The 132,825-nt window shown below is 58.2% G+C and overlaps 2 protein-coding genes across 11 annotated transcripts; one reads left to right on the top strand and one right to left on the bottom strand.

Annotated features, from left to right (window-relative positions):
- Positions 1 to 27,296: 27,296 nt before the first annotated feature.
- On the bottom strand, positions 27,297 to 74,392 carry SLX9 (SLX9 ribosome biogenesis factor). Of its 5 annotated transcripts, none has more exons than XM_012444351.3 (6): positions 74,237 to 74,392; positions 70,812 to 70,920; positions 45,633 to 45,701; positions 39,013 to 39,160; positions 34,116 to 34,181; positions 27,297 to 29,324 (listed from the first exon to the last, which is right to left on the bottom strand). In XM_012444351.3, exons 1-6 carry the CDS (start codon positions 74,363 to 74,365, stop codon positions 29,201 to 29,203), a joined length of 645 nt encoding a protein of 214 aa, XP_012299774.1. In that variant the 5' UTR covers positions 74,366 to 74,392; the 3' UTR covers positions 27,297 to 29,200. The 5 variants fall into 5 exon arrangements, with proteins under 5 accessions (XP_012299774.1, XP_021525130.1, XP_064236302.1 ...); XM_021669455.2 differs by lacking the exon at positions 74,237 to 74,392 and adding an exon at positions 74,065 to 74,144; XM_064380232.1 differs by lacking the exon at positions 74,237 to 74,392 and adding an exon at positions 72,375 to 72,754.
- A 10,808-nt stretch (positions 74,393 to 85,200) lies between these two features.
- ITGB2 (integrin subunit beta 2) lies at positions 85,201 to 130,851 on the top strand. 6 transcript variants are annotated; one of them, XM_064380231.1, is made up of 16 exons: positions 85,201 to 85,331; positions 105,749 to 105,809; positions 106,145 to 106,233; positions 110,694 to 110,874; positions 112,496 to 112,666; positions 113,966 to 114,207; positions 115,181 to 115,336; positions 116,473 to 116,568; positions 121,124 to 121,213; positions 122,565 to 122,705; positions 124,136 to 124,323; positions 126,792 to 127,036; positions 127,502 to 127,721; positions 128,102 to 128,304; positions 129,927 to 130,093; positions 130,372 to 130,851. In XM_064380231.1, the coding sequence occupies exons 2-16, from the start codon at positions 105,752 to 105,754 to the stop codon at positions 130,432 to 130,434; spliced, it is 2,310 nt and encodes a 769-aa protein (XP_064236301.1). In that variant the 5' UTR covers positions 85,201 to 85,331; positions 105,749 to 105,751; the 3' UTR covers positions 130,435 to 130,851. The 6 variants fall into 6 exon arrangements, with proteins under 6 accessions (XP_064236301.1, XP_064236297.1, XP_064236299.1 ...); XM_064380227.1 differs by lacking the exon at positions 85,201 to 85,331 and adding an exon at positions 97,024 to 97,151; XM_064380229.1 differs by lacking the exon at positions 85,201 to 85,331 and adding an exon at positions 102,936 to 102,957.
- Positions 130,852 to 132,825: the final 1,974 nt, after the last annotated feature.

The following is a 132,825-nucleotide window of genomic DNA, read 5'->3' as shown; positions in this document are numbered from 1 at the left end:
GATAAATCTGATAGAAGGCGTGAAAGACTCGTATACATAAAACAAGAAAATATTGCTGAGAAAAACTAAAGAAATGAAAACTTACACCGTCTTCGTGGGCTGAGACTCTGGGTACGTAAGATGGAGATTATCCCCAAATTGCTCTAGCCATTCAGCAAAATCCCAACTCAAGTCTCAAAAGGCTTTTCCTTTTTGGAGTGGGATTTGACGAATCCATTCTAAAATTCGTATAGAAAGGCAAAGGCCCTATAATAACCAGAACATCTCTGGAAAATAAGAACAAAGTTTGAGGATTTACATTAGCTGATCTTAAGACTTTATAAAGCTGTAGTAACCAAGACAGTGTGTTTACAGAATGCCCAGAAATGGAGCCATACACACATGGACAATTGGTTTTTGACACAAGAGTCTCAGTGAAGAAAAGAGGTGCTGGAACAACTGAAGAGCCACGTGGAAGAATGAACGTCGGGCTGTACCCTGGGCCACATAAAAGACGAGCTCCAAATGGACTAGAGATCTAAAGGTAAGACCTAAAACTACACAACTTCCGCAGGAAAACAGGTGGGAACATCTGTGTAGGTTAGGCAGAAATTTCTTAAATTCAACACCAAAAGAAATGAAAAAACTAAAATTCATCAAGATTTAAAACTTCTGCTCTGCAAAAGCCATGTTTAAGAGAATGAAGAGATTGGCAACAAACTGGGAGAAAACATTTGCAAACAATTAATCTGGTAAGCATGTATTAAAGAACTCCCAAAATTCAATAATAAGAAAACTAATAACACCATAAAAAATGGGCAAAGGATTTGAATGGAAAATCCCTAAAAGAAGACATAGGAATTCAAATCAAAACACAAAAAGATGATCAACGCTGTTAGTTACCAGGGAAATTAAAACCACCATGAAATGACACTGTCCGCCCACTAAAATGGCTAAAATGAAAAAGACTGGCAGTATCAAGTGTTGGCGAGGATATGGTGTGTTACGGGCTGAATGTCTGTGTCCGTCTGAAATTTGTATACTGAAGCCTTAGCCCCCAGTGGGGCTGTATTGGAGACTGGCCTCTAAAAAACCAGTTAAGGTAAAATGAGGTCCTGGGGTGGGGCCCTGATCCAGTAGGATTAGTGTCCTTACAAGAAGAGACACCAGAGAGTTTGCGCTTTCTTCTCTGTATGCGTGCACTCGGGAAGGCCCTGGGAGGACACAGCAAGGAGGTGGCTGTCAACAAGCCAGGACAGAGCCCTCACGGGGAATCAAATCTAGCAGGACCTTGGTCAGGGACTTCCAACCTCTAGGAGGGTAGGCAAACTAATTTTTGTGGTTGAAACCCCCATTCTGTGGTACTTTGTTAGAGCAGCCTGAGCAGACTAAGATATCAAACAGCCGAGGATGTGGAGAAGCTGACATTGCTGGTGGGGCGGAAAATGGAACAGCCGCTTTTAAGAGCAGTTTGACAGTTTCTTAAAAAGTTAATGATACGCCTTAAAAAGTTGATGATAGGATCCAGTCCTCTGACCCTAGGTTTTTCCCAGGGGAAATGAAAGCACATACGTCCATACACCCTTGTCTACAAATATTCACAAATGTTTACAGCAGCTTTATCTGCAGTAGCCACCAACCAGAAACAACCAAATATCCAGCAGCAGGGGGACCGGTAAACTGGGGTCCCTCCATGCAGTGGGATTCTAACAGGAATGTGACGCTGATCCACACAGCAGCACAGATACATCTCAGAATAATCACGCTGAGTGACAGAAGCCAGACCCCCCCAAAAAACCCCATACTGGATGATTCCACTTACATAAGTTTCTAGAAAATGCAAACTAATCTATAGTGGCAGAAGCAGATCAGTGGTTGCCTGGGGATGGGATTGTGTGGAGGGGCAGGAGGGGGGCGGGGCTGCGTGGAGGGGCGGGAGGGAACGTTGGGGGCGCTGTATTGGTTCATTATCTTGATTGTGGTGATGCTTTCATGAGTGTACATGTGTCAAAACTTACCAAATTGCACACTTTAAATGTATGTTTATTGCACGTCAATTTTACCTGTTTTTAAAATCATAGATGACAACTGCAAAATGGCAGAATAAGGGCATCCGAAAAGCCTCACTGATAAAGCAATGAGAACATTGGCAAAAATGATCAGAATCAGCTTTTTCAGACATCTGGAAATTAACCAAAGATTTGCAGTGAGGAATGAAACTCCAGTGGAAAGCACCAGCCTGGCAGCCACTGGGGTGGGGAACACAAGTGGAGCGCCCCCAGAGCCTCTTCCCAGAGAACTGTCATTATCTGAGCTGCCTCGCTGTTCTGTAGAAGACTCTTCCTGCAAGGCTATCTTCGCCTGCTTGACTCAGAGCTTAACCAGTAGGAACAGCCATTTCCCCAAGGGCATTTGTTAAAAAGAAGAAGAAGAAAAAGATCAGGCAATTATTTATTTAACATTGCAGGTGCCTGAGGTGGTGGGTAACAGCTGGGGGAAAAACAGACTAACAAAAATCTTTAAAAGGAAAATGTGGGGGAATGAGATTCCACTGGGAGATCTGGAAAGCTCCTGCGTACTCCTGGGATCCTCGAAGACCACGCTCTCGCCCAGGGCTGCACACGTGCTCAGTACAGGCTTGAGAACACTGTGCTCACCTCTCGCTCATCTTCAGGCAGGCAGCGAAGGCGGACGCAGAGTTGACAGCTGCCTGGCTGAGTGCTGACGGCATGCCCCATCACTGCACGGAGCTCCTCAGCAAAGACAGACTCTTCAGTTCCAGACACTTAAGGAAATCTCTGCCCAGCTATTCAATGGCCAGTAAGCTACGTGAGCAGACTTCAGTGGGCACACGTGGCAAAGAATATAGACTTGACAGAATTTGTTGAGAAAATCTCTAAACAAACAACAACAATAACAAGTAGAAGCAGCGACAAACTCTGGGAAGGGAAGAGAATTTGATTTCTACGATTACATTATATTATTTTAAATGTCCAATTTTCAAAAAAGAGTTTTAGAGATATACAAAGAAATTTTTAAAAGTCTCAAACACGGGGAAAAACACAAACAATAGAATCCGTCCCTGAGAAAGTGCAGAGATTAGAATTACTGGACAAAGACTTCAAATCAGTTGCTTTAAATATGTTCAAAGAACTAAAGGAAGCTACGTATACAGAGCTAAAAGGAAGTATGAGAACAGCGTATCGCCAAATAGAAAATGTAACAAAGAGATGTAAATTATTTCTTTAAAAAAATCTGGAGTTGAAAAGCACAATAACTCAAATGAGCATTCATCGTAGGGAGCACCAGAAATTTGAGCAGGCCGAAGAATCAACGAACGAGAAGATAGGTCAACCTGTCCAGCTCGAGAAACAGAACACAGACAAAATGAATGATGAAAAATGAACGGAACCTTCAGAGACCTCTGGGACACCATCGACCGTAAGAAAACACACCTCATGAAGTCCCACAAGGAGAAGAGAGAGGAAATGGAAGAAAGAATATTTGAAAAAATAACGGTCAACTCAACTTTGATGAAAACATTAATCTACACTCCTAGATGCTCAACAGACTCCAAGTAGGATAAACTCAGAGAGATCCACACCCAGAGACATCATAATCAAGCTGTGAAAAGTGAAAAGCAGAGAGAATTCTAAAAATAGCAAGAGAGAAGGGGCTCATCTTATGCAAGGAAGCCTAAATAAAATTAACGGATGACTTCTTATTAGAAATCATGAGGCCAGGCCGGGCGAGGTGGCTCAAGCCTGTAATCCCAGCACTTTGGGAGGCCGAGGCGGGTGGATCACGAGGTCAAGAGATCGAGACCATCCTGGTCAACATGGTGAAACCCCGTCTCTACTAATACAAAAAATTAGCTGGGCATGGTGGCGCGTGCCTGTAATCTCAGCTACTCAGGAGGCTGAGGCAGGAGAATTGCCTGAACCCAGGAGGCGGAGATTGCGGTGAGCCGAGATCGCGCCATTGCACTCCAGCCTGGGTAACGAGCGAAACTCTGTCTCAAAAAAAAAAAAAAAAAAAAAAAAAAAAGAAATCATGAGGCCAGAAAGCAGTGGGATGACATATTCAAAGGGCTGAAAGAAAAAGACTGTCAACCAAGAATGGTGTAATAGTTTAGCTACCCTTCAGAAATGAAGGAGAAATGAATACAAATAAATAAAATAAACAACAAAATAAAATGATAAAACATAAATAAAATTATATAAATGCAATGTATTATATGTTTGTGTATACTAAAAATTCTAAGTATCAATATGATTATGTGTGTCTGTATATACTATATATCAATTTTTTTAACAACTTTTAAACAAAATCTGAGATAATTAATCACTAGCAGAGCAGATACTTCTGGGAAGCCTACAGGCAGAAATGCGAAGACACTAGACAGCAACTCACATCAACATGAAGAAATAAAAAACTAGTAAAGGAAACCACAAAAGTCAACACATAAGACGGTGTGAATGTAGTTTTTAATCTTCATCTTGTGTGCTTGGACATAGAGTTACCATATGTGTTAAGCTGTTTTTATGGTGCTGTAAGTACCTGAGACTGGGTAATTTATAAGAAAAGGGGTTTCACTGGCTCACTGTTCTTCAGGCCGTGCAGGAAGCATAAGGGCTTCTGCCTCTGGGGAGGCCTCAGGACACTCTTACTCAGGGTGGAGGGTGAGTGGGGAGCAGGCGTGTCACGTGGTGAAAGCAGGAGAGGGGAGTGGTGGGGAGGAAATGGTGGGCAGGGAGCTGCGAGGTGGGAGGTGCCACACACGTTTAAATACCAGATCTCCAGGAGGCTGAGGCAGGAGAATTGCCTGAACCCAGGAGGCGGAGGTTGCGGTGAGCCGAGATCGCGCCATTGCGCTCCAGCCTGGGTAACAAGAGCGAGACTCCGTCTCAAAAAAAAAAAAAAAAAAAAAAAACCAGATCTCACAGGAGCTCAGAGTGAGAGCTCACTCTTCACCAAGGGGATGGCTCAAGCCATTCATGAGGAAGCCACTCTCATGATCTAGACACCACCCACCAGCCCCACCTCCAACATGGGGGATCGCAATTCAACGTGAGATGTGGCAAGGGTGTGCTTTTAGACCATGTCACCACAGAACCTGGAAAGTCTACTCCTAGGCTGACACCCAAAACAACTGAAACCAGGTCCACACGAAACGTGTAAATAAATGTTGATCATGGTGTTATTCATCACAGCCAAAAGATAAAATCAGCCCAAATGTCCGTCAGCTGGTGGGCGGGTTAAAAATGTGGCCCATCCTTGCCCTGGAATGTTGCCCAGGCTTGAGAGGCGTGAGGTACCAGCAGGTGCAGCGACACGGAGGTGCCTCTGAAACACCCACTGTGCTGCTGCCCGAAAGAAGAGGACACGGAAGGCCGCGCACTGTCCCACCTCATCTGTCAGAAATGCAGAGGTGAGGGCCGCTGGGGGCTGGGGGGGGCACAGGAGAGCCTTCTGTGGGGATGGTGTTTCTCCCACGGGCGGTAGGCCGGGCAACCCTGGCGCTGCGCGACCGTGGGGGTGGACCGAACGCCACTGAACTGTCTGTACTTTCAAGGAGTAAATTTCAAGTATGTGAATTACATCTTAATTTTTAAAAATTCTGTGAGAGATCCTTTTTTTAAAGGTGCCATCTATGCTTAAAAGGATGCGCCAATGCCAGGCCATACCGCTGTGCTCGCAGGCCCTGAGTGGGTCCTGGTGACCCACCCAGGGAGCAGTCTCGCTGTGAGCCCAGGCCAACGGGGCCAGCAGGGGCGTGGAGGGCCCCACAGATGCCTTGGCCCGGCCTGACAGGGGCCACCCCTGTGCTGGGGCTCCCAGGCACCCGCCTCCCATGGCCCCTCCTGGCTCCGGTCGGCCCCCCGCCCCTCTGACTGCAGAGGCTGAATCTGCCGTTGATCTGTAACTCCAGGGACGTTGTGTGTACAGTGTAGTGAGATGGGCGTGTGTTTCTGCAGGAGATTCTAGAAGCCAGACCTCAGAGTCAGGGAGGTGCCAGGTCTCCCTCCCACCTGGGTAACTTGACTCTGAGGCTGGAGAAGCTGTCTTGGCACCCACAGCCCTGACCTCTCCTCGTGGGCCTGGCACGGCAGGCTCTGGGCACAGCCAGGATTCCCAGGGCCTCGGTCTAGCCCTTCATTTTCCAAGGAGGCAGCCAAGGCTCAGCCAGGCTTTCGAGGCGGGGAAGAGCCAGCCTAGAACTCGGGTCCCCAGCTCCCAGTCATGGGTCACTGTACAGGAGGATTCTGGCTTCGAGGCGGGGAAGAGTCAGCCTAGAACTCGGGTCCCCAGCTCCCAGTCATGGGTCACTGTACAGGAGGATTCTGGCTTCGAGGCGGGGAAGAGTCAGCCTAGAACTCGGGTCCCCAGCTCCCAGTCATGGGTCACTGTACAGGAGGATTCTGGCTTTCGAGGCGGGGAAGAGCCAGCCTAGAACTCGGGTCCCCAGCTCCCAGTCATGGGTCACTGTACAGCAGGATTCTGGCGGCCGCCCTTGACGCCTTTCAGAAATGATCTTTCTGACCCTTAGCTACCGGGCAGCACAGTTCCTCGGCTGTCTGTCTGTGTGCTGGGCTACGCCTGGCTTTGTCTGCAGCTGTCAGTCGTATTTTGTCCACTAGGAACGTGGCCAAGGCAGCCTCTTTGACCCCTCGCACTGGCAGGTCTTCCCTGACCCTTCCCTCTCGGCCTCTGGCTTTGCTGTAGTCGTGCCCGTGGACACCTCCTGCCCACCCTGGCGGGCACCACGGCACAGACACAGTGCTGGGAGGGGTGGGGGCACCACACTGGGAACCGAGGGTCTGAGCTCTGCCCTGTCTTTGAGCCTCAGTTTTCCTTGTGTGCAGACAAGGGCTCCGGCCGGGTCCTCTCCATAGTCTTGACCCTCTGCCTGGTGCAATCCCTGCCTGACAAACCTGGACCCCCAAGTGCTCTCACTCCTTCGAGCCTCATTTTGTTAATAGGGCTGTTCTCATGGAGAGTTCCATTCTCATTCTCTTAGCCAGGGGGCGGGAGGGCAGGGAGCTTCTGCCCACTTGGGGGATGAGGAGACAGCCTGGTGGGGCAGGGGGGTGCTGGAAAGGTCTGGCTCTGTCCCTCCCGCTGCCCTGGGCCAGGAGCAGGGGCCCAGTGACCGCCTGCCCTGCAGTCCACCTGGAATGCTGACTGTCGCTCTTGAGCGCCCCTGACCTGGGATGCAGCTCTGGCACTTGGCACCCCTTCTAGATGAGGGGGTCCAAGGTGGCACCTATCAGGTGGGAGACAGAGCTGGGCCTGGCGCCAGCCTGGCTTCTTTTGAGCCTTTACGGGTCTGGGGGGCATCTGGGAAAACTCTTGAGTTGGGTTTCAGTAGCAGGAACGGGTCAGGCCCCACCCAAGCAGAGGCTGCGGGGGCTGGAAGACAGCTCCCTGCCCTAAGAGGATGACAGTGGAACCCCCGGCCCAGAGATAAGCTGGGTCCCACCCCTCCCCCTGCATGTGGCAGGCCTTCACAGGGTTCTGCTCCAGGGCGAGTGGCTGGCGGCTGGAGGCTGGGAGGCCCGAGAGGTTGGTGGTTCCATGGAAACGGAGGAGCGGACATTGTCCAGGGCACCGGCCCCAGCCCCAGGGCAGCAGGGTCAAGGTCTCCTTGCCTCCCTCCCACCAGGGGTGCCCGCAGGAGGTGGTGTGGTGCCCGCAGGGGCTGTTCTGATCAAGTCCACTCAGCGTCTCCCTGTCTGCACACCAAAGGCGCTCCAGCAGGGAGCTCCCTGCACCTCCACACGAACCAGCATCTTCTCCAATCTTCTCTGTCCTGACTTGAGCGGCCCCCAGCCCCCTCCTGGCCCCTCCCCAGCTCCCTCCCCAGGCCCCTCTCCAATCCCTCCCCAGCCCCTCCCCAGCTCTCTCCCCAGTTTCCTCCCCAGCTCCCTCCCTAGCCCCTCCCAAGTCCCTCCTCAACCCCTCCCCAATTCCTCCTCAACCCCTCCCCAATTCCCTCCCCAACTCCCTCCCCAGCCCTCTCCCCAGCTCCCTCCCCAAATCCATCCGTAGCTCCCTCCCCAGCCCCTCCCCAGCCCTCTCCCAAACTCCCTCCCCGACTCCCTCCCCAGCCCTCTCCCAAGCTCCCTCCCCAGCCCTCCCCCAAGCTCCCTCCCCAACTCCCTCCCCAGCCCTCTCCCCAGCTCCCTCCCCAGCCCCTCCCCAACCCTCTCCCCAGCCCTCTCCCCAACTCCCTCCCCAGCCCCTTCCCAACCCTCTCCCCAGCTCCCTCCCCAGCTCCCTCCCCAGCCCCTCCCCAGCTCCCTCCCCAGCCCTCTCCCCAACTCCCTCCCCAGCCCCTCCCCAACCCTCTGCCAAGCTCCCTCCCCAGCTCCCTCCCCAGCCCTCTCCCCAACTCCCTCCCCAGCCCCTCCCCAACCCTCTCCCCAGCTCCCTCCCCAGCTCCCTCCCCAGCCCCTCCCCAGCTCCCTCCCCAGCCCCTCCCCAGCTCCCTCTCCAGCTCCTGCCCAGCCCCTGGGTCTCAAGGCCACATCACGGCCTCTTGCAAGGACAGACCAGCTGGCCATGTGGTGCTGGCTCTTGGGCTTTCTGGAGCAGCTCCCTGGGGAGCAGATTGCCAGACCTGGTTAGGGCAGATGCCAGACCCCAGGTGAGGACTGACTATGGGCTCAGGGCAGGACTGCCTGGAGGTGCAGCAGCCGCAGGTGAGCAAGGCTGACTCAGTAGTTGCACGGGGGGCTGGCCGACCTGGAAAGCTCAGGGCTGAGACCAAGGTCTGGGGGTGCGGAGCAGCGCCTCCAGGCCTGTCACCCAGCTCAGCATCTCAGGATCCACTGCCCCAGCACAGGTGCCCTGATGGGGCCGGCCCTCCCGGGACCTCCACTCTGGACATGGGCTGCGGGACACACCCCTGCTGTTGGACACATCCCTGCTACAGGATACACCCCTGCTGCGGGACACACCCCTGCTGCAGTGGCTGGACCCAGGGCTGCCTTCTTCTGCAGACCCTCGTGGGGTAGGGTGGGAGCACGAGGCTGGGGAATTCAGGAGATCCCGATTGCAGTCCTGGCTTGGCCACAAGCCAGCTGCATCCTGGCACGTGGGCCCCTGGCGGCCACATGGGTGCCATGCTCTCAGGTGTGTGGAGCGCCCACGTGCATGGCTCCTGCCCAGATGCCCCTCCATGTCTGTGCACCTCCTTGCTACCACCAGGCCTGGGGCTGAGCAAGGTCGGCCAAGGCCCAGCCTGAGAGCCCACTTGCCTCCCGGCCTCTCCTGACCTGCAGGCCCTGGTCCAGGCTGGTGTCCATGCCCCTCACTCAGAGCTCTGCCAGCCTGCCCTCCCTGGCTTCCTGCCACTCTGTGCGTGAGTCATGGAGCAGAAGCCACCACATCAAGAAAGGAAGCTGAGGGTGGAGAGCGCGCTCTGTGTGTGTCAGCAGGGGTGCCCGGCTGGTCACCTACCGCCAGGCCCCCAGGATGAGTGGACAGGGCCTTCTCCTCAGGGCGCACTTGGAATCACAGACACCCCGGGCCAGGAGAATGGTTAGCGGTTCTGGGTTCCAGGCTTCAGCCGCGCAGAAGCTTAGGCTGAGGTGCCTCGGAAATCTGCAGGGTCTGGTTTCGGATCTGATTCACGTCTCTGTTCTGTTGCCAAAGTTTTGCCTTTTCCAGGATGTTACAGAAATGAGGTCTCACAGGATGCGACCTGTCTGGCTTCCTTCACTTAGAAAAGTGCATTTAGGACTTACCTGTGCTGTGAAGGGCCAGTGCGTGTCTTTTTCCCGAGATCCTGCGGTGTGGAGGGGGCCACGGCTGCTGTATCCCCTCGCCGGTAACGGGCACCGGGGTCTCTCCAGTGCTTGTGGTACTATGGACACGGCATTTCTCCACATTCACTCCCAGGTTCTGTGTGAATGCAGGTGCTCTGTTCACTCGGGGGCTCGCCCAGGGCGGGTGTTCTGTTCACTCGGGGGCTCGCCCAGGGCGGGTGCTCTGTTCACTCGCTCACCCAGGGCAGGTGTTCTGTTCACTGGGGGGCTCACCCACGGCAGGTGTTCTGTTCACTTTGGTGCTCGCCCGGGGCGGGTGTTCTGTTCACTGGGGTGCGTGCCCAGGGCAGGTGTTCTGTTCACTCAGGGGCTCACCCAGGGCGGGTTTCTGTTGCATCCTGGCTCCTCCGGCTGGAGGGTCTGCCCGGACAGAGGAGTGGCCAGGCTGGAGGTGCTCTGAGCGTGGGCCAGGAAGCGCAGGCAGCCTCAGCTGCAGTTTCCAGACGCTCCTCCTTGGCGTGCAGAGGCGGCTTGCTGGGAAAACGGAGGCCCCACAGCACCCACCTGGTGATCTGACTGGTGGGGGCGGGGCCACAGAGCCCAGCAGAGGGGACGCCGTGGTGGCCGCCCTGGCTTTCCTCGGACAGCAGGACACCTGCACAGTTTTGTGGCCACAGCCGCCACCCCACTGCCGTCCTTGGTTCCAGGGAACCAGGTGGAGTCAGGAGAAGCCCGGGCCACAGCGCAGAAGTGGGGTCCTCCTGACTCCTCCCTGGTCATCCCACTGGGATCGCCTGAGCAAGGAGCTCCAGGTGAGGGCCGGTGGCACCTCTCACTGGCCCCAGGCCCTTAACGTGCATGGCTTTCAGGTGAGGCTCAAAGACCCTGCCCTGCAGACGTGGGACAGGCATTCCAGGCCGGTGAGGCTGGTGTGGGCACGGCCGGGAGGCGCCGGGGAAGGGACACAGCACAGAGGGCGGCCCTGCCTGGTCGGTTCTGTTGTTCCTTGAGGATAGAAGGAAACACAAATGGTGTCGGAAGATCAGTCCAACTGCTGGGTCGCGGGTCGTTCCAGGCCCTCCCCACAGGGAGGAGGAGTCTGGGAGAGCGTGCAGGGTGCAGGGCCTACGGGCTTCTGTCAGCTGCTGTGACAGGAACGTGCTCTCACAGCCCTGAGGCCAGAAGTCCAAATCAGCATCACCGGGTCAGAGTCAAGGTGCCAGCCATGCTCCCCTGGAGGCTGCAGGGCGCTTCCTTCCTCCCCACGGCCATGGGCAACTCTCAGACTCCCATCCCGGTGGCCGCCTGAGCTCCTTGGCTTGTGGCCGCGTTGCTTGGCCCTTTGGGGTGGAGTCTTCCCCTCTCCCCGCTGCGTCTCCTCCGCGTCAGGTGGATCGCTCCACCTTCCTCTGGTGGGGGTGCTGGGGATGGCAGTTAGGGCCCTCCCAGGTAATCCAGGGAAATCTCCTTATTTTAAAATCCTTCATTTAATTGCATTTGCCGTCCAGGAACAGCGACTGTTGCCATCATGTTCACCAGTTCCCGGGATTAGAAAGGGAACGTATCTCGCGTGCATTTGCCCGCCTGGTACACAGGCTGGAGCTCTGCTTGCATTTCCCACTGGACGCCCTCCACAGTGTCAGGGAGAGGCCAGTTTTGCAAGTTTGGTGAGAAGGCGTCATACTGGTCTGCATCCATCTCGTGTTTTCTCATGAATGCTCTCGGACATTTCCGGTTGGTGACGGTGTCACCTGCGGACATGACTCATTTGTTCCTTGCCCTGCCGCACCGGCCAGGCCCCTGACGCGGCCTCACAGTGGCGCCCGCGGGCCTCCGGGCCTTGCCGCTGACCTCGAGGGCACACAAGTGCCTCACTGCCAGGCATGCCCTGAACTGACCGCGTGGATAGATGTTCACGAAAACTGGAAGGGCATCGCCTGAGAATCAGCTTCCTAAGATTTTTCTTAAGCAGAATTCACTGACCGGGCAGGAAGCCCCTTGGTTTGGGGAAGATCTCTAGAATCGGCCCGTTATGGGCACAAATGTGAACTTAACGCCCGCTGAGCTTTTCATGGAGAAAACTGTAAAATGACTGTTGGCTTGTTTACAGGTGTTTGAAGCCAGCAAGGTCTGCACACTGCTTGGTATTTGGAGAACCGTCGGTCTCCCGAGGGACTCTGTCCACGGACCGTGTGCGGCAGGGGCACAGGCGTCGGCCAGCCAGCACGGGAGGACGCGGCCACGGTGCTGCTGGCTGGCTAACGAGCCCCTGCTCACCTCCCAAGAGAGGCAGGCGGGGTTGGAATGAGCACCCAGCTGCGCTGTCAGTGCCAGGCCATCCTGACTTTGCCTTACAGGCGCTCGGTGGCCCGGCTGCATCTGAGCTCCGGTTCCCAAAGGTGCTTTTCATGGGGCACACGTTTCTGCAACATCTGCTGGGGCCACACTTTCAGGTCACAGAGCCGTGAGCCACGAGCCTGCTGCTGGCCTCCTGAAGGATTGGGGCCTCGGCAAGCCGGGACCCGGTCCGCCTCATGCTGTGGGCAGGGAGCCCCGAGGCCTCCTGTTCTCTTCACAGCATTGCAAGAAAGCAGTTAGGGCTGCCCGGAGAAAAGAAATTCCTTGGAAAACATCACAGCAAAGACTTGTTTGCTGTTGCACAGTTTGCAGATATCACAGAATAACTGGAAATCATCCTGGCCTGGAAAAAATTTCACACAACCGATCCACTAGCCAAGAACTTTGGGAAAAAGAAGACAGCAGAGGAAAGCCTGGGCCTTTCTCATCCAAACTTCCTCAGGTCCGAGAGGGACATCCGGCTGCATTTTGCTTTTGAAAACAGACGCCTCCAACCACAGGTCCTCTGAGGCAGCAGCCAGCAAATCCCCTGGCAGGTGTTCTCGCTGTGTTGATACCCATGACACAGGGACTTGGGGGACAGACACCAGCGTGGCGCCCAGGGTGGTGTCCCTGTGGGGACAGCCTGCGCAGGGCACAGCTGCGACCCGGGAACGGGCTGAGAGCCCACCAGGGCAAGACCACAGGCACGGCGCCTCTCGGGTTTCCCCTGTGGGATTGGGGGTGGCAGCCTGGCCAGTGAAATCTCCAGCACCAGGGTGCCCATGTGATGCCAGGCTGCCCACATCAGTGTTTGCCAATTGCTGTGGTGTAAATATTCCTGCCGGACTGATCTTAAAGCAGAGCCTGGACCAAGCTACACGCAGTGACTCAGCACTGCTTGGCCGCCCAGCACCGGCGCAGCGGGGACTCCCGAATGACTCCGGGCAGAAGGAGTTAGGGGGTGCAGCAACAGCTGTGACGTCCCCGAGGCCACCTGCTGCCAAAGTGGCCTGGCGTCTCCCTCCTGGAGGCCCCCCTGAGGTCCTGCAGAGACACATGGTGTTTGTCTGACATGGTGTCCCTTCCAGCCCTGTGCTGAGGCCTGACCGTCCCTGGCTGCCAAGCGTCTCCTGACTGACAGCGCCACCTCCAGAGAGGGCCCAGTACCTGGTGAGCAGAGGGGTCTGAGGGAGCAGGTGCCTCTTGTTCAGACACCTGTGGTCACTTCACAGTGAATGAGGCTCCAGCTGGGTGCCCTGAGCGGCGGCCAGCGCCCTGCCCAGGAGGAGACGGCGCGGCCATGGGCAACTCGGAGTGTTTCTCCTGGGGTAGAGGCCACCCCACAGTGGCCTCTCTGCGTGCACAGGTGGGGCGCACATGCTGAAGACGGGCAGGTGCCTGCCACGCGTGGGGCCACGGCCGATGGAAAGCTCAATCAGGAGTGAAGAAAAAGAATTCGTTTCTGGAAATATAACACATCAGTGGGAAATTAATTTATCAAAAAGCAATTTAAAGCAGCCTTGCAGGAACATGGGTCCACCCTGGTGAGGCCATTGCTCACCCGTGGGCTGCGTCTGTCCATCCACTCAACAGATCCATAAGCCTCTGCCCTGCGCCGTGCCCAGCCCCAGGGCGGGGCTCCTGATGGACTCCTGTGGGCAGTGAGGGCCGAGGTGCGGAGCTGCCAGGCAGCCTTGCAGTGCCCACGGTCTATCTGAACCTGCAGGGGGGATGTTTGTGCACACAGAGCCGCAGTGCTGCCCAGCGGGGGCCTGAGGAGCTGTGCACACCCAGACAGTGCCACGCAGCCCGGCCCTTCGTCAGGTTCCTGGGATCCACGTGGATGTGACCCCTGACCCGGCTCGGAGCCCCAGAACCCTGTCTGGCAGAGACAGACATGAGTGAAGGGTCCCCTTTTCTCTTCTGAGACTGGAAGGGCCCCCTGGGCTGCCACCTCATGAGCTATTGCTCTGCATGGGACTTTTTTCAGGCAAGAGGTGGGCAGACCTGGCCTGGGAAGCAGCCGGGCCATGCCTCCCCTGCAGTCCTCAGGGAGCCAGGCCCATGCTCTCAGCCCGTTCTCCCAGGAGAGGCGGAGTGGTGCACCCAGCGCCTTCCCAGAGAAGCTCCTGGCATGAAGCACAGAAGCCGCTCCCCCTGCGAAGCTCCCAGCCCAAGGTGAGGGGACAGGGCACCATCCCCCCAGGCTCCCTGCCAAGCCCTCCAGAATGTGGATCAAGGACTGTGGCATGGGCAGGGGCTCCAAGGACATGTGGTACAGGTTCATGTTTCAGATTAGGGAAACTGAGGCCTGGGGTCCCCAAACCACTCCTTGCAGGGCCAGAGGTTGAGCTCAGCCCAGCTGAGCCCCTGCTGCTCGTGCAGCTGTCTCTCCATGCCAGGGTGGCTGGAAGCTGCCTGGTGGGGGCCCAGCCAAGGCACCTCTGCTCCAAGAAGATGGGGACTGGGCGCAGGAGATCCAGAGGCGGCAGGCTGGACTCTGGCTACCGTCCTTGCTCCCAGCCTGCTATCCAGTGCGGGGACAGCTCCACGTGGCAGGGACAGCGAGGGTGTGCAGGAGGGAGGCCAGACTGTCCCCACTGCCACCACCACTGCCTGGGGGACTCCTCTACGGCACAGGGCTGGTGCCCCTGGGTGGGGTGGAGGGAGAGCCAGGCGTCGGCTGATATCCACACTAGGAGGGCTGTGGGACCTGAGCAGCTGCGTGGTATCGCCTGCCGCAGACCCAGGCCTCCCCTGACACCCCTGGCCACTGTGGAGGCCGCAGTCCCATGCTGCCTCCCAGGGAGGAGACTTCCGCGTGGGCTCCTCCTCCTGGCCCGTGAGATGGGCCCAGCACCTGCCCCACACAGCTGGGTGTGCTGCCTCTGTCTGCAGGAGACCCACACGCAGCCAGAACAGAGAACACGCTACTGCCCTTCACCCCCATCTGCTGCTTCCCTGCAGGGCTGATGTGAGCACTCCCACCCATCACCAGAAGAGGAGTGAGTGGCGAGTGGCCCAGCTCCCAGAGCTGCGGGGTGTGCGGGGAGCCAGGACAGTGGCTCTCTCCTGCCTGCTGTGGTGGAGGCAGCCCTGAGGGCTCGCCCTGGCCCCCTCCCCCGGCTCAGCCCAGCAGCAGAAACAGGACTCAGGGCCCCATCTCAGAGGACAGGAACGGAGCTGGCATTGGGCTGAGCACCGCCGTTCCCAGCTTCTCAGGGCTGAGCAAATCACAGCTCTGAGCAACTCTGACCCTTGGCACCCACCCTTCTCCCCAGGGACCCACCCTTCTCTCAGGACACCCACCTTCTTCCAGGGGCACCCACCTTCCTCCAGGGACACCCACCTTCCTCTAGAGCACCCGCTGTCCTCCTGGAGTACGTCCCATCTTCCTCCCATCGCAGCCACCGCATCTTACTCCCGGGGCCCGAGGTTCCTGGGGCTGTGTTTGCAGGGGCAGCACGTCTAGCCGTATCCAGTCCTGGGCCGTCTCCCGATGGCCTCCAAACGCACCTGCACCCGCCCAGCCAGGGTGGCCTCGACCAGGTTGTGCAAACACCAGGGCCTGCCTCTCCCCCATGGGGTCATCTGCTTAACCAGGGAGGGCTCGAGGCTCCCTTCCTCCTGCCACAGGCAACATGGGACCAGGGCAGCCTTCATGGCAGTCCTCAGGGTGCAGATGGCACCAGAGCCCCAGACCAGCCCTGGGCTCCTGAGCCATACCTGGAAGGGACCCTCCCCCACGGGGCCGGAGATGCCTGGCACTAGCCACTCAGCCTTCTCCAAAGCTCTTAAAAAAACACCCAGAAGCAGCACCTCGTCCTCGGGCACCTGCAAAGCTGAAGATGCAGACGAAAAATAGAGAGACTCCTGGAGGCGACAGGGCTGAGCTTGTGCCCTGTGAGCTCTTTCCCAGGTTACAGAGCTGAAAGGGGCCCAGGGACCTGGAAGAGGCTGTGCCAACCCTGCCTGATGGCTGGAAGTTGAGGGGCTGGCAGTAGCCAGCCCGGCCATGGGCACTCACCCACAGCCAGCAGTTTCTGGAGCAGACCAGGTGGAGGCGAGGAAGCGCCCTTGTGGGGCCTGTTTCTTGCTTTGGCTCAGAGCCACTTTGAGATCGTGGATGCCCTTGTTCAGTGAGGGGGCAGGCGGAACAGACCTCCCCACTAAGCGGCCCCCGCAGCCCCTCCCCAGCCTCCCTTAGGCCTTTCTCTCCCCAGCATCTTGGCCAAGCAGTCCTGCACCTGGAGCTGGGGCCTTGGTCAGACTCCAGGGGCCTGAAAGTCTCCTCCTTCCCCCCTGAGGCCAGGAGAGGAGTCAGGTGGGCCTGGAGGCTCAGGCTGGACTGCTGCTGGCACCTCACTGGCTCTGCACCCACCCGCCCATGGTGCCAGCCGCCCTGCCGCTGCGGTCCCCAGTCACATACCGGGAACTCCATGTGGCCGCCCCTGAGCCTTCGCTTGTCTCTCCCCACGTGGGTCCCCAGTGGAGGGTGGGCTGGGACCCTGACTTCGGCTCCTGTTCCACAGCTTGCCCCAGCTCTCAAGGGCTGCAGACTCAGCCGACGGACCAAGCCCAGAATAACTGGTCCCGTGCAAAGCCAACGCCCACCTCCAACGGCAGGAAAGCCCTGCAGGCACAGTGCCTCCTTCTGTCTCTCTGGCAGGGCTGAGTTTAGAGAAGAGATTTTCTACATAATGTCCTACTTGAGTCCCAAGAGGGCTCAGGCCATGACCTCCAGCAGCCTGCAAGCCTGCGTCTTCCTCTGGGAGGCCTCCCCTTGTCTTGCATCGGGGCCGGGGCTTGAGGGGTGATGGAGGCAGGATCCCCTGCAGCCAGCGGTTCTGGGAGCAGGTGCCCGAGGCAGGGGCTGTGGCCTCTGGGCAAGGAGGCAGCTTTGCCTCCACCCGAGCCTGAAGCCCCCACAGCATCCCACATTGCCCCAGCCTCTGCCTGGGCCAGGCCCTCAAGCTGCTCGCTGGGGTGCCCAGGCCTCAGAGGCAGTGGTTGAAGGCTGATGGCTCCCCATGTCATCAAGGGACCCTGTTTTTACTTCCTCTGGGCCCCGGGAGACCAGCCTGGCACCAGAGGAGAGCCTGGCAGAGCCCCGAGCCAAGCCAGGCTGCAGCACACACCCACTAGCCCAGGCCTGGCCACGGGCTGGGCCCTGGTGTGCAGACAGTGGTGGCCCCTGCTCCAGGGTCTTTGCGTGAGCCGGCCGCGGGCCCAGGCGGTGGGGTGTATGGGGGCTGCCGCAGACTCGTTTTCCTTCCCCTGTTGGGAGACGGCTGCTCCTCCCAGCTGTTTCAGGAAAGTGTTTGTTATTTGGCTCCTGGAAACACCATCTGATGAAACAGCCTCTGTTGGGCCAGCCTGCCAGGTGGAGGCTGTGGGCGCCTGGGAGTCCCACCTCGAAGCAGGAGGCAGAGGCCCGACGGCCCCACCCTTCAGGCCGGGACCTGGCACCTACGTGGGGAGATGGAAGAACACGGAAAATTCCCTGAGAGCAAATCGATGCGTGGCTTCCACGGGCACAGACTTGCTGCGGAATCCGGCTTTGCCCATCATCATTCCACAAGCTTTCCGATGCCTCGGGCCCCAGAAGTCAAGTTCAAGAACAAGAAAGCTCTGTTTCATGTGCACACGTTCACACATGCACACCCATGAACTCATGTGCACACGCTCACAAGCACTCACATGTGCACACACACTCAACGTGTTCACACGCATACACACGCACACATGTTCACACACATGCATACATGCTCACACATACTCATGCACGTACATGCTCAAACACGCACATGCGCTCACACGCAGTCACACATGCTCACACGCACACGTGCTCACACATGCCTGCATGCACATGCACGCACACGCACGTGCTCACATGCAGTCACACGTGCACACATGCTCACGCTCACACACGCACACACACGCACACACGTGCTCACACACGCACATGCACGCACACATACACATACGCACTCTCACATCCACGGCCACGTAGCCCCAGTCTCGGCACCATGCCATCGATTTAGAAATGTTGACTAAACACCTAATAAATAATTGAACAGAAATGTTATCTTTAATAGATTAGTCTCATAAACAAAAAGCCAGCTGGGAGTTCCGTTTAGAACATCCGTGAGCGCAGCTGCATCTATGGGAAGCCGCCTTCATCACTGACGCTCCCATGAGTGACAGCCGCCCCCAAGTGTCCTTCCTTCCCCCTGCAGTGCCTGAGCCCTCCACATCCCATCACAGCCCAGGGCCCCGGGAACACGCGTGCTGAAGGGCTGAATCTGGTGGACAGGCCAGACGTGGCCCACGGTGCTGGGCAGGCGGGGCCCTCAGGGAGGGACAGGGCTCCCAGGGCCAGCCCTCTGCCAACCGACCAGCACTCGCCCTCAATGGCACCCTCGACCTGTCCTCCCTCAGCAGCCTGCAGGCCGGCCCAACAGGCCAGCCCAACAGAGCCTGTTTCATCAGATGGTGTTTCCAGGAGCCGAAGAGGGGAAACTGAGTCCCAGCCCCAGGGTCCTCCCTCAGCTTCACCAGGTGCCCCATGGAGGAGACAGTTGGGGTGTGTCACCCGACAGGCTCACCAGAATCAGGACAGGTGGGGGCATGAGGAAGGTCAGGGGATGGGGCAGGCGGGGGTAGGAAGGTGGGGGGACGGGGCAGGTAGGGGGACAGTGTAGGTGAGGGAACAGGACAGGTAGGGGGCCGGGACAGGTGGGGGAACGGGGCAGGTGGGGGGACAGGGCAGGTGAGGGAACGGGACAGCTGGGGAGCTGGGACAGGTCGGGGTAGGGGGCAGGTGGGGGGACGGGGCAGGTGAGGGGCCGGGATAGGGGGGTACGGGGCAGGTGGGGGGACGGCACAGGTGAGGGACCGGGACAGGTTGGGGGATGGGGCAGATTGGGGAATGGGGCAGATGGGGGGACAGGGCAGGTGGGGGGATGGGACAGGTTGGGGGATGGGGCAGATCGGGGGATGGGGCACGTGGGGGGACGGGGCAGGTGAGGGGCCGGGACAGGTTGGCAGATAGGGCAGATTGGGGGACAGGGCAGGTTGGGGGACGGGGAAGATAGCGCAGGACAGGGTGGACTCCAAAGGGTGGCTGGCGGTGTGTGTCCCAGGGATGCTGACAGTGGCCAGGAGGGTCAGGTCTCCTCCCAGGCCAGCAGCAGGGCCATACGCTGGGAACAGGACCTTGTGGTGAGCAGGTGCGAAGGAGGTGGGTGATGGTGGGCAGGGCTGCCAGGAAGAGTCCTGGGATGGCTGTGTGTGTTGGGGAGCACTGTTCGAAGGACGTGTTGCCAGGAGGAAGTCCCAGGACACGGGTGAGGAGCTGGGATCAGAGCCTGGGTGTGAAGAGTTGCCCTCAGCAGGCTGGGCCCACGGCCTGGGTGGGCTTGGGGAGGGGGAAGGGAGATGAGGAGGGGGCTCAGGCCAAGCAGGAGCCGGGTCCTGGTGGGCAGCAGAGGACACAGTGCTCGGCAGTGCTGAATGGGAGTGGGTGGGAGGACATGGAGCCTCAGTGGCGGGGGCCGGGGGTCTGTGTCCAGAGGCGAGGCCCACGCAGCGGTGGGGACTGGCCCTACAGGTGCACGGCCACACTGGGCAGGGGCGGGGGCTGCTGGGCCCTGGCTGCCCAAAGCTCGATGCTAACTGTTGGAAATAGATGCTCGGTGCCGCAAAGAAAGATCGGCACTGAGACAAAGGATCTTTCAGCAACGCAATTTTTACTTTCTGGACTCAGGAAGGGTATCCTCGCTAGCCATCGTGCCAGGAGAGTACAATGAACAAAGGAAAACACACATTTGTACCTTACGCATCTGGGGTCGTCCTCACTGCTGTGTCTGATCTCTGTTGGCTGGAGCCAGACCTCACAATCTAAACTAAAACCCGACTGACGTAACAACTTAACACTTTTCTAAACAGGTAAAAGCATTGGAGAGCTGGGACCTGCCTGTGAGCAGGTTTAGCACAGATATCTTGGTTAAAGTACAAGGACACAGAACGTACTACGTGGCTGTGAGCATGGCGTGTCTAACAGCTACATAGGATAGGGCTTCACAGAGTCATTAGCACACTTACTCTTTAAAGAAAGGAAACTTTAAAAAGGAACTTTTCTACTTTCCACACTAACCGAGGGCCAGCCAGACCCCACATTCGTGGTGTACCCCACAGTGTATCAGACATCTATAGCCATGTATCAACCCCAAAACTTAGCAGCTTAAAAAGGCCTCCACATGTTAGCTCCCTTGTTTCTGGGGCAGCATGGCTGATGGCTGTGGCTCAGGCGGCAGCCAGGGTCAGCCCCCTGTCCAGGATGGGGCTCACAAGACTGTGGGGAGGCCTCGGCCCCTGACCACATGGCACCCCCAGGCTGCCAGGTCTCCTCCAGGTGCCAGAAGCCACTGCCTAACCCCCTAGGCCTGGAAGTGGCCTCCCTTGTGGCTGCCGTGGACTGTGGTCCCACAGGTCACCCTGATGCCACGCAGGTAGGGCTGCACCAAACACATCCACAGAGGGTCAGGGGTCAGGGCCACCACAAAGCCGGTTCCTGCAGTGCTGGCCATGGGCCCACCAAAGAACCCTACACACAGACCCCGCTCTGCCCACCCACCAGGGGTCACGAGGCCCTCATCCTGCTGGGCCAGAGACGGTGGTCTCTGCCCTCCTCATAGTGGCCACAGGGAGACCACGAGGTGGTGGCGGCAGTGCCTGTGTGGACGTGTGCTCAGGCAGCGTGAGAAACACACACACACGCACGGAGGGGCTCTGGGGGAAGAGGGACCCAGAGAGCATGACCCCTGCCCTCCATGGCAGGGCCAGGGGTCGTGGGTGGGGCAGCAGGAGCCCTGGCCTTGAATCCAGAGGCCCTGCCGCGTCTGGGGCTGGCTCTCACCAGGGCAGCCTGGGTGACTCCGTGGTTCTGGGTCGTGGGCCGTGCTTGGTGCCTGGGTGGCCCGGTCTTCTATGCCTCAGTCTCTCCCCCTGCACAGCAGGCTAAGGGCACCTGATTGGTGGGACTCGGGGAGCTGAGTGGGACGATTTATGGAAGGCACAGCCCAGGGCCGGCGTCCGTGAGGGCGTGAGCTTCTCCCGCCTCTGCCCTCATTCACAGCTGCCTGGCCGGGGCCCGCATGGCCTGGGGACGCGGCTGTGGACACCGTCCGCTTGCAGTTTCTCCCTTTTTTAGCCTGAGGCTGAGCGGTCCTTCCGGACGGAGGAGCACGGAGCCTGGCTCCTGACTGGCAGTGGAGACGCTCGCAAAGCTCCTGGAATGTTCCTGAGCGCAGGGCTGGAGGGCGCTCACATTCTTCTGCGTGTGGGTAGTGGAAAGCAAACCCAAATATCAGCACGAGGCTGAGTTTGTGTTACGGCCGCCCGCAGCATACGAGGTGCTTGTCTGGATTTCATCCAGACAACTTTCCCCACCACCCAGTGGCTGCTGGGTTTTGGCTCTCCGCCCCTGGAGCGCCTGCGGGGGATGGTGGCTCCAGAAATCATTCCTCCTGCGGGAGACACATGCTGGCCTCGGGCCGGGCGACCGGGGGTGCCCTCAGTCGGGGTAGGGTCACCCCAACGTCCTGGAGGCCGTGGCTCTGCTTCCTCCCGAGGTCGGGCTGAGCAAGCTCCGGCTGTCTCGGGCGATCTCGAGGAGGGCAGCAGCGACGTATCCGGCAGTGCTGACGTCTGCCCAGGGCACGGGGCCCTGTGTTTTCAGGGCTGCCATGTGGCCCGCGGATGCCCCAGGCCCCTGGACAGTTGCACCTGGGGTCCATACTCCTGGACAGGGCTGAGGAGGTGGTGTCCCCAGACTTACCCCAGCACGGCTGTTGGAGGCTCCTGGACACCTGCCCCGGCCTCAGTCTCCCACGACAGCCAGTCCTGACATGGGTGCATGTGACGCCCTCCTGACCTTGGCTGCTCAGGCCACGCTCAGCCACGGCCATCCACACCCTTGGGCTCCGGTGTCTTCCCAAAGCTCTGAGAAGCACCCCCTTGGGACAGCCGGGGCCCTGATCACCCGATCACCCGATCACCCTCTGACCTCTCATGGACTCCCTGCGGCTCAGTCCAGAAGGGTTGTCCTTGGAACAGAGGGCGGGTGAGGCAAGTCGGCTCCGTGCTCTGCCCTCCGGAACCAGCGGCGCTGTGAGGGTCACGGGGCGGCTCAGTGGCCCCCAGGGACCTCGGCCTCAAGGGAAGCTCGACAGAGGCCTCAAGCCCCCACGCGCTCGCTCAGCTGACGGCCCCGGCTCCTCCAGAGCACAGCCGAGCTGCAGGAGGGCAGCTGTCCACAGCCCAGACGGACGGCACCGTGAGGCCCTCGCGGAGAAAGCAGCAAAGGCCGGTGCAGGACGGAAGGACACGCGAGCAGCGAGTGCTCAGAGACCAGGCACAACGGTGAGCCCCCAGGAGCAGCCCAACGGCCAGTGCCCCGTCCTCGGAGAACGGGCGCCGCTGTGACGCGCTACAGAGGACGCGAATGCACGCCACAGACAGCGGGCGCCAGCGTGACCGTCACAGCTGATGCCGACACACCACGGAACGGCAGACCCCGGGCTCAGCTCCTGCTTGTGGGGCGCAAGCTGGGCCCCACCGTCCCATGGACGGACGCGGCGGCGTGGGCTCCCAGGCCTCTGCACCCTCCTCTGCGCAGAGCCTGCCACCATCCTTGTCGCACAGGGCCGGGTGCTGCAGAGAGGCAGCGTGCCTTGCCCCGGCTGCCGGCTCCAGAGAACGGTCCGGGACGCCGTGGTCATCCGGCCCCAGGGCTGCTCCTGGCCCTCCTGGGACGGCTTCTCCTGGCAGAGAGAGGATGAGTCACCTTCGGGATGGCGGCTCCCCGAGGACGGTTTCGGGCCTGGGCTTATCACGGCGGCTGTTTTCCGTCCTGCCCGCACACCCCTCCCGCGTCCTCGGCTCTGGGCTCATCGCGGTTTCCTTTCCTACCGTCTGGAACTGAGTGTTCAGTTCATCTAGTTTTACTCTCTCTCGCTTGTAATAAAAACAATTCAGACGACGTTCTCCTCCCAGTGAGTGTTTCTGGTCACCTTCTGGAAGCCACCCACGCTGTCTACCACGAGCGCATCGGCTCCTCTCTGACCCACGGCGGCTCCGGGCGGCACCCGGCGAGTCTCCAGGCCTCTCGCCTCCACGTGACACAGGCTCCTCTCCAGCCCTCCTGCGCGCCTGGTGGTGCCCGACGGGCGCACCTCACAGCTGCTCCCCGGGGCCGACCTCAGCGGCGAGCACGCCCGCCCGCCAGGGAGTGAAATCCACCCACAGGGTTTTGTGAAACAGAGGCAAGGAGGCCCCAGCGGGCCCCAGCTAGGACGGGAGGGGCCTGTCTAGTGGGGAATTCAGGGGGAGCAACCCTGTCAAGGGCCCAGCAGCCCAGAGAGCTCAGGGACTGGGCTTGCTCTGGACTGTCAGGAGCAGGACAGTGGCCCAAGCATCAGGACATCTGGGGACCAGACCAGAGCTGGGACCCCCGGGAGTACCAGGGAGTAGTGGGCAGCATTGGCCTGGAAGAACCCCAGGACCCTCACCCAGGGGGAAGTTCAGGGTGGGGACAAGGACAGACAGGACACCTGGTCGGTCCTGAGAAGCCAAGCAGAAGCCCTGCAGTCAGACGGGGCTCCCGCAGGACCCCACCTCTGAGCCCCCAGCAGGGTCTGCAGCCTCGGGGAGCGGAGAAGCTTGGGGTCCTGGCCTCTGTGTGGCACCAGGTCGGGAAGCAGGAGGGCGTGCCTCCAGGGTTGGGCGTGTCTGTGACGTGGGGCCCCGCCCGTGCCCAGCCAGCCCTGGGGGGTTTGCAAGCTGCTTTCCTGTCCCTGCCCTTAGCCTGGGCAACAGGGGACAGTCACCTTCCCCAGGAGGGCCGGTGCTTCCTGCCAGCTTCCCTGTTGCCTCCACACTCAGTTGCTGTAAGTGAAAGCACCAGCCTTGTGGGACCCGCAGCCTCATCCAGGGTACTGGGATGCAGGCAGGATGGCTGGGGCTCTGGCAGCTGCTTTGGCATGAGAACGAGGGAAGGGTGGTGGCACCTGGGCTATCGAGGGCATCACAGAGGCTGAGACTGTCTGTGTCGACTCCCCACTTTGAGATGGAAAGGCCCACCACACTTCAAACACAAGCTGCCAGGATATGGGTCTTCTTTTATAAGCAGCCTGCTGTGAGACGAGGAGGCCAACAGGCCCCGCTCATTCCCAGGCCCTGGTGGCCGGTCCCCACCTGCTGTGCCTGGGCCTGAGTTCTGCCTGCCCCTGGGTCCCACCTGGCAGAGTGCGCCCTAAAGCAGCAGAACCGGGAGGGGAGAGCCTGGTCCCCAAGCACCTTCTGGCTGGAAGCCGCCTGCTGCCCGCCCTGGCCTCGCCTCCACCTTCCCCAGTCCCTGTGCGGCCCAGGGCTGACTGTCCACCACTCAAAACTCTCCTGCCTTCCACAGGCCCCCTTTCCCTCCCCGGGAGACCTCAGGGCCGGCCTAAGGGGACAGGGGACAGGACTTCCTGCAGCTGTTCTATGCCCCCAGGGGCTGAGTTCTGAGGGGGTGGCTAGGGCAGGGCTCAGGGCTGTCACACAAACGAGACAGACATCGTGGGCCCTGCCAGGGACAGGCTTCAGGCAGCAGGAGCCAGGCCCTGTGTGGGCAGGGGCAGTGTTGCCAGGGGTTGCGGGGGGTGTGGGGGAAAGACCAGGTCCAGTCAAATCCCAGGCCACCCAGGAGCCATGCAGAGTCCCAAGGAGGCCCGAGGCAGGAGGCCACACCCATTCCTCAGAAGCCGCAGACACGGCCTGCTGCGATCTCCAATTAAACCTCAGGGTTAATTAGTCTTCCCGGCCCAGGGGAGGGGGCCGAGGTGGAGTAATCACAGCTGTGCCAGGAAACCCAGAGCCACGGCGGGGACAGAGGGAGCCTCGCTGCCCACTGGGGAGGCCAGGGCTCTGCCACCCGAGAGGGGTGCCCCAGCCACACCAGCTCTGGGCCTGAGCACACAGGTCACACTCAGCTCAGCGGGGTGGATGCCGACCTTGAGTGTCGACGGAGAGCCGGAAGCTCAGCGCCCATCACCTGGCCGGCTCTGGAGGGAGGCTCTCCCCTCTCAGGCCTGTTTCCCCACTCAGAGCTCCAGGGCCTTCTCCCCTGCATGGCTCGGCCCACAGGCAGATGAGGCCTCTGCTCCATGGCCTTGCAGGGACTCTCAGCCTGCATCTGTGGCACCAGGAAGGATTTGGAATCGGAAATACACGTAATGACTGGCTTTCTGAATAATACCCTACCAAAAATTTTAAAGTGAAAATTTCTTAATCTTAAGGAAGACTGAAACACAAGCCAGGAGGGGCCTGTAATTGTCATCCTGACCTACATTATTCTAACATCTTTGGAAAAAACATTTTAATTGGGTCTTTGACTTTAAAAGAAGGGAGCTTTCCATGCAGACCTGAGGGTCTCAGCGCCAGGAGCCAGGGCCCCCCCGCATGGAGGCCCCAGGAAGGCGACTTCAAAGGGGAAGGAGGCAGGACCAGCGTCCCACAGCCCGGCACCCTGGAAGCACTCACTGATAGCGCCTCTGGAAAACCCTGGTCACGGCGGCAGCTGAGAACCCACCAGGGCGGAGGGGCTGCCGGGGGCTGCCGGCAGACAAGGCCTGGATGGCAGCCAGCACCCACCAGCGTCTCGGAGCAATGACAGAGGCTGCCGTCACCGACGTTATCGCTGTACAGGGAACATTCCAGAAGCAACACGCCTGGTGTTTGTACAACACTTGGCTTCCGAGAAGCACAGAACCCTGACTCACTAGCCTGGGGGCCGAGCTGTGCCTTGCCCGTGCCCGATGAAGCCCCAGCCACTGCCCTCCCTTCCGACGTAAGACAAAGGTCACAGACCCGATTTAACCCTCAAGGACAAACTCAGGCCAGTGCAAGGGTGCCACGGAGCCCAGGCAAGCCAGATGCAGGCCCCATCTAGACACAGCCTCCGTGTGGGCCATGCTCAGGGCCCAGCGAACCGGGCAGCGGAGCACGCGACCCAAATGCAAACCAGCCCTCAGGGTCACCGTGGGGTCCGGTCCCACTGCCTCCCACAGCAATGCTGCACGGAACCACCCCTTGACAGGAGCTCACCCACCCACACGTCTGCGGTGATCCCACCACGCTTGCCCACAGGGGAAGGTGGAATGGGCAGGCTGAGATGGAGAGCTTGGCGGCGGGGGGGGGGTCCATCAGGATGCTGGATTCAGGGCCCCCAGAGTGACCAACCTTCCCTCCTGTGGACCCTGCACCCAGGCTGTGTGTGCAGGGCCCGTTCAGCCCTGCTGTGTCGGCCTCCTGCCCCCCTTTCACTCAGCGACACTCCTCTGTACACAGTCCCAGGTGCTGCCCACACAGCGCACACAGAGCAAAGACCCCGCTCTCAGGAGCTTGCCCCCAGGCCCCGCAGCCCCCGATACATTGGCCAACACTGGGCCTGGGGCTGAGCACCCAGGACATGTCCAGGCCAAGTGTGTGAGCTCAAGCCTGGCATCCACCGTCCCAGGCCAGAGCGTCTCCCGGGGCCCTGCAGGCCTTGCCATGCACCTCCAGGCCCCAGGGGACTTTGAGCTGCTGTGTTAACCCTTTAACTCCGAGAAATGCACCGAGGGCCCCAGTTTTTAAAGGCTTGAAAGCCCAGTCAACTGTCACCTCTTCAAATCAATTACCAAGTGACTCAGGCTCACCCCCTTGAAGCTCCGACAGTCACCCTCTCTGAACTAGTTCTCTTAGGGGTCTACCCCACGTGCCTGTCCAGAGAATACACACACCCCATCCTCGGCCTCGAGCCCACCTCTCAACGGTGGCCAGCGGAGCTCAGCTGACACATGGACGCTCTTCTGCTGCCAGATGACCCCAACCCAGCTGCGGCCATCGCTGAGGGTTGGGCTCTCTGTACCCGCAAAGAATGCTGGGGTGGTGCCCCCACAAATACCGTGTCAAGGGCTACTTTCCTGGGACGATCTGTGTCCATCTCAGCTGATGGGACACCTGCTGTCACTCCTGCCCGGCCAGGGACCCGTCCACGACTCTCAGGCACTGCTGGGGCTGCTCACCCAGGGAGGAGTCAGAGGCCCCGGAGCCCACAAGGATCCCTAGAAGGGGGACCGAGAGCCACACCCAGACAGGAGTCATTTCAAAACCAGGAAGTAAGAGGGCTTTTACATTTTTATTTATTTTTTATTTTTTTTGAGACAGGGCCACTCTGTCACCCAGGCTGGAGTGCAGTGGTGCGATCTTGGCTCACTATAGCTATGGCCTCCTGGGCTCAAGCAATCCTCCCACCCCAGCCTCCCCAGCAGCCAGGACCACAGGCGCACACCACCATGCCTGGCTAATTTGTGTATTTTTTGTTGAGATGGGGTCTCGCTATGTTGCCAGGCTGGTCTTGAACTCCTGGCCTAAGTAAAAGCCGCCCCACCCGCCCTCCACCACACTGCGCTACGTACACCCAGACCTATTCCCCATACCTGCTCTACCACAAAATGGTTTTGTCACAAGCACTGGTTTGTGAGCGGCTCCTCCAAAGTGAGAAGCCCGTTCTCTGAGGAGCTGCGGCACGGCAGCCAAGCCGGCCCCGGCTGAGGGAGCGTGGGACCTGCCGCCTGTGGCTCCCGAATGCCCGTCCGTCCCATCAGCCAGGGCCTTGGATGTGTCCCTGGTGTCTCTGCAGGTGCCGTGTCTGCTTCTGTCAGGAAGGGCCAGGACGCTGAACAGAAGGACACAGGCTCCAAGTCGCCTCGGCCACCCACCCGCCAGGCAGCCTTGGCGGGGCTGCTGGGGCTTTGAACCCTGCACAGGTGGCCGGGCCAGGGGAGGTCGGAGCATGGGAGCTAAGACAAGAGGACCCGTGCACAGGGCTGCCCACACGCCCTGGAGTCAGGAGGCCCCGGAGCCCCTGGTGCCACCCCCACCCCAGCAGCTGGGGCAGCTCAGGGTGCTGGGCACAATAAAGGGCTCCGTGAACTGGGAGTGGGGAATGTCCTGCTCCGAACTTCCCAGACGCCTGAGTGGGGGTCACTGCCAGGCCCAGCCTGCCCAGCCCCCTGCAGGACATGGGCCAGCGAGGCCCTGCGAGGCACTTGGGAGGGGGGCGCACGGGCCAGGACAGCCCAGCTGGGCCTCAGAGGCCTGGGGACGCACTGCCCCTTGATTTTCACACCCTGAAAACAAGGACTGATCACTCACTGATTCACAGTCCAACAACCAACCTCCAAATCCCAGGGTTTCCAGCAACAAAGGACCTCCCTTCGCTTCTGGGTCAGCAAGAGGCTCCAGGGCCGGGCCCACTCCGCACCTCCTCCCTGCGGAAGGACCCTCTCCTCTCCGCCCCCAGAGCAAGGCAGTGGGCGCCTGGGTTCGGAACAGCTGGGTGGGGCGAGGGCAATGGTCAGGGTAGCGGGGGCACATCCCTGGGGGTGCGGACAACAGGCGAGGAGCAGACTGGGGGCCTTGCCAGGGTCATCTACGTCCCTGATGACTGAGGAAGGAGCGGGACACTGGGAGGGAAATAGACCCCCAGGTGGGGAGGGCCCAAGCCAGCCCCTGTGGCAGCCCCTCCAGGCCTCAGTGCTCCTGGGTCCTACCAGGGCCGCAGCGGGAACTGAGGCTGAAGCAAATCAGGGTGGCTGGTGGCACAGCTGCGTCACACCCAGGCACAATTCCTTCCCAGCACAGCCAGGAGGCTGTCGGGGGCACTGGTGCCTGCTCAGGGGCAGACCTGAGGCCTTCATACCTGCAGTCCCCACAGACCCTGTGCACGGCCCACCCCAACTCTGGCTGGGGCTTGGGGTCCCCAGCAGAGGGACGTGGCTTGTTGTCCTGTGTGAGGTGGAAGCAGCTGTCCCAGGGTAGGCCCAGCTCTGGGAACCGGGGAGCAACTCACGGGAACAGCCCTGGGGTACAGGGGAAGGAGTTCACGGAGCCCTTTACTGAGCCCCACAGCCGACCCAGGGGAAGGCGTTCACAGGCTCTGGCCATGGTGGGGCCGGTGCTCTCTGGCTCCTGAGCCCACATGTGTGTCCTGAGAAGTCGTGGCACATCCGCCGCTCTGGTCAGAGCTGGCCGCCACCTTCCAGCTGCATCTGTCGGGCCAGCGTCTGCCCGATGGCCACCAGGGGGCTGGCTCTGTAGGCTGGACTGGCCAGTAGCTCCTGAAACCGGGTCCTTTCTTCCTCGCTGAAAGAATGGAGACCGCAGATCAGCAGGCAGGAACCCCCAGACTCCTCAGCCCCACCTATGCCCAGGCACGCTGTTACAGCTAGGACACTGGAATGAACGCAGAGGCCGGGGGCCACCACAGAACTGAGTGCTGGGGCCCCAGAAACTTCCGGCAGGAGGGGAGAGGCTGCCCTGGGCTCCGCGTGGCCACAGCATCCCAGAGCCCTGGCAGCGTCCACCGTGGGGTTTGCCGTTGGGGCATAGCCCGGCCAGCAGGTCTGGGGCTGATGGGGCTGCTGCGAAGGCTGAGAAACGGGGCAGTGGCTCACGAGCCCTGCAGACTCACACCTTACATAAGAGATGGCTCCCTCCACGGGCAACCGAAATAGACGCACACGGAGGAGAGCGGGACGCGGCTGCCCAGATGGGTGCCATGGCGACGACCCAGCAGAGCAGCAGCTCACCCCAGCCCGACCCAGCCGGTGCTCCCTCAGCTCCCGCTCTAAACCCAGAGCAGTGCCCCTGTGGAACACGAAGGTGATCTGGGGCCCGATTCAGGCACAGAAGCCTCAGGGGCAGCTCCCAGACGGGCTCTGCCGCAGTGGCCAGGAGGCCCTGAGCCTGGTCGGGGTGAGGCTGCCCCCCTCAGGCCTGTGAGCCCCCTGTGCACAAAGCCGTGTGTGAGGCTGGACACGCTGGCCCTGGCTTCCTGGGCAGATAACAAGGCTCCTTCACATCCCACTGGACGACTGCCCGGGTGGGGCCCACACACCAGAGCTGCTGAGGACAGCGGGGCTGGGGCCGTCTCCACAGCAGGAGGCAGCCAGGGCCCTGTTGCTCACTGACCGTGGGGATAGTGACCTCCTTTCACTGATACCCTGGCCACGAAATGGCAGCTGGAGTTCTCCCCGTAAAGTCAGGGTGAAATGCCTGTCACAGCCTGGACATCACTACTGAGCTCTGGGGCTACCAGGACCCGACAAGGCCCCACCTGGGGGCAACCGAGGAGCCGAGGCCAGGGGAAGCTCAGGCCAGGTTCTTAGCACCGCAGTCCCTCAGCAGAGTCGCAGGTCAGAGCTGGGGAAGGAAAGGAGCCTTGACAGTGACGCCTGGAAGTGAAGCTGTAGGGGGAGCCTGTGTGTGAGGGGCTGTGCGGGGGGAGCCTGTGTGTGAGGGGCTGTGGGGGGAGCCTGTGTGTGAGGTGCTGTGCGGGGGGAGCCTGTGTGTGAGGTGCTGTGCAGGGGGAGCCTGTGTGTGAGGGGCTGTGGGGGGGAGGCTGTGTGTGAGGGGCTGTGGGGGGAGCCTGTGTGTGAGGGGCTGTGGGGGGAGCCTGTGTGTGATGGGCTGTTGGGGGAGCCTGTGTGTGAGGTGCTGTGCGGGGGGAGCCTGTGTGTGAGGTGCTGTGCAGGGGGAGCCTGTGTGTGAGGGGCTGTGGGGGGGAGGCTGTGTGTGAGGGGCTGTGGGGGGAGCCTGTGTGTGAGGGGCTGTGGGGGGAGCCTGTGTGTGATGGGCTGTGGGGGGAGCCTGTGTGTGAGGGGCTGTTGGGGGGAAGCCTGTGTGTGAGGGGCTGTGGGGGGGAGCCTGTGTGTGAGGGGCTGTGGGGGGAGCCTGTGTGTGAGGGGCTGTGGGGGGAGCCTGTGTGTGAGGGGCTGTGTGGGGGAGGCTGTGTGTGAGGGGATGTGTGGGGGAGGCTGTGTGTGAGGGGCTGTGATGTGGGGAGCCTGTATGTGAGGGGCTGTGGGGGGGAGTCTGTGTGTGAGGGGCTGTTGGGGGGAAGCCTGTGTGTGAGGGGCTGTGAGGGGGGAGCCTGTGTGTGAGGGGCTGTGGGGGGGAGCCTGTGTGTGAGGGGCTGTGGGGGAAGCCTGTGTGTGAGGGGCTGTGAGGGGGGAGCCTGTGTGTGAGGGGCTGTGGGGGGGAGCCTGTGTGTGAGGGGCTGTGGGGGAAGCCTGTGTGTGAGGGGCTGTGGGGGGGGAGCCTGTGTGTGAGGGGCTGTGGGGGGGAGCCTGTGTGTGAGGGGCTGTGGGGGAAGCCTGTGTGTGAGGGGCTGTGGGGGGGAGCCTGTGTGTGAGGGGCTGTGGGGGGGGAGCCTGTGTGTGAGGGGCTGTGGGGGGGGAGCCTGTGTGTGAGGGGCTGTGGGGGGGAGCCTGTATGTGAGGGGCTGTTGGGGGGAAGCCTGTGTGTGAGGGGCTGTGGGGGGAGCCTGTGTGTGAGGGGCTGTGGGGGGGGAGCCTGTGTGTGAGGGGCTGTGGGGGGGAGCCTGTGTGTGAGGGGCTGTGGGGGAAGCCTGTGTGTGAGGGGCTGTTGGGGGAGCCTGTGTGTGAGGGGCTGTGGGGGGAGCCTGTGTGTGAGGGGCTGTGGGGGGAGCCTGTGTGTGAGGGGCTGTGGGGGAAGCCTGTGTGTGAGGGGCTGTGGGGGAAGCCTGTGTGTGAGGGGCTGTGGGGGGGGAGCCTGTGTGTGAGGGGCTGTGGGGGGAGCCTGTGTGTGAGGGGCTGTGGGGGGAGCCTGTGTGTGAGGGGCTGTGGGGGAAGCCTGTGTGTGAGGGGCTGTGGGGGGGGAGCCTGTGTGTGAGGGGCTGTGGGGGGGAGCCTGTGTGTGAGGGGCTGTGGGGGGGAGGCTGTGTGTGAGGGGCTGTAGGGAGAGGCTGTGTGTGAGGGGCTGTGGGGGGGAGGCTGTGTGTGAGGGGCTGTGGGGGGAAGGTTGTGTGTGAGGGGCTGTGTGGGGAGCCTGTGTGTGAGGGGCTGTGGGGGGAGGCTGTGTGTGAGGGGATGTGATGTGGGGAGCCTGTGTGTGAGGGGCTGTGTGGGGGAGGCTGTGTGTGAGGGGCTGTGGGGGGAAGGTTGTGTGTGAGGGGCTGTGTGGGGAGCCTGTGTGTGAGGGGCTGTGGGGGGAGCCTGTGTGTGAGGGGTTGTCGGGGGGAGGCTGTGTGTGAGGGGCTGTGGGGTGGAGGCTGTGTGTGAGGGGCTGTGGGGGGAGCCTGTGTGTGAGGGGCTGTGGGGGGGAGGCTGTGTGTGAGGGGCTATGGGGGTATGGGGGGAGCCTGTGTGTGAGGGGATGTCAGGGGGTGGGGAGGCTGTGTGTGAGGGGCTGTGGGCGGGGCAACCTGTGTGTGAGGGGCTGTAGGGGGAGCCTGTGTGTGAGGGGCTGTTGGGGGGAGTCTGTGCCTGCGTATGAGTGTGGATGCTGTATGGGACACGGGTTGTGTGCCCCTGGCGCTGTGTGGCTCCTCCACGCTGAGCCAGGCCTGCAGATGCTATCCTGGACAGCTCTCAGCAGGGGCTGACAGACAGGGGCCTCCCACCTGAGACGACGGCCCCTTTCCTTGGTGTGGTCCTCACGGAGCAGCCTTGGGGAACAGACCACTAGCCCCAGCTCTAAGGCTCACTCATGCCCCAGATGCGGCCCCCATGGGAGCATGGCCCAGGGGAGGAGACACTCTTACTTCCCACTGGGGTCTTTAGATCGAAGGATCTAAGCACTCAAACCTGAGCCCCATCCACATGTGCCAGAAAGCACCACAACACGAAGGGAACAGTCCTCTGGCTCCAAAACACGGAGTGGACAAGAAGCAACTGCTCTCCTCTCAGAAGCAACAGGAAACCAAACTCTACCTTTGAAGAAACCAGGAGACCTGTTAACCTGAGCTGCCTCGAAAGCAGTGATCGCAAGGACGTGGGGGCAGCAAGGGGTGCGGACCACAGACAGTCTCCGAGAAGAAAACCCGCCACTCCGTCCAGGCAGGGAGGGGCTCCCTGGAGCAGGCTGTGCCTGGGGAGAGGTGCCAGGCAGAGGCAGAGAGGGACACCAGGCAGGAGGATGGTCACACAGAGACGGCTCTGCTGTTTGCAAACTGTCTCCAGACAAAGCTGGCCCAGGAAGAACTCAGTTCACAGACAGAGAAGCAGAAACCAAAGACGGGAAGCACAAAGGTCTACAGGAGACCCTGCTCCTCGGGAGGCCAAGGCAGGAGGATCGCTGCAGTCCAGGAGGCGGAGGCTGCAGTGAGCCTTGATCATACCTCTGCACTCCAGCCTGGGCCACAGAGCAAGAACCTGTCTCTAAAAAATAAAACTAAAAACATTTTAGCAAACTAAGAAAGATTACTACAACTATACTTCACTCTAGATACTACGAAGTACCTCCAGTACAGAACGGATTAGAGAAGACGAGACGGAACACAGATGAGAGGTCCCATGATCGCGCCATCGGTGCCCTAAAGAAAAGCCAGGACAATAAAGGAACACTTGGCGCTACCGTTCGACGCCAGCTTCTGAACATCACAGTAATTACAAAGCAGACTTCAGATTACAAACTGCAAGGGCACAATGGGCCTCGGTAGAAACTGACACAGAACGTTCCCTTCTGAAAAACATCTTAGCAGTTGTTCCAAAAACAAAGGAAAAGAATCATCCCAGTAGCTAACTAAAACCATCTTACACGGCGTAAAACGTGGCTCCCTCAGTGGAAACTGGAGCTGCGTCTACAAAGAGGCCAGAGCGTGGTCTGGAGACTTCTGTACCTAAGAGGACGACTGTGTCCTACTGCACAAGGGCTGCGGTGACCAGCCACAGAACCCAACGTGACCAGCCAGAGTTCAACCAGCCAGGGGCAGGGAGGGGCCATGTCCACCCACCATTTGAGACCCTTGTTTCCCCTTGAAGCCTTCCCAGCAGGCAGCCTTGTCCCAGGGCCTGACCGCTGCAGAGCCCCCCTGGAGTAGACAGGCAGGAGTGACCGCGGCAGCGTGGAGGGGCCTGGGGGGCAGGCCGGGGACACTCAGGACCCTGGGGAGGGTGGGGTGGAGGCACTCACAGAAGCTGCCGTCTCTGCGCTGTGCTCATCTGGCTGAGCTCCGAGGGCCGCGGCTTGCTGCTCTCCCTGCGTGGATTCAGAGAAGCCGTGTCAGTCAGTATCCAGCATCCCTGGACACCTTCCTGCGGGCAGATGCGGGCCCCTCCCTCTTTGGTGCAGACATGGTGGTGGCCTGAGGTGAGCAAACCGTGGCAGAACCACAGCTGCACGCCGCTCTTTGGCTGTGAAGGCCAGACCTGGACAAGGGGTGCAACTGCCTGCCAGTCCTGCCACCTCCGGCCGAGAGCTGCTCTGTATGGAATCTGGTGACTCCCACAGCTCCTCCTGGCTCTGTGAGGCGTGGAGGGAGCGGTTGCCAGGAACACATCTCATGAAACACAGGGTCTCCACCCCACCTGCCTGGCCAGGGCAGGCCACGCAGACACCTCACACTTTGGGCCAAATGGCCTGGCAGGCAGAGCCAGTCCCATTCCTGCCACACACGCCACTTCCCAGGAAGCCCGAGTCACCCGCCCCTGCCTACGTGTCCCCAGGCTCTGTCTTAGAAGAAGACGCATGCTGTCATACCGGTGGGACCTGTGCCCGCCCTCCTGATGACTAAACTAGGGGGCAGGGGCTCGGACCCCCAAAGATCCTGCGCTGCCTGCACCTGCGGGGGGTGCCAGCGAGCGCTGCGATCCCTGGGGACAGGTGGAGGAACCCAGGAGGTTTCCAGAGGCTGCTGGCTACTTCCTTTAGTCCTGGGATCTCCAAACCACCATGCTGGGCCTGGACTCGGGGCGCGGGTGGGCCAGGACATGCCCGTCTCTGGCATCCACCCTAAGCAGGCACCGACCCCTGACGGAGAGTCTCACCCTCGGGTAAACATGGGAATTTTGGGAATTCGCCTGCGCTCCCTGTGGCCAGCCAGCCAAGGTAGCCACCCACCTGGCCGAATGTTCCGATGGGACAGCGACCTGGGCCTTGAAAGGGAGGGAGAGGCTGTGGGGCCACACCAGGCGCCTTCCCAGATCTGCCGTCCACACAGTGAGGCGGGACCCAGAGGACGTGGGGAAGGCAGAGCTGCGGAGTCCTCAGGCCAGTCCTACACTTAGCCTTGGGCCAGGAGACTTGCTCTTTTATTCACAGCTCTCTTAAAACATGAATGACAGACATTTGGGGTCTGCTCCAAACAGCCCTCAGCACCCACTTTTAACCCTGGCTCTGTGCTGACTTGGGGAGGGACTCAGTCCCCACCCCTTCCGGCTCACACTGGCAGATGACCACCGCTGGCGTCTCCTGTCCCCTCCGCCCGCTCAGAGCCGCAGCTCCATATATTCCAGGGACTCTGCCGGCGCTGAGGACGCCTCCCCATGGCCTATCCTGGGCCAGCCTTGCCCCGACGCAGCTCTGCCCTTCTGGCCGGCTGACCCCTCCCCATGTCTACCCCCGAGCAGCAGCTCCCTCACCAACCTCCCAGAGCTGTCCCGGGTCCCCACCCTTGCAGAAGCTGTCAGCGTAGGACCCCCTCCTCCAGGTGCATCCTTGGTGCCAGGGCGGAGCCCTCAGTGGGGTAGCCACATGCTGGGGTCACCCTCGCATCCCACACCCCATCCTCCCAGCGGGGTTCCCGAGAGTCCAGGGCCCTGTGGATGCAGTGCTGGGCAGTTACCATCACAGGCCAGGATGACCCATGGGGCAGCGCCAGCAGTGACATGACTGCGAGGCCCAGCAGCGGGAAGCCACAGAGGATCAGAGCCTAGTTCTACCCACTGTGGAGCCTCGCAGTCCCCGAAGTGCTCCCTCCAGGCAGGAGCAGTGACATCACTGCCACTCCACTCCTGGCATGGTGCGGGCAATCGCCCACAAAGCACATACATGAGGCGGAGGTCTGGAGCTTGAGGGGTCACCAGGGTCCCCTCCCCGGTGGGAAGGGGAGAAGCGGGAGATGGGGCTCCAGGCTGGGAAGGAGGGACTGTCCACCCTCCAGCCTCCCAGGCCACTGGTGCTCGCCTGCTGACCCCTCAAGCCCAGAGCACATCAGAGTTCAAGAGCACAGGTGGGTGGGACAGAGACCTGCTTGTCGGGACCAGGCGCAGTTCCCGTAGACACGGCCACCGCCCAGGCACACGGAGCACCAGACCCAGGGCCTCACACCTGCAGTACCCAGAACAGGCTCCCTAGAGAAACAGCAGACTCCAGGACTGCCAGGAGAAGTCCAAGAGGTACCCGGGGCACCTGCTGGTGCCAGGCAGTGGGTGACAGCTAAAAACACAACCCCCACCTGGATGGGGCACGCCAAAGGGAGCCAGGAGCAGCTGCAACAACTCCCTACAGCCAGAATCAGGGAGCACTGGATTGCAGCCCCGAGTGTAAGCGAACACCCTTCAGTCCAGAACCACCACCGATGCACGACCGATACACAGACACGTGCACGGAGAAACAAAGTCCTTTCCCAGCAGAATTCCAAACAACCTCCGTGGCTGCTGTGTCTTCCAGGAGGTGGAGCACAACCCCCACCCCGAGACGAGGGCTGCACAGAGTGACTTCCTTCCAAAGGGACAGCATGGAGCGGGAGCCTTGCCCCACAAGGGCCAGGTCAGCCTCACACCGCTGAGTCACGCTGACAGGGCGTGCCTGATAAAATGGGTGACAGTGGCACCTCTGGGGGCCTCCTCCCCGAACTCGGTCCCTTCCTGTATCCATGAGAAAATCATCAGACAGGTGCCAGCTGAGGGACAGCTTCCTCAGAACAGTCAAGGTCACGAAAACCAAGAAGAGTCTGAGAAACTCACAGCCAACAGGGGCCTGGGGAGCCGAGACGTCTGAACGTCCCGTGGGATCCTGGATGGGTCCTGAGGCAGAAGGGCCATCAGGGAAAAATGAAGGAAAGCTGAGGTGTGGGCTTTACTTCGTTAACACTCACTACTTCTCTACCGACACTGGCTCCTTAAATGTGACAGGCGCAGCACACGTAGAAACCGCCCGCGGGGCGTGGGAGCCGCACGGAGCTCTCGGTACCATCTCTGCCATTTTTCTACAAATCGGAAACCCGTCTAAAATAGGGCTCATTACAAGAGCTCCCCCAGGGTCAAGAGGCACTGCAGCCTGAACCTCATCTGAGGGGGGACAGGGACCCCCGAGACAGGAGGCTCTCAGGGCTGAGAGTAGATGGGCCCTCCCGGCCCACAGCGTGACCCAGGCCCTGGGGCCGGGTGTTTACATAGCCCTTTCCCTTCTGGGAGCTCCCAACACATTTTTCAGATGAGAAAACTGAGAACTGGGAAAGGATACTTGACTAGGGTCACATTTTTGTTCAAGAACCAGGAATGTTCAGTCGTCACATCTCCACTCCGGGCGACCGCTCCTAGTCTGGACCCAGCGCTCCGGGTGCTTCTGCCTTGGGACGCCGGCCTGGAGCTGCCTGGACCTGCAGTGCGTCACTGCCACCCCGGGCCCGGGCGGCTGGGCCATGGAAGGATGACCCCAGATCTGACACTGCACCCAGCCCGTGCTTCCTCCCCAGATGGGAAGTAGTAGGAGAAAGTATCTTTAAAAAGGCAAAATCAGAGACGACATGAAGAGGAAGGCCCAGAAGCTGAGACAGGACGGAGCAGCCCGGCCTCTTTCCAGCCACCCCTGAAAGCTAGGCTGTGGCTCCACAGCCCCGGGCCTGAGCCGAGCCTCAGCACCCACGCTGGGCAGCGCCTCCCAGCCATGGGGAAGGGTAGAGGCTGCTTTCCCTTCACGTGCATGTCACCCAGGCACAAAGAGCCTGAAAGCCAAGCTCCTGGGAGACAGGCGCCACAGGCAGCGGCTTATCGGCACGCCATGTCCCTTGAAAGGCCACCCTCCTGGCTGAACCGTCCTGGGGCACACACACCATGGCAGGCTGGCAGGGCCACATCCATGTCGTCAGGACACACAGAACCTGCCACTGACAAATGGTTCACTGGGTGACGGGGGTCTGGAGGGAGCATCTCAGCATGTCAGGAGGAGGCTCATGCCAGGGACCAGGCCTTGCCCAGGGCCGGGGCGTGGGGGGCCACACTGATGTCCAGGCCCAGGCCCAGGCCAGCTGGCTTGGCTGCTCATGCACAAAGGGCCCAGAACCCACCTCCCCAGCTCTCAGCAGGGGGCAGGGGAGGGGCACCGTGATGCCATCAGCCAAGGGCGGGACAGAAACCTGCCTCTTCCCTGAAGAACAGACCACATCCAGATCCGTGGCGACACCAGGTGGCGCGTGCCTCCCGTACAGGCAGGTACAGCCTGGGAGAGCAGCTGCCCCGTCCCTCCTAGGGAGGATGCACGAAGCAGATCCCATCCACAGGACCAGCTCCGGGAGGCATGCACCAGGGGCCTGCATGTGTGAGTCCCACACGCTCACCCCGCCCGACACCAGGCCACCCTCTGTGGGACGGAGTGAGGGCAGGACAGGGTGTGCAGTGTCAGGCGGGTGTCAGGGAAAAGTCCACTTAGGAGCGGAGGCTGGAGCCCCCGTCAGACTCTAGGGAAGAGCATGGTGGATGCTCAGGGGCCTCGGCTGGGCACAGCAGGGTCTCTGTGGGGTGGAGGCTGTGGCAGAACAGGGAGTTGGGAAGACCCCCAGTGGGACCTGGCAGGAGCTGTGGCCGATGTGCGGGGAGGGGCACATGAGGGAGTTGGCGTCAGCAGAGCCACCAGGCTCCTCACGGGGTTGGGCCCGGGTGTCCCAGAAACGTCCATGACAGATCCCACCAGCCTCATGAGCTTAAGCCAAGGAGCAGGGTACCTGTGTGGAGCACCGGCTGAAGCCCCAGCTCTCGGCCTCTGCAGGGTCACAAGCCACTGGGGCCCATGGGGCCCGCTCACACCCCTCCACCTCTGGACCTGAGTCACCCCCAAAGCTCAGACAGGACCGCCCCTCCTGGACACTCACCCGCGGGTCTGGCGCCGGCTGCCAGCCTCGAGCCCCAGCAGCTCGGGCAGAGCGTCCCTGAGCGGGCGCAGGTCTCCCACCACTACCGTGGCCTTCCGCCTCTGCTCCTCCCTGTGCTTCTGCTCAGCCAGTTTGATGGCTTCGATTTCTGAGAAAGGAAGAACAGCCTTAGAGGCAAGAAAGAGGCGCAGGACAGCCCAGGCCCGGAGCCCCGGCCGGCAGGAGACCTGGGGCAAGAGACGCAGGACAGCCCAGGCCCGGAGCCCCGGCCCGCAGGAGACCTGGCTGGGTGCCCAAGTCTGCTGCCACTCTCCTTCCCACGGTCGCCCCCATGCCGCCCCTGGAAACCTGCAGGCGGGAGGCTTGAGTTCTTTTTGCCCCCTTCATCACAGAGCTGTGCTTTTTAATCGCAGGGCTGACTACAAGGTGGAACGCAGCCACTGAGGAGTTCTCCTGCAAAGGGACGTGGGCGACACCAGCCGGGGCATGCGATGGGGGTGCACACAGGCTCGCAGCGGGGAGCAGCGGGAAAATGAGGGAAACGGGCAAGTCACTGCCTGGGAGGCTCAGCTGTGTTCCCAGGAGGGAAGGGGAGAAGCCCCAGGACAGACCTGAGGGCCTGGGGCCGTGGGGGGTGGCAGGCAGGGCCGAGGCCTCCACGCTAGAGAAGGGATTTGGGCCGGGCCTGGACAGAAGGGGCATGGCCTTGGGATTTGGTTTCATTTAAAAATGTATTTGTTGAAAATTGCTACGAGAACACATGCTCGGACACGCAGCTCGCTGCACGTGGCTCCTGGAGGCTGTGAGCCGGGACAAAGCCTGCTCTCTTCAGGGCAGCCCAGCGGGACAGGCCTGCAGCTCAGGCACTGCCAGCTTGTGCACAGGCCCGGGCACGGCAGCACCTGAGCCTCTGTGGGAGGAGTGCCCGGGTTTCCAGAGGTGACAGCAGCCAGCTCCTCTCCAATCCTGCTGTCCGGGACAGCGGCGCCCTCTCATCCCACGAAGCAGAGGCTCACAGAGCAAGGTCTGAAGGGCCCACCCTGACCAACCCAAAGGCAGGAGATGCCACCCTGCCCTGGGTCCCTGTAGCAGGGTGTGATTACCTGGCCCCAAATCACTGACAAGAACCTGGGACAGAGACCACCCTTACTCTGGGTCGTCAGTCCCCAGTGCAGGGTGAGCTTGGACGGCGTGCACCGGCTCCAAAGCCTCAGGAATCGTGAGGGTTTCTACGGCAAGAATCCAGTGCTCGCTCCATCCTGCCTGGACTTTGGCAGACACGTTACTCGACACCTCGTCAAAAGGAGAGCCAGGGCACCCTGGAAGCCGGGGAAGGGAGGGGTGGGCCAGGCCAGGTCGCTCCTTCATGGGCTGCAGACAGGCCAGGGAAAGCAAAGCCAGAGGCCTGCGGCTCCTGTGAGGACAAACACAAAGGCCAGGAGCTCAGCAAGTCAAAGCCAGAAGCCTTTGAGAAGAATGACACCTTGTGCCAAGCAGGGCAATTCCCCCAGGAAAGCCTCAGGGTGACGCTCCTCAGGGGCCGCTCAGAGGCGGTCACCACCACCATGATTCACTGCTCACTCAAGATAAAAATGACAAGGAAACCACCAACGGACGAGCTCCTTGACAGAGATTAGCTGCTAGAAACCGACAGTGAGTCTCACGTTTCATGAAAACATCAGACACTCAATGACACAATATCAACAATCCCACTAGGCCCGCTCAACTCTGAGGTAGGGGAGGGGGAGGCAGTGGGGGGCGGGGCCCACACCTGGAACACTCTGCAGCACCGCCCTCATCTGCAGCACCTGGGGGAGGCCCACACCTGGAACACTCAGCACCGCCCTCATCTGCAGCACCTGGGGGAGGCCCACACCTGGAACACTCAGCACCGCCCTCATCTGCAGCACCTGGGGGAGGCCCACACGAACAGCAGCTTCCAGGCAACCGGGAGGACCAACAGGGGAGCGAGGTTCCTCTCAGTCACTCACTCCAGAGAAACCGGACGCTGCCGCGATTACAATTTCGACGGGATTTTTAGTCAAACCGGTGCAGCTAATTCTAAATTTTATTTTTTAAAAACAACTAAATGCATAAGAATAGTAAATGCATTTTTTAAAAACAAGAAGCAGGGCTATCACATATTAAAGCAAATTACAACAGAAATTCAGTGTGGCAAAAGCGCAGGTGACACTCAGGGGACCCGGGGCAGACTGGGCGAAGTGTGAGCACAACACGCGACACTGTCGATAAACTGGGTCCTCCTGGGGAAAAAGCTACACTCCTCTCTCACGCTGTTCCGAAAAATCAGTTACATATGAATTAAATACTAAAAGCAAAGAGGAATCAAAGGCCAAAAAATATAGGAAGAGCCACTAGACTTGATTAGAAATCAAGGAAAAGAAAATCACAACTTCAAAATACCATTTTCCACCTCACAGACTGGCAAATCTTTCAATGTTTCATAGTATCAAGTGTTAGAGGATCTGAGAGCTGCTGGGTGGATGCGAAGCGGCCCGGCCGCCTAGGAGCACAGCGCCGGCTGGGAAAGTTGAGTGGGGCATGTGTGCTTCCAGCTACCCACCGTCCCGTGGCATGGCTGGGGCACAGGCTGTGTGGTGGAACCGGGGACGTGTGTGGGCAAGACAAAGCAAGGTAAGGGATGGAGAGTGACCGGGAGGCCTCCAGGAGTGGGAGGGCATGGGAAGGGGGAGGACAAGGTTTGTGAGCTTGTCCTCACAAAGACGAGGTGGGGGTGGCACACTCAGATCCACAGGGGAAATTTCAACACAAATTGAGGAAAAAAAGCAAATTGAAGGAAAACAAATCCATGCACACAGAAAATATGCGTTTCTAAAGATCCTAAGGAGTGTACAAGATGCCTACCAACCTAATACACAGCATTAGTAAAGTCATAGGATACAAGACTAACATTTCGAAGAACCAATCGTATTGTAATATACTAGCAGCGAACTAGAAAAAAGTGTAAAATACTTAGCAGCAAGCTTAGTGCAAGATGTAAGACCTCTACACGAAAACAACACGACAGCGGTGATGAAAACTGAACGGTGAGATACAGCATGTTCACGGATCTGAAGATTTGCCATTGTTAAGATGGCAATTCTGAAGAGATCTATAGATTCAATGAAATCCCAATCATAACCCTACCTGGTTTTTCTTGTTTTTAAATAAACAGATGAACTAATGGTAATTTATATGGAAATGCCAAGGACCTAGAATATCCAAAGCAACCTTAAAACAGACAAACCAACATAAAGGACTTATGTTATCTGACTTCCAGACTCACGTTAAAGCTACAGTCATCAAGACAGTATGGCGTTTGCTAAGGTACAATAAATAGATCGATGGAACAGAAGACAGCCTAGAAGCAGACCCTCACTATGAGACATCTGATTTCTCACAAAGGCACAAAACCATCCAATGGGGAAAGAAAAGTGTTTATAACAGATGGTGCTGGAACAACTGAATATCCATAGTGGGGAAAAAAGGAACTTAACCACTAACACCGCACACACACAAACAATTCAAGATAGACAAGAAGCCTAAATATGAAGGCTTAAGTACCAAGCTTTTAGAAGAAAACACAGGAATAATAGCTTCATGACTTGGGATTAGGCAAAATTTCCTTAAATAGGACACACACACATATACACACATACACACACAATAACTAAACTCAAAATTAAGCTCCCATTTATAAAAAAGAAAATAAAGTTAAGAACATGAACAGGCAAGTCACAGTCCGGGAGAAAACATTTGTAAAACGCATATCCAACCAAAGACTGGACTCCAGGACAGATAAAGAATTCTTAGAGCTCAATAATAAAAAGGCAAAAAGTCTCATGAAAAATGAACTTCACTGAAGCTGAGACGCAAATGGGCAGTAAGCAGATGCAAACGCCCCTTTGGTGGCAACGAAAATGAGTGCCACCGTGAGACACCATTTCGTGATCACCAGACGGCCCAGACAGGAGGCGACGCGCCGCGTGCTGGCAAAGCTGCAGGGCAGGGAGAACGCGCACAGGCTTCTGGTGGGAGTGTGAGTGTACAACCACTCTAGAGAAACGTCTGGCAGCTGCTTGTAAAACTAAACATACACCTACCCTATGACCCAGCATTCCATTCCTCAGCATTTACCCCAGAGAAACGGAAACATGTCCACAAAAAGACGTGTAAAGAATGTTCCTAGCAGCCTTATTCAGAGTCCCTAAAAATGGAAGAAAGCCCAGGTGTCCATCAGCAGGAAAGTGACTAACAAATGGTGTATGCACACAGTGCAGCACTCCTCAGCAAGAAACAGGCACGGGCTATTGCTGCAAAACCATTATGCCGCACGGAAAGAGCACGTCCTACGTGATTCCATTTATATGAGGCCCAAGGCAAGAAAACCTAAACTGTGGACAAAAAAGGATGGCACACTGGTTATCACCTCTGGGTGGGTGGGAGAGGGTGGCTGGAGCACACGGGGGCTGCCGGGGAATGGTGGGAACGGGCCGTAGTCGGAACAGGATTCCAGCTGCACAGGTGTACACATTTGTCAGAAATCACTGAATGACACACAAGATTTGCATTTCATTTTACAGAGATACAATCTTCAGAAGAAAAGGAAAAAAAAGAACCATAAACAAATATTGAACTCCAGCAGAATTATTTGGGGTGGAGCATACTGATGTCTATAACTTACTTTGAAATGCATTTTTAAAAACCTATGTTGGCAGATGGACAGAAATTGCTAGATGACCAGTTATGTAATAAAGACTGTAAAATCTGTGTGGTGGGTACAGGATATTCACTATAAAATTCTTCCCACTTTCCTAAATAAAATTTTTCATAATAAAATATAAAGTAAAAACACCTTGGGAAATGTAGCTAAAGCTGTATTTAGAGATAACATAGCCTTTCAGTCCTGAACAAAACATATGAAAACAAACGAGCAGAGCGGCTGAAACCTAAAGAAAGCTAGAAGAGAGAAGTGATCAGAATAAAAACGAACAATTTTGAAGACAAAAGAGTAGAATGATCATTAAATACATTCGTTAGTTATTAAATGGAAGAGACAAAACTTCTTAATTTATCTAATCAGAAATGAAGGGGGGATACAAATAATGATAAAGAAAATAGAACATTTAATGAGAAGGCAGCCAAGACTGAGACGTGACTAAACCTGACTATTACTGTCACTTAGAGACAAGGGCCTGCTATGTGGCGCAGGCTGGAGGGCAGTCATGCAATCACGGCTCTGCAGCCTGGAACTCCCGTGCTCAAGTGATCCTCCCATCTCAGCCTCCTAAGTCGCTAGGGCTGGCGGCTCAGAGGCACGCACCACCTAATCTGGCTAATTTTTATATTTTTTATAGAGACAGGGTCTTGCTATGTTGCCCAGGCTAGTCTCAAACTCCTGGGTGTAGGTGATCCTTCCACCTCAGCCTCCCAAAGTGCTGGGATTACGTGAGGCACCATCCCCAGACAAATCTGATCATTTTATGAGTGACCAAAATGGACTCAAGTCGTGAAAAAGAAAAAAAAGGACCATATGCCACAGAATAAAATTTACACATCGTCAAAGAATGACAGCCTAGAAAATCAGAGTCCAAACGGCCACAGTCCAGTAGCTCACCCAGATCCACTTTCACAGCTATGCCAGGAACTGTGAAAAAGAAAATGGAGGAATGAATCATTTCCTTAAGAAATACCCAAAAAGTGACAGAAGCCGCATAACAGTAATAATCACGGAAGAAACTGACAAACTTTCCAGGTCCTACCTCTGAAACACATACATTTTCTTTAAAACCTCCAAGGAAAAAATTGGGCAGACCATGCTTTAACATGTGAGGACATAAAAGAGAAAATACTCCAAATTAATTTCACAAAGTCAGCAGAATCACACTAAAAAGATAACCAAAAAATGCAAAATAATTTTGATGAGAAAAATCTTCAGAAAAACATTGGCAAATATTCAGCACCATGAAAAATAAGGAGAAACTCCAAAACAACCTGAGTGGGAAGCACAGCTTTCACCCGTGGAGACGGTGGCCGGGAGCACATGGCAAGGCCGACCTCGCACGTGGAGCCTCAGAAAAGAGGGATCCCAGGCCTGAAAGGGTCCAGGACCCCAGGAGCCCTGCCCACACCCATGCTGCTGTGCACAGACACTGTGTTTTCACCGTGGGCAAGGCCTGGACAGATTTCACACACCACTGCAGGCACATCCGAACCACAGACTCCACAAGCACAGGTCACTTGCATAAATAAAAATTCACCGTGGGAACCAAAAATGGGGAATTTTTACAAACAAGGAGCTGAGAGCAGCAGCTTCCCCAGGCCATCCTCCAAGGTGAGGAAGCCCAGCTCTGCAGGCACCCACACAGGTGGGGTGGCAGTGCCACCTCTAACAGCAGACTGGCAGCTTGTCCGTGCTGTCACATCTCCAAGGCCTCCCTCTCTGTGCCTCCACTATCCTTCAGCCCCCACTGCAGCCTCTGAAGGGTCTTGGGTGATCCCCTTGGGCACCCCAAGGGGGGAGTGCAGCTGTGGGCAGAGGAGGGCCCAAGGGAAAGGACTTGGCCAGCAGCTGCCTTGAGACGCAGGTGTGGACTTACTCTGCAACCATCGCTCACGCCTCAGCTTCATTTTCTCCTTCTTGGGCAAAACAGTCTTGGCCTCTGCACCTGAGGACAGAGAGCACAGGCGTGAGCAAAACATGTCCAGGAGCACCCCCATGACCTGAGAATGGGCTGGGACGGGTTCAGACTGCGGAGCTGCCGCAGTCACAGCAACTGGTCTGGCCTGTGTCGGCCCCTCAGGCTCCAGGGCACCTGCAGCACGGCTCGGCCTGGACTTGGGAGGCTCTCTCAGCAGCGTCCCCCTATGGTGATGGCCTGGCCACTTACTCCTGGCCTGCCCTGGAAAGCCCAGGCAGGTGTCCCAAAGGGAGGCCTCTTAACGACTGTCAGGGCAGGCCACAGCAAAGCCACACAGGAACACATGACGGCTCAGAAGGGGGCCGCAAACAGGGCAGAAGCGCTTACGGAGGCGCCCCCAGGATCCTGCGTGGTCAAGCGAGGCCCAGTGACATACCTGCCCCCTGCCAGGCCCAATGACGTGCTCAGTGGACCAGAGGCTCCATGCCTGGACCCCACAAAGCAGCTAGAAAAACACTCGGCTAAAGCCACATCACCGGTGAGGGACAGATGACAAGGAGCCAAGATCAGGGCACTACTGCCCCAAGACCCGCCCCTTACACACAAGTGCTTCTGCCCAGTCCAGCCTGGACCCCAGAACAAGGACACTCTGCACAGAGGTGGCCAGCAGCTGCGGGGCACCTTCACCACCAGGGATCCCCGTCCCCGTCCTTGTACAGGGTCCCTGGCCCCATCCAGCCTCTGGGGGCCCCAAGAGCACTCAGCTCTCAGAAACGCTCCCCTGGAGCGGCAAGGAGCCCGGCTGATGCCCTTCTGCAAGCCCAGCATCTCCCTCTGTGGGGGAAGCTTCCAGAACAAACACCACTCCAGGCCTAACACCTCCCCCACCACAGCCCCAGGCCTTCTCAAGACCACTAGGTGCCCCTTTTCCCACCTGTCCTGTTGTGTCTGGGCAGGAGTTTGGAGGGGCCTTCTCTAGGACACGGCAGGAAAACAAGCCCCCTCAGCCACACATGGCCTGCCCCACCGAGGTGAGTCCTGAGAACTGGGACAGCTCCCCCTGACCTCTGTAAAGCCACAAACAGTGAGGAAAAAAGTCCCCATGGGGCTCTGGGGGATGGAGGCACAGCAAGGCAAGGGCTGGCACCCAGGGGCATGAGCTGAGTGCTGCATGGGACGCGTGTGAAAGACGACAAGCCCTCGGCGGGGGCACAGACAGAAAGACAGCAGCAGTGTCGGACGGCCTCCGCCAACACGGACAGGACAGCGCTGCCCCAGGACCAGGCCCTCACACGAGCAAGGCACCCTGGGATACTCGGGAGACCTCCGGCCAACCCTACTTAGCACCCACAAGGACAAAAGCAGTCAGAGTGCACACCGCCCAGACTGCACCCCACCCACTGCACACCACACACCACACACCCCAACACACACACTACACCCCACACACCGCACACCCCAACACACATACTACACACCACCCACTGCACACCACACACACCCCAACACACACACTACACACCACACACCCAACACACACACTACACCACACACCCCAACATACACACTACACACCACACACCACACACCCCAACACACATACTACACACCACCCACTGCACACTACACGCCACACCACACCAACACACACACTACACACAGCGCACACTCCAACACACATACTACACACAACCCACTGCACACCACACCACACACCCCAACACACACACTACACACCACACCGCACACCCCAACACACATACTACACACCACCCACTGCACACCACACACACTACACACCACACCACACCAACACACACACTACACACCACACTGCACACCCCAACACACATACTACACACCACCCACTGCACACCACACACACCACACACACTACACACCACACACCACACACACCAACACACACACCACACACCACACACCCCAACACACATACTACACACCACCCACTGCACACCACACCACATACCCCAACACACACACTACACACCACACCGCACACCCCAACACACATACTACACACCACCCACTGCACACGACACCCCACACCCCAACACACACACTACACACCACACACCGCACACCCCAACACACATACTACATACCACCCACTGCACACCACACACCACACACCCCAACACACACACTACACACCACACCACACACCCCAACACACATACTACACACCACCCACTGCACACCACACACCCCAACACACACACTACACACCACACACCGCACACCCAACACACATACTACACACCACACACTGCACACACCACACACACTACACACCCCACCCACATACACACTGCACACCCAACAAACATGCTGCACGTCTCCCACTGTACACCCCATCTACCACACACTACACACATCCACCACACACTACATGCTACCCACTACACACCCCACTCACCACACACCACACATACTGCACACCACAGTGGAATGGCACTGCCCACTGCCAGGGCCGGGCCTGAGTGGATGGCACCCCTGGCCTGTGTGGGCCTATGCAAACCCAACTGCCCTGCAAAGCCTTCCCTTAAACAAGGAAGGAGAGGTTTTGTATCAAACGGGATGGGGGTGGAAGGAGACCCTGAGGGGGAAGGGCAGGATGAAGAGTGGTGCCACAGAGGGTGTGCCCCCGCCGAGCAGCACTTGCCAGGGGCTGCACCGTGTTGCTTCATGGCCTACACGGCCTCATTCATGAGGTGATAAGGAAATTCTCCCAGGGTTTCAGCACCTGGGAAGCCCTTCTGAGGCTGGGGTTGCCACATGGGGCGACAGACACCCAATGTCAAACACAGGCTCTCAAGACAGCCTGCTCCCCCTGCGGAGGGGACTGGCCCTTGGGATCAGCTTCTTCAGCTGGACTCATAAGGGCCCGGCCCACGACTGCTCTCACACGTGGGGTGTGGCTCCATCAATGACCCAACATCAAATTCCTGAGGCCGAACGCTCTCCCGCCTGCCCCGGCCCTGCTCCCAGCTTCTTGGGTCACAATCCTCATCAGTGACGGCGTAGGGCTCCGCTGTGGCGTTTGTAGCCATCTCTTCCCGACTCACACGAGTTGTGATTCCCCCACCTGTCCCCGGGGAGTTCATCAACTTTTCTCGTGAACCGCCTCCGGATTTGTTTCTTCTGCCTTGGGTCTGCTTTGGAACTCCAGTCTCTCCTCACCCCTCCCGCACTCTCCCGCATTACTCAGCCTGTCCCCACCTTCCTGAAGGCCCATCTCTGCCTTTCTCACTTGGTGCCACGGACGGCCTCACGATGCCCTCCTCTCGCGCTCCTTCACTCCCGTCGAAGTTCTGGTCTGGGCAGTGCTTTCTTCTTGGTTCATTTCAGGCAGAGTCTGCATCTATTTTGAACTCCCCTCTGACCAGGAGCTACTAGACAGGCTCAGTGGGTCTCAGGTGCTCCGTGATCAGAGGGTAGTCTGTATCCTGAGGACACCGCTGGGGTCCAACGTGGCCCCATGATCTAAAACCTTATTTTCAGGGAATTGCATCTGAAATACGCTAGTGAGGATTACTGCATTAATTTTATCCCTTACTCCCTTTTGCTCAATCCAAAAAGGACTGAGGAGAGCATTCATACGTGCTGTCCTGCTGTCTGGGCGGTGGGCTCTGCTGTGTTCTCACAGCCCTTGGCTGTCCACTCAGACCCTGCCCTGCCACACGAAACGCTGCCTCCAGGCCACGTGTCACCCCCAGGAGGCCGAGCACCTCCAGCCCTGCCCACAGCACTATGTGGAGTGGGGCCTGGGGCTGCTGAGGGAGGATCCGCCTGACAGGTGAGGCCCCCTTCTCATCTGTGGGAGTTACAGGACTGCCACGAGGGAGGATCCGTCTGGCAGGTGCAGCCCCTGTAGTGAGGACCGGCCTGACAGGTGCAGTCCCCACCTCTCATCTGCGGGAGTTACAGGACTTCAATTCACGCAGAGGTGAGCTCGGCCTCACAGCCCATCCCAGGGATGCCCTCCTGGTGCTGTGGTTTTCTGTTCTGGTCCCTCTGGGCCTCTGCAGTCCAGGCTCTGTTTTGAGCTGGGTTTGCATCTGATGGCTCAGAACGTCTGTAGTCTATTCTTGGGTTACCGTGCGGCTACCATCTGATGAAACTCACTAACTTACATTTTGAACGTTTGTTCTGTGACCCACGCTGTTGTAAGCACCTCACCCCTTACGGCGTCAGGACTAAAAGAAGCTCACACGCTCCTCTGGTGCAATTCTCCAGCGCCTCCCCCTGCGTTTCCGCCACATTCAGATGCAGCAGCTCTGGCACACCAGGCCTCCCGCTCTGTCCTCTTCTCCGAGGACCACAACGACTGTGACCCCAAAGCCCTGGGTTCCTTCAGTTGTGGCTCATTTCCTCCAATCTCCTTGGATGCTTCTTGTGGTGACAGTTCTGCAACTTTCCATGTGACCTTCACATCTGCCATGAAGTCACCGCGCCCATCCCCCCTTCCTGGGGTCTCGTGTCTCAGCCGCCGTGAGTGCGCCTCAACAGGCCTGTCTTCTTCCACCCACGGGAAGCTGCTGCCCCACCTCCCGCCCGCAGGCACAGGTTCCGGGCCGCTCCTCAGCTGCCGTGTGCCGGCCACACCTGTCCTCGTCTGACCTCAAGGCATGTTACGTCCACCTCGCTGCCACTGCGTCTGATGAGAAGGTGAGCTCCGCAAGCACAGAGATTCTTGCCTGCTTTTTCACTGCGGCCTTCCTAAGTTTAGAACAGGGCTTGGCCCACGGCTCTGAACCACAGGCCTCCCTGCCAGCAGTGTGTGGAAAGGCAGGAGGCGGCCTGCTGCCCAAGTACGCCACGTCTGCCGGGGCAGTTCTGGCTCTCGGCGAAGAACCAGGGCACAGGCCTGGTGACACGCTGCCTGTGCATCCACCTGGCTGACCTGAAACTCCTGGATCCCCTCCTGCCAGCTCGCCGAAGACTCGCTCCTGTGGTGACAGCCATGCTGCCCTTGCTGCCACCTGGGCAAAAATGGTTCAGGGTCACTCCCCCAGGCAGTTCCAGTTCATTTCGGGGTCACTGCCCCAGGCTGTCTCGGTTCGGTTCGGGGTCACTGCCCCAGGCTGTCTCGGTTCGGTTCGGGGTCACTGCCCCAGGCTGTCTCGGTTCGGTTCGGGGTCACTCCCGCAGGCTGTCTCGGTTCGGTTCGGGGTCACTGCCCCAGGCTGTCTCGGTTCGGTTCGGGGTCACTCTCCCAGGCTGTCTCGGTTCGGTTCGGGGTCACTCCCCCAGGCTGTCTCGGTTCGGTTCGGGGTCACTGCCCCAGGCTGTCTCGGTTCGGTTCGGGGTCACTCCCCCAGGCTGTCTCGGTTCGGTTCGGGGTCACTGCCCCAGGCTGCCTCGGTTCGGTTCGGGGTCACTGCCCCAGGCTGTCTCGGTTCGGTTCGGGGTCACTCCTCCAGGCTGCCTCGGTTCGGTTCGGGGTCACTGCCCCAGGCTGTCTCGGTTCGGTTCGGGGTCACTCTCCCAGGCTGTCTCGGTTCGGTTCGGGGTCACTGCCCCAGGCTGTCTCGGTTCGGTTCGGGGTCACTCCCGCAGGCTGTCTCGGTTCGGTTCAGGGTCACTGCCCCAGGCTGTCTCGGTTCGGTTCGGGGTCACTCCCCCAGGCTGTCTCGGTTCGGTTCAGGTTCACTGCCCCAGGCTGTCTCGCCTGTCTTGTGGCTCCAAGCAAGGGTCACGGGATCCCAGCCTCTCACAAGGCTCCGACTTCCGGAACACACAGCATCCCCAGCCCGCTCCTTCCATGCTCAGCCTCATGTCCACGGCACCCGGTGCCCTTCTCCCCCGATTTTGGTTCAGGATCGCGCATGCTTTCCAGTTTCTCGCTTTTAATTCACCTTGAGGCACAGAAGCCCCCAGCCTCCCATTCTGGAAGGCATGGGGGCAGCAGTGGTCAGAGGGTGCTTTCCTCTGAGCTCACGGGTCAGCAGGCAGCCTCCAGCTCTGCTGGTGCTGTTGTCCCAGGCCCGGAACTTTCTACTGCACTTGCCACTGCAGGGCCCGGCCCATCGTGGGAGAGGCTGACTCAGCACGGCCTCACACCCGCCTGGGGCAGCAGCAGCAAATACTGCCCTGTCTGACGGCCCGGAAGGAAGGCACTGTGTCCAGAGCCAGAGCCTCCATCCACAGGGCAGGCCATCGCCACCTGGCCAAAGAGGGACCTGTGGCTGCAACTGAGACCCCAGCCCAAGTCACTGGCGACGTCACTGAGGGATCATTCAGGAAAGGCGGAATGTGCTGGACCACGGCACAATGGCCGACATGCTCAGAGCTGCAGGTTGAGGAACGCAGCTTCGCCTGCTCCGAACGGCTCCTTACAGCTTCCCGTCAGGGCTGCCAACTCCCCCCACTGGTGTGCCCCCCCAATGGAACCAGGCAAGAGGATGAAGGTCACTCCAGACGGTGAGGAAGGGCAGTGGGCAGTGCAAGGGCCCGAAATGCCACTCGCACTGGGAGGGGCCCCGGACACCCCCACCAGACAGGATCACCAACAGGAGCCCCTAAAGCCCTGAGGAGCCACCAGCTGAGTCTCCTCCTGTGACCCTACAACCTGGACACGCTCAGCCCCAGCTTACAGGCCCCCAGCTGTCTGGAATTTCTCTGCATTTGTATCCTGTGAAGCAGGGAGCAGGAGTCTCAGGTTAAATCCTGAGCAACAGGTGGTTTCGACACCCTTTCACTGAATCCACCCACGCGGCAAGAGAAGACCATTCCTCTTGGGTGCTGGCTGCTCTGGGAGCCGTCAGCCCACCCCACATGCCAGCCCACCCCACGTGCCAGCCTGGAGATGCATCCTGGCCTACAGCTGGGGTGCAGCACGGGGCAGGGCATGCCCCTGCCTTCTCCTCTGTCACAGGACACCCCCTGCCATGGAAATGCAGGTCTTGGGCATCCCCCGCCATGGCCCTCCTCACCTCCCCGCCGTGGCCCTCCTCACCTCCCCACCGTGGCCCTCCTCACCTCGTCCCCCGCCATGGCCTGTCTCACCTCCCCAGAACGACCTGCCTGCACCCCCAACTGTTACAGGCTGATTTGTGTCCCCAAGTTCACGTGTTCAATCCCTTAATCCCCAGAACCTCAGAATGTGACTGGATTCAGAGATAGGGTCTTTACTTGGCCCTGGCATCCTTCTAAGAAGAGATGAGGACACAGACACGCATGGAGGCATGGCCCTCCGGGGCCATGGGGAGGAGCAGTAGCTGTGGAGGGCACTCTGCTTCTTGCTGGTGAGTGCTCTGCGGGAGGAGCCTGGTAGCCCGCAGCTCTCATGGCCGACCCTGCCTGCCCGCCTGCCCTGCTGGCCACCTGCTCGCCTGCTCGCCTGCCCACCTGCCCTTTCAGCCCAGGGCCTCCCTGCAGAGCTCATGTGCTCCCCGCCCGGAGATGCTCAGGAACGTGGGCTCTGTTTTGGTCAGTTCACAATCCTCCAAGTTAGCCCCTTTCACAGGTGAGAAACCTGAGGCTCCGAGGGCACAGTGGCTTGCCCAGGTCGTGGGGCCATGCTGTGGGCAGGATGTGAAAGCGCCATGGCAGCTGGCCCACTGGATGCGACCACCCTTTCCGGCCGCAGAGCTCAGTGGCGGAGCAGCCTCTGGCGGGGCCCGGCCGGCACTTCCCCTGTCCCCCAGGACCACACGGCTGAAGGGATCCTGGAGACACAGGATTTGGAAGTTTATTCCCCAAAATAAACTGTAAACCAAGGTGTGGACACAGGTATAGCTTCTCAGAGTGCCAAGAAAATGCACAGCCCACACTGTGGAGCGTGGAGCCTCCCAGGCCCCTGAGGACCACCCTGCCCCCAACGAGCAGCCACACACTCCAGGGTGACGTCAGCTGGGCCTGCCCCACATTAACCCCAGCTGACTAACAGCTGGACAAAGACAGCCAGTCCGTGTGGGCAGAAATCACCGTGTGGACGCAAGCCAAACTGGAGGGCCCTGTAGAGGACTTGGCGGTGCCAGCTGACACGTGAGACAGCTCCGTGCCTTCCCTTCTCTGGGGACGGCCACAGTTCACACAGTGCCCAGACAGACTGGGGACAGCCAGAGGGGACGTCGTCGCCCTCGGCCACTGCGGAGCTTCCTGCCCCCTGGTGCAAAGTCGGGGCCCGGGACAGGGGACGAGGGCTGGACCCTGGGCGGCGGGAGTCCAGATGCAGGACGGAGGGGCTCTCTGCTGGCTACGGAGCCTCTCAGAGCCTCCACAGCATCAGCTGAGTGGGTGGGAAGCGCTGTGGGCTGAACAGCCATCCCTCCAAAACTCAGGTTGAAACTCAGTTCCCAATGTGTCATCACTGAAAGGTGGGACCTTTACGGGCTGCATGAGGATTCTGCCCATAGGAATGAATGAATTCATTCACAGATTCATGGATTAATGAGTGAAAGGACTAACATTTATCAGGGGAAGGGGACAGTGGCTTTATAAGAGGAGGAGGAGGAGAGACCCAGGTAGGCGCACTCAGCTCCCTCAACGCAGGACGCCCGGCGCGGGTTTGGGCCTCAGCAGAGCAGCCACCAGCCAGAAGGCTGGCACCAGATGCAACCCCCTGACTCTAGACTTCTCAGTCTCCAGAACCTAAGAGATTGTCAATTCCTTTTTAAAATAAATTATCCACTTTCAGGTATTCTCTTATCAGCAACAGAAAATAAACTAAGACAGACGGGACGGTGTGGCTTTCGGTGTGAAGTGAGTTTAGGACATAAATCCAGAGACTACTGTCACCTCTTAGAAAGTCTTGCAACCCCAGGGAAAGAGGCTGCCTCTCAGGGAGCCCCAAAAAGTAAACTCCACAGGTGCCCCTTGTGCTTGGTCCACGCAGAGCCCAGGCCCCTGCCCGGCAGGTGGAGAAAGGAGCCTCATTTGCTCAGGGGATGGGGTGGGGCAGGGCAAGCCTGCAGGGCTGTGCGGGTGGGGACAGGTGGAAAGGACACTCACTGGGTGCTGTGTCTCTGACTCCAGTTTCCTCTGAAACAGAGTGGACTCCCGGGCACGCCCATTTCCTCGGCCTTAACTGATTTCCTGAGACGGCTCTGCCTCAGACGCGTTCTCCCCAGAACACATCCATACAAGACGTGTCTCCCAATTTCTCTTTAATTAATGCAGACCTTCCTGGCTTGTCCAACAAACCCACCGTGTCTAAGGAAAAACAAAGCAGAAGCAGCTCTGCCTGGAGAAGGGCAGTCACTGTGCTCGGCATTACGGACTTCAGGTCCGGAGCTGGTGTGGAGCCTCCCAGGACTCCCGCAGGATTTAACCCCCTCCCATAGCTTCCCGATGCGCCCGGGCTGACCTACTTTCCGCCGCAGCATCCCCGACCTCTCGCTCCAAACACAAAGGGGAGGGGCTGACGCTGCAGCTTTCTATAGTCTTTCAAATTGTTTCAAAAGAAAAATGAATCTAAGACCGGTGGAAACTGACCCGAACAGTGACCTGTCTCGTGTCGGAATGAAGAAAACGAGGCCTGGGCGCAGGCCGGGTCGGGAACGCGGCACAGTGACCCTTCCCGGCTCTGGCCCCAGGGAGCTCCCCGGCCCCATTGCCATGACACCAGGAAAACAGGAACCAAACACGCCGCTCCTGCAGGAGGAGAGGGCTTGGAATGCTGAAGCCGGGGCAGAGGCTGCCTGGAACTGCTGGCGGCGGCCCCATGGCCCCCCGCTCCCGCCGCTTTCTGGGCCCAAGGCGCCCTCAGTGAAGCACCCTGGCACAGGTTCATGCCTGCTCCCACTTCCCGCCTCTGGATGGGCTGATGGGTTCACCGAGACAGAAGTGGTGTCGCAGGCTACAGAGAGTGCTCACCCTGCGTGCCCTGCTCCTCTCTCCCCCGCAGGCCCAGGGCAAAATAAAGACAGGGCAGGTAGGGGCACGCCACCCTGTGACGGGAACAGTGTGAAGTCAGCTTGAGCTCCTCCGGTTTCTAAACTGAAAAGGCACACAACCAAGACAGCCCACCACAGCTCTCCTGGGTGCTACAGAAGTGCAGGGAGCAGGAAATGCCCCATGGGTGCAGCAGAAATGCCAGCTTGGAGGAGGGCTGGGCTGGGAGTGCAGACACCAGGCCTCAAGCAAGGGTGTCTGGAGCCGCCACTGTCCTGGGCCTCACCCCAAACCCAGATCCCAGCAGTGCCAGCACTATAGTCCCAGTGGCTATGGGGAGGGGAAGGTCACCAACCATGTCTGATTAGTGACGAAGTGACGGCAGCAATGGCCACACCTGAGGCAGGCTGCCCCAGCCTGAGCTCACACGGGGCCTGAAGTCCAACTGGGGCACCAGGAATACCAAGCCCAAACTGATGGTAAAAACACAACCTCATACGCTCGGCCAGCTGGTTGAGCTGACGCTGCAAACTTAGAAGGGCGGAGGCGGTTGTGACCTCGGCATTCCACTTTGGGCACAGAGAGTCTTCTTGCCCCGTGCCCTGTGCCCTGTCCACTTTACCCCAGGCCACCTGCTGCACGGGTAGCTCAGACATCACCATTCCTTCTGGCCGCTCAGTCCACGGCTCAAAAGTGTCAGCGGGGACCAGTAAGTCCTCATTAAACTGAACGTCACAGAACCCCAGCCAGGGGCTGAGGCAAGGCTAGAGGAGGTACTCATTCCCTCGTTTCCCCCAAACTGAGACAGGAAATCCCTCATTTCCCTCCAAGCCAGAGCCCAGGCCTCCCTCCCCGTGGGGGAACGTGGCTGCCATCCACTCCTCCTCACACTTGCGGAACCCTCCGGGCCACCCACTGCTACTGGCAGTGAACAGGCTTAAAGGGTGAAAGAGGAGGCCTCGGGGCATAGGCGGCTCCCGATCTCCGGCCTGGGGCCACCCGGTGGTCCCCAGGGTGCTCTCGGCTGCCACAGCGCCTGGACCTGAGCTGGACTGCAAGGTGCAGGGCAGATGGATGATGGATATGAAGACGAGGAGGATGAGGAGAAGCCGTGCCCTTGCCTGAGTCTTCAGGAGCCCAGGATGCAGCTGCCACAGAGCCGGCCTGCATAGAGGCGCCAAGCTCACAAGCACCGTGTGGGGACCTCCCTGGGAGGCACACTGAGGACTCCAGGGCTGTTCAAGGAACAGCAAACCCTTGACCCTGAAAGACCCCACCTCGGCCCTGCCCTCAGGAGTGACTAGAAACCAGCCCTGAGCTGACTGGTCACAGAGCACTGGGCGTGGCTTTGGTCTCTAGAGCGCCGGCTGGCCAGGCAGAAACCTGCAGCTTGGGCTGAATGGCTCCGCACAAAGAGAGGGACGGGCGCACACTTAGGTACAGGCTGCCTGAAAACCCGTGACAGGAAAAGTGGAGGTGAGATGCTGCTGCCCGGGAGCCAGGGCACGCGCTCCACAGCTGCAATTCCGGAGATGTGGGCAAGCCAACCGCCCCGCCAGAGCCACAGCCTTCTCCGCTGCCACCGTGCTGCCAGTGCTCTCTGCTCTGACAAAGGGGCTCCAGGGAGAGATGCGGCCAACCAGGCTCAGTGGAGGCCGCCACCCGTGGCAGGCACACAGCACTCCCGTACGCAGGTGGTTCACCGGGTCCTCAGCCCTCACCAGTCAGGTCAGCAGACACAGAACTGGGCTCACCAGAGATCGGCTTCGGGGTGACACGGTTCCAAGGACACGTGCTGATGGAACCTAAGGAAAGGTGGCATGAGCCCGGCTTTTCCGTGCAAGGCACCCACGAGCTGCGCTTCTCCGTCCACGGAGAGCTGCGTGCGGCTCGGCCACAGGACACAAGATGCGATGCTGACACGTGCTGCTCCGTCTCAGGCACGAGCCACGGGAGACGCAGCGGACTACAGAGCTGCTCAGATGCCACCCACGTCACCCGGGTCATTAGATAAGGCAGCATGTGCCGGCAGCACCCCACGGCGCTGAGGTTCTCTTCACCCCACCTGGGTGAATGCAAGCTGAAATGCACCGCAGGACAGGCCATTTGGGGAAAAATGAAGTGGGAAGCATCCGTCTCACTCTGTACACAAAAATAAAGTCCTGATGGATTAAATATGATAAAAGGCACTACAGAAGCACGGCAGAGAACACAGAAGGTCCACAAAATACACAGAATCTGCTACAGAGAAACTTTAAGCCTCCGCAGAGAAAAAAAATAACGCGAACAAATTCAAAAGAACTACCAACAAGGGGGAGCCATCTGCAGTTAACAAAAGAGATTGCTTCCTTCCTACACAGCTTTTCCAAACCAATAAAAAGCAGAAAAGAAAAACAGGAAAAGGCACACACAGGCAGCTCACAGCGACGAAGGCTGCAGGGAGCCTTGCAGATGAAGAGCTGCACATTTTGCAAACCAGGCACTGCCGTCCGGGGTCCGCCTCGGCAGATGCCCCACCCGCATGCTCCACAGGCACAGGCTAGGGACGGAGGCAGACACGGTGCTGCTCCCGGCAGAGTCTGCAGAAGGCAGCCTGGCAAAGCCTGTGAAGCACTGGACGTTCATCAGGTTGGATCAGCAACTCCGCTGCCGTGGTTCGATCTACAACTGTCTTTACTCACATTCACAAGGACCGCCCAAGAGGGCGCTCCCTACAGAGTTAGGTACGTCGGACAACAAAACTTCAGCAGCCGTGGAGAGCGGCAGTGACACGAGACTGCCCCAGAACGCAGCCCAGGGAAGCGGCAAGGGCAGACGCACGCTCACTTGTGAAAAAGCAGAGGGGGCCGTGCCTGTGGTCAGGAGGCCGAAGTGGGAGGACTGCCTGAGCCCAGGAGGTCGAAGCTGAAGTGAGCCCAGATTGCACCACTGCACTCCAGCCTGGGTGACAGAGCAAGACACTGACTCACCAAAGAAAAAAAAGGAGAGGAGCAGAGAGAACAAGACATCTGCGGCGGGGAGGCTGTCGCTCAACGTTAGTTTGCACTGAGTTACAATGTCTTTCCTGTGCCACTTTGCACAATGTCATCAAAAGGCCGTTCCACAGGAATAAGCCAGAGAAGGCACAGCTTTCCCCGGGAGCATCGGTGGGCGAGCGTCCGAGGGGTGCAGGCGCCCAGCGCTGGAACAGCTGGAGGAAGAGGCAGGAGCACAGGGCCGGGGAGCTGGGCGCTGGGAGGGCCGGGTTCCCTCCTCTCTCTCTCTGCTTTACAAGTTTTCCTCCTTCTCTATACTACACATTTGTCATCAGGTGTCCATTTTAAAGAAAAACTCAAAGACATTTTTAAAAATTGGTGACAAATTGTTCTGGTCAAAGACAGCATCCTGGAACAAAACTGACCTATGACTAACAAGCCCCACCAGCACACTTTCTAAAACCCATGCCACCACGGTTCATTGCTAAAAATGCCTGTCGGTGAAAACCCTCTTTCCATCATGAATTCTTAGATGCCCCAAACAGTTCTGTATGTCAAAAGGACGGACTTAAAGCCTGGGCAACACGGCGAAACCCCGTCTCTACAAAACATACAAAAATTAGCCGGGTGTGGAGAAACTCTGGAGGCTGAGGCAGGGGAATCACTTGAGCCCGGAGGCTACAGTGAGCTGAGATCGGCTACTGCACTCCAGCCTGGGAAACAGAATGAGACCGTGTCTCAAAACAAACAAAAAAGGACAGACTTCCAACTCTGACGACTGATGTCGAATACGAAGACGCTGGTCTGGCTGAGGCTGTGGCAGTGTCGTCCCGCAGATGTCCACCCCTGCCCTCCCCACCCCATGGCCCAGCAGGGGAAGAGCAGCGGCCAGGGAGGACAGCAGCAAAGGATTGGGCCCCGCACGCCCAGCCCCAGGCGCAGGCCCCTCTGCCGCACTCCCTCTGGACAGGGGGGAGAGCCCAGCCCACTGACTGTCCTGGCAGCCCCCAGCCCTCCACCCAGACAGGAGTAACTCCCACCTGCCCCTCTCGGCCCTCCCCTCCTGTCACTGCTGACCAGCCCATCTCCATGGCCTTCAGCCCAATCTCAGGAGGGACAGGGACCTTCCAGAGAACAAGGAGCACCACAGATCACAGGGATAGGTGGTCCCTGTGCCCACCTCTGCTGTTCTGAGGAACGGCAAATAGCTCACCTCAGCACCCTTCTCCCACGACCTGAGGGCGGGCATTCAAAACCTGCCGATGGCCAGAGTTCTCAAAGTGCCACATCAGACAGACCCCACCCTCCAGGCAACACCATCCGCCCCAGGCAGGGGCTCAACACTGCCCCCGGGAGAAGGCAGCCCAGGAGCACCGGAGTCAGCCTGTGCACAGCACCCACAGAACGCTCGGGCCCCTCTGCTCCTCTCAGCAACCCACTGACCCGAAGATGCAGAGTCCCACGGGGTGTGGCCTTGCAAGCAAGTATCATGGAGCTGATACAGATCAGAAATGTGGGCTCCAAACCCCACAGGAGTCCCTCCAGACACAGCAGCAGGCTCCACGGCCGCCTCAATGTCAGCTCACCCCACAGGGGACCTCCAGAGCCCCCACCGGGGCAGGGCTGACGGCGGACACTGCAGGTGTTCCAAGAGCAGCGTGGCTTCTTGCTGTCCTGTGAGCTCCCAGCCAGTCACAAGGCGACAGAAACACGTAACAGGCCTAAGAATGGAGAAGCAAGAGACAGATCCCCCACTGTCCCCACACACAGCACGGTTGGGTATGCAGGAAATGCCAAAGGAGTGACAGCTATTGGGACTGAGGGCTTCAGCAAGGCCTTGGGGTGCGGCCAAGGTTTGCAGTGAGGAGGCACCGGCGGCGCCACAGGGAAGAGCAGTCACAGTCAAGAGCGCTTGGGGGTGGCACTTGCTACCCAGGGACAATGAGGCACAGAGCACAGCGGTCACGCTACTGAGCAGAGGAACCCAGGCTGCGGGCCAGAGGCACTCAGCCTCCTGTAGCCTCACCCAGCCTGTGTCCTCGGGATCTACCCAAACCACCCCGTCCCACTTGGAAAGGAGTGAGCCCCAGAGGACTGCTTCAGTCCTAAGTCTACACAGGACAGACTCCAGAGGTGTGGACGCAGGGCCCCACTGCGGGGGATGGTGCCCAGGAGCGGCTGTGCAGCTCACCTGCAGGCGTCCTGCTCTGGGAGGCACCGCCGGCGCATCTCCTGGTGGGTTCGCTGCTTCGGGGGCCCCATCTAGGGAATCTTACAGGACAGCCTCCACAACCTGCCTACAACTCGGACCCGCCCATCAGAAAACCACAGTGCCCAGGACTCGGCTGCCCACGGGTCCTGCCCACAGGCCCTACCCACAGCTGCATAGGGTCTCTCAACGTGACGGCCGGCCACACGCCCTCAGGGGGAAGGGACAGGCCTGTCGCAGGGAGGGCACTCGCTGCACCTCCCGTTAGGAGCGGGGTCCGAGGGTGAACCAGGAGAGCCCACTGCACAGGCTCGGCTTGGGCCTTGCCAGGCGGGGTTTGGAAAACACACCAGGTGTGGTGCCCTGGAAGAGGCTGCCAGAGGCAAGGCCCTGGGGACCTCCTAGGCTAGGCTCAGGCCTGCAAGTCAGAATGACTGCCACGCCCCGAATACAGCAGCACCCGGGGTCCCAGCAGCTCCCTGCTCGCCCCTAAGTTTCCATTTGAAGCCGCTCTGCTGCCCTCCCACCCCAGCTGTCAATGAGCGTGCAGACAGCCTCAGCAGGACGCCACAGCCAGGCCCCACCAACAGTACATGCCGAGAACCTTAAATAGCTCCAGCCACCAGCGCCAGGTTTAGAAATAGCAACCCACATGCTCAGACACCACCCTGCCATCTCCCAGGCAGGAGGGCACCCGGAGCACATGACACAGACACCCACGCAGCAGCCCCCCAGACAAGGGAGGGCCCCACAGGGCCACATGACCCCACTGTCCAGCCGGCCAGAAGACCTCTGCTGGCCACAGCATCTCCCGTGAGAGAGTGGTCCTGAAGCAGCTGGGTTCAGACCTGCAGGGGAGGAGGGCCCTGGGGCCAACCTTCTGGCGATGGAGGGCAGCCCCTGGGAACCTCCAGGCCAGGCCCAAGGTGATCAGGCCACAGGCTCTGATGTGAAAGTTCCAGAAACTACTTAAACATCACCCCTGACAGCAGACAGCTCTGATGAGGAGTCACTCCCTATGTGGCCAGGGAAGCTGCCGATCACCGTCTGGAAAATGGAAGATGGCAGTGGGCGAGCAGGGGTGCGAGCGGCGCAAGCCCAAGACGGTGGCTCAGGGACCTCGGCTAGTCGGTGAGATCCAGACCTGCACCGCCCACAGCAACCACACACGGCCACCAAAGTCCACTTGGACCAAGAGCAGCAAGAGCCGCTGAAGGCCCTGCTAGCTAAGGCAAGGCCCTTTCCCGAGACGCCTGCCCGGTAAGCAATCGCACCTGCAGCAGGCCTGGGTGAGAACACGTGACGGCAAGACGGTGCCACACGGAGCGCTTGGGCGGCTCTGGGGGCAGGGCCCGGCTTTTCTCTCCCAACGTTGCATATTTGTCCCTTCTGAGATGTGTGCAAACGCACTGCTTTTTCAATTAGGAAATGTTATTTTCTTCAAAAGCAATTTTAGGTAAAGGTGGATCCCTAAATTTCACATCTCAGCCACAGGCATGATGGTGAGTGGGGCAGAGTGGGGGAGAAGGGCAGAGTAGGGTAGAGGGATAGAGTGGGGTAGGGGGCAGAGTAGATGAGGGAGACAGAGTGGGTGACGGGGCAGAGTAGATGAGGGAGACAGAGTGGGTGAGGGGGCAGAGGGGTGAGGGGGCAGAGTGGGTGAGGGGGCAGAGTGGGTGAGGGGGCAGAGTGGGTGAGGGGGCAGAGTGGGTGAGGGGGCAGAGTGGGTGAGGGGGCAGAGTGGGTGAGGGGGCAGAGTGGGTGACGGGGCAGAGTGGGTGAGGGGGCAGAGTGGACGAAGACAATGCCATTCACCCTGTGCATTGAGGACTCAGCCCCTGGATCCAGATGGTAGAGCTGGGACTTGAACAGGACGGGTGAGGGGCCACATCCGCAGCCTGTCCCTCTGCTTCCTCCATGGCCACACGTGACTACTCTCCCTGCCTGTCTCCCTGCACGACGCGTCGAGGTGCTGGCCCCTCGGATGGCTGTGGGCTTCAGCGCCACCAGCAGATGGGAACCTCCTCTGCGACCCGGATGGCACCAGCTGCGGTCTCATCTCAAGCTGGGTGAACAGGAGCCAGGCCACAGGACACAGGCACAGGAGACACTGGCCGGGCCCAGAGGAATCTTCTCCTGTGTGTTCTGCTGCTGCTGTGTGTTTAAACCACTTTTAAGGCCTTTAAATCCAACCATTAATCTGATGAAGGCTTAGCCTGCTGCGCCATGTCCACGACACGTATGCCCAGTCACTGCCACGTGCTCCAGGATGGGGACCAGGTCAGGTCACCATGATCCTCAGGCACAGGTGCCGTGCACACCTGTGCGGGACAGTCTCGGTGCTCAAAGTTCTACAAGGATAAACTCACAGCAGTTCTACAGCAGCCCCTCTCGGAAAGCCCGAGGACGCCGGCAGGGAGGTGAAGGAGGACAGAACCCCAGACGCCCTGGCTGGCTCCTGACTCCCTCTAAGACAGGCGGAAACAGCAACATGTCTAGTCCAAGGCAAACATCTCAGCATGGCACGATGTGACTAGGGGACCGTGGGCCTGAGAAACGCCACTAACAGGGCCACGCTCCGGCGGGACTGGCACCGGCCACGCCTCTGACCCCTGGACTAGTGTCTCGATGACACATGGCTCACAGGGATGCCTGGCTTAAGCAACAAGTCACTGGGCTCCCAACACAGCAGTCGGCACGGCCGCACCCTCCGCAGGAGCACAGGTAAGAAGGCGCCCCGCTCCAGCCACCGCACCGCGCAGCCGAGGCAGGGGACACACACGGAGATGCTGCCAGCCGAGCCCATCTGACCCCAAGCCTCACTGCCACGGAGCAGTCTCCACATAACCTCCCCATCCGCCTGTTCTGATTTAAATTTGGGAGTAGAGATAAGTAACATGTATGGTCTGCACAGTTTCTGTCATATCCCTGACTTGACAACTGTAGAAAAAGAGATAATGGAAAACAGCAGAAAATGAACCCATTCTGTTTTCAGAGACAGGCAGCTGGGACTCAAGCCCAAAGGCACAGGCTGGGTGGGCAAAGCTCATTTCCTGCTCTTTCCCAGTTATCTTAAATGAAATCCCAGAAGACAACCCTGCAACCCCAGAGTCTGAGGGACTCGAAGACCACCCTGTAACCCCGGAGTCTGAGGGACTCGAAGACCACCCTGTAACCCCAGAGTCTAAGGGACTCGAAGACCACCCTGCAACCCCAGAGTCTGAGGGACTCGAAGACGACCCTGTAACCCCAGAGTCTGAGGGACTCGAAGACGACCCTGCAACCCCAGAGTCTGAGGGACTCGAAGACCACCCTGTAACCCCGGAGTCTGAGGGACTCGAAGACGACCCTGCAACCCCAGAGTCTGAGGGACTCGAAGACAACCCTGCAGCCCCAGAGTCTGAGGGACTCGAAGACGACCCTGTAACCCCAGAGTCTAAGAGACTCTACTGTGTGATGAGGAGCTGAGACTTCCCAAGTCCCTGTTCTGCAAAGCAGGAGGGAAACTGCATCTCTAACTCGACTGTGCCACGCCTGCGCTGACCTGAAAAGGACACAGCTCTGCTGCCCTCTGCTGGACAGATCACCAGTGCAGAGGGATGGCCTGGCGCCCTCCACCGGAGGTGCCTGGGGGTGAAGTGAGGTCTAAGCAGGTACAATCACCTGGGCAGCGCTGTGTTGATCAGGAGAGCCAGCCCTGCCCAAGGGCTGGGTGCAAGAGCTCTGGGTGTCCCTGCACCACAGCCTGGTGGCCTCGTCACCCAGTCTGACATGCCTGCAGACATGTTCCACTGACGGCAGCAGCAGGCCACCTACAGCGGGGAGGCGCAGAGGGCAGTAGGAGCAGCTGTGGGAGGAGCAGTGGCGGCGGTGGGTGCCCTGCGCCCGGCATCCGATAGTGGGCCTCTGCGGCTTCAGACGCTGCCCCACGGCAAGCTCTGGCCTGCTGCTGCTGCTACAGGGAAGGTTCTGGGGAGTAGGTGGGGCTGGGACCTCGCTTTGGGGACCAGGACAGCAGTGTGGTTGCTGCACTCACCCAGCTGAGGGTGCCGGGTTCCTGGGCCTCTCAGGGAGGCTATGGTGCAGGGCCACTGGGCAGCATCCCTAGAGTCCCTAGGGTCCACCCCACATTGGTGACAGCCGGGCCTGACACTTCTGATGGCCAGGCCCAGGGCCCACAGCCCATGATCCACTCCCAGAAGCAACCCCGTGGGCAGGACCACAAGCCATGTGAGGGGAGCCTGGGAAGCCCCTGAGCGCCAGGGCTGCATGCTCCACAGAACCAGCAGGAGTAGGAGCAGGCAGCCCAACCCAGGGCTGGAGATCCCGGCCTCTCTGCACTCTCGGGAGGCCTGGGAAGGCCCCCCATCTCACCCTTGCAGACTGGGAGATGCCTGCCCCCGCTGCCTGGGTTCTCCCCCTTCCAACGCCCTCTCCAATCACTCGGGCCCTGCCGCCTTGGCCCCCTCTGGACCTTGGGCACCAACAAGCTCTGGGAGGAAGCCAAGGCAGGGGCTGAGGATGGCTTGGCACTGGCCTGCAAGTGGCCGGACCCCATGTTTGCTCTCACACACCCTTCACCTGACTCCAGTCTCCCTTGGAGGCATGGGATCAAGGCCAGTGGCGTGAGCTGAGCGCAGCCTGCCAGGCCAAGTGGGGGAAATAAGCCCAGCAGCCCAAGCAAAGGTGCCACCGGCCACAGGTATCTGGCCAGAAAAGCAACACCCCAAAGTCCTGTAACACCACCGGCGCCTCTCATGACCCCCACACCCCCAAGCCGGCCATGGTGCTGTGAGCTCCCTCTCCAGGAATGGTGACTGGCCTCCCTCCGTCCTCTGCTCCAGGGCCCCCAGCCCCACATGGCTCTGAGTGCACACCAGGCCTTGTCCCACTCTGCCTGTGTCTCTGGGCTTGAGTCCCAAGTGCCTGTCTGAAACAGGTGGGCTCATTTTCTGCCATTTTCCGGTATGAAGGAACACAGAACTAGAAATCCATTCTAAATGTGCTCCACGACCAGCTCCCCTGGACCACCTGATGCCAAGGATTAGCGCCGTGCCCAAAGCTGGAGGATGCAGCCACCACTGGGCACCCGGCCGGCTGCCAGGCACTGGTGTCATACAGGCTCACTATGCCAGCTACAGCTGGCTGCACAGCACGCACAGCAGGTGGCACTGAGTAGGGGGAGATGGGTGCTCACCGTGGCTCTGCCACAGGGCCCTTGCCACCCCCAGAGCAGGCACAGAGGAGCTCTAGCCCCCTGACATGGGGTCCACGGGTGGCCGCAAAGCCTCTGCATGCACAGCCTGGCCTGCAGGCAAAGCTAAGCCCTACTGGGGAGGTGCAGGGGTCTCAGAGGGCTGGGGCGGGGAGGGAACTCTGAGCCAGCCTCAGCCCTGACCCATGCCCTCCTTTTCCCATGGGGTGCAGGGGGTCTCAGAAAGCTGGGGCGAGGAGGTGACTTTAGGTCAGCCTCAGCCCTGCACCCATGCCCTCCTCCTCCCGTGGGGTGCAGAGGGGTCTCAGAGAGCTGGGGTGGGTAGGGGACTGAGCCAGCCTCAGCCCTGCACCCATGGCCTCTTCCCAAGGCAGGAGGCGAAGCCACAGCCAGCAGGCTGCAGAGCTCAGTGGGTCCCTCCCAGGATGCAGGGCCCACCTGTCATGGCAAGGTAGGCCCCAGGGTACAGGAACAGAACTGGGGGTAGATGTGGCTTCTGGGCCAGCTGGGATCCCAAGGGCTTGAAAGAAACATAGGAAAGATACCATCAACTTGTTAGTCACAGGGACAAACAAGCGCCACCACTTCCCAGGGCCAGAGAGGGAGAGGAGGGATGCAGATGGGCACACGGGTGTCCACCGCGTGATGAGCCGCAGCCTGGACCCCTCCCCTGAGCCACTCGGCTCCTTGGCCAGAGACACAGCACGCGGTGCTATTTCTGACTCAGCCCAGGACAAGGATGAGGCGTGTGGGAAGGTGGTGTCGCACTAATCTAGGCAGACAGGCACCCACGGGTCGCCACCTCAACTCCACAGCCACGCGGGTCACTGAGAGGTGGAGGTCAAGTCACAGGATGCAGTACCTGTACCACATGGGCCTGCCCTGGGCCTAGGCCCCAGCACAAGCCGGGAGGAGTGGGGGTGGGGACCTAGGGCACCAGCCAATCAGGAGCTGCGGTGACCACACCAAAAAAAACCAAACCTGTTCCTGGAGAGAGAGAGGCATAAGTGAGGAGAGGCCAAGATACAAAGGACCCACTGAGGCACCTGGACACCTCGGAGGCCCCAAGAAAAGGGGCTGGGGCCCCCAGACCAGGGCAAGCCTCTCCACCTGTGGAGTTGCTCCTCTGAGGGTCTGCAGGCCCCACCCATGGAGCCAAGCACCCCTGCCACGCTGACGCTTCACAACCCACAGCGGGGGAAGTGGAGGCTTGTTCCTCTGTCTGAGCCCTCCGTGAGGTCCAACAGTACCCTTCATCCAGTCTGGGGCTCTTCAGTGCAGAGAAGCCACAGCAGACGGTGGAAGAAATGTGCACGGGAACCCTGGGCTGAGAGCCACAGCCGGAGACAGCTGCTGGAGGCCTCGCTCCAGGAGGGCTGTGATGGGGGCCTGGGTGACAAGCTCAGAACGCCCCCCCCCCCACAGGACAGCCACCTGGAAGGCGCCTCAGGGACAACCTCCAAGGGACCATTTCAGAGGACCTTTTCCTGAATCCCCCGGGGGCACCAAGGCAGAAATCACAGTCACAGGCAGGGAACAAGGCCACTGGCTCCTGGCCAGAGCCACTAAGTGTAACCTCAGGCCAAGGCTCCTCCCCCGCACCCAAAACCCTCACCCTGCTCCGCGCTCAAATCATTTCCATCCTTGTGCCCCTCGTGGTGGGCTATGGGAAACACCGCAAAAAAAAGCAGGGAGTGCCAGAACGGGCCACGCTAACATCCAGCGTACCCGAGCTCGGGGCTGGGGAGCCCAGAATGGCCACGCTAACGTCCAGCGTACCTGAGCTCAGGGCTGGGGAGCCCAGAACGGCCACGTAACGGCCAGCATACCCGAGCTCAGGGCTGGGGAGCCCAGAAAGGCCACGTAACGTCCAGCGTACCCGAGCTCAGGGCTGGGAAGCCCAGAACGGCCACGCTAACATCCAGCGTACCCGAGCTCAGGGCTGGGGAGCCCAGAAAGGCCACGCTAACGTCCAGCGTACCCGAGCTCAGGGCTGGGGAGCCCAGAACGGCCACGCTAACATCCAGCGTACCCGAGCTCAGGGCTGGGGAGCCCAGAAAGGCCACGCTAACGTCCAGCGTACCCGAGCTCAGGGCTGGGGAGCCCAGAACGGCCATGTAACGTCCAGTGTACCCAAGCTCAGGGCTGGGGAGCCCAGAACGGCCACGTAACGTCCAGCGTACCCGAGCTCAGGGCTGGGGAGCCCAGAACGGCCACGCTAACATCCAGCGTACCCGAGCTCAGGGCTGGGGAGCCCAGAACGGCCACGCTAACGTCCAGCGTACCCGAGCTCAGGGCTGGGGAGCCCAGAAAGGCCACGCTAACGTCCAGCGTACCCGAGCTCAGGGCTGGGGAGCCCAGAACGGCCACGTAACGTCCAGTGTACCCGAGCTCAGGGCTGGGGAGCCCAGAACGGCCACGTAACGTCCAGCGTACCCGAGCTCAGGGCTGGGGAGCCCAGAACGGCCACGCTAACATCCAGCGTACCCGAGCTCAGGGCTGGGGAGCCCAGAACAGCCACGTAACGTCCAGCGTACCCGAGCTCGGGGCTGGGGAGCCCAGAAAGGCCACGCTAACATCCAGTGAACCCGAGCTCAGGGCTGGGAGTTGGTGTGAGCTTTAAGTTTTTTATGCACAAATAACAGTATGTGAATTAAGAAAAAAAAGTCATTATCCAACGGATTCGCGAAAATTTTTTCAACTTATTATTCAATTATTTCAATAAAATATTTCTATGTTCTACTTTCATAATGTGGTTCTGAAATGTGAAATCAATCTTCAACACTGTAATGTTCAGGCTTCCACCCTCTCCCACCAGTGACTCCAAGTTAATGAGGTTTAAACTTACAAAAACAAAGGCCCAGGGTGGCTCAAAGGAGAGGCCACAGGGCCGCTGGGCGCGACCTCCACCCAAGAGGCCAGATCTTGCTAAAGAGGAGTTTCCTGGTAGGCAAGAGGGGTCGTGAGCATGATGCCTCCCTAAACTAGGCGGGGAAGAGGGGATGTGAGGGTCCGTGTAGCAGGTGACTTTAGGCACCAGATGAGCCACAGGGGTTTGAAGGGAGCGGGCTAAAAAAAGGCAGAGGAAAGAGGCAGCTGTGTGAAAGAGCTTAGGGAGGCTCAGGGTAGAGCCAGGTCAGTGAGACCCATGACTCCCCTCCCCTTGTGGGCAGCCTCAGAGGCCCTGTCGGCAGCCAGGGAGCGCACAGCTCAGGCAGACCACTCACGTCAACCCTTCCCGGCTGGAAGGCACAGCTCAGGCAGACCACTCACGTCAACCCTTCCCGGCTGGAAGGCACAGCTCAGGCAGACCACTCACGTCAACCCTTCCCGGCTGGAAGGCACAGCTCAGGCAGACCACTCACGTCAACCCTTCCCGGCTGGAAGGCACAGCTCAGGCAGACCACTCACGTCAACCCTTCCCGGCTGGAAGGCACAGCTCAGGCAGACCACTCACGTCAACCCTTCCCGGCTGGAAGGCACAGTTCCTCTCTGAAGTTACCTGGCCTGGTCGTATCACCAGGTCCTCCTTGGAGAGAAGGCGCAGGAAACCAGCACTGGTTAAACGTGCCTCGATCTTTCCAGATGCACAGTGAAGCCCTCAGTATCTATGACCTGTGTCTGTCGCCACTATGTGGACAACGAAACTAAGGGTCAGAGAGTGCCCATGATCACACGACTTGTGCCCAAGGATCAGAGCTGGCCCACCTCTGGGCAGGTGCAAAGCCCACCGTCACCCGCCTTGCTGCCAGGCCAGCCTCATTAACAGATGCAGAGCAGTCACCTCCACAGCCTTCACTGCACTGTTTCAAACGTTTCACATCAACTAACTCACCTCAACCTCGAAACTACCAGAACTTAGCAGGTGAATACTATTACTTTCTTTTAAAGATGCAAAATCCTGGCCCAGAGCGATCGAGTGTCCAGCCAGGGGCTACCAGGCAGTGAGGAGCAGAGGCCAGGAGCCCAGGCTCTTAACAGGTGGCCCATCTTCACTGTCACGCGGTGCCTCAAGCTCTGCACCCACACGCCAGGCCCTCTCCCTCCCCAGCCCGTGGCTCTCCGAGGCTATGAAGACACAAAAAGTATTCCTTGTGTCCCCCAGCTCCTGTAGATGAGTGACGGAAGCTCCTTCCTGGATCTTTCCCTGCGGAGTGACTGGCCACCACCCTCCAGCCAGGGCAGCAAACACTGCAGGCGCGGACCACGTGGCCTGGAACTCTCTGAAACACCTGAGTCCGCAGGACGCGCAGGGGACCGTGTTCCCCACTGCGCTCCGGACACTGGAGTGAGTGTGAGTTCCCAGGCTCTCCCCGGCCAGGCTGCCGTGTGTGCTTCAGGCTGCAAGGGGACAAGCAAGAGACCAGGACGGGGGCTGTGCAGGCTCCGATGAAACTGACAGGACCCCGCCTGGGCTTCCGGATCTAAACCCTGAAGAGTTACCTGTACAAAATGATAAAGAGCTTACCTTTGCAACACATAAAGCACTTGTTCAAGAAAAGTGATCAAAACTGCCCAAACATACAGACAGACCATGAGAGAATCAGCACACACAGAGAAAACAGTTCAAATCCTGTCGGTCACCAAAGCAGTCCAAGTTCCTGTGGCTCCAACCTCCAGGCACAATTTAGCCCACGCTGCTGCCAGGACCCAGGACAGTTCCTGCGTAGCTGGGGAGACAAGATGCAGCCCAGGGGCAAAACCACAGCTGCAATCGACTCTGCGGGATCACCCTGAGAAACAGCCAGGGGAACCCTCACTCAAGGACAGTCAGGCACAGGTTAGCTGGAAAGTTGCAAAGACCTCAGCGTGTGAGTGAGTGATCCGAGAGCTGCTGGGCATGAGCACGGCGACCCGCGCACTCCAGCCTGCCTTACCTCTCCTGACAGAAGTGACGCTCCTCACGTCCAGCTCCAGCCTCTGCACCAAGGCGCTGGGGTCTATCTTGGTCCTGCCAAAGACACTGGTGTCGACGAACGCCCAGTCCTAACGTCCCCAGCAATAAAGAAGGAAAGAAGAGGTGTGAGACTTGCTCTGTGGTTTCAGAGGGAAATTAAAGGTGAGGAGAAGACGGGAGACAAGAACCCGGATTCCCCAGCTTCTCTGCCCATGAGGACCTCAGGGAAATAACCCTCACCTCCCAGAGCAGGAGCCTCCAGTCCCAGAGCTCCAGGGCAGACCTGCAATGCCCAGGCCCACCTGCTCCCTGCCTTAAATCACCAGATGGGCTTCACTCCTGGTTCTTCAGGAGTCAGGATCAGTATCTCAAGAACCAAATTTCCTTCCCAACCATCTTGTCTTATTCTTTCTACAACATTCTCCTGTGACGCAGGAGAAACCCGAGCTGAGCAGATGAAGGATGTGCAGCTCCCAGGCTGCCGGCTCCTTCAGCGCAGACTGACCACATCTCAGGGGCCTCTTTTCGGGTCTGCTTCTGAGCCACACTCATCCCTATACGAAGATTTCAGATCCTCCAAGTCAGCTGCCGACCACACTGTGAGCAGACAGAAGCCCAGTCCCTGCTCCGTGCTGCCCTGCCCACTCACGTGGAAGCCGCACTGACCCTGGCAGGGAAGGCAGCAGCAACCGCAACAGAGCTTCTCAAGGGTGTCAGAGTACGCCACCCCAAAACACGTCACTTTGGCAAAGAATTATTTTGCGCTAAAGGCACTTAAAATATAGCAGGTGCCAAGAGGGCTCATCAGCCCCTCCCTTTATCCTGAAAGGAGATAAAAATCCCCATAAGGAAGATGCCCTCCTACACCAGAAGGAAAGTAACAATCTTATCATCAGGGACAGATCAGAGGAGCCAGAACTCTATACAGACACACCTGGCCACACGCCCACGCCCCTCCTGCAGCCTCCCGAGTGGTTTAGTTTTCTACAACTGCCTCTTGTCAGCCTCTCACCCTCTCACAGAAGCACAAAGGTCCTCCCACTTCCTTGAGGTGTATTTCCTTAGGAGGCTCCCATGTCACCTAAAACTTCAACAAATCTGTAAGCTTTTCTCCTGTTAATCTGTCTTATGTGAGTCTGAATCACAGGCTCAACCTAAAAACCCTGAAGGTGGAGGTAAAATGCGGCCTCCCTCACATTAGAGGAAGAGACAGAAGGCAGCCAGGGTACCAAGAGGTGCTGGGCTGGACTGCAGCTCCCCAGGCGCCCTCACCCACGGCACCTGATGGAGAAGTCCTCGCTTTTGTCCCTACGTGGCAAGGACAGAAAGTCGGTACGTGGGAAAATATCAGACTTGCGGGGAGACAGTGCTGGAGACCAGAGAAGCCTTCTTCATCTGGGCGGGCAGGTGGCTAAGGCAGGGCAGGTAGGCTGAGGTCTCACAGGCAAACAGGGATCAGGTGGGGACGAGGGGTAGAGCGTGCAGCCTTCCAGATCATGAATGTATGGTGGCGTACAGCATACGACTGCTTTTCCCACAGTACCTGGGACACTCTCCATGGTGGCACTTCACACCTCATTCGTGCATATTTTTGGAGCTTAATATAAAAAATGCTGGTGTCACATCATTTGAATGTCTTTCAAGGATTACAATGCCATTATCTGATTAGATGCTGGAAATCCTTTCTGTCTATTCCATGTTCAAGTTCAATAACTGTATTTTCCAGATATAAAAGTTCTATCTCTTGCTTTTTTCTTCAAATATGCCTAGTCTTTTTAAGGGCTTTTTGTTTCTTTCTATGATTCCTGAATGATGTCTTCAACATTTTCAGGCTGGGTGAGGTGGCTCATGCCTGTAATCCGAGCACTTTGGGAGGCTGAGGCAGGCGGATCATGAGGTCAAGAGATCAAGACCATCCTGGCCAACATGGCGAAACCCCGTCTCTACTAAAAAAATACAAAAAACAGCAGGGCATGGTGGTGTGTGCCTGTGGTCCCAGCTACTCGAGAGGCTAAGGCAGAAGAATCACTTGAACCCAGGAGCGGAGGTTGCAGTGAGCCGAGATTGCGCCACTGCACTCCAGCCTGGCAACAGAGCAAGACTCCGTCTCAAAAAATAAATAAATAAAATTAAAAAACAAAAAATTTTCAGAGACACTTATTTTTCAGTTTCTGTCTGATAATTCTATTTTCTAATTTCCACTCCAGGCAGGGACATCAGAACACTGGGTCCCAATCAGCCCCACCTCAGCCACCAGCAGGGCACAGGTTTCAAGGAGCACAGGCGACTAGGGAGTTGAAGCTGCTCCTGCCCCAACTCTGGTGTCCTGACGTGGAGTTCCTGTCCAGGAGAGGTAGGCTGCAAGGAGGAAGAACTCCACAGCTTTGCCAAGGGGACTCACTTTGTCCGGAACTGGTGTGAGGGATCTCACGCCTAAGGGTGTTGTTGACCAGGAAGGAGCTCTGGGTGGTGATGGGTGCAGAGGGCAAGCTACCCAAGGCTCCTGGGTAGACAGTAAGCCCCTCTGGCCCAGGAATGGCTCCCAGGAAGCCGCATCCCTGGCAGTCCGGAGGCTGTAGGCACGTTCAAGGACGCGCCCTCCCAGGAGTGAGCAGAGGGACTCTGTAAGCCACTAGTCCTTGGCGGTGCCTCTCTGAGGGCAGAATGGAGGTTGAAAATGTAAACACGCTGAACCTGACAGCCACCTCCAAGCCAGAGGTATCCAGTGGTAAAGGGCAAAAACTCACTGGCCAAGGAGGCATTAAGAATAATTGCTGACCAGTAAGGAACTTAAGCAGATCCAAGTGGCCAGACTAAAAGATAAAAACAGGAAAAAAAGAGCAAGGGGGCACATCAGAGGCTGCACACAGCCAGAAGGGGACGAGGAGAGAGGCCACATGGTCCAGTGCCAGGTCAATAAACAAAGTTGCCAAGCAAATACCAACCCCTGGTTGCTACAGGACTATCCAAAATGCCCGTTTACACACACACACACACACACACACGCACGATACATTCAAAGAACGAGGAAAGCAGGAGCCACACAACAGAAACTGCCTTGAGAAGCCACATGTACTGGCGTGTGAAGAATGCATGGGAGCCATTACACATATTTCCAAGGACTAAAAGAGACAACGAGACCGTGTGTAAAGAACTAAAGGAAGGTGTGACGACATTCTCATATCAAACAGAAAACACCACTAAAGAGTTAAAAATTTTTTTTGAGACGGCACCTTGCTCTGCTGCCCAGGCTGGAGTCGAGCGGCGTGAGCGCGACTAACCACAACCTCCGCCTCGTGGATTCAAACGATTCTGCTGCCTCAGCCCGACCCCTCCCGGAGGCGGCGCGCCGCAGCTCGCCCGCCCCACCCACGCGGCGCCCCGGCCGGCGCCGCCCCCACTCACCTTCCTCCCGGCCGAGACCGGCGGAGGGGTCGCCTCCGGGGCGCGGGGCGCGGGGCCGGGGCCGGCCTCCCCCTCAGGCCTCACGGCAGCCTGGTGCACGCGGGCGCGCAGCCTCCTCACTTTCCCCATCTTCCCAGCGGCGCTCCGCGAACGCGCCTACCGGAAGCTGGTCCTGCGCTCTCGCCGCCCGGCGGAAACGGGAGCCACGACTGCCGGGATCCGCGCAGGCGCCAGAAGTGCCCGGAAGCGGCTCTGGCGGGTGCAGGGTCGGGGATGCGGGGTCGTGGCGCTCAGCCTTCCGCCGACGCCCAGGGGAGAAACAGGCCGCAGCGCCGGGGTGGCGCGCAGCACGAGAAACGAGCTTCTGCCTAGATCGTGGGGGACCCAGGGCCGGGGTTGGGGATGGAGAGGACGCGACGTCCGCGGCAGTCGAGCTGGCCCTTTTTAAATCCTGTATTTGAGACGGAGTCTCGCCTGTGTCCCAGGCTGGAATGCAATGGTGCGAAATCGGCTCACTGCAGCCTGGACCTCCAGGGCCCTTGCGATCCTCCCGCCTCAGCCTCTCAAGAAGCCGGGACCACCAGTGGGCATGCCCGACTAATTTTTATTAACGTTTTGGTAGAGCCGGGATCCTGCTACGTTACCCAGGCTGGTCTCAAACTCCTGTGCTCCAGCATCCTCCCGCCTCAGCCTCCCGAAGTGCTGGGATTACCAGCATGAGCCACATCGCGCCTGGCCGCTCTAGTCCATTTGATTTTCCCTTCATGTCAATTTCTTTTTTACAGAGTTCCATTTAGTCCTCAGAAAAATTCCTTAGAATTGGGTATTGCTCCACTTACATGCGAAACATAGCAGCGAGGTGACGGGCTGGGTCCCGTGCTCATCTGACTGCTTGCACCCATGCTGTCTGTGCTGGGGTGCGTTAGGGAACAGAGACCCCAGGTAAGAGGCAATGCCTGTCCTCAAGGAGCACCTTGTTCTCATGGAGCCACAAAGCTGACATGTGGAGAAGAAACTATGGTATGGAACAGGTGCTGTTTGGGGGCCACAAAGGAAGGCTGCCAGGTCCACGCCCAGCAGGTAATGGCCACACCTCTACCCCGCTTCCCCACACCGGGCACCAGCATTCGCCTGCCCAGGATCCACAGTGAAAACCCATCCACACAAAGTGCACTTTGGAGGAGAGTAGTGGGTCCCAGGCAGAGCCACACAAGCCACTCACAGCCCAAGGTGATGGCCTCTAGGATATATTCAAGGCTGCGCAACTGGCTAGAAGTCGCGTCTGCTCACGTATTGAAAGACCTATTGAACATGCACAGGCCATTCTTTGTACTCTCCAGCGAGATTTGTTCTCAACCAGTCTACCTCGGAATGCTGCTGGCTGTGAAAACTCCAGAGATGAAAACCGCAGAGGCTGGTGTGTCTAGAGTTCCCTCAGGGTGCCTTCAGCATCTGAACCCAGCGACTCTTGAGGTGAAAGGGCTCATCTTTATGTACTTTGGATGCGGGGGAATGTCTGTTGTTTTATCCGCCTGGATCCCTTTACCTGTCACCCATTCCAGTGTGAGTTTACTTCATGGGATTGTCCGTGTTTTTAAAGACTGTATTTTTTAAAGATCAGCCTCCTCTTCCACTGCCAGCCCAGTATTTGAGACTGCTGTGGTTTGAATGTTGGTCCCCTCTGTTGAAATTTAATTGCTGTCATACCGGTATTCAGATGTAGTACCTTGAAGAAGTGATTAGGCCATGAGGACGCTACCGTCAGGAATGAATGAATGTTGTTATCATGGGAGTGGGTTTGCTGTCAACGTGTTTTTTATAAAAGGACGAGTTTGTCCCCTTTGGGCACACTCTTGCCCTCTCTTTGCTGTTCCACTGTGGGATGACACAGCAAGGTCCTTGCCAGTCGCCGGCCCTTCAGTCTTCGACTTCCCAGTCTCCAGAACCATAAGCCAATAAATTTCTGTTCATTATATAAATTACGAAGTCTGTGGTATTCTGTTAGAGCAGCACAAAACAGAGTAAGACAGAGACAAAGATACTCATCTGTATGTTGGAAACATGCTTAGTGCCACCAAGACAAATCAACACTGAGACAAAGGGTCTCTCAGCAAGCAGCTTACTTCCTGTACTGCAGGAAGGGCACCCTTGCTAGCCATCTTGCCACGAGAGTACAACCAACAGATGAAAAGCAGACATATTTATCCCTGACGCATTTGGGGTCGTCCTCACTGCTGTGTCTGATCTCCATTGACTGGAGCCAGACCTCACAATCTAAACTAAAACCTGATTGACTAACAACTTAAAACTTTTCTAAACAGGTAAGGGACACAGGCTGCGAGCTGGGACATGCCTGTGAGCACGCCCAGCATAGATATCTTGGTTAAAGTACAAGGCCATAGAAGGTACTACACGCCTGTCAGCATGGCATGTCTACCAGCTACATAGGATAGGGCTTCACAAACAGTTATTAGCAAGTTCATTCTTTAACAAAAAAGGAAACTTCGAAGGAGAACTGTTTTACTTGCCCCATATACAAAGGAGGAAGCTTCAAAAAAGCCATTCATGTATGGGTGGGGCTGCAGAAGGACCACAGCAGAGAATCCCTCAACAATAAGGAACTGTGTTAATCAGGTAACTAATTAATTAAACAAAAAATTTTTAAGAGATAGGGTCTCATTCTGTTGCCCAGGCTGGAACAGTGGTGCAATCATAGCTCACTGTAATGGTGACCTCCTGGGCTCAAGTGATCCTCCCACCTCAGCCTCCTGAATAGCTGGGAACACAGGCATGTGCCACCACACCTGGCTAATTTTTTTGTGTTTTTGTAGAGACAGTCTCCATATGTTGCCCAGGCTGCTCTTGACCTCCTGGGCTTAAGCAGTCCTCCCACTTCAGCCTCCTAAAATGCTGAGATGATGGGCGTGAGCCACCGCACCTGGCCCCAGATTTTCTTTTTAAAAAAGTAATATAGGAAGCAAATATCCACCTTCCTCCTCTTAGGGTCCTGGCTGGGCCTGGGAATTAAATTGAAATAAGGTGGATTGGCAAGAGAAATGTATACAAATGTAATATAACTTTTACGTGACACAGGAGCCTCATCAGGAAGCAAAGACCCAGAGAAGTGATGAAACCTGTGTGTGAACAAGGAGGCAGTCGTGGAGAGTAAACCGTATGGGGAGGCTTAAGGAAGATAGGAATTACTTTAATTAATGTCTGTTTGTACAGAATGCTGTCAGCTATGACTTACCTCCCTGTAGAGAATATTTCTTCGCCTGGTACAGCGAGGGCATCTTTCACGTGGGCGTTTTTATCTGTCTTCAGGAGAAAAGGAGAGATTCGATGACGCTCTTGCTGTGCTGTCTTTCGAGTGCCTTAGGCAGAAGTAATCCTCAGGTCAAAGTGGCAGTCAGCCTCCCTTTGCTCCCAGTGGGAACACCCTAAGAGCTGTTTGCAGTGAACAGTTTCCCTTCCTCCCCTGAGCCAGGCCATAGTTCCCTCCCACTTGAAATCATGGTTACAGATTTCCTATCGCCATTCTAGAGACTTTTATACAAAAAGAGTTTTATCTATGAAAACAATATTTTCCGGTGATCCTGTGGTTCACACCAATTAAACCTGCCTCTTCCCTGCTCCACGCCTGGCTTCTCTCACGTCATAAGGATCTTCACATTTGTCCGCACTCCCCGGCAGTCCACGGCGGCTGCAGAGGACGCTGGATGTGGGCCTGGCTTCTCTCACGTCATAAGGATCTTCACGTTTGCCCCCACTCCCCCGGCAGTCCACGGTGGCTGCAGAGGACGCTGGATGTGGCTGTGGCTCCATCAGTTCCCACGTGGCCTGTTCCCCGTCTCCTGCTGTAACTGACATGCTAGCATGCGCACTGCCTTGCGCATATAAACAGAAGCTTTCTAAAGAGAAGTTTCATGAAAGACATGGTGATATGTTTGGCAGTTGGTGTATATACAAAGCTCAGGCCGGCTGCTCTCCTCCTGTTGGACCCAGGAGCGGCCAGAAGGCTCCTCTCCAGGCCTCATGGGGAGAAACCCTGGTCTAATGAGAGGCCATCAAAGCAGCACGTGTGAGGACACTGCGGGCCAGGAGACGGCAGCGGTTACCGACCCCAGCCCCAGCCCTGCAGCTGACCATGCGGGTGACGCCCTGCCTGGGTGTCTCTGGTGCAGCTGAACATCAGGGCCTCTGCTGGACGGAAGCACCAAGTCCCCACTCTGCCCCCAGAGGCTGGAGCTGGTAGGTGACACGCTGCACTCTTATTTGGGATTCTGCTGCCTCTTTCTGACCAACGGGTGAAGCCTCAGGGTGCAGAGAGGGGGCTGGGGAGGCCCCTGCAGACGTGCTGGGCCTCACAGCTGTCCAGAGCCAAACCACGCGGTGCTGCTCTGCCCCAGCCATGGCCAGTGGTGAAAGGGACAGAGGGAATCTCTGATGCCTGTAGGGGTGCTCTGACCCCTCAGGAAGGCTGCCCAGGTACCCACCTTCAGAGAGACCCACAGATGCCCCATGCTGAGGTGCACAGTATGAGTGGCCGGATCCTTGCAGAGGCAGCGCTGGGCTTAGACCCCTGTAGGTGCAGAGGGTGGTCAGGGAGGATCTCCACAGATTCAGAGCCTGTCTCTGCCCTGGAATAGCTCCCGCTCCTGCTCTCCCCTCTCTGCCCCTGGAGTGGTGTGTGCTAGCTCTAGGTCAGTAGGAGGCTTCTTTCAGCACGCCACCCTGACCATGTCTCTGTTTCAGGACCACTACTACGAGAGAGGATGCCGCTGCGGCTGCTCCAGCTTCAGCCCTTTCCCTGCACCAAGATGTCCCAGCGGGCGGCTGGGTGCTCACAGTTCCCATTGGGCCATCAGAGGACGATCAAAGATCAACCTTCCTGCACGGGCCCCTGCCCGCCTGCCTGGGGGCTTCCTGCCTGTCTGCCGGTCCCCCAGGAGCTCCACAGGCCTGCCAGCCACTGCTTTAAAGGTGGGAAGGAGTTTTCTGATCCTCTGGACATCCCTGTGGCTGGAGCTGTGGGTCGAGCCATGGGAGAGCCAGCCTCTGTCCCTTAGTAAAAATGCAGCAACTCAGAGTCAGAAAACCTTGGTTCAGCCTGGGACAGGCATAGAGGTCTCAGCAGCACTGCCCAGGGGCAAGACCTAAGATCTAGTGGGAACTCTGTGGTGTCCCCCGAAGGGCCCAGCTCTCTCCAAGAGCTCTGGGCCTAGGGTGGGGGTGATTGTCGGTTCTGCCCGTGCAGTTCCCACTAAGTGATGGGTTCCTCCGACTTGGCTCCTCCCACTCGCTTCCTTCCTTCTGTGGAGAAGCCTGTCCAGGTGTCACTGCCTCCAGGAAGCCATCTCTGATTCCCCCGGTTGAACCGTGAGACTTGCCACACCTCACATGCATCGCTCTTGTCCCTGGAATTGTAACTGTAGGTTTTCCTCTCTCCTGGAGGACAAGGAAGAGGCTTTCCACTTGGGCCTCCCTGGTGGAAGCGCAGCTCCTGACATACCTGGTGAAAGTTCTCAAAAAGAAGAACATGGAGGAGGGATGTGAATAACAACCCTGGATGCCTGCGTGTTCCAAGCTAAGACGACGTAATGTCCCCAGAAAACAGGGGGAACGGCCTGCCTGCATCACAGCTCAAGCCCAGGCCCTGGATGCTGGGTGGACCGAGCCCAAGGACTAGGTCCAGAGCTGCACAGCCCCGGGCCACACCCGCCTCACCTGGGACCTGTGAGGGGTGCAGTCTCGGGCCCCACCCAGACCTGCTGAGTAAGAGGCCCTGGGGCAGGACCCAGCCTCCTGCATTTTCCCAAGCCCCCAGTGGCTTCCCAGGCATGAAGACCTCAGGTGAGAGGTGGAACTGGCAGGAGCCTGTCTCCAGCCCCTCCCCACCCCAGCCTGGCCCTGCCTCAGAGGTGGCACCCAGGACGTGGCCACGACCCGTAGACTCCACTCACATCCCCCTTCTCCAGGAGCCATGCAAAGTGTCAGCCAGCCAGGCCTCCAGAAGGCAGTCACCACCTGCGAGGCATTGCGGGTTCAGTCCTGCAACAGCCAGATGCCAGCACACGGCCCATGTCCGGTGCCCGATAGCAGGGAGTCATGACCTGGCAATGATTCGACGCTCCAAGGAGCACCGGCGGGCCCTGGGGTCGGGGCCGCTCAGCTTCGCCAGCATATCTGCCTCCTTCCAGATCTCCGGGGCTCACGTCCGAAGCAGGGAGATTCGGCTTTGCCCCCGCCTTCCTCCCTCAGCTCCTCCAGTGCTGGCTGGGCAGCCTGGGCTTCAGAGCTGGCTTCTGCCCACACTTTCTCTGGGAAAGGAAAGCAGATGCATCTCAGATGTGTTTTTAAAAATCCTGGTTCCCTCGCTCTGTCCCATCGCCCGCCTCAGTGGCCCCCTCTCTCCGTGGCTCTTGCCCCACACTCTGCCACTGCCACATTTTCACCTGTGCAGCGCTTTTGTCTCCACCGGAAACTCCTGAAAATCATGAAATGGATTTCTAGGTCCCGGAGGACCCAGGCAGCACATCCCCTTTCAGAATAAAGGGCATCCGGGGTCCCCCAGCACCTGCCCAAGCCACAGCCCTAGCTCCCCTCCCTGTCTCTGCAGCCCGAGGGTCCCCTCAGCCACCCCAAGTCCCCACCTGGGCTCCCGCCCCACTCCTGGCCAGCAGCGCCTTCTCCACCCGGGCCTCCCTGCTCACTGCTCCCCGCACTTCCCCAGGGGACGGGATAGGGTGGGCAGGCCTTGACCCTGAAAGCCTCGCCCTGGCCTGGACCTTCCCAGCGCGCCCTCCCCGCCCTCCGCCGGCCCGGCCCCGTACTCTGCCGCATCCTTCTCGGTGCTCCTCTGACCCATTCCCGAGTCACCTGAGGGCGCTGCTTCCCCGCGGCCGCCTGGGTTACTGCAGAGCCCGGGCCTCAGCCTCCGCGCCCGAGAGACCCCAAGAGACCCCGGGGAGCCCGCCGGGGAGGCGCGGGCTCTGCGCCCGGGTCCCAAAGCACCAGCTGCGCCTTAGGAGGGACGGCGACGTCCACCCGCGGCTGCTGCTCCGGCTCCCGCTCCGGCAGCCCGGACGCCTCGCGAGGCCCCGTCCACCGGCCAGGAGCCCAGCCTGGAGCACCCGGCCCCCGACGCCCTCCAGCCCTCCCGGCCGCCGCCCCCGCCTGGTCTGAGTGCGGGTCTCTGGCCTCCGCGCTTCCCGGGGAAGGAAACCTACCTTCGCGCGCCCCAGGGAGGCGGCCAGGCTCGGAGCGGGGAATCCCGGCCCGCCGCGCACTGCGGGTTTTGGGCAAGGTCTGTCCTTCCTGAGCCTCAGTTTCCCTGTCTCTACAATGGCGCTGCCAGGGGGTTTTCTGACCACGGGAAGAGCTCCAGGAAGCGTCTACTCATGGCACCTGCTCGGTGGCGGCCCGGAGCTGGCCAGGAGCAAACGCCACGGAGAACGGCGGGGGGCTGGGGGCGAGGCCGGGTCGCGGTGTCGGCGAGGGGGAGGCGGGGGGAAAGGAGAGGCGGCGTCCTCCGTCTTCGGGACCCACCCTCGTGCCCAGGGAAGAGGCTGGGGAAGGCGGCGCCACGCTCCAGGGCACCTACTGGGACCTGCCGCAGCCTCCGCGCGCAGCCACGGATTGGGAGACTGAGGCAGGTGCGAAGCCCGCCCCCCAGCCTCTGCCAGGCCTGATTCCACAAGGGTGGCCCCGGCCACCTCCCGGCAGTTCTCCCGGAGCCCAGGGCTGGGAGAAGGTGAGCCGCTGCCCGCCGGGGGTCCGGATTCGGGGGTCGCGGGTGCCGGGTGGACGCGGCGGCACTCCCAGTCTCACTGTCCCACCAAGGGATCCCCCTGGCTGGGCAGGGCCCTGGTGCGCCTGGGCCGGGAGGGGACAACTGGTTTCGGGAGGCCTCTGCCCCAGCGACCTGTAGCCTTTGGCTTTGGTTCAGGGTCGCCTGGGGTTAAAAATGATCGTTTGGGCGTCTGCAGAACGGTTTGCAGTCTGAGCATCTCCATAACCCACACATTCCCGTAACGCATTTCCGAGAAGCGGCTCGGCTCGCATTCCTCCCTCTTCGCTCCTGCGACGCGGGGCCGGACCCCACCTGTGCGCCTCTGTGCGCAGGGACCGGGATGGCCCGGTTCTTCCTGTCCACGCCCAAGGATGCTGCATGGAGCTCAGATGCAAATCTTTCGGGCTGTGGAGTGTAGGGGGCCAGCCCCCCCACACCACCCCTGGGTACCCCGAGTTCGGTGGCGACAAAGGCATGAGAAAAGGACAGGTTAAGAATGCACAAGTGGGACCAGGGGGCCACTGCGTGAACTGGAGGAAGCAGGGGCCCGAGCTCTGGCGTCCACCGCGTTTATTGAATACAATCGCTTTTCTCTACAGTGCGGGTGAAGGGGTGAATCGTGAAGGGAGGCTGTGCGCGCCAGACGGCAGATTGACAGCTGTGGCCGTGTGTGTCAAGAGCTAAAAGCTCATGTTTATGAATAGACAGCCCAGCTGGTGGGAGGGGCTTAGCAAGGAGCCTGCGTGCCTGCTTACAGTCCTGTGCTTCAGGGGAGTGTGATGTCCCTGGGCACTGTGATTAGAATATCAGAGCTTAGGTCACTCTGTTCCTGGGAGTATGCCGGCGTAGAGAGGCCTTCCTCCCCGTTTCTCTTACACGTCACTTATAACCAGTTTATGTCAGGGCGCTGTAAACTCTTCCTCCACTGCTCCTTCCCCCAACAGTGGAGTTCCCCCATTGGGAAACTCTTGCAATAAAAATCATCGTGCTGTAATTCCCAGGGAACATTGAGAGGAAGTGGTGAGGGCGGGGGTGGGGCAAGGGGAAGAGGCTGGGGGTGGAGGTTGCCAAGTCTGCATTTGAGCAAGCCTTGTGCTGGGGTGGGTAGGAGACCAGCCTCGCCCAGCACGGAGCCTCTTCCTGGTGCCCTGGCGGCAGCGCCCTCGGGTGGGGTCCCAGAGCCCAGGGGTCCTTCCAGCGTTCCGTTCCTTTTCCTTACACGTTGTCCCTTTCCCCGGCTAGAGAGGGGCAGGCTTCCGGGGTCTGGGTGCTTTTGCTTTGGAGCCATTTAACTTGATTTATTACATGCTTTTCTGATTATAAAATTAATACACGGCTACCACAGACAATTTGGAAGAGACAGGAAACAGTGGACACGTTAAGATCTCCTCTGTCCTGTCTCGTGGAGACCGCGGGGAAGAGCCTTCGGGGGCCTCTGTTCTCCCCGGCAGCGCAGCCTTTCTGGACTTGGAATCGCTGCCGCTAAAGTGTGAAAGGGTCAGGCAAGGCTGTCAGCCCCGCCAGGTCTCCCCCACGTGTGACTTCACGGGGTCCCACCCAAATCGGAGTAAGAGACCTGCTCAGCCCCACCCCTGCTCTGCTGTTGCCGGGAGGAAATGCTTATCATTGTATCTGCCCTCCCCACATTCACCATCCTTGCTGGGCCTCACGCCCCCACCCACCCTCTGCCCCTGCCGCATTCACCAGCCTCACTGCCCCTACACCCTCCTCCCTCAGCAGTCTCTGGGCCCCATCCCCTCTGCCACCCGTGTTCCCAGGCTCTGCAGTCGCCACACTTCGTCGCTGTGCCTGGGAAGCAGAACTGTCTCCCCGTTTACAAGTGGAAAACGGTGCCTTTCAGGAACTGAACTGCGGCTGCGGCCCCTGCCCAGCTGGTGCCCTGGGCTGCAGCCCGGCTTTCTGCAGCCCAGCATGCAGGCCACCTACCGGCCCAGCTCCTCTGTGTGTGACAGTTGCTGCTGTTTCTATCAGAAAGAAAAACTAACAAGGCGAGGGAGGAGGGAGGGCCGCCCTCCAGCCTGCAGGAGCTTCCTGGGTGGAAGGGGCCAGACCTTCCTGGTCAGGTCCCTCTGAGCTGAGAGCTTGTCTCTTGGCCAGGATCCAGAACTGGAGGAGGGAGGGGCAGGGGGGAAAGGTCCCTGCCTGGGGGTGCTGCCTTCCAGGGGTGCCTGGTGGGGCAGAGGCTGGCACACCCAATCAGGGTTTCCGGTGGGAACTGGGGAGCCAGGTGGGGAGCCTGAGTCCCCTCAGAGGAGGAGTCATTTTGAAACTGGAGGGAGAGGCTTAGAGAGGAGGCTGTGGAGAGAGACTTAGGGTCGCCCAGGGGCCAGTGTCAGCTTTCAGCCTCTCCAGCTCTTCCCCACCTCCAGTGTTCTCCGAGTCCGTGCCATTCCCACACGCCTGTGTGCCACCCCTTCCCCCACACGCTGTCCCCACTCCCCACGCCCCATTCCTCTTCAGAGAGTCACTGGTCTAGAACAGGGACCTACAAATTTCGGCCCTTTGGCCTTAGGCTGGTCCTCCACCTGCTTTTGTCAATAAAGTTTTATTAGGACACAGTCATATTCACTTACAGAAGGTCTATGGCTGCTCTGCTGCCACAGTGGCAGAACTGAGTAGTCACAGCAGAGACCACGTGGCCAGCAAAGCCCAAAACACATACGGTCTGCCCTCCAGGGAAGAGTTGCCCACCTCCATCCTAGCAGAGGCATCGCAGCTCACTTTTACAGAGCACTGTCCCTGTGTTCTGTGCCACCCAGGCCCACACCCTGAGGCCCAATGAGCTCTGCACAGTCATCACCCTCCTCACTGTGGGGGGAGGCCCCAGATGCCACCCACGGGACACATTCATGTGTGAAGTGCCACACTAGGGCCCAAACGGAACAGCTCCCCACCAGTAGGGACGTAGTGGGGTGAAGGGAACACGTGGGCCACGTGAACCAGCCTATGGGCTGACCCTTCAAAATGGAAACTGTGTGGGCAGGGTTTGTGGGGTTCGAGGGGCACAGGGGCAACACAGATGTGCTCGGACAGGGTGGGTAATTAGATTTGATGGAGGCTTAGGGTCCCTGAGCTTAGAAAGCCCCCATGGAAAGCAAGTCGCAGGAACCAAGGGTGAGGAAGGCTGCCCCGACCTCCTTGGAGACACATCTCGTGGCTCCGTTTGGGTGGGGGCGGAAACCGTGAACTGAACAGGAAAGGAAACATGCGAAGTGTCAGAAAGAAGAGCGGCGTGCTCTGAGGGAGAGCCGACCCTGAGTCCAGGGCGGAGCCTCAGCGAGGGTAAGGGCACTCACCGAGCCCACCTGACTGCCCTCTGGACAGCTCTGCTCTCGGGTCACCGAGCCCACATGGGGTGCAGGGAGGGGTGGATGGAGGAACGAGGCTGGAGTGGTCTGGGAAGGTGGCACAGCTGGTTTTGGTAGATGAGGGCATTGCCTCCCACTGTCCCACCGCGTTAGAGCTGCTGCTTCACTGCTGTGCCACAGGGCGGACTAGAATGACAGTTCCTCTTTATCTGGTTTCCTGAGTCCATCCTTGCTTAACTGTTTTCCTCGCTCCATGTCCTTTGAGTATTGAGCCTCTTCCCACCCCCAGGGGGCCTGGAAGACACTTCTCAGCATAACCCTCCCCCACCCCGCCCAGCCAAGGCTGCCAGAGGTCAGTCTATCCCTGGACTGAGTGACAGGTGAGCCTGCCTAGGAGCCCTTGCTAGGGGCTGTGAAAACTTCCTTTGGGTGAGTCAGGGAAGCAAGAATGCCACCTCCTCAGCTCCCTCCCTCAGGGAGGGGTCACACCATGGCGGTGGAGGGAGGAACTGTGCTCCCAGCTGCGGGGGTGCGGTGAAGCCCAGGCCCGCCCAGGCCAGAGAGGGATGGAGGCTCCCCCTAGCTTCTTGCACCCCTCCCTCCTTCCCACCCTCACCCGGCTGCCCAGGCAGATCTCCGCTTCTGCATTGCACTCCTCAGGTGGCCTGGGACCTGCCCTGGTGGTCGGCCTGTTTGTGTGGATCTGTGGGGGATCCCAGAGAAAGAGCTCATTGGAGCACCCCACGTGGGGCCCCAACCCCATTTCCTGCCCCCTGCCCTCCCCACTCGCCTCCAGGGAGTGTGTCACCTCCTCCTCCACCAGCCCCCCCCAGCCCTCTCCCCCGCCCCTGCCCCCAGCCTGCGAAGGGAGCTCAATCAACCCTGCAGAAGGAAGTCACAGCGGGGAGGAAGTGAAAAGAAAGAAGGCCCACACGGGGGCGAGGCTGGGAGGAGGCCTGAGCTGGGCTGGAGGGGAATTTACAGCCAGGTGGGAGGGCGGCAGGAGAGAGAAGCGAGGTGCTGATGCCGGGGAGGGAGCAGCGTGGCCCTGCAGTCCCCAGGGTCCTCGAGGGGGTGCTCTCTAGGCAGGAAGGGGCTTTCTGCCAGTTAGACATCTACTGGGGCCAGACCCCAGGGGTCCTCTGGGCTGGTGTAGACCCCGTTCTCATCCCTTATAAACCCCTGACCTGACTCTTCCCAAAATATTGCAGCTCCCCAATCCATCCCCTCTGTGAAGTGAGCCCGGAACCCCCACCCCACTGGCCCTCTCTATACTTAGCGTCTTTCTTAACCTTCAGACCCTGCTCCTATGGGGTCTCCTCTGTGGAAACTTCCAGAATCCCACCTGTCACAGAGAGACCTCCTTCCCAAGTGCTGGGGCTGCGTGTTACGGGGATGGAAGCTGGGTGAAGGGAAGCTGGGGGGACTCCTCAGTCCTGGCTTGGGATCCACATCCACCTGCTCCTGCAGCTGCTCAGCTGGCAGGGGCCTGGGAAGCTGCCCATCATGGCCCCCGTGGGTGCTGGTGCTGCTACACTTCTTTGTGTGGCCGCCATTTCCTCATCAAAGTGAGAAGGCAGACGGCGGGGCTCCCGGCTCCTTGGAGCCTGTGATTTTCACTCCATGCAGCCGCACCTGATATTTTTACCTTAAACGTACCAATTGCTCACTTTTCTTTCCACAAAGAAAAACATGCATGGCCTCTGACTTCCAGCCTTGTGCAATAGACAGGCATACCAGATGGGGGATAGTGAGATGAGTGCTGAGTGAGTCCCTGGAACAGAGGTCTGGGTCCCCCGACAGCAAGGATATGGCTCTGGGAAGCCCCAGGGTCCCTAGCCCCTCCCCTCCCCTCCCTCCACCAGCCTCCTTTTTATAGGGTTTTAGGGGCTACACATGAAACACTTCATTGTCCACGTATAATAAAATTAGCATTTTACCACTTCAAGTAAAATGTAGAGAGATGTCACAGCTGTGTAAGCTCCTTTACTGTCATTGCTTTCTGCTGTAGCTGTGACATATTTTACATTTATATGCATTGAAAACCCCACCAATGTTATAATTTTTGCTCTCAACGTATTTTAAAGAACGCAAGAGGAGAAAAGTGGTCTATTCTATTTACCGAGATGTTACCACTTCTGCTGCTCTTTCTTCATTCCTTCATTCCTCCAGTACCAAGTTGCCCTCTGGTATTATTTCCCTTCTGCCTCAGTTTTCTTTCGGAGCATGTTTGCTGGGGTCTAATGTTCTTAGTTTCTCTTCATTGGAGAATGCTTTTATTTTTTCTTAATTCATGAAGAACACTTTTGCTGGATATAGAATTCTGGGTTTGCACTTCTTGTCCTTGAGCACTTTTAAATGTTTTATTATCTTCCGGCCACCATGGTTTCTGATGGGAAATGTGCAGTTCAAATGGGTGTTTCTCTCTGTGGAATATAATTTTTTTTTGGTTGAATCTTTCTAAGTGTTTTTATTTTTGGTTTTCAGCAGTTTTAACATGGTACATACAGGCTTGGTTTATTTTGAGTTTATCTTTTGGAAGTTCACGGAGCTTCTTGAATCTGTAAATTTATATTTTTACCAAATTTGGGAAATTTTCAGTCATTATTTCTTCAAATACTTCTTTCTGTACCAGTCTTTTACTCCTCCTCTTCTCCAACTCCAGTGAACAAATGTTATACCTCCTGATATGATTCCACAGGTCTCTGAGGCTCTGTTCTTGTTTGTCTATTTTTTCCCTCTCTGTCATGTATATTGAAAAATTTCTATTGGTCTTCAAGTTCACTCATCCTTTCCTCTGTGTTGGAAACAGATGTTTGGTGCCACAAAGAAAAATCAGCGCTGAGACAAAATCCACCCTACGGTTCAATTTTCTTAGCAAGCAATTTTTACTTCCTGGACTGCAGGAAGGGCACCTTCGAGAGCCATCTTGCCACAAGAGCACAACGAACAAAGGAAAAGCAGACATATTTATCCCTTAGGCATCTGGGGCCGTCCTTGCTGCCGTGTCTGATTTCCATTGGTTGGAGACAGACCTCGCAATCTAAACTAAAACCCGGCTGGTGAACAACTTAAAACTTTTCTAAACAGGTAAGGGGCGTAGGCTGCAGGCTGGGACACACCCGTAAGCACGTCCAACAGAGATATCTTGGTTAAAGTACAAGGACATAGAATATACTACGTGTCTGGAAGCATGGCATGTCTAACAGCTACATAGGATAGGGCTTCACAAAGAGTTATTAGCACACTTATGATTTATTCTTTAACAAGAAAGGAAACTTTGAAGAGGAACTTTTATTTCCCACACTCTGTCTTCACCATTCTCCTGTTGAGCCCATTCACTGAATTTTTTTTTCTGTTATTATATTTTTCATTTTTAACTTTTTTAATCAAATATTTTTATCTTTGCATTTAAGAGTTTTTGTCTTTACTTCATGGGACATGTTTATAACAGCTGTTTTAAGTGCTCCATGTGGTCATTTCAGCACTGAGATTATCTCAGAGTCGGCGTCAGTTAATTATCTTTTCTCTTACAAGTTCTCAAGGTTTTCTTTGTTGTTGTTTGAGTACTTTTGGGTTGTATCAAAAAGATATTTTGAATATGTTTTAATAAGACTCTGGATTCTACTAAAATCCACTGGACACACTGATCTTTTTGTTTTGCTAGCAGTCAGTCTGGTTAGGGTTAGACCACAAGTCCAGACCTGCCTCTTGTGGGCTGCGGTTCCCATGTGAGTTTGGTTTTTTATTTATTTTTTCTTTCTTTTTTTTCTTTTTTTTGACCCTGTTACCCAGGAGGGAATGCAGTGGTGTGATCTTGGCTCACTACAGCCTCAACCTCCTGGGCTCAAGTGATCCTCCCACAGCAGCTACCTGAGTAGCTGGGACTACAGGCATGTGCCACCACACCAACTAATTTTTGTATTTTTTTGTAGAGACAGGGTTTCGCCATGTTTCCAGGCTGGTTTTGAACTCCTGAACTCAAGAGATCCTCCCACCTCAGCCTCCCAAAGTGCTGAGTTACAGGCGTGAGCCATGAGTTTGGTTTCCAAAGTCTGTGTGGTATATTTGCATCCAACTCAACACTGGCCTTGGGGAAGGCCAGTCTGTGACCCCAGCAGTCATTGGTCTACCCCGTGGTTCAATTCTCAAAACCTTTGACTTGCTCTTTGGGGTCATTTCCTCACAGGTCCAGTTCAGGGCTGAGTCTGGGACTTTGTGCAAAGCTTTATGGGATCTCTCTCTTGAGCCCCTTTTACTGGTTTCTCATACTCTGGTCCTTGTCTCCGGGCATGTCACGCACTTCCTCCAGGCACTGTCACGCACTTCCTGCTGGCTCCTGCAGCCGCTCCTGCTGCTATCACTGCTTCGGGAGTGCAGTTTCAGGACTGGCGTTTGCCCCGGGACAACAGCAGGAGAACGAAACCAGCACATCTCCCCTCGCCGTGTCCATCTCCAGGGCATCCCCGTTTCCAGGCCACCAACCAGAAAGGAGGGTTTCTCTTGGCCGTGCTCACCGGGCTGCTCTGGGGTTCAGACTGCTGTGAATTGAAGCCAGGAGACAGGGAAGGACAAGAGGCAGGACCCCGACCACACTGTCAGTCCTGTCTCACATTTCCATTTCCCGCCACAGTCTGTCTGCTGCCATTTTATTCCGTGGGGTGTCTTAGCTGTGCTCAGTGACAGACGTGGAGTCCACTCCACTTACTCTGTCTTAGCTGGGACTAGAAGCTACTGAAGGTTTTGTTCTTCTAAATATCTTCAATTTTATTTTTTAACAGCATTATCAAAGTAGAATTTACAAGCCAATACTCACTCTTTTTCAGTGTACAATTTTATGATGATTTTAAGAAAATTTACAGAGTTGTGGGCTGGGCATGGTGGCTCATGCCCGTAATCCCAGAACTTTGGGAAGCTCGGGGGAGGGTTTGAGCTCACGCTGGGCAGCACAGTGAGGCCTCATCTCTACTAAAAATAGAAAGAAACAGACAACAGAAAGAACAATTACAGAGTTGTGCAATCATCACCACCGTCTAATTTCAGAATATTTCCACCCCCTTAGAGATCCTTCTGTTCATTTGCAGTCACTTACTTCTACTTCCTTTAAAAAAAAAACAACAAAAAAAACTATTTTAAGAATACAGAAAAGTGTGGAGAGCGCTGGCACCAATCCCCACACGCCTACCTCTCACCTTGTCAAATCCCAATGTGTTGCCTGACTTTGCCCAGAATTTTTTCTTCCTTTTTAGTAAAGAAAATTCTACAATAGAAAATTGAAGCCCTCGGCGTCCATGTCCCAGGCCCATTGCCTTCTCTGTCTTCAGAGATGTGTGGGTCTGCGGGGACGAGGTGCGTGGTGTTCTGCAGTGCCTCCTTCCACATTTTGCTTTTCAGAAGAATCTCAGTGTTTGAGTTCTGAGATGCGTCATGTGGCTCATGGGGCTTCAGACCAGCGCATCAAGGCTGTTTGTTGACGACCCCGTAGCCTGAGTGTCCTGCCATGCATTTATGCCATCTAGGCTATATTTGGGTCCACTCTTCAGGAGTGCTGGTTTCTTTCTTTCATGCCATCCTTTGGCCAGCACCTAATTTGATTCAATTGTGTCCATGAATTTGGCCTCCTTATGAGCTTTCTGCTTTAGAATGTGTGGATGTTGCCTTTCTGGTCTAGTAATTATCTGTTTATCATTGTCCCATGTGGTGACACAATTGTGTACAAGTTGGAGATGAAGGGTTACAGTCCTCAAATTCTTTACTTCTCTACCTGCCCAATTTGCATTTCTGTTTGATGTGTTTATTTCTTGTTTTTGTTTTTTTTTTTGAGACAAAGTTTCACTCTTGTCACCCAGGCTGGAATGCAGTGGCATGATCTCAGCTCACTGCAACCTCCCCCTCCCAGATTCAAGTGATTCTCCTGCCTCAGTTTCCTCAGTAGCTGGGATTACAGGTACTCACCACAATGCCCTGCTAATTTTTGTATTTTTAGTAAAGATGGGGTGTCACCACATTGGCCAGACTGGTCTCAAACGCTTGACCTCAGGTGATCTGCATACCTGGGCCTCCCAAAGTGCTGGAATTGCAGGTGTGAGCCACCGTGACCGGCCTGATGTATTTATTTCTGAAAGAGATGTGTGAAAGATATTTGCTGTCTGGGGCTGTATCAGTTTGCTTATGTACTTGCCAGTGTTTGCTTCACATATTTTAAAGCCACTCTGTTCAGTGCATTAAGGTTTACAGCCATGAACTGCCTTGTGGATTGTAACTCTCATTAGTTACATCTTCCTTTGTTCGTCTGATGCATTTTGCGTTGATTTATATCTTTCAGACGTTATGTGATGCTCTCGTTAGTACTGTCTAGCATGTACGTGTACTTTCCATTTCTTTGTTATGTGATGCTCTCGTTAGTACTGTCTAGCACGTACCCGTACTTTCCATTTCTTTGTTATGTGACGCTCTCGTTAGTACTCTCTAGCACGTACCCGTACTTTCCATTTCTTTGTTATGTGACGCTCTCGTTAGTACTCTCTAGCACGTACCCGTACTTTCCATTTCTTTGTTATGTGACGCTCTCGTTAGTACTCTCTAGCACGTACGCGTACTTTCCCTTTCTTTGTTATGTGATGTTCTCGTTAGTACTCTCTAGCACGTACGTGTACTTTCCGTTTCTTTGCTTTGTGACGCTCTCGTTAGTACTCTCTAGCACGTACGCGTACTTTCTGTTTCTTTGTTATGTGATGTTCTCGTTAGTACTGTCTAGCACGTGCGTGTACTTTCCATTTCTTTGCTATGTGATGCTCTCGTTAGTACTCTCTAACACGTACATGTACTTTCTATTTCTTTCTTATGTGATGCTCTCGTTAGTACTCTCTAGCACGTACGTGCACTTTCCATTTCTTTGTTATGTGATGTTCTCGTTAGTACTCTCTAGCACGTGCGTGTACTTTCCATTTCTTTGTTATGTGATGTTCTCGTTAGTACTCTCTAGCACGTGCGCGTACTTTCTGTTTCTTTGTTATGTGATGCTCTCGTTAGTACTCTCTAGCACGTACGTGTACTTTCCCTTTCTTTGTTATGTGATGTTCTCGTTAGTACTCTCTAGCACGTACGTGTACTTTCCATTTCTTTGTTATGTGATGCTCTCGTTAGTACTGTCTAGCACGTACGTGTACTTTCCATTTCTTTGTTATGTGATGCTCTCGTTAGTACTCTCTAGCACGAACGCGTACTTTCCATTTCTTTGTTATGTGATGCTCTCGTTAGTACTCTCTAGCACGTACGTGTACTTTCCGTTTCTTTGTTATGTGATGCTCTCGTTAGTACTCTCTAGCACGTACGTGTACTTTCCCTTTCTTTGTTATGTGATGTTCTCGTTAGTACTCTCTAGCACGTACGTGTACTTTCCATTTCTTTGTTATGTGATGCTCTCGTTAGTACTGTCTAGCACGTACGTGTACTTTCCATTTCTTTGTTATGTGACGCTCTCGTTAGTACTCTCTAGCACGAACGCGTACTTTCCGTTTCTTTGTTATGTGATGCTCTCGTTAGTACTCTCTAGCACGTACGTGTACTTTCCGTTTCTTTGTTATGTGATGCTCTCGTTAGTACTCTCTAGCACGTACGCGTACTTTCCATTTCTTTGTTATGTGATGCTCTCGTTAGTACTGTCTAGCACGTACGTGTACTTTCCGTTTCTTTCTTATGTGATGCTCTCGTTAGTACTGTCTAGCACGTACGCGTACTTTCCATTTCTTTGTTATGTGATGTTCTCGTTAGTACTGTCTAGCACGTGCGTGTACTTTCCATTTCTTTGTTATGTGATGCTCTCGTTAGTACTGTCTAGCACGTGCGTGTACTTTCCATTTCTTTGTTATGTGATGCTCTCGTTAGTACTCTCTAGCACGTACGCGTAGTTTCCATTTCTTTGTTATGTGATGCTCTCGTTAGTACTCTCTAGCACGTGCGTGTACTTTCCATTTCTTTGTTATGTGATGTTCTCGTTAGTACTCTCTAGCACGTACGCGTACTTTCCATTTCTTTGTTATGTGATGTTCTCGTTAGTACTCTCTAGCACATACGTGTACTTTCCATTTCTTTCTTATGCGATGTTCTGGTTAGTACTCTCTAGCACGTGCGCGTACTTTCCGTTTCTTTGTTATGTGATGTTCTCGTTAGTACTGTCTAGCACGTGCGTGTACTTTCCATTTCTTTGTTATGTGATGCTCTCGTTAGTACTGTCTAGCACGTGCGTGTACTTTCCATTTCTTTGTTATGTGATGCTCTCGTTAGTACTGTCTAGCACGTGCGTGTACTTTCCATTTCTTTGTTATGTGATGCTCTCGTTAGTACTCTCTAGCACGTGCGTGTACTTTCCATTTCTTTGTTATGTGATGTTCTCGTTAGTACTCTCTAGCACGTACGCGTACTTTCCATTTCTTTGTTATGTGATGTTCTCGTTAGTACTCTCTAGCACGTACGTGTACTTTCCGTTTCTTTGTTATGTGATGTTCTCGTTAGTACTCTCTAGCACGTACGTGTACTTTCCATTTCTTTGTTATGTGATGCTCTCGTTAGTACTCTCTAGCACATACATGTACTTTCCATTTCTTTGTTTTTTGCCTTCAGTGTTGTTCTCGTTAAGTTTATCTGATAGCCTTTTTTACACTGTTTACTGTTTAATTGTGATAAAACATACACAACATAAAACTCACCATCTTCACAGTTTGTAACATACATTTCCGTGGTGCTGAAGACACTGAGTATTGTGCAACCGTCGCCAGCAGCCAGCACCAAAACCATCTCATCTTGCAAAACAGAAGCTTGATACCTGTGAAACAGTAACTTTACACCTCCTTGAAATGTTTTCTTAAATATGTCTTTTCTTTTTTTTTTCTTAAATCTTACTACAGAAAATTTCACACATCTGCAAAAGTGGAGAGAGTACTTTAGGGAAGCCCCATGTCCCCAACACTAGCTTCAGTAATGATCAGCTCACAGGTGACCTTGTTTTATCAACCCCTCTCCCAGCTCTCCCCACACCTAGCCCACCCCTCTTTATTTGGAAGCAAATCTGAGACATCATACTGTACCATCTGCAAATACTTCAACGTGTAACTCCAAAAGATGAGAATCCTTTAACATAACCACAAACAATTGTCACCCCTAAAACAACTAATGATGGTTTTAAAATAAGATCCATGCATTGCAATTGGTTCATATTAAGAGATTAAGTCTCTGAATCTAAAGGGCCTCTCTCCCTCCCTCTCTCCTCGTGGCTTTGCTGTTTTTCTTGCGGGAGTTTCTTCCCCTGGATTTTGCTAGTTGCATTCCTGTGATGGTATTTAACACACCCCCCGATGCTTCTTTGTGGATCTGATTCAGGCTCAACAGTAACAATTGTTCTTTTTATTTATCTTAATTTCTTTCTTTCTTTTTTTTTTTTTTTAAATGGAGCTTTGCTCTTGTTGCCCAGGCTCGAGTACAATGGCAAGATCTCGGCTCACCACAGCCTCTGCCTCCCGGGTTCAAGGGATTCTCCTGCCTCAGCTTCCCAAGTAGCTGGGATTTCAGGCATGCGCCACCATGCCTGGCTAATTTTACATTTTTAGTAGAGATGGGGTTTCCCCATGTTGGTCAGCCTGGTCTCGAACTCCTGACCTCAGGTGATCTGCCCGCCTCGGCCTCCCGGACTGCTGGGATTACAGGTGTCAGCCACTGTTTCCTGCCTGAACAATTATCTCCTGTCCTTCTTCATGACGTTGTAGACGAAGTCTGTAATGAGAAGATTCCCTTGACAGAGAACATTTAATTGGGACTTGTTCTGTCTCTTTATTTCTAAACTCCAATGCAAGACTTTGTTGATTTAAAAAGAGAAAACGTAACCCATTCACAGGTGCTGTGATTCCTGATGGGTTTGAAATTACTCCCAATGTCTTACTGTTTGCTTTTTGTTTACCTTCCTTGTTTGTTCTATTTTCCTTTACTTTTTTTTTTTTTTTTTTTAAGGATTCTTTTCTGTTTTCTCAGTTGCCCAGGCTGGAGTGCAGTGGTGCATTCATGGTTCACTGCAGCCTCAACCCATCAAGCCACCTCAGCCTCCCGAGTAGCTGGGACCATAATCACATACCACCACACCTGGCTAATTTTTTGAAAATCTTTTTGTAGAGATGGGAGTCTAGGTCTCCAAATGTTGCCTAGACTGGTCTTAGACTCCTGGGCTTGAGCGATCCTCCCACCTGGGCCTCCCAAAGTGCTGGGATTGCAGGTGTGAGCCACCGCACCCACAATAAAGATTTGTCATGTTTTCTTTCTTTTTCAGGTGTATGCATTCTATTTTTATTCCTAAGGAGACTGTTGAATTTTTATCATATGAACTTAGGTATTTTCTATGAAAATACCACTGCTGACCATCTGTCTTCCTCTGCAGGTGGGATGGAATGGACTGTGCCCCCTGACCCCTCCGGAGCTTTGCTTCCTAGTGTTACTATTCTTACCACTAGTTTTTAAATCAACCGGTTATGACGTCATCCTTTTTACTCATTTCTCTGCCCAACTTTGTATCATTTGCTCTTGTATTTCTCATGGATTTCTTCATGTCTATTCCTGCAGGGAACCTTTAAAACAGAGTTTAGGGGCTGGGTGCCGTGGCTCACACCTGTGATACCTGCACTTTGGGAGCAGAGGTGGGTGGATCACTTGAGGCCAGGAGTTCAAGACCAGCCTGGCCAACATGATGAAACCCCATCTCTCTACTAAGAATACAAAAATTAGCCAGGCATGGTGGTGCATGTGCCTGTAATCCCAATTACTCAGTAGGCTGAGGCAGGAGAATTGCTTGAACTTGGGAGTCGGAGGTTGCAGTGAGCTGAGATCACACCACTGCACTCCAGCCTGGGTGACAGAGCAAAACTCCGTCTCAAAAAAGAATTGAAAACATAAAAAAATAAATAAATCAAACAGAGTTTAGGGTAGTGATGTGTCTGAGTCCTCGCTCTGAAGATGTCTGATGCGATCAGTTCCTCCTCCTCCTCCTCCGCTGCTGCCCCCCTTCTCTCTCTGAGCCTGTGACAATTTCCCTTTCGCGTTCTGTGGTATCATCCTCATGTCCCTCATTACGGGACCTCATGGATCCGTCCCCGGGGCATTCAGTGGCCTTGCCGTGCGCGTCCCTGCCCGGATCTGCACCTTCCTCCTGGGACCTGAGCGTCTCCTCCTCCCTGTCCTTGTCCCTGTCCCCTCCCCACGCGTCCCTGCATGCAGGTGGATGTGGTTGTGTCCACGCACCCCGGTTTTCTTCCCTGTTCCCATCTCTTTAACCTCCTCGGCCGGTTCCTCCACTCCATTGTCTAGCTCCAGAATTTGCTCTCCGGGGCTTTTCATTCTGCTGTTTAGCAGAATGTGTGGCTGTTGCTTTTTCCATCATTAAACTTTTCACTTTCAGAGCCTCTGTGTTCTTCCTAATGGGGGCCCCCTCCTCTGCCTGGCGCTCCTGGAGGCCGCGCCTCTCTCCGAAATATGAATCTGATGGAGGCAGGTCCTTCTTGCCAGGACCTCATGGAAGGAATGGCACATCCCAGCTGCCTTGAGGTGTTGCTCTCTGGCTTCGGAGCACGTGTAGAGCAGAGGGGGCAGGGGTGAGGGCCACAGTGGTACAAACCACCACTTCCTCTAAGAAGGAGCTGAGAGAAACAGGAAGTGTCGGGACTTTAGGACTCGAGCCTCCGGCTGAGGCTTCCAGACGTGACCCAGGGTAGACTGGTAGCAAAGGCCCTACGCCCAGCCAGGAGCAGCACCGAGGGTGAGTGCACAGAGGCCCCGCTGTGTCCACGGTGGTTTTTGGAGGGGAACATTAGCCTGCCCCGGCCAGGAGTGACCCTGCTGGCCCTGCTCATCGCCCCGGCCCAGGGGTGTCTGGCAGGAAGGGGTCTCGGGACCATCTGCTCCAGGGTAGGGGAAGTGCGGCCGAGACGAGCAGAGCCATGGGGAGGGCTGGGAGCGCCTGTGGCTGAGGACAGGGCCGGCATGGGAGGACGAGGGGCTGCGAGGCCAGCAGGGCGGGGATGAGGCTGGGGCCACAAGCTCCCGGGGGGACTGGGGTTCCTGGTGCTCCGGGCTGGGCAGGAGGAGGGTTCTGGGGCCTCCTCTGAACCTGCTGCACCACCTGAGTTAGGGCCTCTTGTCTGCACGCCGCCCCCGCTGGCTGCAGTGATTCCATCTCCAGACCAACTCCAGTGTGTGTGGAGTGTGTGTGTGAGGTGTGGTATGCTTTGTGCTGTGCTGTGTGTGTGTGGCACAGTGTGCATGCGTGGGTGTGTGTGTGATGTGGTGTGGCGTCTGTGTGTATGTACATGTATGGTGCACTTGTGTATAGTGTAGCGTGGTGTGCATGTGTGTGTGTGCGTGTGTGTGTGCATGTATGGTGTGGGTGTGTACGTGTGTGATGTGGTGTGGTGTCTGTGTGTATGTACATGTATGGTGCACGTGTGTATAGTGTAGTGTGGTGTGCATGTGTGTGTGCATGTGTGTGTGCATGTATGGTGTGGGTGTGTACGTGTGTGATGTGGTGTGGTGTCTGTGTGTATGTACATGTATGGTGCACTTGTGTATAGTGTAGCGTGGTGTGCATGTGTGTGTGTGCGTGTGTGTGTGCATGTATGGTGTGGGTGTGTACGTGTGTGATGTGGTGTGGTGTCTGTGTATGTACATGTATGGTGCACGTGTGTATAGTGTAGCATGGTGTGCGTGTGTGTGTGCATGTGTGTGTGCATGTGTGTGTGCATGTATGGTGTGTGTGTGCGTGTGTGATGTGGTGTGGTGTCTGTGTATGTACATGTATGGTGCACGTGTGTATAGTGTAGCCTGGTGTGCATGTGTGTGTGCATGTGTGTGTGCATGTATGGTGTGGGTGTGTACGTGTGTGATGTGGTGTGGTATCTGTGTGTATGTACATGTATGGTGCACGTGTGTATAGTGTAGCATGGTGTGCATGTGTGTGTGTGATGTGGGGTGTGTGCCTGTATGGTGTGTGTACGTGTGTGATGTGGTGTGGTATCTGTGTGTATGTACATGTATGGTGCACGTGTGTATAGTGTAGTGTGGTGTGCATGTGTGTGTGCATGTGTGTGCATGTATGGTGTGGGTGTGTACGCGTATGATGTGATGTGGTGTCTGTGTATGTACATGTATGGTGCACGTGTGTATAGTGTAGCATGGTGTGCATGTGTGTGTGTGTGATGTGGGGTGTGTGCCTGTATGGTGTGTGTGTGCATGTGTGATGTGGTGTGGCGTCTGTGTGTATGTACATGTATGGTGCACGTGTGTATAGTGTAGCCTGGTGGCATGTGTGTGTGTGCATGTGTGTGTGCATGTATGATGTGAGTGTGTATGTGTGTGATGTGGTGTGGCATCTATGTGTATGTACATGTATGGTGCATGTGTGTATAGTGTAGCATGGTGTGCGTGTGTGTGTGTGATGTGGGGTGTGTGCATGTATGGTGTGCATGTGTGATGTGGTGTGGTGTCTGTATGTACATGTATGGTGCACATGTGTATAGTGTAGCATGGTGTGCATGTGTGTGTGCATATATGGTGTGGGTGTGTACATGTGTGATGTGGTGTGGCGTCTGTGTGTATGTACATGTATGGTGCATGTGTGTGTAGTATAGCGTGGTGTGAATGTATGTACGTGTGTGTGTGCATGTATGGTGTGGGTGTGTGCGTGTGTGATGTGGTGTGGCATCTGTATGTACATGTATGGTGCACATGTGTGTAGTTTAGCGTGTGCATGTGTGCATGTGTGTGTGAGTGTGATGTGGGGTGGTGTCTGTGTGTATACATGTATGGTGCATGTGTGTGTAGTGTAGCGTGGTGTGCGTGTGTGTGTGCATGTATGGTGTGTGTGTGATGTGGGGTGGCGTCTGTCTGTGGGTACATGTATGGTGCACGTGTGTGTTGTATAGCATGGTGTGCGTGTGTGTGTGTGCGTGTGTGTGTGTGTGATGTGGGGTGGCGTCTGTGTGTATACATGTATGGTGCACATGTGTGTTGTGTAGTGTGGTGTGGTGCGGCACGTGCTCCCTCCTTCTTGGGGACTCTCAAGCTGCCCTCCCTCCTCCGTGGGGACCACTGGGTGAGGTCTTGCTGCAGGGGAGTGGGTGCTGTTGTGCGATTCTGGTCCAGATGGCTCAGTTGGTGGACCTGGCCTCCCTGTGCCAGGCTCCTGAAGGCCGTTACCAAGGCCCTGGTGGGAGGGGAATTGAAGCCACGCCCCAGGGTCCTGGGCCCACCTGGCCCCCTCCCTGGACGCTGCACTCTTGGGGCCAGGACCCCACACAGACTCTGCCCCTGGCACCACCCCTTGTACCACACCTAATCCCCCCTCCTCTGGATCTGGGGGCTGGGATCCTGCCCTGCTGTCCCTGTCCGGGGCCCTCTCCTCTGCCATGCCTGGGTGGGGAGAAGGAGGGGCGGCATGGCTGCAATGGGGAAGGGACGGGGATGGCCTGAGAGCACAGCCTGGGGGTGAGCTGTGGGGACAAAAGGGGCACTTGCTGTCACCCACCTTCCCCGTGATGGTGGCACGACACCCACGGGTTTGGGGGCTGAGGCTGGATTCTGGAGGCGTCACAGAAACAAGAGCTGCTAGAAGGTCTGGGCCATCCACTGTAACCCTGGTGCTTCACCATGATCGGCTTCGCAACTGCGCCCCCAGCTCACTACAGAATTCCCGGGGCCCAGCGCTTCACCATGAGCGGCCTCCAGACTTCACATTTTAGGAAGGGACCCCCATCCCGCCCAGCTCACTGCAGAATCCCCGGGGTCCTTGTCGGCCGGGCATCCAGCTTGCCCTTTGGTATTCTGGAGATGAATGGGGAGCCCTTCTGCCAGGAAGAGGTCCCTGGCTGCGTCCCTGCAGGGCGATGGCTGAGCCCATTCCTTGACCCCAGGGCCAGTGCCCACAGCATGTTCCATCCTGAGCAGGGCCACAGGACAGATTCCCCACAGAGCCAGGACCTCTGTGGCTGCCTGACCCCGGGGGACTGTGGCCCTTGGTGAAGCAGGTGACCGGCGGGCTGTAGGGTTCAATGGGGTTTGGTGTCAGCTCCACGGCGTCACTCTCGCTCAGCATGTGAGTTTCCACTCCCAGCAGCAAATGAACAGATGAGCCACTGTGAATGCCTTAGAGTCCTGGGAGAGGGGACTCTCAGCCAGCTGAGGGCCTGTGGAAGTTCTGCACAGGTGCCACTGCCGTCCAGGAGATGGGAGGGGGCCTGTCTGCACCCTGCCTGGAAGAGGCATGGGGGGAGCAGGCTGTCTGGTCCCTGGGGCTTAGTTTCTCCATCTGTGGGAGGGGGGTGGTCTGCCCAATTATGCACACTCCGGTGGTCTCTACAGTCAACCGTGTAATTGAACTCACCTCCCCAAGGCTCCCGCCAGGCCCAGCTCTGTCCACTCTGGCCCACGTACCAGGACCGGGGGTCATTTGCCTCTGTGGATAGGGCAGCGTGGCGCCCATGGTGGTTCCATGGAACGGGTCCTGTGTGAGCCCCCCTGGCTGCACTCCTGTCCTGTTAGAGAACGGTGGTCCCACCTGAGGCCACGTCACCGGAGGCTGGCTCCTGTTCCCAGAGGAGAATACCAACGGCCAGGGTCAGTAACACAGGTGTTCACCCAGCGGGACAGGCCAGGCCACTGGGAAGCCCCAGCTCAGGGTACTCTGCAGTGGGCACAGGGCAATTACGGTGACGTGGGGACACCCACCCGGCAAGCCGGGCCCAATGCCAGGCAAGATCCCTCCCGGTCTTCTCAGCACAAACTGGCACTAACATGGGCATTGATGAGGTCATCACCCTCCTGGACTCCGGGCCTGTGTGTGTGAAGCCCAGGCCCTGAGCAGAGGCCCCGCCCACCCCATGCTGCCATTCTCTCCAGCCATCCAGGGACCCAGGAATTCGCCCCAGGGGAACAGCTCCTGCCCAGCTGATTTGTAAACAGCCTAGCAGGAGCCATGTGTTGGTGTTGGGAGTGGTGGAGGTTTTTGTGTGTGATGGAAACTCGGGGTAGGTGCTGGGGGGAAGAGGTTCTGAGAGTCTCAGCAGAGGTCAGAGTCCAGGAGCTGTGGAGCGCAGCTCGGAGCCCCCGTGCCATGTCCAGAGGAGAGGCTGGCAAGCCCCTGACCCATGGATGGGTGACTGGGTGAGCGAGAATGGTGACGAGCCCATGCCAGCAGGGTTCTCCCGCATCCTCTCTGCTCCTACTTGTTTCTGTTTGATTTGACCTGTTTTTGTCCCTGGGATCTTCCTGGAACCTCTGTGATCCGAGAGCAGCGCCCCAGCCCCCACCTGAATGATGCTTCTGTCCAGTTCTTTATCACGTTCGTAGGAAGCAGAAGGAAGTCCCTCCCGATGCTCCGGCTTTTGGCTTAAAAGGTGGATGCCCATTTTATAATCATCCCTCGAGGTGGGGGTCGGACTCCCACCTCCTCTTCCTTCCAACCTTGTCCCTGCTGTCATCGTCCACCACTTCCCACTCACCTCTGAGCCACTGTGATTTGAGTGTGTCTTCTCTGAGACAGCGCAAGGCGGGTTTTATTCCCTGGCCCCGGCGCAGGCAGGAGCGAGCTCTGATGCAGAGTTCTAGCAGGCCTGTGGGGCCTCTGGTTTCTCGAGCAGTCTCGTCTTAGGGTTTCACTGGGTTGCAAAAAGGAAGCCTGAACCCACTCAATTCCTCTCCCAGAAAGGCTCTGCCCTCTCTCTGCTGTCTGGCTTAAAGTTTCCTTTATTTCCTTTTTTTTTTTTTTTTTTTTGAGACAGGGTCTCATGCTGTCACCCATGCTGGAGTGCAGTAGCGCCATCAAGGTTCACTGCAGCCTCCCCATCCTGGGCTCAAGTGATCCTCCTGCCTCAGCCTCCTGAGTAGCTGGGACTAGACATGTCTGGTTAATTTGTTTTCTTTTTTTATTTTTTGTAGAGATAGGGGTCTCTCAAACTCCTGGCCTCAGGTGATCCTCCTGCCTTGGCCTCCCAAAGCGCTGGGATTACAGGCGTCGGCCACCACGCTGCCTTTTCGTTTTACACGTTTGCTCCTGTTCTCCTGTCTTTCAGCATCGGATTCGACTTCTGCGAACGGGCGTGTGTGGCTTGGCCCGGATCTGCTGCAGTTTGCTTCTGATGGCTCTTTCATGTCTCAGAACCTGAATGTTGAGAGCTTTGCCCGCCGTGAAGTAGGGTTCTTGTTAGCTGTGTTCATTTGGTGCCCGGGAGGAAAGGGCGCCCGGCCCCCGAGGGGTTCTCTGGGGAAGGATGACCCAGTCCCCCGGTCCTCCCCCCTCCACCCCCCTCCCTGTGCGGGGGACTTGGTGACAAGTCCCACTTCCTGCAGCTGGGCCGAGGTTGCACCAGCGCTTCCCTCGTGGGCAGGGTTGAGGTCAAGGGTGACTGTTGCAAGGTTCTGCGAGGCCCGTGAGACCGTAGATTCCTCAGTAGCCTCAGCTATGGGTTTTGCACCTTAGGTCTTGGTAAGGGGACCCGCCCGAAGGGACCCGCCCACCCTTAGACTGGGAAAGTCCAGGAGCTGGAGGACAAGGAGGGCACCCACTTCTGCTGGTAGGGCAGCAGGGAGGGCCTCGGGGTGATCAAGCTCCAGGCTGGACCTCCAGGGCCAGCTCAGGGGTGGGGGGGGAGGGAGGAGAGGGGAGGGGAGGGGGGCTGTGCTTTCCTCTCGCCTTGCCCTGCAGCTCTGCGGGCTTAGCCTCAGGGCACCGGTGGTGACAGTGGCCAGGCACCTGCCTGTTTGCCCAAATGCTGCTCTACATCTGTGTCTTACCCACTCCCGTCCCCCAGGGAGCTGGCACAGGCCCTTCAACCACCTCCAGGCACACTGAGGAAACCGAGGCAGAGAGGCCCGACGGGGTCTTGGTCGCTCAGGTCTCAGGTGAGGCCTGGACCTCTGCTGGCCATCCTGGCTGCTGGGCGGAGGGGGCCACCCTGCCCTGTTCTCCTACAGAAGGGAGGCTGGGCTGCCAGGCTCAGGGCACTGCCTCACCTCCTGGAGCCGACCTTCCTCCCCTGCTGTTTTTCTGGGCTCAGCTGCTGGCATCGAGGGATGGGGCAGGGCCTGGCTTCTCTGGTGCCCCAGCTCCAAGGCCCCGGGGCTGTTTGTGGAGCAGCAACGCTGGGGAGAGGGGGCTTCCTGCCTGCCCACTTCCTGTGGTCAAGGTCAGGGCACTGCGGTCTGTGGGCTGCTCCTGCTGGAATCAAGGTGCACTCCCCTCTCCCTGGGGGCAAGTGGGGTGCCCGGGGTAACTGGGTGCCAAGTCCATATCCTGCTTGGGAATTTGGACTGTGGGGGGTCTCAGTTTCTCCATTCTAGGGTATGGAGGAGTGTTTGTGTGCTGCTGGTCATGACTGTGTCAGGGGATGGGTCAGTCTGCAGCCCCCAGGGAGAGCGTGGAGCTGGGGTGCAGGTCCTCACCAGCCTGGCTAGGGCAGCTGGGGCTGGGGGAAAGGCCTGCATCCCCTCCCCACTTGGCGCAGCTGCAGCCTGGGGGTGTCCTGAGGCTGGCCGGACCTGCACCGTGGGGTGGCTCGAGCATGCAGGCCCTGTGACATGCACAGAGACTTCGGTCAGCTGAAGGGCTGGGGGCACTTGTGGCACCGAGGTCCGTCCAGCCACAGGACTTCGAGGGGCCCAGATGGAGAGCTGGAACTGGCTACAGGCGGCCTTGGCCCGAGCCACAACCCCCAGGGATGGGAGATACGGGGCTTTTGGACACAGGGTGGGCTGAGTGTGAACCAAAGCCACCTCCTCCAGGAAGTGACAGCAGGGTGCAGGTTCTGCTTTTGACCCCAGAACGGGAAGGATCAAGGGTTCCCTTTTGACATTTTGAGGTTCTGATTATAATCTTGCTGGGAAACAGGGAATGAGATCACCTCCAAAAAGACAGGACCTTGGGCTGGTCGGGCCTCTAAGCTGTGGGATCCTCAGATGGGACCTTTAGCGGGTGTTCCGTCCACCTCAGAGCCCCCGGCACAGATGCAGGGGTTTTGGGGGATGGAGGGCAAGCCAGGGCCTGCGGCTGAGGGCACCCAGGGCCCGCGGGCCACATGCAGCACCAGTGCTGTCTTCAAAGCGGGCAGGCCCTGGGTTGGGGCTCTGCTGGCTTGGGTCTGCCCACTGAACCTTGGGTGACCCTGCCAACAGCACCCCAGGGCAGTAGGTGGGGCAGAAACGCCCAACAGCCTGCTACAGTTAGGCGCTGTAAGAGGAACTGGCGTTTGCTGGGGGAAGGGTGATGATCTTTGCTTCTGATAAGAGCCCAAGGGTAACAGAAATATCTTCCTGCCACCACGGCAGGAAGACTCCTGGGGACCCCTTCTCAGCAACTCTCCACCCGCTTGGTGTCAGATAAAAGGGTCCCAGCCAGCTACAAGCCGGGGTGGAACGGCCCTGCTGGCACCCCTAGAGCTGCCTGCTAGGAGGTGCTGCCAACCTTCAGCACCAGCTGAGGCCTGCCTCTCATTCTGCCTCTGGGCCGGGGGGCCTGAGAGTAACCACAGAGCCGCCCGGGCCATGGACGGCTGAGCTAAGGACAGGGTGTGTATCTGGAAACAAAGGCCAGGATCCCAGCAGCTGGTGGCTTGGGCAAGTCAGGCGACTTTTTTTCCCACCTGGCAGGGCCTGCAGGGCTCCTGGGCAGGCCTTGCACACAGCCTGGCACCTTTGGGCATCAAGATAGCTTTCTCTTTCTGGCCCTGTTTCTGCCACGGAGATACGAGGCCAAGCCCAGCTCTGCTCCAAGCACAGTCTCTGCTCACGGAGGACTTGGGGCGCACAGGGGCAGAGTGCCCACACCGGGTTTGTGGGTGTTGGTGTGTATTTGCATGTGTGCATGGTATGCGCGTGTGGTGTGTGTGCCTGTGTGTACGAGCCTGTGTGTATTTGTGTGTGGTATGTAATGTCTCGTGGGGAGTATGGTGTGAGTAAGGGGTGGGTACGTCTCTGTGTGTACACGTGTGGTGTGTGCATGCACGTGGGGTGTGTATATGTGGTCGTACGTCTGTATGTGTGTATGTACACATGCATGTGGGGGGGTGCGTGCGTATGCGCACGCATGCCTGTGTTGTGTGTCTCTGCAGGGGCGCGCTGCTGCTGTCCTGGGTGTCTGGCTGCTGAGCAGGTGTGCGGCCCACACTGCGGGACCTGGCCTCCTTCCCTCCCACCCCAGCTGCTGGCAGCTGGGCCCAGGGCAGTTGTACCGGCCTGACTGACTAACCCACCCCCTGCAGCGGGGACAGGGCCCAGCTCCTTGTCCCAGGCCAGCTGAGGGGGGCTTCATGGGTGGTCAGCCCCAGGGGCTGGGCCTGAGGCCATCACCAAGACCCCTTCCTTCCACAGGACATGCTGGGCCTGCGCCCCCGACTGCTCGCCCTGGTAGGGCTGCTCTTCCTGGGGTGTGGTGAGTTCTGTGTTTCACGTATGACATTCTGGTCAGGGAGGACGGGGCCTGCCCTCATGTCCCGTGGACAGAAGTTCCCGGGAGGATGGGGCAGGACCATGCCACTGGGAGCAGGGCTGGGACTCAGACCTCGTCTCCCCGTCTGTCAGGAGGCTGTGGCTCTGCTGCTCCCCGGGGGCCCCTCTCTGCACCTGGGGTGGTGGCTGATGTGGGGTCTCCTCCTGGAGGCTGCCTCCCCCTTTCTGGCCCTCCTCTGACCCTCCTCCTCTACTCCCCCTTGGCTGTGGCCTCGGGTGGCCCAGGGCACCCACTCACCAGCCAGTCTTGTCCCTCAGTCCTCTCTCAGGAGTGCACCAAGTTCAAGGTCAGCACCTGCCGGGACTGCATCGAGTCAGGGCCTGGCTGTGCCTGGTGCCAGAAGCTGGTAAGCGCCTCCTGGACCCTCCCCACCTGCCCAGCCCCTAGGTGGGGTCCCTGTCCTGCCCCTGAAGCCTGTGGCAGCCAGAGGACCAAAACGTCCATTTCCTCATGGGGGTCCCCAGACCTTGACCTCACGCTCCTTCCAGGGAGGGTCCCCAGACCCTGGCTTCATGCTCCCCTCAAGGGGCCCCTGAGGTTCTGATGTGTGGTCTATATGGAAATACAGTTTGCTTTTTCTCAGCCATTTCATAGCAGGTGGGAGACATGCAGCCATTTGTCCCTTCGTAATTCAAGGGAAGGAGGTCTTTCTTAAGAGCAAGGTTTTCACCAACAAAACCATGTAAATGTATTTTGATACATGTATATCTATGCTTGATAAATACATGTGTCAAAATCAGGACATTCAGCATTGCTATCTCGTTATGATCAAACCTACACGCTGGCCGCATGTTTTCTTGGTTGTTCAGTGATGTCCTCGTGAGCAGTTTTTCCTGGTGGATCCCATAACCCAGGCTCACCCTGCACTCAGCTGTCTAACGCTCCGAATCTCCCAGCCCGGGCTCACCCTGCGCTCAGCTTTCTAACGCTCCGAATCTCCCAGCCCGGGCTCACCCTGCGCTCAGCTGTCTAATGCTCCGAATCTCCTAGCCCGGGCTCACCCTGCACTCAGCTGTCTAATGCTCCGGATCTCCTAGCCCGGGCTCACCCTGCACTCAGCTGTCTAACGCTCCGAATCTCCCAGCCCGGGCTCACCCTGCACTCAGCTCTCTAACGCTCCGAATCTCATAGCCCGGGCTCACCCTGCACTCAGCTGTCTAATGCTCCGAATCTCCCAGCCCGGGCTCACCCTGCACTCAGCTCTCTAACGCTCCGAATCTCCTAGCCCGGGCTCACCCTGCACTCAGCTGTCTAATGCTCCGAATCTCCTAGCCCGGGCTCACCCTGCACTCAGCTGTCTAATGCTCCGAATCTCCTAGCCCGGGCTCACCCTGCACTCAGCTGTCTAATGCTCCGAATCTCCCAGCCCGGGCTCACCCTGCACTCAGCTCTCTAACGCTCCGAATCTCCTAGCCCGGGCTCACCCTGCACTCAGCTGTCTAATGCTCCGAATCTCCTAGCCCGGGCTCACCCTGCACTCAGCTGTCTAATGCTCCGAATCTCCTAGCCCGGGCTCACCCTGCACTCAGCTGTCTAATGCTCCGAATCTCCTAGCCCGGGCTCACCCTGCACTCAGCTGTCTAATGCTCCGGATCTCCTAGCCCGGGCTCACCCTGCACTCAGCTGTCTAACGCTCTGAATCTCCCAGCCCGGGCTCACCCTGCACTCAGCTCTCTAACGCTCCGAATCTCATAGCCCGGGCTCACCCTGCGCTCAGCTCTCTAATGCTCTGAATCTCCCAGCCCGGGCTCACCCTGTGCTCAGCTGTCTAACGCTCCGAATCTCCCAGCCCGGGCTCACCCTGCACTCAGCTCTCTAACGCTCCGAATCTCATAGCCCGGGCTCACCCTGCGCTCAGCTGTCTAACGCTCCGAATCTCCTAGCCCGGGCTCACCCTGTGCTCAGCTGTCTAACGCTCCGAATCTCCCAGCCCGGGCTCACCCTGCACTCAGCTCTCTAACGCTCTGAATCTCATAGCCCGGGCTCACCCTGCGCTCAGCTGTCTAACGCTCCGGATCTCCTAGCCCGGGCTCACGCTGCACTCAGCTCTCTAACGCTCCGAATCTCCTAGCCCGGGCTCACCCTGCGCTCAGCTCTCTAATGCTCCGAATCTCCCAGCCCGGGCTCACCCTGCGCTCAGCTCTCTAACGCTCCGAATCTCATAGCCCGGGCTCACGCTGCGCTCAGCTGTCTAACGCTCCGAATCTCCCAGCCCGGGCTCACCCTGCACTCAGCTGTCTAACGCTCCGGATCTCCTAGCCCGGGCTCACCCTGCGCTCAGCTGTCTAATGCTCCGAATCTCCTAGCCCGGGCTCACCCTGCACTCAGCTGTCTAACGCTCCGAATCTCCTAGCCCGGGCTCACCCTGCGCTCAGCTGTCTAACGCTCCGAATCTCCTAGCCCGGGCTCACCCTGCACTCAGCTGTCTAACGCTCCGAATCTCCTAGCCCGGGCTCACCCTGCACTCAGCTGTCTAACGCTCCGAATCTCCTAGCCCGGGCTCACCCTGCACTCAGCTGTCTAATGCTCCGAATCTCCCAGCCCGGGCTCACCCTGCACTCAGCTGTCTAATGCTCCGAATCTCCTAGCCCGGGCTCACCCTGCACTCAGCTGTCTAATGCTCCGGATCTCCCAGCCCGGGCTCACCCTGCACTCAGCTCTCTAACGCTCCGAATCTCATAGCCCGGGCTCACCCTGCGCTCAGCTCTCTAATGCTCTGGATCTCCCAGCCCGGGCTCACCCTGCGCTCAGCTCTCTAATGCTCCGAATCTCCCAGCCCGGGCTCACCCTGCACTCAGCTCTCTAACGCTCCGAATCTCCCAGCCCGGGCTCACCCTGCACTCAGCTCTCTAACGCTCCAGATCTCCCAGCCCGGGCTCACCCTGCACTCAGCTGTCTAACGCTCCGGATCTCCTAGCCTGGGCTCACCCTGCACTCAGCTGTCTAACGCTCCGAATCTCCCAGCCCGGGCTCACCCTGCACTCAGCTGTCTAACGCTCCGGATCTCCTAGCCCGGGCTCACGCTGCGCTCAGCTGTCTAACACTCTGGATCTCCCAGCCCGGGCTCACCCTGCACTCAGCTCTCTAACGCTCCGGATCTCCTAGCCCGGGCTCACCCTGCGCTCAGCTCTCTAACGCTCCGAATCTCCTAGCCCGGGCTCACCCTGCGCTCAGCTCTCTAACGCTCCGAATCTCATAGCCCGGGCTCACCCTGCGCTCAGCCAGCTCCTCAGGCTCCTGAATCTGGACCAGTCCTCAGCTTTCTTCGTGTTTCCCGTCCTTGGGCGTTTCTGAGGAATTCGGGAGGGCAGCTTTGTAGAATGACCCTCGATCTTCAGGGGTCTTGTCTGGAGTTTTCTTTGCCTGGAGTCAGGTGTGCGTTGGCAGGAGCGCCCCTCAGTGACGGTGCCCTAGGTACCCATGGGAGGCACCGCTGTCGCTCCGTCCCTGTCCTGGTGAGGTCAGTGTGGACGGCTCTGCTGAGACGGCACCTGCCCGGCCTCCCCGCCCTGCTGCACAGTCGCCCCGCAGCCGCTGTGGGCTGGTGACGGTCTGCCTCCCATCAAGGCACACTACAGGCTCAGCATCCACGGAGGTCCCTGCTCGAAGCCGCTGTCGCTGCGATGGCTGCAAATCTGTGCCGTGCTGGTCCCTGCCTGCCTCTCATGGCTGCCAACCTAGGAAGGGTCTCCCTTCTCTGCAGCCCCGCTCTCTCATCAGCGTGACCCACAGCTTCATTTGTCCAGTAGCGCATGGTCTGTGACTGTCCTTTCTTCCCCGAGATGCTCAAATCCACTGGGCTTGGCTCCGTGTCCCATCCACGCGCCCCTCTGCAATTTTCTGAGCACTTTTTTGCTTTCTGTTGCAACATGACACCACAGGCCCATCTTCACGTCCCTTGCCCAGGCCTGGAATCAGACGTTCTTCTGAGGGCTCTGGTTCCTTTCCCTGAGAGTCCACACCCCAGCACTGTTAGCAGCTTCCTCGATTCTCAATTTTGCGGCTTCGGGGCCTCCAGCCCACGCCACCGTGGCGAGCAGTCCACGGAGAAGAAGCCGGTGGCTCCTGTCTGTCCTCAGGACTGAGGAGTGTGGCCAGGCCCCGGGTGTAGACCACCTTGGTCAGGTTTCCCACTCATCTGCAATAAATACCCTCGTTTGTTTCTGTGTGGATTACACTTAGCCTTTGTTTTCCTTCCATTCCTGCTGATGTACTTTTATTTCTGAAAGACTTTAAAACTTTTCTGGTTCCAAAAGTCAGAGCCATACAAAGAGGCAGCCTGGGGACTGTCGCCCTCCTCTGCCGCCCGCCCCCGCTGCCCGTGGGACTCACCAGCTTTGGGGGCCGGGCTTGTCCTTCCTGAGCTTCCCTCTGCGAAGTCAAGTGCACAGGCACTCGGGCCTCCCGGCCCCGCACTGCCACGCTCCTTTGGGACGGAGCAACTCCCCTGGACAAAGGTCTGCAGATGCAGGGCTTGCCGCCCCCGCGCCAGCTTCTAGAGGCCTCCGAGGCCTCTCCTCTTGGGTCAGCCTTGGGCTGAAGAGTGGGTCCTGAGTCCCTTCTGCCCCTAGAGGCAGAGGAGGAGGGGATACCCCCACCACAGGGTTCTGCCATGGCTGCCAGCCTTCGGGGAGGGGCCGTCTGGGAGGCCGGAGGAGCTCACTGTCTGTCCACAGGGACTTCTGTCCCAAATTCCAAGAGCAGAGGAGGAGGGGACAGGGTGGGTCCTCAGTCCCTGAGGGCCAGCCAGCCTCCTGCAGGCCCCGCAGTGTGGCCTCCTCCTGACCCCTGACTCACCCTCCCCAGAACTTCACCGGGCCAGGGGATCCTGACTCCATTCGCTGTGACACCCGAGCGCAGCTGCTCATGAGGGGCTGTGCGGCCGATGACATTATGGACCCCAGGAGCCTCGCCGAAACCCTGGAAGACCGTGATGGGGGCCGGAAGCAGCTGTCCCCACAGAAAGTGACGCTTTACCTGCGACCAGGTAGGTCCAGCCTCTGTGGGGGTGCCGGGCACCCTCTGTGCTGGTCATCGGCTCTGAGAGCCTGACCTTCCTCTGGGGTGTCAGGGCTGCCCAGAAGGGGTGTGTGTATGGGTCAGACGGCTGGGTGGGCCAGTGAGGCCCCAGAGCTGCTGGGAAGCTGGGCTCCTCAGCGCCCTTCCCCTGCGTCCCCAGGCGGAGCTGCCCCAGCCCTCACCGTGGGCGCCCAGCGTCTGCACTCTCCTGCAGCCCCACGTTCTACATATCTTTTTTTTTTTTAAAGAGAGAACAAACCCCTTGGAAAACACTATTCTGTTACACACTCGGAAGGCCAGGGTACTCTCAGAAGAGTAAAGGCTCTGATCAGTTTTGCAGCCAAGAGACCAAAGTAACTGTTTAACCCCGTGTTGCTCACACGGATTGACCAGAGCACTTCGTTTCAGAACATGCTCCCCGTCAGTGCTTCGAGAAACGCCCTCCCTCCCAGGGGCTCACGCCTGTAATCCCAGCACTTTGAGAGGCCGAGGCGGGTGGGGAGTCCGAGACCAGCCTGGCCGACACGGAGAAACCCCATCTCTACTAAAAATATGAAGAAACAAAAAAAAAGAGCAGGGCGTGCTGATCGCACTTGTAATCTCAGCTACTTGGGGGCTGAGGCAGGAGAATCGCTTGAACCTGGGAGGGGGAGGTTGCAGCGAGCCAAGATTGCACCACTGCACTTTAGCCTGGGCGACAGGGCGAGGCTCTGTCTCAAAATAAAAAAACAAAAAATAAAAAAAGGAAAGAAAAGAAAAGCCCTCCTTGCTCCAGGAAGGTGGGTGTGATGGCGCGGCCACTGACCTGTGTCCTCCCAGGCCACAGTAAGGCCAGGGAGGGGACGTGGAGTCATCTCCCAGGGAGCGGGTGCAGATGGGGCTGGGGTGACTTTAGGGGAACCAGCTGGTGTCTGGGGCTCAGAGCTCTGCCCTCAGGGGAAGCCCAGGTCAGTGCGCACTGGGTTAGCCTTGGGGCAGAGAGGCCCAGGGTGCAGGCAGCCAGGTGAGAGCCAGAAACATCTGGGAGGGAGGCGGCTGGGAGGCAGTGGGGGATGTGGTGAGCCAGCAGGGAGGTCCTGCATGAGCTGCGTGCAGGGGCCAGGTGTCCCTGGGAGCAGCAGGAGACAAAACCCTGCCCTGGTGGTGAGGCATGGCCTGCCCCTTGCTGCCCCGTGAGCAGGCACAAGCCCCTTCACCCTGGGACGCCCACCTCTGACCTCAAACTTGAGGGCCTGGCCCGTGGTCCCTGGAGGCAGCTCCGATGTGTTTTCCCCACGTCCCACTGCACAGTGGGAAACTGAGGTTGGCAGAGGCGTTGCCTGTGGCCAGAGTTTATGCAGCTCCGTGGTGCTGGAGGTGTCAGGGAGGATGTTCCTGGAGGGCGGGGCTGCACCTAAACGGGGGCATCCTTGTGCCCTGGGAAGGGTGGGGGGAGTGGCTGAGTGACCACCAGTGGCCTGGCACGCATCTCCACTGTGCAGGGGGCAAATCCTGCACAGGGGAGGCCAGGAGGGTTTGGGGCTGAAACGGGGCGTCAGGCCCTGCACGAGGCATGAGGTGTCGCTCATCGTGTTCTGTCCCCGCCGCAGGCCAGGCAGCAGCATTCAATGTGACCTTCCGGCGGGCCAAGGGCTACCCCATTGACCTGTACTACCTCATGGACCTCTCCTACTCCATGCTCGACGACCTCATGAACGTCAAGAAGCTGGGCGGTGACCTGCTCCAGGCGCTCAATGAGATCACGGAGTCTGGCCGCATCGGTGAGGCCCAGGCCTTTCCCAGACCCGGCAACTGCTGCCTGCAGCCACGCACCTCCTGCACGCACGTCCCCAGATGCAGGTCCCCCCTGGGGCGCCCACAGGGCTGCATTGGCCTGCCTCCCTGCCAGGGGCCACGCCCAGGCCCCGGGGGTCCCCTTCCACCTTCTACTTCCTTTATTTATTTCTTGGTATGTTTAAAAGACAAAAGTCTCACAGTGCTAATTAGTAAACATTAAAGACCACAGCGCATACAGATGGCACAGCAACGGCAGCCCTGGAGAAAGCGCACAGCAAGCTCTGCTGGGCCAGGGACTCCATGCTCCACCAGCACTGTCTGTCACAGAGCAAGTCCCCAGCACACGCACGTGTCAGTGACGGGGCTTGTCTTCCCCACCGGGCATGGCTCCTCACGTCAGCACTCTGCCGCCTTCCCTACATGCAGGGATGCACACACACACACTCACACACGCGAATGCAGTGCACACAAATGCACACTCACACACGAATGTATGCTTGCACACGAATGCATGCTCACAAACGGGAATGTATGCTCACACGCACAAATGCACACTCACACACTCGCATGTGCACACACACATGCACACACAGTCATACACATGTGCAAGACCACATGTGCACACAGGCGTGCTCACATGCACACACTCATGATCACCCATGTATGAAATCACTCACTTGTACAAATCTTACACACAGCCACATACGTACCTGGTCACCTACGTGAACCGTGTCCACACCTGAACATGCTCACAAGCATGCGGGAATACACACACACAATTGTGCTACACATGTACACACTCACGTTCACACATGCAGATGGCTTCACACACACAGATACTCATATGCACATGTTCACATGCCCACACGTACACCTGGCACACGCGTGCATGCAGAAACACACATGCACACACTTGCACTCACACATGTACACACGTTCACAAATGCAGATGGCTGCACCCACACAGATGCTCATATGCATGTGTTCACATGCCCACATGTACACCTGGTCACATGCGTGCATGCAGGAACACACACACTTGCACTCACACATGTACATGATGGCACACTCCCAGGTTCACATGAACACGTCCGCATGCTTGCACAGCACACACGGTCACACACATGCCCACATGTGCCATCTTGCTTTCTCCCTTTCCCTGCTAGGGGAGAGGAAGCAGGCTCGCCCTCCTGCCCCTTTGAGGCTGCCACTCCCACCGGAGCCCTGCCTGCCCCTCCCACGGGGTCACTGCCACCTCCCCAGCCCCTCCGTGTGCCCTGCAGGCTTCGGGTCCTTTGTGGACAAGACCGTGCTGCCGTTCGTGAACACGCACCCCGAGAAGCTTCGGAACCCCTGCCCCACCAAGGAGAAAGAGTGCCAGGCCCCGTTTGCCTTCAGGCACGTGCTGAAGCTGACCAACAACTCCAACCAGTTTCAGACAGAGGTCGGGAAGCAGCTGATTTCAGGAAACCTGGACGCACCTGAGGGCGGACTGGATGCCATGATGCAGGTCGCCGCCTGCCCGGTGAGGCCGCTGCCCCTGCTGGGGTCTCCGGGATCCCCCAGAGTGGGAGGCTCAGTCAGGTGCTACGGGGGGCTGCCCTGGCTGGCAGGTCTTCTAAGGGACTCCAGCCTGGGCCTGGGGAGAGCAGCCCCTCACCCTGCTGAGGCCCATGCAGGAAAGGGCCGGAGGGAGGGAGGGTGGTGGTGGCGGCCGGGACTGGGAATCATGGGCGGATTTCACTGTTTGCTGTGAATTGAATTTGTGACCCTGGGCAAATCTGAAGCCTAAACCTTTTGTGAGTGGCCAAGGGTGGTCCAGGGCCGCTAGACGGCTGGTCCTGTGGCTCCCGGGGGTGGAACCGCCGTCCTCCCTCCAGGCCAGGAGGGTGCTGGCTGCCCAGTGCATGTCCCTGTCCACGTTCCCGCCCGCCCAGTCCGTGACTGTGAGCCTGATGGAGCCCCCATAGTCCCCGTGCCATGTTGAGGCCACGCCCCGTCCTCACCTCACAACCCAGCTTGGCTCTCCCTGCAGACACGCTGCTCACGGGTGTGAGGTCCCGGCCTAGGACACCCATGGCCCACACACGCGCCTGCCGGGGGCTGTCCGAGGTGACCCGAGACCTGCCGGGCCCCTGGGCTCATCTTCCTCTGCGTTGCGCTGGTTCCGCGTGGGGTCCACGCGTCTGCGACGGTTCCCCGCACCGGGGATGGTTTCCTGAGGGCTCGTTCCCGGCTCAGAAGTGCGGGGGCCACAGCCGTGTCTCTCTCCTTCCCTTTCCACGCGTGCCTCCACTCCCTGTGCCTCACACGCACGCACGGGGCATTTGGGGGCCGTTGCCTCCTCTGGGCGTAGCATCTGGGGGAGCACGGCTGGGGCCCTGAGACCGGCGCCAGCCTCGGGGCCGCCCCTTGGGATCTGCGTCGTCGCCTCTGCTCCAGGGGGCCCAGCCCAGGAGACCCAGGCAGGTGACCCCGCCCCCGCGCCTTCTGCTCAGGAGGAAATCGGCTGGCGCAACGTCACGCGGCTGCTGGTGTTCGCCACCGACGACGGCTTCCACTTTGCCGGCGACGGGAAGCTTGGTGCCATCCTGACCCCCAACGACGGCCGCTGTCACCTGGAGGACAACGTGTACAAGAGCAGCAACGAGTTCGTAAGTCCCCGCCCCGGCCACCCGGCGCCACCTGGCAGGACGCCGTTGACGGACGGGACAAGGGCGCGGTCCCCACCTCACAGAGCCTCCTTCCAACCCAAGCAGCAGATTCCTGAGGAAACTTCTGGAAGCCCCAAGTGGCAGTGTGGGGTCTCCCGGGACTGGCGTCGGGCCAGGGAGGGTGGGGTTGGTGAGGCAGCTGGGCCGAGTCCCGGCCTTGACCTCACGGGACACCCAGGCCCTGCTGCTCTCGGCTCCACTGCCCGGTACAGGGATGTGAAGGTGCAGTAACTGCCCCCAGGCTACAGCCGCACGCTGCTGTCCCCGCCTCTGGCCGGGGTCCCATCACTGAGCATCCGCCTCCTCTGTGCGTTCCCTGCTGCCCCAAGTCCTCCTCCTTCGGTGCGGCCCCTCCCTACCCCCAGGTCCTGAGCTGCGTGAGGGGCTGTGGTGACCAGGAGGGAAACTCGGGGAGGGACAGAGGCGAGAAGGCCGAGAGTGCGAGGGGTTAAGACAAGCCCTGCTCTTCAGAGGCGCCTCAATGGCATGGAGGGGCCAGGACCTCTGGCTGGGATGTGCAGCCGTGGGCCGAGAGGCCACCACGGGTCACAGGGACTTGTCCTCGATGGCCGTGGTGCGATGCTCTTGCGGCCTGACACCAAAGGCTCTGGGCGCTGCCAAGGACTTTAGAGACGCACGACTCAGGTCCTCTGCCGGGAGCCACAGACAGGGCAGGGGCAGCCCTCAGGTCCTGGGACTTGAGCAGGGAGAGCCGCACCCGGCGCTCATGGGCTCTGCCGAAACCCAGCATCCCTCAGCGTGAAAGCAGGTCCACCGTGTGGGGAAGGCTGGGATTCTGCCCCTGTGGGCAGCCCAGGGATCTCCTCAGTCCCACGGTGAGGTGCCTCAAATGCCGCTGGCACCCGCGCTCTGAAAGCCTGAGTCTATGCAGGCATTGCCAGAGGCCGTGGCAGCTGTCTGCGCCACACCCTGTGCGGCAGCCTCTGCCTCTCCAGCCTTCCCCAGAGAGGGTCCGGGGCCCAGGCAGGGCCAAGGCTGAGCAGGGCAGGCAGGAGCGGGCATCTGGAAGGCTTGTCCCGACCCGGGGTCAGCTGAGCAGGGCCTCCTCTCCCCAGGACTACCCATCGGTGGGCCAGCTGGCACACAAGCTGGCCGAAAGCAACATCCAGCCCATCTTCGCGGTGACCAAGAGGATGGTGAAGACCTACGAGGTGAGTGCTGTTGGGTCCCAAGCTTCTGTCGGGCGGGGGCATGTGTCAGCCACAGGCCGGACCCAGCGGCACCGCAGCACTGCACATGCTGGGCACGTGAGCAGCCAGCCTGCCAGGGACACGGATTCCTGTGGGTGAGGGGCTGGAGGCCTCCTGTCAGGGCAGGACATCTGCGTGGCGACAGGAGGAGGAATTCCTCCAGGTCCCTGAAACTCAGCTGTGTTAACAGCATGTCTTGGCGTTGGTGATATTTCTGTTTGTTCCGGATACAGCACAGTTCTTCATTGTTTGGAAATATCCTTATTTTATGCTCACATACATTTGAACATCAACACTCTCCATGAAGATAAAATTATACAAAAATGTTCACAAGCTTGGAGTGTGGAGTCGGATGAATTTCACGAAGGAAGCCCAGCCGATAACCAGCCTCTGCTCCCCACGGCGCTTCCCGAGGGAGGCCACCACTTGTGCACACGGCGAACGTGTCCTTCTGCCGTGCGTCGATGGCGACAAGCCTTCAATAAATGCTCAAGTGGCAGGAGCCAGACCAAACAAATGGAGGCCTGGGCCTCGGCGCTGGCTTTGAAACAGCCCCGCCCGACCTACCCGGAGCAGGACGCAGCCCCCGCTCAGCACAGCCCAATCTGTCCCACCCAGAGAAGGACGAAGCCTCCTGTCTGTGCAGCCCCGCCCACCCCACCTGGAGAAGGGCGGCACGCCCCACATGACTGTGACCTGTGCTTCCGGCGTGGGAAGCGCAGTTAGAACCAGGCCTGACTTCCCCAGCCCCCTGGGACAGGGAGCTCATAGCCACTGCATTCTGTGGACAGCAGGGTGTCTGGGAGCAAAGCAGAGTCCGACTCCCATGATCGGGGGGTCTCACCGGTCAGCCTGCAGAGCAGAGGGTCTCCCTGTCCGTGTATCTCTGGAGAGAGGGGCAATTGGATCCAATAGCATCACAGAGTGTGGAACAGAGGAAGGACCGAACAGGGAGAAGACGTTCTGGTGGTCATGGTGGCCCCCTGCAGCCCTTGCTCCCTCTGCCTGCGGGTGTCGTTCTGTCCTGGCAGCCGCGGCCAGGCAGGCACAGGCTGTTTCCCGAGCGCTGACGAGCGCCGCTCATCCTGTGTTTCTGCCACTAGTGCTGTGCATTCAGCCCGGCCTGAGCGGGTTAGTGCGTTCAAGACCTCAGCTGCTGTCAGGGTTCCCAAGACCACTCTCAGGTTCAGCGATTTGCTGGAAGGACTTGCAGAGCTCAGGGGCCACTGAATTCACAGTTACGTGGGAGGATACAGATAAAAGTTGGCAACGGTAAAAGGCGCGCAGGAGGGAGACCAGGCTCCCAGTGTCTTCTCCCCACAGAGTGTGGGCGGCACTCCGTCCTCCCAGGGGTGACGTGTGGCCTCATGCATGGAACACCATTCCCGGGGAGGCTCTCGGGCCTTGGTGTCTACTGGGGGTCCGTCACAGAGGCGCAGCTGCAACACGTGGCTGACCTCAGTCTCCAGCCCTCCAGAGAGCAAGCTGAAAACTGTCCAGAGCCCCACTTCAGATCACACTGTGGGACTATCTGGTGTGACCTGAGGCCGCAGGAACAATGACACTGCCATCAGGTAGGACCTACCTGGGCTCAGAAGCCACCTCTCAGGAGCCGAGCCAGAGCCAAACTACTCTTTGGTGTGTGCAGGGTGTGGCCAGCCCAGGCCTGCTGGGTTACGCCTTTACTGCGCAAGGGATTTGCTAGGAGGAAGGAAACGCTGCACGCTCCTCCTGAAAGGAGCCTCCGCCCATAGCAGCCGTCAGAGTGTGGTCCAGAGGCCTCAGGGACGGAGGGACTGAGCTGGAGGAAGGTGATGGTTGCCACTGTACTTTACACAGCCACGTGCCCAGTTCTTCAGAGTGGACAGGGCCCTGGGTGGCTCACCCCACACTCAGCTCCGTTACTTATCACGGGACGCCCCAGGCCCTTCCTTACCGCGAGCCCTCAGTTTCCTCATCTGTGAAAGGGGCAGTGCTGCCCAGCTGGCAGGGCGTCGTGGGGTGTTGAGCTCGCCTGCTCAGCTAATTCAGAGAGCAGCCACCCTACAGGGCCGGATTACCCTCATCCGGACAGTGACCAACCTGTTGGCCATTCCAGGACAATCACCGCCATCTTCAAAATGGCACACGGGAAACCAAGCCACCTTTTTCCCCCTGCCCAGGGCTCTGCCAGCTGAGCAGACTCATGGTCCCTGCCCCTGCTGCTTAGGCCAAGGAGACACTCAGGGATTGGGGAAGAAAAGTGCCCGGAGGTCCCTGCTTTTGTAAGGTGGACATGGCTGAACCACGGGGTCCGTTGTGAGGTCAAGTGCACACAGCTGAACCACGGGGTCCGTCGTGAGGTCAAGGAGCCACGGGGTCTGTCATGAGGTCAAGTGCACGTGGCTGAACCACGGGGTTCGTCATGAGGTCAAGTGCACACGGCTGAACCATGGGGTCCGTCGTGAGGTCAAGTGCACACGGCTGAACCACGGGGTCCGTCGTGAGGTCAAGTGCACGTGGCTGAACCACGGGGTTCGTTGTGAGGTCTGCATCCCAGATCCAAGCTCAACCTCGTGGTGCCCCGTTGGGGCAAGAGTGAGACCCGTGATTCCCGCCATAGGTTTCCTGGGCTCTGGAGTGGGACCAGGACCCTGCAGGGACACAGGATGGAGGCAGGTGCCCTCCAAGTGTGTGCCCAGAGCTGGCCAGGCTGCTGGGACAGTGGCTCAGTGCCAGGCAGGGCCGGGGCCAGGCATCCATGGAGACCACCTATTGGTCAGGATGTCCCAGCCCCATGTCCCATCTGTAGGTGGCCGTGACGGTCCCCTCCTCACTAGCAGTAGCAGGTCCCAATCCTTTGCTATTTGTCATGGGAGCCGAGCTCCAGAGTGTGGTGTGGTGCCAGGGCAGGCACTGGAGGCAGGAACGGTGCACCCCATGCCCACTCCTGGGCCCTCCTTGGCCTTTCCTGATCGCCTTCGGGGTGGTCAAGGCAGCGAGCAGTGAGTGTGGACACAGGCTGCAGCCCCTCTGACTGTGTTTCTGCCCCGAATGCACAGCGGGCTCTGTTGGACAGGATGCAGGACGGCCCAGCTCCCCTCCCTCCCCTACCACCAAGCCAGAGATGGCCCCAGACTGGGACAGACAGCAGTGGGCAGTGGACAGTGGGGGCAGAGGAGGGTGGTGGCCAGGCTGTGACAGGCCCCGGGAGCACCATGGAAGGGACTGGGTCCTTTCAGGGGAGTCACGGGAGGGTCTGGGTGGGGAGGTGACCTGACCATCTGCTCCATGTTCCTGGAAGGTGAGGTGATGCCACAATCTTCCATGAGAGAAGCCAAGTGTGTGTGGGGGTGCGGGATGCCGGCTGGGGCCCTGGGCATCACAGGTGCCCTGGTCTGCCCACCCCAGGGGTCGCTGCACTGGCTGGAACTGGCCGGCCAGAGGCGATGTCACTGGGCTGTTTAACACCCATGGAGACTCAGTAGGGCGCCCAGAGCTGACTGCTTCCTGGTGACTTTACGATGATGCCCGCTCATGGGGCTATTTCTGCCTACTGCACCTGTGTGGTGGGATACTGGCCGACACTGGGGACCCGCACGTCCTCCCAAGGCAGTCATGTCGCCAGCGTGAAACCCTCGGGCAGGAACACTCGCACACAGGCCTGGGCAGCGCTACAGCTCAGGGCTGTGCTTTGCTTTTTTTATCCTCAGGATGCAACAGTAAATTTTTAACTTTTTATTTATTTTACTTTATGTTTTTGAGACAGAGTTTTGCTCTTGTTGCCCAGGCTGGAGTGTAGTGGTGTGATCTTGGCTCACTGCAATCTCCGCCTCCTGGTTCAAGCAATTCTCTGCCCCAGCCTCCCTAGTAGCTAGGGTTACAGGTGCCCGCCACTACCCCTGGCTAAGTTTTGTATTTTTAGTAGAGACAGGGTTTCAACATGTTGGCCAGGTTGGTCTCAAACTCCCAACCTCAGGTGATCCACCCGCCTTGGCCTCCCAAATGCTGGGATTACGGGCATAAGCCACTGCGCCTGGCCTGTTTTGTTTTTTTTGTTTGTTTTTTATTTTTTTGAGACAAGGTCTTGCACTGTCGCCCAGGCTGGAGTGCAATGGAACGATCTAGGCTCACTGCAGCCTCCACCTCCTGGGTTCACTCAATCCTCCTGCCTCAGCCTCCTGAGTAGCTGGGACTACAGGCCTATGACAACACACCAGGCTAATATTTGTATTTTTTGTGGAGATGGAGTCTCCCTGTGTTGCCCCGGCTGGGCCTGAACTCTTGGGCTCAGGCGATCTTCCCACATGGGCCTCCTGAGTGCTGGGATTCCAGGTGAGGCCCCAGGCAGCTCAGGGCTTTTTACCCACAAGGGCCTCTCACAGCACATCGCTGCCCACACACTCTGGGACCAAGTGAGAAGCTGTTGAGGATGATCCCAGCCGTTTTCCAGGCGCAGAAGTCCCCAGGGTGAGCCGTGCGTGGAGACGCCGTGGCGCCAGTCCTAGCTGTGCATGTCTGTCTTCTTGCCCGACAGAAACTCACCGAGATCATCCCCAAGTCAGCCGTCGGGGAGCTGTCTGAGGACTCCAGCAATGTGGTTCAGCTCATTAAGAACGCCTACAACGTGAGTCCGGCACTGCTCCGCTGGGACCCATGGGGCAGCCGGCAACCCCGCTATGCAGATCAGGAGGGTGGTGTGGGAGAAGAGCCCCGCCCCGTGGGCCGGCTGCAGCCTCTGGACCGGCCCTCACGCCTCCAGGACACCTTGACCTGGCACTTCCACGGGGAGCTCCGTGTCCTCTCTCGTTGATGGCGCGGGTGATGCACCCTGAAACCCTCGCTCAGGACCCCTTTGTTCTGGACTCTTCTCTGCTGGTCTCTATGGAGAAGGGGGGTGGACAGCTCTTGGGGCTGCAGACGGCGCACCTGGGGTGGGAGGAGGCCTCAGAAACCCCCACAGAGGATTTGAGCCCTAGGAAGACACTCTGGGGGTGGGATTCCTCATGCTCTGCACCCTGCTGGGCAAGCCCCAGAGAGGCTCTCACCCACGGAATTTCTTCTGGCGCGTGGCCCATCAAGCTGCACCCGAGACTCCCTGGTGGGGATGGGTAGCATAGGTGTGCACGGGGCACCCGCCGCTCAGGGTCCAGGCACCAGAGGTCCCGGACTGCTCTGGAAATCTACCCTGGCTGGGAGACACTCAGAGTTCTGACCTGGATCATTCTAGGCCAAAGGTCCTGCTGGCTCGAGGGACGTTAGAGCCTCCAACAAACGCTGGGTCATTGAGTTAAGCTAAAGACCCATGGAGGAGGTGCCGGTTTCTTCCCATAGCCTCCTGAGAGCTCCAGACCCCAGAGCAGGCCCTCCTGGGTGCCAGCCGCTGCCCGAGGTGCTTCTGTCTGTACAGAGAGGACATAGGTGATGCCACCTCTCTGGCCGCTCACCCGATGTCCCTAGGTCCCTGTCCCTCTGCCTCCTCTCTATTTCCATCTATCTCAGTCTCTGTCTCTCTGCCTCTCTGTCTCTGCTCCATCTCTGTCTCTGTTTCTGCCTCTCCCTGTTTCTCTCCATCTCTCTTATCCCTTGAACAATTTGTCCAGCTCCTGCCCTGTGCTAGGTCCTGGGGACTCAAGATCGAGAAGCAGCAGAAGCCCCCGTCCCCGGGCTCACACCCTGGATCCACACTGGTCCTTGTGGTGTGGTCAGGCTGTCTTGGGGGCAGGACCGTGGCCCTGGCAGCCCCGCCATCCTTGGGGGCGGGACCGTGGCCCTGGCAGCCCCGCCATCCTTGGGGGCGGGACCGTGGCCCTGGCAGCCCCGCCATCCTCGGCCCATCCTTCCGTGCTCTCCTTTGTGTCATTAGCTGACACTGGGGACTTGCAGAGAGAGAAGGGGAGACGTCTCAACTACCGGGCCAGGCAGGGCCAGGACAGCAGGAAGACTCTCCCCTGAGTGTGGCCACTCTCTGCCCACAGAAACTCTCCTCCAGGGTCTTCCTGGATCACAACGCCCTCCCCGACACCCTGAAAGTCACCTATGACTCCTTCTGCAGCAATGGAGTGACCCACAGGAACCAGCCCAGGGGGGACTGCGACCGCGTGCAGATCAACGTCCCGGTGAGCCTGTCCACGGGGGTCCCCATCCCAGCATGCCGAGGGGCTCCGGGAACAGCCAGAAGGAACCAGGGCTTCCCGGTGCCCGCCGCTCAGGGTGCAGGCACCAGAGGTCCCAGACTGCTCTGGAAATCTAGCCCTGGCTGAGAGATACTCTCAGAGTTCTGGCCTGGATCATTCTAGGCCAAAGTCCTGCTGGACCAGCACTCTGGCGGGGGCAGGGAGGGGCACACAGGCATCAGCGGCTGTCCACCAGCTGGTCCTGGTCTCCTTGCTGAGACCAGATGCTTCCTGGTGGAGGTGATGTACTGAACGTCGCTGAGAGGGTGCCAGGAGGGGGCTTCCACACGCCTTCGCCTGAGAGTCCTCCTCATCAACATGAAGCCTCACATCCCTGGGTCAGGCCAGTGTACACTGAGGGACCGAGTGAAGACGGCACCCCCTGGGAGCAGACGCCGGACGCACAGAACAGGCACAAACGGCGGCGAGCCCGGCTCGGGTTGCTTTTCATGATTCTTCAGTGTGTTTCATTTTGTTTTTTGACAGAACCATTAAGGTATGAGCCACACAGGGGATGAGGAATGGACCCTGAGTTCCTTCCCTAATCTTTTGGGTTTATTATCCAATCATTTGATTTTTTTTTTTTTTTTTTTTGCTAGCTGTGAACTAATATTCAGTAAGACACTTGCTTTTACTGCATTTTTTAATATGACTCTGGAATTCCTTCAAACATGTTTCTTCCTAAATGCTGCCTGTGGATTTTTTTTTTTGGAGATGGAGTCTCACTCTTTTTTTTTTTTTTTTTTTGAGACGGAGTTTCGCTCTTGATACCCAGGCTGGAGTGCACTGGTGCCATCTCGGCTCACTGCAACCTCAGCCTCCTGGGTTCAAGAGATTCTCCTGCCTCAGCCTCCCCAGTAGCTGGGATTACAGCATACACCATCACACCCAGCAAATTTTTGTATTTTTAGTAGAGACAGAGTTTCACCATGTTGGGTAGGCTGGTCTTGAACTCCTGATCTCAGGTGATCCGCCCACCTCAGCCTCCCAAAGTGCTGGGATTACAGGCTGAGCCACCGCGCCCAGTCTGCCCATGGATTTTCACCAGGACATTACCCTCATGCTGAGCGGTCCGAGTGGGAGTGTGCTCAGCTTTATCAGGGGTTGCCGCCTGCAAGTCACCTGTCTCTCCTAACGTGTAGCCCTGGAGATCCTGGTGTCGGCCGGAGCGGGAGTGAGGGCAGAGCACCTCCTTGGCGGCTGGCTTCAGTTTCTCAGATCTGAACATCAGCTATTCCCTGCTCCTGGCCGTCCCCTCCTCCCCACACTGACACCCCCCGAGGCCCCTGCAGAGGCCAGCAGGCGAGAGTCGGGAGTGGGGCTGTGATCCTGGCTGCCTCAGGCCCCCACCTGAGCCCTGTGCTGCCCTGCAGATCACTTTCCAGGTGAAGGTCACGGCCACAGAGTGCATCCCAGAGCAGTCGTTTGTCATCCGGGCACTGGGCTTCACGGACACGGTGACCGTGCGAGTCCTTCCCCAGTGTGAGTGTCGGTGCCGGGACCAGAGCAGGGATCGCGGCCTCTGCCATGGCAAGGGCTCCTTGGAGTGTGGCATCTGCAGGTGAGGTGGGCGCAGATTCCCATGAACCCTCCCCCACCCCACCCCACAGGGCAGGTGCGGCAGGTGACGTGGGCACAGGTCCCCATGAACCCTCCCCCACCCCACCCCACAGGGCAGGTGCGGCAGGTGAGGTGGGCACAGGTCCCCGTGAACCCTCCCCCACCCCACCCCACAGGGCAGGTGCGGCAGGTGAGGTGGGCACAGGTCCCCGTGAACCCTCCCCCACCCCACCCCACAGGGCAGGTGCGGCAGGTGACGTGGGCACAGGTCCCCATGAACCCTCCCCCACCCCACCCCACAGGGCAGGTGCGGCAGGTGAGGTGGGCACAGGTCCCCGTGAACCCTCCCCCACCCCACCCCACAGGGCAGGTGCGGCAGGTGAGGTGGGCACAGGTCCCCGTGAACCCTCCCCCACCCCACCCCACAGGGCAGGTGCAGCAGGCGAGGTGGGCACAGGTCCCCGTAAACCCTCCCCCACCCTGTGCAGCAAGTGTCCTGGGGGCCCCCTTCTGTAGGAGGTGGGGAGATCTGGGCTTGGAAACCAGAACCCCTCGGCAAGCCCTCACCTGTGCTACTGAGCCAGGGCACCAGTGATGCAGGCCTGTACTCCACACTCCGGCCATGGAGGACCCACGGCAGGGAACTGGTGGGCAGGAGAACCCCTCACCAGATGATGGAGATCCATCTCAGGGGCATAAGGAGTCCCCACTGGGCGTGCCCATGGCCTTGAGTGGGTCGCTTTCTCTGCCTGGCCTCTTTTGACCCCAGGAGCCGGCTTCCCTCTGACCTTGGGGACCCAGGACCACCAGACTGGGAGCCCTGGGGCATGGGTGGCCAGAGAGCCTCCCGGGACAGGTGACTGCTTCTGGCAGGCTGGGCCCCTAGGCCACCTCTTCAACGTGCACACCGCCTGCCAGGTGTGGGTGCCCCACCTCAGGGAGAAGCAGGTGACAGGTGGACCCAGCAGGGAGGTTTACACGGCACTGGCCAGGCGGCCTGCCCTGGGGCTGGATGGCCATCCCCCTTTCCTTGTCTGCCTGGCTGGAGCTGCTGGGCTGAGCTCTAGGGGCTCTGCCCCCTTTGCTCTGGCCACCTCCTCCCCTCTTCTGACCTCTGTGCCAGTCAATGCCCTGGTGGCAGTGCCCTTTCCCAGCTGCAGGCCCCTCCTGTCCCCACACCTCCTCCCATATCTCAGGACAATGATGGTCTCTGTGGCTGTCCCCGTGCCTCAGTGGCCACCCTGCCCCCTGTCCTGGGTGTGCAGCCCTGGGGCAGCCTCCCGACGGGACTGTGGGGGTAACTCAGAACACTCAGGTGGTGTCGGGGTGCCCTGCCACAGGTACTCAGATGCTCGGTCCTGCAGCTTCCTCCTCTGGGGAGCAGGAGAGCCCACGGCAGGGCCATCTCTGAGGATGCCTCAGGGTGTGTGCGGCTCCACTTCTGATAAAACCCCTGTCCCTGCGTCCTCCCACAACCCGGCCAGTCAGTGCACGAATGCAGGTAGCAGCTGGCAGGAGAGAGGGCAGGGTAGTGGCAGGTGGCAGTGCCAAGTCCCCACTGGCCACCGCGTGGGGCACAAAGGAGCAGACACCAGCCACGCACAGAGCACTGGTGTCCCAGCACGGGCCACGTGCATGGCCGCAACAGAGCCCCACAGTGAGTCGCCGAGCCACTGCACCTACAGGCCCAGGCCAGGGGTCTGCTTTCCCTTGGGACATCCTGGGGAGGGAGCCCAGGGCCCCGGCATGCTTTAAGCATATTTAGTACGTGGCAGGTGCTCAGTGGGCCTCTGAGGAACGCACAGAGTGCAGTGGGGGTGTTCTCCACCAAGGGCAAAAGGTGTGGAGGACGGGGCGGCTGTCCCATGTCACAGAGGGGCGTGGAGGATAGGGTGGCTGTCTCATGTCACGGAGGGGCGTGGAGGACAGGGTGGCTGTCTCATGTCACGGAGGGGCGTGGAGGACAGGGTGGCTGTCCCATGTCACGGAGGGGCGTGGAGGACAGGGTGGCTGTCCCATGTCACGGAGGGGCGTGGAGGACAGGGTGGCTGTCCCATGTCACGGAGGGGCGTGGAGGACAGGGTGGCTGTCCCATGTCACGGAGGGGCGTGGAGGACAGGGTGGCTGTCCCATGTCACGGAGGGGCGTGGAGGACAGGGTGGCTGTCCCATGTCACGGAGGGGCGTGGAGCACCGGGAGGCTGTCCCATGTTACGGAGGGGTGTGGAGGATGGGGCGGCTGTCCCATGTCACGGAGGGGCGTGGAGGATGGGGCGGCTGTCCCACGTCAAGGGTCCCACATCACGGAGAGGCCTGGAGGATCGGGAGACTGTCCCATGTCATGGAGGGGCATGGGAGGACAGGGCAGCTGTCCCACATCACAGAGGGGCCTGGAGGACAGGCAGCTGTCCCACGTCACGGGTCCCACATCACTGGAGGGAGCCTGACCGTGGGGTCCCTCCTGTCCCAGGTGTGACGCTGGCTACATTGGGAAAAACTGTGAGTGCCAGACGCAGGGCCGGAGCAGCCAGGAGCTGGAGGGAAGCTGCCGGAAGGACAACAGCTCGCTGGTGTGCTCGGGGCTGGGGGACTGCATCTGCGGGCAGTGCCTGTGCCACGCCAGCGACGTCCCCAGCAAGCAGATCTATGGGCAGTTCTGCGAGTGCGACACGGTCAGCTGTGAGCGCCACAATGGCCAGGTCTGCGGCGGCCCGGGTGAGCCTGCGTGTGGGTCCCCGCCGCGCAAAGGCCGTCCTGCTGCACAGACGCGGCGTGGGGGGTGCGTGCTAGACAGAACAGCGGGGGACAGACGGCACAAGTGTCCCTGCCGCTGGGAGTCAGCAGGAACTTGAACCACCCTGCACTGCGCCCTGCCGTGGTTCCTGTGTCCGTGAGGGCAAGGTGTCCTTGTGGGGAGGGCCCACAGGAGGGACAGTCACAGTCTCACTGAGATCCCATTCATGTGGGCCTGGGGAGGCTCAGACTGGCCAGGAGGTGGCCACATGGCTGGCAGGGGCAGGAAGGCCTGGCTGGTGGGCTGGTGCCTTTTGCTCAGGCACATCCCCCGGGCTGGAGGAGGCAGGCCGGCTGGAGGGAGCACCTGCAGGTAGGGTTTCGGGCGGGTCTCAGTCCCCATGCCAAGCAGGAGCTGAGCCGTGCGGGGCCCCTGCCGTCTTCCAGGGAGGGGGGTCTGCTTCTGCGGCCAGTGCCGCTGCCTCCCGGGCTTCGAGGGCTCAGCCTGCCAGTGCGAGAGGACCACCCAGGGCTGCCTGAACCAGAACCAGGTGGAGTGCAGCGGCCGCGGCCGGTGCCTTTGCAACGTGTGTGTGTGCGAGGGAGACTACCAGCCACCTCTGTGCCAGGAGTGCCCCGTCTGCTCCTCACCCTGTGGCAAATACATGTGAGTGCAGGTGGAGGGGGCAGGCCAGGCGGGGATCCCCAATCCCAGGACAGCCTCCCAACAGCTGGGCTCACTCCGGGGCCTCCAGTGAGCACCTCTGCCGCGCAGGGTTCTCTGCGCCTGCACCTTGACTAAGCGGCTCTCAGCGGCGCCGTGCCCCCATGCCCCTCCCAAGCACACCTGCCTCAGGCCCTGGGATCAGTCTTCCAGTTCACCCACTGCACCCTGCATCTGCCCCACTTGGACCCCTCCTTGGCCTAAGGGCACCTCAACCCCACCTGCCCCACCTGGTGGACACATAGCCAGGTGCAAGCCCCAATGCCTGAGCCCCGGCCCGCCCCGGCTCCCACGCTCACGCTCTGCTCCCCGTCCCCCTGCAGCTCCTGTGCCGAGTGCCTGAAGTTCGACAAGGGCCCCTTCGGGAAGAACTGCAGTGTGGCGTGTACGGGCCTGCAGCTGCAGGACAAGCCCGTGAAGGGCAAGGCCTGCAAGGAGAGGGACTCGGAGGGCTGCTGGGTGAGCTACATGCTGGAGCAGCAGGACGGGATGAATCAGTACCTCATCTACGTGGACGAGAACCGAGGTGAGGCTGCTGGGGCACGGCGGGGACCGGGCCCAGGGCAGGGGTATGGGTGACCAGGGCTCCGGCCACGAGGTCTTCACAGAGGCGAGTGCGCTGCGGAAGGAGGGTCTCCCCTCCAGCGCTGTGGGCCCAGCAGGGTGGGTGAGCCAGGCAGAATGCCCTCGGTGGCATCACAGGGAGGCCAGAGGCCAGTCCCCACCCCCAGCAGCCTCCCCTTCCCCTCCTCACCTGACCCCACATCTGGGCAGCGGCAGAAGGCCTGTTCCTGGGGGCACCGCTGCTCTGCACCAGGAAGGCCCACCAGCGTGCCACACTGCTGGCCTGGGCCATCTCCCACTGGACGGCTCAAGGCGCAAGGTCCCTGGGGGTGGCCTGAGGTCAGGCTGCCATGTGAGGCTCCCCTGAGGGGACTGGGAGATCCTGGTGCTCAGCTCTCAGCCCTGGAGGGGCCCAGGGGCACCAGGCACCGCCATCCCCAACACTCTGCCCGTCACCTGTTTGGCTCCAGTCAGAACCAGCCCTGTCCCACGGTGACCTTCACGATACTGACTCTGTCTTCTTGGTCTCGCATTCCACAGGCTCCTCAGAGGCAGAGGGGCTGGGGCTGGGGGCCGCTGGGGGACCCCATCAGGTCTGGCCAGTAGCCAGCCAGGACTCTCAGGACTGAGACCTGGAAGCTCCTTCCTCCCCAAGAGGGGACCTGGGGCAGGTGGCGGGGGGCTCTGAGCCTGTGGGTGACATGCCTGGAGCTCACAACACATGCGTGGGCCTGGGGCTGCAGACCCCCGCCTGCCAGGACCGGAACCCCTGCTGGCCACTGTGAGGGACATATTTGGGTCATGTCTGGTTTGTGCAATCCTGGCCAAGTCACTTCACCTTTGAGGACAACAGGCCTCTGTAAGAAAAGGCAGGATAGCAGGAGGGGGCACGGGGAGTGAGGATGTGGGGTCAGGATGGGAGGGGGTGGGGTGGGGAATGAGGGTGTGGGGTCAGGATGGGAGGAGGGGGCATGGGGAGAGAAGGTAGGGGGCCAGGATGGCAGGAGGGGGCACGGGGAAGGAGGGTGGGGGCCAGGCCAGGGACTACACTGAATGCTGGTGACTGTCCTGGGGTCAGCAGCCATAGGCCCAGCCCACTATGGCCCACAGACCCCATGCTCAGGAGGCGGGCACAGCTGCCGCGGGAACCAGGACCTTGCCCTGCTCATCCCGCTGGTGGCGTCACCTCCTGAGCTCAGGTCTCTGGTCCTGTCCTTGGTGACCATAAATCGCCTTTGTGGTGGGGGGAGGGAACTCCAGCAGGGACCCTCAGCCCTGTCCTGAATTCTGCTGGAGGAGGGTGGGTCCCTCGCACCGTCTCCTACGCCCAGTATTAGCGCTCTGCCCTGGCCCTGCCTTCTCCATGAGCAGGGGTGGTGGCAACAGCCCTTAGGTTTCATTTGGAACCACGGGGCCGGGCCAGGTTCTCACTGACCCTGGCCGTGGTGATGGACGGTGAGCCTGGGCCCCCAGGGAACCTCTGTCGTCTAAGTGCTGGGTTGTGCAATGACCTCAAGCCATGGGCACACATGGCCCAGCGAGATGGGGCTGGACTGATGCTCGGGTGCGCTGCTTCTCCCCTAGAATGCGTGGCGGGCCCTAACATCGCCGCCATCGTAGGGGGCACTGTGGTGGGCATTGTGCTGATCGGCGTCCTCCTGCTGGTCATCTGGAAGGCTCTGACCCACCTGAGTGACCTCCGGGAGTACAGGCGCTTTGAGAAGGAGAAACTCAAGTCCCAGTGGAACAACGTAAGTAGCCGTCTCTGCGGGTCCCGCTCGGAGGGGCGCATGCTTCCCATGCTCCGCGGACACCTGCATTTGGCCGTACCCCGGCCTCCCGTGTAGCTTGTCCTCTGAGCGTGTGCCACCGTGGGTGAGCTTGGCCACCGGTGCTGGGACCCTGGGAGGGCTGCCCCACTTCTAGCTCTTCCTCAAAGCCATCTTCCATGCGGGGCATGTCCTCAGGGAGAAAGATTCTGCTCTGAAAACCTCCCACACTCACAGTCCCTGTGTGCATTTCCCACCAGGATAATCCGCTTTTCAAGAGCGCCACCACGACGGTCATGAACCCCAAGTTTGCTGAGAGTTAGGAGCGCTTGGTGACGAAAACACCATTGGGACCCACCACGACTCCCCCATTATGTGGCCGAGACACGGCTTTCAACAGCTCTTGAGGATATCACCAATTAACCAGAAATCCACTGTTATTTTCTGCCCTCAAAATGGCAGCCATGGCCGGATGCTCACAAGGGCACATCAGAAGGGACAGCCCGGCTCTGACCTGCACAGTCTTTGCTTGGAGACTTGAGAAGGGAGGGCTTGAGGCTGGTGAGGTTAGGTGTGTGCTTCCTGTGCAAGTCAGGACAGCAGTCTAATTAAAGGTGGTGCCAATCTATTTACATTTAAACTTGTCAGGGTATAAAACGACATCCTATAAATTATACTGCTAATCAACCATATGTATGGAAAAAGAAAAAACTTCAATACAGGCTGTCCATGGAAACTGGGCACTGTGTCCGCTCTGTCCCCAGCTGGCAAGGTGGCGCTGTGCTGCCTGCTGCCCTCCACACACAGGCACACAGCCTGGCTTCAGACCAGGGGCAGGGTCTGCTTTCCCTTTTCCTGCCTTACCTGCTGGTCTGTACAGGGCCCTGCTCTGAGCCCCTGTCCCAAATCCTAGCTGCATTTCCAGAAATGTGGTGTGGTGGCCCCACCAAAGAGGTGACTTAGGCGGAGGCTGGCCAGGGCAGGAGCAAAGCAGGGAAGTGGGTGTCTGTCTGCCCTCCCCTCCAGCCATCTACACCTCCCCTCTGACTGCACCTCCCTTCCAGCCATCTACACCTCTCCTCTGACTGTCTGCCCTCCCCTCCAGCCATCTACACGTCCCCTCTGACTGTCTGCACCTCCCCTCTGACTGTCTGCACCTCCCCTCTGACTGTCTGCCCTCCCCTCCAGCCATCTACACGTCCCCTCTGACTGTCTGCACCTCCCCTCTGACTGTCTGCACCTCCCCTCTGACTGTCTGCACCTCCCTTCCAGCCATCTACACCTTCCCTTTGGCCGTCTACACCTCCCCTCTGACTGTCTACACCTCCCCTCTGTCTGTCTGCCCTCCCCTCCAGCCATCTACACCTTCCCTTTGGCTGTCTACACCTCCCCTCTGACTGTCTGCACCTCCCTTCCAGCCATCTACACCTCCCCTCTGACTGTCTGCACCTCCCTTCCAGCCATCTACACCTTCCCTCTGACTGTCTGCCCTCCCCTCTGACTGTCTGCACCTCCCTTCCAACCATCTACACCTTCCCTTTGGCCGTCTACACCTCCCCTCTGACTGTCTGCACCTCCCCTCCAGCCATCTACACCTCCCCTCTGTCTACACCTCCCCTCTGACTGTCTGCACCTCCCCTCTGACTGTCTGCACCTCCCTTCCAGCCATCTACACCTTCCCTTTGGCCGTCTACACCTCCCCTCTGACTGTCTACACCTCCCCTCTGTCTGTCTGCCCTCCCCTCCAGCCATCTACACCTTCCCTTTGGCTGTCTACACCTCCCCTCTGACTGTCTGCACCTCTCCCCAAGCTGTGTCTATACCTCCCCTAGCTGTCTACACCTCCCTTTCAACCGAGTCTACGCCTCTCCTCTGGCTCCGTATTCCTCCCTTCCAGCTGTGTCTGCACTTCCCCTCCGGCTGTCTGCAGACTCCCCTCTGCCTCCTACTGGGGAACTCAGAGGAGAGAAGCCCGCACTTCTTCACCACTTTAGGGGAAGTGTGGAAACAGCCCCAAAGCAGAATTCAGCAGTAAGCTCCACACGGATCCTGCCCGAGAGCTGTGGACACAAGCTGGCTGCTGGCCATGGCTGCAGTTGGTGAATGTCCCGGTGTTAGCACAGAAAGGCCCTTGTCCTGGGAAACCCCTGTTTGTCTGGCCAAGCCTCAAAACTGGCCACATTGCCAGGGCCACTGCAGACCTGCAAATAGGCACGTGTGGAGGCATCTGCTCTAGGCCCCTACTTTACAATTCTAACTGTGGCCAGGCACAGTGGCTCACGCCTGTAATCCCAGCACTTTGGGAGGCCAAGGTGGGAGGATTGCTTGAGCTCGGCAGTTCGAGATCAGCCTCAGACCTGAGTCACACAGCACACCTGGTGACCCAGCCTCCAACAGTGAGACTCCATCTCTACTAAACATTAAAAAAAATCAGTAGTGTGGTGGCACATGCCTGTAGTCCCAGCTACTTGGGAGGCTGAGGCAGGAGGACGGCTTAAGCCTGGGAGTTGGAGGTTGCAGTGAGCTGTGATTGCACCACTGCACTCCATCCTGGGTGACAGCAAAAAACCCAGAGAAAAACAAAATACAAAAAAAACAAACTTCCAGCTGCGTGAGACCTCTTGCTGTACCTGCCTGGGAGCCTTTACCTGGGCAGGTGGGAGGAGCTAGAAATGGCTGGACGCTCCATCACTGCCCACTGTCCAGCTCAGGGG

The sequence above is a fragment of the Aotus nancymaae genome, unplaced genomic scaffold (genome assembly GCF_030222135.1).
Source record: "Aotus nancymaae isolate 86718 unplaced genomic scaffold, 86718_ANA_hifiasm-v0.15.2.pri h1tg000022l_1, whole genome shotgun sequence".
NCBI lineage: Eukaryota > Metazoa > Chordata > Mammalia > Primates > Aotidae > Aotus > Aotus nancymaae.
Note: the sequence above shows the minus strand (reverse complement) of the source record. Positions and strands in the feature narration are given on the sequence as shown.

What these genes read in the sequence shown, in the direction of transcription:
- ITGB2 (XM_064380231.1), top strand. Translation starts at nt 105,752, where the DNA reads ATGCTGGGCCTGCGCCCCCGACTGCTCGCCCTGGTAGGGCTGCTCTTC. An exon ending in GGATGGTGAAGACCTACGAG is followed by an intron (nt 116,569 to 121,123) that starts GTGAGTGCTGTT and finishes CTTGCCCGACAG; the next exon opens with AAACTCACCGAGATCATCCC. An exon ending in CTACGTGGACGAGAACCGAG is followed by an intron (nt 128,305 to 129,926) that starts GTGAGGCTGCTG and finishes CTTCTCCCCTAG; the next exon opens with AATGCGTGGCGGGCCCTAAC.
- SLX9 (XM_012444351.3), bottom strand. Translation starts at nt 74,365, where the DNA reads ATGGGGAAAGTGAGGAGGCTGCGCGCCCGCGTGCACCAGGCTGCCGTG. An exon ending in GCGTGAGCGATGGTTGCAGA is followed by an intron (nt 39,161 to 45,632) that starts GTAAGTCCACAC and finishes TTCCTTTCTCAG; the next exon opens with AAATCGAAGCCATCAAACTG. An exon ending in AGCCGGCGCCAGACCCGCGG is followed by an intron (nt 34,182 to 39,012) that starts GTGAGTGTCCAG and finishes GAATCCACGCAG; the next exon opens with GGAGAGCAGCAAGCCGCGGC.